The 118,243-nt window shown below is 44.1% G+C and overlaps 1 protein-coding gene and 1 pseudogene across 1 annotated transcript; both read left to right on the top strand.

Moving 5' to 3' along the window:
• The first annotated feature begins 243 nt into the window (after nucleotides 1–243).
• On the top strand, nucleotides 244–117,875 carry LOC124775542 (sodium channel protein Nach-like). The gene is given in 12 exon segments (XM_047250375.1): nucleotides 244–338; nucleotides 10,235–10,441; nucleotides 31,399–31,552; nucleotides 58,605–58,750; nucleotides 59,916–59,943; nucleotides 62,248–62,355; nucleotides 77,291–77,576; nucleotides 88,982–89,035; nucleotides 91,767–91,935; nucleotides 99,377–99,483; nucleotides 107,564–107,754; nucleotides 117,759–117,875. Coding segments are annotated over 12 exon segments (1,662 nt in total).
• LOC124722519 lies at nucleotides 103,025–103,142 on the top strand (annotated as a pseudogene).
• Nucleotides 117,876–118,243: the final 368 nt, after the last annotated feature.

Here is a 118,243-nt window from a genome sequence, read left to right as displayed (position 1 = left end):
GTCTCGGTCTCGAGGTCGCTATGCTATCGAAGGAACTTTGACAACTGTCGATAGAGAAACTCTGGTCGACCGTGATGCATAAAATAATAGACAAGTGGTCCCAGGGCGCAACCACTTCTTTATCAGTGGCGGCAGGTTGGAGCGCTGGTAGCGGCGCTGAGCACAGAGCATGCGCACTGAAGTGGAAGCCGCGCGTCCTCACAGTACAAGGAGCCGCGGCCAGTGGCAGCGATAGCAACAGCGATGGCACAGGCGGCGCTGCAGCGGGTGGCCAGGGACTACCTGGAGCAGACGTCGCTGCACGGTCCGCGCTACCTCACACAGCCCTGTCCAGAGAGGTGAGTCTGGTGGATAGGCGCAGCACCACAGTCAGACACGGTAACGCTTCCCTATAGCCTTTTGCACGTCCTTGTGGCTTTCTCCATTCGTCGCTCCTGTTGCGACGGTACGACTCTTTTCAGTATACTCGTATATGTCAAAGAATTGGCTGTCAGCTACAGCATACATACAGACCACCTAAGCACAGACAAATCAGTTCTAAAATTATAACGTGAAATAACTCTACAGGAAGTCCATGGGGAATCGTGGATCAGAGCGCTCAACATTGTGTTTATCAGCATCCGCACAATTAGTGCATGAGATGAACAGGTCGAGTCACATAAAATGCACACGTGCTAAAAACCTACCTAAGATCACATTTGGGATAATATCTCCTGTTCTCGGATAGCTAAGGAAATCTAAGTATATGGCTGGTTAAAAATCCGGTGACAGCTCTCCAAAAATGACTGTCGTTGGTAATACGTAATTGCTTTTGGTTACATTATCTTTGTCAGAAAAGTCCCTTGACAGCTTTCTTTTAAACTGAAAATGGCACCAAAAATTATTCTAGCCCTATCGAAGTAGTCCCCTTAGCCATCTATACACGGTTGCCAATGTTTCTGGAAGTCTTGGAAGCAAGGAGGGAAATTTTCAACTGCAATGCTTGTAAGCTCGTTTGTCACAGACCGTTGGATGTCTGCAATACCTTGATGAAGTTTTGATTTCAGTTGCCTTTTCATTCTCGGAAACAAGAGAAAATCGCAAGACGAGAAGTTTGGCAAATATGGCGGATATGGCATGGCAATAACAGATTGTCCGGCCAGATACTCGGTAACAGGTAAAGCAGTATGGGGTGTTGCACTGTCATGCAGTAAGAACCAGTCCTGAGAATGCCACATGTTAGGGCGGCGACGTCGAATTCTTTGTCGCGAACGTTTCAAGACTTCGGTGTAAAGAGTTTCGTTCACTGTTTGATCTGGAGGAACTTACTCATAGTAAACTAATCCTTTTCTATCAAAGAATGTGATCGATATTGCCTTTGTTTTCGGGGGTTGTCATTTGACTTTTTTCGAGGCTTGTGATCCAGAACTCCGCCATTCAGACTTCGTCGCTTGGTGTGAGTGTCACACTGGTAGCACCAATCTTCATCCCCTGCAACAATCTTTGACACAAATGTGGGATCACACCTGGCTCTATACAGCACTTTAGCGGAAATTCTTCGTCTTTCCTCTTTCTGCTCGTCTATTAGTGCGTGAGCGACGAGTTTTGCATTAAGTTCCCGTTTCGTTAAACGTTCGCATGAAATCTTCTGACACACATCACGATTCAGCTTAAGTTGTTCTGACATCGGATGCACAGTTACATGACGGTCTTCTTGCAATAACTGCCTTACATGCCCTACGATTGCATCGACGTGTGCTGTAGACAGGCGAACAGCTCTGGTATCGTCTTGCACTGAATCTCTGCCTTCATGAAACCTTTTCTGCCACTCGAAAACATGACTTTTTAAAAGTGCCTAGTTTGCAATTGCTTGCTTAATCGTGGTCCACGTTTCAATAGGGGTTTTCCCGAGCTTAACGCACAACTTAATATTCATTCTTTTCTCACAATCAGCATCCGTTGTGTCACCGTAACTAATGAGCCAAGAACCCAAACGGTGTGTCGCTAAGCCCAGCCCTACCACCTAGTGAGTTTGCGCGGAAACGTAGCCAAGGTAATTTCAAGGAAGCACACGTACGAGGTAAAAAAATCTCGTTTCTTTTTAGTATGACAAACTCAGAAACGAAGAACATGTCCTAGAATTTTTCTGACAAAGAGAGTATATAACATTCTACAGAGTAAGTCAACAAATTATATTTCATAATTTATGTCAAAGAAACTTGGGCATTTTGGAGTGTGTCCTAAAAGGATGTGGACTTTCGGAAAGTGGCGTTTCTAATTTGGGATTAAGTTACTCCATAAGGAAAATTCAAGACTGCATAGCTATTGGAATACTGTACTGTTAGAAGAGATAATGTTAAGATAGTCCCAATTTGAAAACAGTAATAACAATCTTGAAACTATGTTGGGACCATAATTTGCAGTTTTCAGATTTGTACGTCTTCCAGCCATATTTCTCAGTCTGAATACTGCCTTCTTCGTATTTTTATTTGCCCAACACTTCCTTTTATTCCTATACATCTCCTGAAAAAATATAAAAAGCGAAATAGTGAAGGGGACCCAATTTTTGTGTGGTCGAAATTAGGCACCTTACCACTTAGCAGACATGACTGAACTTCCGAATCATGCAATGAATTATTGCGCTTCAAACATACGAGTTTCACTAAATATGACATATCACTAATAAACAACACTAAAATACCAAACTACTTACCATGCAGCTATCATACGTTGTGTCTACGAAATATGACTTCCAAATGCAATATATTAAGAAAAAAATCAAATGCGCGCACGGAATGATACTATTGGTGGTTAGTAGGACACTAAAGTGGCGGAAGCACAAGTAGTTCAGCTAGTTCCTGAATCGGCAGCAATGTCCAGGGAGCAAATATCCACCTAAATGTGTTCAAATGTGAGTGAATTCCTAAGGGACCACACTGCTGAGGTCATTGGTCCCTAGAGTTATACACTACTTAAACTAACTTATACCCATGCCGGAGGGAGGACTAGAACCTCCGGCGGGAGGGGCCACGCAGTCCGTGAGGTGGCGCCTCAAACCGCGCGGCCACTCCGCGCGGCAAAATATCCATCCGAGATTAGGGCACCATCTGAAAACAGAGCACCTTAACCTAACGATACTAAAGTGAAAACCGATTCAAGACGTACGCTTAAAATATTGCTACCAGACCAGAAAAGACACGAAACAAGAAGTCTATAAAAGATTTTTGGCTAATTATTTATACAATAACTGGATGCTCAAACCGTCACCTGTCACCTACACATACGATCTTCTGCCTAACAACTTAGTTAGAAGGTCAGATAAAATAAAACAAACATCGTAGAATATTTTCCACATTCATCTCATCACCACTAAAATTGAGGGAAGGTCTGCTGGTTAAAACATCTTCACCCCTCTCGTCATTATATAAACGATGCTCAGTTAAAATATTGTGAACTGTAATCATCACGTCACATGCTCCACAAACGCGCGGTTCTTCACGTCTGAGAAGGAAGCCACCATCAAAGTGCTGTGTCATATTCGAGGAAGCGTGAAGCAGACTTCAGCTTCTCTAACTGGCAGGAACCAGGTGAGCCCCGACGTTATAGTGCCTTTTGTTAAGTTCTCAACTATCAATTTCTGACTCTCTTCCTCTCAGAGACATGACGACCTTTACAACACTGACATCACGGCACACAGAGGGATAGGACATTGGTCTACTTTTGGAAGGGTCCATGCTTCCTTGGCAGCAGTATCGGCAAACTTACTGCCACGTCAGTTCGTATCGCAAAATCAAGTAAAGAAGACCGCGAACTCCACCGACAAAATTCCGGAGGTTGTTCACGAATATTTTCTGTGTGTTTTGGTAGAAGCGACCAGCGGTCTTAGTCATTTCGTGACAGATTAATAATATAGTTATTATGTATTCGTTACCTCAACGTGATTACCTTTGTTTATGTGAGAATGCCTTCACAACAGCGATAAGGGCTGTAATGTCCAATCATCAAAACGTACAACCTAAAACAGAATGTAATACAACAAACAACCTTCGTCTGCAACAGTACTGGTATGCCGTTGCCAGTGCTGTGAAAACAGCTCAGCATAACGTCCTTGTTTCGATCTTCCGCAGCTTTCAGTGAACCCACACACGAAGTATATATCGCCATCATTTCATCAGTAAACATACCCACGGTACTTCTGTGTATCACAGTTAACCACAATGACTGTCGGAAATCAGACACAATACAAAACGAGTAGTACTGAATGCAAGGTGGAGTGCGAAGAATAATATCGGCATTACTATGGCTAACAAGGAGTACCGTGACTGAATGGAACAAGTTTGTTTCTAAATAACACACAAAGTGCACTTCTGCACTCTTGAGCAGATTTTTCAGTACAATACAGAACAAAGAGAAACGGAGGTAAGAAATCAAACTAAGTGTAATTACTCCGTAACGATCTAACTTATACCATTTGTCCCTTTCACAAATGTACTCAGAAAATACCATGATAAATTTCCGAAATTTTGTCGGTGGGCTCGGGTTCTTCTGCAGAACAGTAACACATTTTAACATCGATCTTACAGCTCAAAAACCATACAGTTTTTAATGACTAGCTATCGAGCTGGTGGTAGACACAGTTAACCAAATAAGTCGCAGGCAAAGTTGTTACGTAACGCAATAAGCAATCATTTAAATTTAGACCGCTCGCCCCTCGCTCCCCCCCCCCCCCCCATACACACACACAAATGATAGCGCAATTACAAATTCCATGGATAGCACATTTACTTAAATGTCAACGAAGGCACATCCAAGTAACCCTGTTCAAATCATTTAGGTTTGAGTACCGATTCAAGAAAGTTAATGAAACAAGAATCATCGACTCGCATATTCGTTTGATCACAATTACCCGTACTTCTTAATAACATACGTATAGCAGTCAAAATATGTAATAATTTTAATATAATCATGCACTTAAGAAACAATGATTAGCAACAACAGTGCAACACCGCAGTTGCTTTTTTTTCATTTAAGATGTTGCCTATTGCAATGCGGCACGAAATGTATTTAGCAATTTCATAAATTTTACTAACAATTTAGCAATCAAATGTGCTTTTCTAGCAGTTCTTAAATTTAAAATGTTTCATCAGAGCAGAAGAACTATGTGTTGAATGGATAAATCATTCTCCTTGAACATGAGTTTTGTTTTATTACTTGACTTGAAGAAATCATTTTCATTGGCCTGACACTGCTGCAACTTGCATCCTCCTGCCTCGAGTTGGCGTACTTTTTGAACGGGTTCGAGCAGTTGCGGAACTCAGTAAGCAGCGGCCATTGTTGCCCTAAAAAAATCGGCAAAGATGTTGAAAACTGCTCCATGACTGATTTCCACTTTTACGCTATCCCCTATGTTGTGCTATGCCCTTCTTCGAGGACCAGGGCCTTCCTTTCCTTTGACAGTGTCATATTATTGTGCGTTGTTGCCGCACACGCCATCATCAACTAAGCGTAGATCGTTTCAGCGTTGTGTCCCTTCAAACTCAGAAAACCAACTACCACGCGGCACTGCTTCAAATAGTTCAAAAGGCTCTGAGCACTATGGGACTTAACATAAAAGGTCATCAGTCTCCTAGACTTAGAACTGCTTAAACCTAACTAACCTAAGGACAGCACACACATCCATGCCGAGGCAGGATTCGAACCTGCGACACCACGTGGTACTCCATTTTAGCAATGGGCTGCAGCATTTTTCAGCGATGTACTACTATACTTTGGCGTGGAGGTTTGGTGTGTACCAGAACTACAGACATGTACCTGAAACAAAGAAAAAATTAATTACATGAATACACTGACGGAAAAAAGTTGCACCACTAAGGAGGAGTTGCGTGCCACGCACGAAAGTTGGTAGGCGTGTTTCTACATCTGAAAGATAACGTCTATTCAAATATCGCGGTAGTCGCATAAGGGTGGCGCTGTTAGCGTACTATGAGGATGCAAATCAGGTTTGCTTTAAACACCCGCTGTAACGATCGTGAGCATCAGTTCCCTTTGGGGTTGGACGTGGTGAGTTGATGTTAGTCAAGAATGATTTTAAGGTGACAAAGACGCCATTATCAGCATCTCACCAAGTTTGATCGAAGTCGTGTAATAGGGCTGCGAGAAGCTGGATGTTCCTTCTGGCAGGAATGTATCCACTGTGCATGGCTGCTGGCAGCGGTGTCACGAGAATGTATGGTTGCAAGAAGACCGGGCTCCGGACGGCCGAGTGGAAGACGATCAAGTTCGGCGTATGGTTCTCACGCATCGTACTGCATTTGCAGCAGCAATTTTAGCAGCATTTGGCACCACGGAGACACAACGAATTGTTCCGAGCCAGACGTCCGTTATAGTGTATTCCTCTGCCCCCGAACCACCGATTTTTGCGACTTCAGTGGTGTCAAGAGAGATATCATTGTAGGGCAGATTGGAGATCTACTCTGTTTTCTGATGGAAGCTGGATCTTCCTCGGTGCCAGTGACAGCCGTGTGTTGATTAGGAAGAGGTCAGTTGCCTACAGTCTACCTATCTGCATGCTAGACGCACTGAACGTATAGAGTTATGGCCTGGGGTTCGATTTCGTATGACAACATACTGACTGCAAATTTGTATGTGAGTCAGCTGATTCTACCTGTTGTTCTGCCATTCATGAACAGCATTCCAGATGGCGTTTTCCAACAAATAACGCTCGCTACTCGCCGTTGTTGCAACCCAGCATACTCTACCAAGTGTCGACATGTTGACTTGGCCTGTTCGATCACCACATCTGTCCCCAGCCGAGCACGGGCATCAACGGACAACAACTCCAGCATCGTCCACAACCAGCATTAACCGTCCCTGTATTGACCGACCATGGAACTCTGTACCAGAAACTGACATCCGGCACTTGTAAAACACAATACTTGAACGTTCACCTGCTTGCATTCAACATTCTAGTAGGTACACGGGTTATTAATGTATCAGCATTTCACATTTGCAATGTCTTATCTCGCGCTTGCTTTAACCTGTGATCTTGTAATGTTAATTACTTAAATAGGTACCTACACAGATGTAGTGCCGAGTTTCATTACTGTACATCAATAATTTTATTATTATGATTTTTTCCTTCAGCGTATTTTTAGAGGTGCTAAGTAAAACTAAACAGAAGCGCCATAGAAGCTGGTATAGACATGCGTATACAAATACAAAGATATGTAAACAGGCAGAATACGGCTCTGCGATTGGCAACGCCTATATAAGACATGAAGTCTCTGGCGCAGTTGTTAGACTGGTTACTGCTGTTACAATGACAGGTTATCAATATTTAAGTAATTTGAACGTGGTGTTGTCGGAGCACGAGCGATGGGACGCAGCATCTCCGAGGTAGCGATGAAGTGGGGATTTTCCCGTACGACCATTTCACGAGCGTGCCGTGAATATCAGGAATCCTGTAAAACATCAAATCTTCGACATATCTGCTGCCGGAAAAAGATCCTGCAAGAACGGGACCAACGACGACTGAAGAGAATCGTTCAGCGTGGCAGAAACGCAACGCTTCCTCATCAACAAGTGTCAGCGTGTGATCCATTCAACGAAACATCATCGATATGGGCTTTCGGAGCCGAAGGCCCACTCGTGTACCCTAGATGACTGCATGACACAAAGCTTTATGCCTCGCCTGGGCCTGTCGACACCAACAGTGGAGTTTTGGTGACTGGAAACATGTTGCCTGGTCGGACGAATCTCGTTTCATATTGTATTGAGTGGATGGTCGTGAACGGGTTTGGAGACAACCTCTTGAATCCATGGATCCTGCATGTCAGCAGGAGACACTTCAAGTTGGTGGAGGCTCTGTAATGGTGTTGAGTGTGTGCAGTTGGAGTGATATGGAATCCCCTGATACTTCTAGATACGACTCTGACAGGTAACAAGTACGTAAGCATCCTGTCTGATCACCTGCATCCATTCATGTCCATTGTGAATTCCGACTTGCGCAATTCCAGTAGGACAATGCGAGACAACACAGGCCCGGAATTGCTACAGAGTGGCTCTAGGAACACTCTTCTTGAGTTTAGACACTTCCGCTGGCCACCAAACTCCACAGACGTGAACATTATTGAGCATATCTGGGTTGCCTTGCAACGTGCTGTTCAGAAGAGATCTACACTTCGTCGAACTCTCGCGGATTTATGCACAGCCCTGCAGCACTACTTCAGATATTAGTCGAGTCCATGCCACGTCGTGTTGCAGCACTAATGCGTGCTAGCGGGGGCCCTACACGATAGACAGGTGTACCAGTTTCTTTTGCTCTTCAGTCTATATGGATGTACTTCGTATTACTAAGTGGCTGAAGCGCATATTCCGGAAATTTCGTCCGGTCTTCCGGGAATTCTTTTCCGTATGTTTATTTATTCTCGTTCTCTAGCATTATATCGCATTTCCCCCATCCACTATATTGAAGATTCGTTTGTACAGCATAGTCACATTACGAACATACTCTGTCTGATGAAAAGTCTCTGGACATCGCTATGTAACGCACAACTGACCACCACGTGTGATGAGCGACAGACTCGCATTATAAATTGAGCCGGGAAGTATTGTGTTGTCAGTATAAATGCAGTAGTAACAGAATGGGCTGGTCTTCCGAGCAACAAATCCATCACGCACATTTGAGCCCTTCTAAAGCTGCCGAAATCATTAGTTGATGTGACTGCGAAGTGGAAACGCTACGTAACGAGTACAGCTAAACTAAAACAGTGCAGACCTCATGTACTGACGGACACGGACCGTCGAGGATTGGGGAGGGTGGCTGTAAAACACAACATGATATCAGCGGAGGGAATCACTTGTGATTCGGCCAGCAGTGCAACTTGCACAATGATCGTGCGTAGGGAGCTAAAAAGAATAGGGTACAATGATCGAGCAGCTCCTCATAAATTTCACATTTCTGTAGTCTATGCTAAGCGACGTTTGATATGTTGTAAAGAGCGACACCACTGCACTCTGGGTGACTATAAACAAGTGGTTTGGCGTGTCAAATTACGATGTGTCCTGTGACAACCCAATGAAAGGGTTTGGGTTTGCCGAATGACTGAAGAATGGTACCTGCTAGCTTGTGTAGTGCCAACAGTAAAGTGCAGAGGAAGTAGGGTTACAGTAAAGGTGTATTTTCCGTGGTAAGAGTGTGATCCTCCCATTGCCATTAAAAACGTTAAGTGCAGAAGGACATAAACAAATTTTGCAGCAATGTGTACCACATGCAGTAAAGGAACAGTTTGGAGACGATGATTCTTTTTGTGAGCATAAAAGTGCACCCTTTCGTAAAGCAGCGCCTGTGTACCAACGGTTTGCGAACAATAACACTTAACAAAAGGACTGGCCTGCACCCCAACTTGATCCCAATGGAACTCCTTTGGGATGAGTTAGAAAATCTACACTGGACCAGACTCAAGCATCCAACATCACTACCTCAACTGGTTTTGGTTCTTAAGGGAATGGGCTGCCATTGCTCCTCAATGACTCAGACGCCTCGTCAAGAATGTCCCCATCAGAGTTCAAGGCGCCATAATGGCGAAGATTGGACACACCTCATAATAATGTCCACTAATAGGTGTCCAGATACTTTTGATCAGATCATGTTTCTCACCGAGTCAAGAGGGCAGTCGTCACGAAGCTACAGTACTGTACTATAGATGGTCCAGTTGGAGGTAATGTGTCCTTGCTCTCCTCCGAGATGTGGGCCTGAGTAGCGCACACTTCCTAAACCACTACACCTACGAAAGTTCACCCGTTTCGGCAGATCGTACTGTTGCAGTGTCAGTGTCGAGTTCCCAGACCGAATCTCTCTCTCCGCATTGGATGTATTATGTTTTGACCCTTCCTGTCAGATTAAAACTGTTTCTGGACCGAATTCGAACTGGGAAGTTTTCCTTTAGCCGGCAATGCACTTAACGACCAGGCTCTATATGCATTACGATCCGCGGTCACAGCTTCTATGTTGGAAGTACTTCTTCTCATACTTTCCAAACTCCACAGAAACTCAGCTGGACTAGCACTCTTCAGAGAAATAAAGTGAAGCTCTATAGGCTGTTCGTAAATCGTGTTAAGCTACCTGTACGACATATGACAAGTGCATGCATTTGCGACAGGCGCAGACCACACGTGCTTTAGCTTTTAATAAGAGAGCAGCAGCAGAGTAAGTTTGCTGACGGTGACGGCTTTGGTGTGGCCGTGTGCCCTGCAGGCTGGTGTGGCTGGTGGTGCTGGCAGCGACCGTGTGGGGCGTGGTGGTGGTGATCGTGGACGTGTGGCTGGAGTTCATGCGGCGGCCCACAGTCACGACCATCGACTCGACCACGTTCCCCATCTGGCGGGTGCCCTTCCCGGCCGTCGCCGTCTGCAGCGTCAACAAGATGAGCCTCGCCGCCTCCACCAGGCTCGCCGAATCCCTGTGAGTACTCCACGCCGCTGACATCTCTCTGCGTATGAGGTGTCCCACTCGCTGAACAGATAACCGCGCCGGAAAATCTTAACAAATACGAGACGTCGCCCGAGTTTCCCTGGTGCTCTAACATAGCCATGCCTGAATGAAACTAGGGCGCCGCCTCGAAAGGTTTAAAATCGTGACAAAACTAATCATTCATAAGAACAGAATAACCTTCATCGTTATTGTCAGAATCTCTTCAAAACACTGCCACATTACGCTTCTTTACCGGTGTAATGGGAGGTAGCGTTGCTCACGTCCGTAGGTTTAACCTTAAAATACCCTACACGTGCCTCCTGGGTGGTGCTAATTGAGCAACAGTGATTACAGGCAGCCAGACTATCCATAGGATCTCCTGGCAATGACATATCAACTAAATAGCAGAAACAGTTCTTTTCAGAGCTCATTAACAAGAAACATTGGACCAACTATCAGACTCCTTCAACTGAATATCGAAAGCATTAGCAGGGCAAAGTGTGACTACCTGTCAAAATTTTTGCTGGACAACAATATCGATGTCGTCGCCATTCAAGAAACTCGTGTTTCCAGCGAAGAAATATTCCGGAGCAGAGGTCGAATTCCTGGATATTCTGCACTTGGTGTAACTTACCACGAGGTGTATGGAATTGCTACGTATGTCCGTAACAACATAAACGAAGCTTCGCTGATTTCTGTAAGTGTGGAGGCAGATATACATACAGTTGTCATACAATTGCACGGCATTACTATTACAAATGTTTACAAACCACCCAAAACAACATGGCCTGATTTTGTCCTACACACAGCAGAACATCCTGCAATTTACATAGGAGACTTCAATAGTCACCATGAACTTTGGAAGTACTCTCAAAATGATGAAAATGGGAGCATGCTTGCAGAATGGATCGAAGAGAATAATCTTCATCTAGTGTTTGATGCCAAAGATCAAGGCACTTTCAGGCCACCTGCTTGGGACAAGGATTCAAATCCTGACTTATGCTTTGTTAGCTGCAACGAAACTGGCTTTCCCATCAACACCACAAGGAAAGTGATAGATGCCTTTCCTCACAGCCAACACAGACCTGTAATAATACAAATTGGCTGCACTGTTCCTGTCATACGATCAACTCCGCATGATCGATGGAATTTCCAGAAAGCCGACTGGATGAAGTTTTCAACGGAACTGGATAAGACCATTCGATGGATACCTCCATCACATAATAACTATCAACGCTTCATTGGTGCAGTAACAGCAACAGCTAAAAAGTGTATGCCAAGAGGATACCGAAAAGAATATATTCCAGGATGGAATGAGGAAAGTGAAACACTGTACCAATACTTCCAGCAAAGTGGTGACCCAGAGATAGCTACGGAACTATTGTCCAGCTTGGACATGTCTCGGAGGCAGAAATGGGCAGAAACAGTCAAAACTATGGACTTTACCCACTCGAACAGGAAAGCATGGAGTCTTCTGAGAAACTGGGAGGAAGTGCACCAGCATGCAGAAAAAATTCCGAAGTAACACCAGACCAAATTGCTTCCCACATCATTACCACTTCAAGAGTACCTCCTGACAAGAAACATACAAGACATATCAGACGACAGCTTCGTGACCTTAAAAAGAAGGCATCTCCCTCATCTGAGTATACCCATCCCTTCACAGTTTCAGACATTGACTCTGGACTGAAGGACCTCAAACCTCTTAAGGCACCTGGATTCGATGGTATCCACCCAGAATTCCTGATCCATATGGGAGGAAAAGCTAAGAAATGGCTGGCAGAATTCTTCACTGACATCCTGCTGACTGGTCAACTTCCATCTGAGTTTAAAAAGGTGAAGATAATATCTGTTCTGAAACCTGGCAAACCCAGCAACAGGGTAGAAAACTATCGCCCCATTTCCCTACTCAGCTGCTGCTACAAGCTTTTTGAAAGGCTAATATATAACAGAATAAGTAGCGCTATCTTAGAGAACGTTCCAGTTGATCAGGCAGGCTTCAGACCAGGGCGTAGCTGCTGCGACCAAGTATTGTCTCTCACATCCTTCATAGAGTCAGGATACCAAATGAAGCAGAAAACATCTGTGGCATTTGTTGATCTAACTGCCGCCTTCGACACTGTGTGGAGGGAAGGCCTTATCTACAAATTTCTCCGCATCATACCCTGCAGAACAATGGCTCGACTGATTAAAAGCATGCTAAGTGATCGGAACTTCCAGGTAATCACTGGAAGCAACATAAGTAAGGAGAGGAAGCTGAACAACGGATTGCCTCAAGGATCAGTTCTCTCACCCTTACTGTTCAACCTATATCTATCTGATCTACCTGACACTTCGTCCAGAAAATACTGCTATGCCGATGACCTGGCTCTAGCCGTCAAACACTAGGAAATGAAGACAACAGAAGAGATTTTAGCCAATGACCTGTCTGCATTAGACAATTACTTCAAAATCTGGAGACTCCAATCCAGTGTGAGTAAAACAGAAGTGTGTTGCTTCCATCTAAATAACCAGTTGGCGAACGTAAAACTGGAGGTAAGTTTCAGAGGCAGAATTCTTCATCACAACTGGGACCCAAAATATCTTGGTGTCATCCTGGATCGTACACTATGCTTCAAACAACACCTTCTTAACTTAGCTCAAAAGCTGAGGACTCGAAACAACATCCTCCATAAGCTATGCGGAACTACCTGGGGATCTTCAGCAACCACCCTGCGAACTTCAGCTCTGGGCTTGGTATACTCAAGTGCTGAGTATTGTGCACCTGTTTGGATGAATAGTCACCATACAAGGCTTGTTGATACCCAGCTGAATACGACAATGCGCATAATATCTGGCACAATCAGATCTACTCCAGTTTATTGGCTTCCACTGTTAACCGGTATAATGCCTCCTGATCTACGCAGATGTACTGCCCTTATGAGAGAATTCCACAAGATCTCCAGGAATTCTAACCTACCCGTGCATAGCGACCTGCCACTTTTAAATCGCAAGAGACTGAAATCACGTCATCCAACTCTGTGCGATGCTGCTGACATGGTTGCTAAGAATTTCAAACCTCTTGAAGAATGGAAAGGTCGGTGGGAAGCAGTGACAGATGTGCACCTGCATAACATCTTCTCAGGTGCTAAATTTCCAAGTGGATTCGACTTACCACGCAAGACGTGGTCTACTCTCAACAGAATCCGTACCAGCCATGGGCGATGCAGGGATGCTCTCTTTAAGTGGAACAAGCTGCCTGATCCAGCTTGTGACTGCGGGGCTCCATGCCAGACTGTTCACCACATTGTCAGTGAATGCAGGATTCGAGCCTATCACGGCGCCAAAGAGGACTTCCTGCTAGCAACTCCAGATGCAGTGCGCTGGATTGAAGGACTGGATATTCAGTTGTAAAGACAAACTTAAGTTTCTTGTGTGTCAATATGTACATATGAATATGTAATTTCATGATATGCCTGTATTAGCCATACGCTAAATAAATAACCGGTGTAATGCTGTCACAGCCACCGAATTCGTCCCCAGGACCATAAAAACATTGATTCTTACAACCATCCGGATTCTCACTGGGAAGATGTGATCAGCCATCCCGAAAACCCTCGAAAGTATTTCAGATTCATCTATTTGCCTGCGTTTTCTAAACAGTGTCATCTATAAAAGTAGGAGTAACTTCGATACGAAAATAATAACTGTTTGAAATGTATAAAACATTCTCGGACTTCTTTGTCACGTCAGTTCAGGATAAAACCCTCAAGGTTTCGACTATTACCTACGCCGTCTCCTTCAGGGGCAACTGACCGCCAAAACTGCTTCTGTGGTGGCTTTGCATAGCCAAAAGACAGCTTGTGATTGGTCGGTAATTACGTTATGCTGTTGCAGATAGCGCCAACGTCTGTGCTGGTGGTGCCACCGCTCCCACCATAGCGTAAACATGGCGTCGAATATCTCTGGTTCTTCTCTGCATCGAGAACTCGGTTCCATGCACCGCTAAGCTTACGCATGCTGTCACGGTGGAAGATTTCCTCACACTTTCTTATTACCACAGAGTCTCAGTATACAGGAGCCTAGGATAAACTTTTGCATCACCAAACAGTATTTTATGTCTGTGAAGCTGTGCTCACCAACTGCAGATTTATCCAGTTCTCCATTTTTAATATGGCGCCAATGTTCTGCACAGCGTCGGAAATGGTGCTGATGGACTGACCGATGTGATAGCTTCCGCACTCACAAGGAATGCTGTAAATTCCAGGATTCCCGAGGCCGAGACTGTCCTTAACAGGGAGTAGCATCTCCTTTATCTCCATAGGAGGTCGGAAAACAGATCTGATACCTCTTCGTCGCAGGACTCTGCCTATTTTGCTGCATGTAGCGCTACAGAAGGGAAGGAATGCGATCGGCGGCTGATCACGCGAATATTCAACGTTTTCATGTTTCTTTTTTTGGTGAACGGTGACTTCATATAAGGTGACCCATAGTCGATCTTTCGGAACACATACTTCACATGATTCATATAGGAATCCAAATGATCTTCGTCAGAAACAGTTTTTACGCCGCGTACCAGCGTATTTAATACCACTCTCTTCTGTACCCGATGGCGAAAACTCTTGGTGCTCAGATATAAATCAGTGTGCGCCGGCCTGCGGTAGACTGAGTGGCGGAGACGTCAGTCCAACTTTCGTTGTACCAGAACATCTAAAAAGGTAGCCTTCCCTCTTTCTCTATCTCGACGGCGAACAGGATGTTTGGGTGCTCGAGATCTTCTACGCCGTGTGACCATACCATAAACGTGTCGTCAACGTAATGATGAAATGAAGATGGACGAAAGGGAGCCAAATCTAATGCAGGTTCCTCAAAATGTTCCATACAAACGTTGGCCTTTACTGGAGACAGTGTACCGCAAGCCGACGCGCATTGATTTATATCTTATCGCCCGGAATTTTCACCAACTAGTCCAGAAGGAAACACCTTTAAATACAGTAATATACGGAGCAGAAACTGTTTGTCACGAAGATCACTTAGATTCCAAAATTAATCATCGGACGTATGTTTTCCGAAAGGACGGCAATGGGTCACGTGATATGAAGTCAGCGTTCTCCAAGAAAGGAAACGTGAAAATGTTGAACATTCATGTGATCAGCCACCCGTCGCATTTCTTCCCTTCAACGGCGCTACATGAAGCAAAACAGGCAGAGTCCTTGGAAGACGATGTATCAGATCTATTTTCCGAGCTCCTAAGAAGGTAAAGGAAACGCTACGCCCTGTTATGGACAGTCTCGACCTCGGGATTCCTGGGATTTACAGCATCCCACGCGAGTGCGGAAGCAATTACATCGGTCAGTCCAATAGCACGGTTTCTGACCGCTGTGCAGAACATCAGCGCCATATTAGAAATCGGGAACTGGTGAAATCTGCAGTCTCTGAGCACAGGTTCACCAACAAACATGAAATACTGTTTGGTAAAACAAAATTTTTGTCCCTGGCTCCCATATATTGGGACTCTATAATTAAAAAGGCTTTAGAAATATGAATGTGTGAGATAATCTTCAACCGGACGGCCGGATATAATCTTAGCGGTGAATGGAAGCGAGTTCTCGATGTTGAGAAGAGCCAGAGAAATTCGTCGCAGTGTTTACGTTACGGTCGGGCATGTGGCGCCCCCAACGCAAACGTTTTGACACTATCTGCGACTGCATGACGTAATTACTTATCAATCGAAGCCGTGTTTCGGGTGTATAAGGCCATCGCAGCAGTAATTTTGACAGTCAGTTGTTCCTGACGAAGACGATGGAGGAAATCGTCGAAAGCTCGAGGTTTTACCCTGATCTGACACGGTTAGAAGTCCGAGAATATTTTATAAAACAGTGCCGTCGCTAAAGAATTCGTTCTCAAATGTTTAAAATATCAAAATAAGATAAAAGTACATTAAGATAATTAAGTTTGATACACTGTCTACTGGTAAAAACATCTAAATAGACGACGTAGCTAAAATATATCACAGCAGGTGGCTTCTAGAGACAGCGTGTAGAAAATACGAGTTATTTCGAGATCCCTCCGCAACGGATGGCGCGCGAGACACGAGTAAACTCAGAATCCGCAATGTGTTATTACAATCACATATTGCGAAACGTCGAATATACTGTAAAAGTTGTTGCCTCAGTGATCTCTTAGATCTTCACAAAGCCAACCACTTCGTATTTTCTACTCTGTGCATGTCATCCGGTGGCATCGAGAGACAGAGAAAAAGCAAACTAAATTCCCCCTTCAAAAACGAAACAAAAAAATAAATATACATGTCATCCAGTGACATCGAGAGACAGAGGAAAAACAAACTTAATTCCCCCTTGAAGTTTTTGAGCAGGATTGCCACTAACTATTATTCTCTGTTGTAGTGCACATTGTTTAGTACATAGAAGCTAATAATTTTTTGCATAGTATGTAATGGGTGCTGCTAGAAGACATCTGTATTTGCATATGTCTATATTAATGTTTCACTGGCAGTCTCCTAGCACGTAAACCAAGACTCACCAATAAGTAAATTGTCGTTATCGCATTCCTCGCAGCAGGAAGAATAAGTTTACTGGTTTTAAATGGGAACAGCCGTTTTTGGTAAAGAAAACAGTTTATCCATTGTGTAACACCGAATGGGTTTTGAGACAAGCGTTATTACACGTAGATTTGTTCTGCATGAGTGTGGCATGTAGCTGATTTGTTGATAGCTCTCATTATTTTGGTACAATTGGTAACCTCCCAAATCATTTCGTTTGCAAAATCCAGCAACCACTATTCAACGTCCTTCAAGAAGAATGGAAATAAATGTTGTCTTAAATGTATCATAACATTTGTAACGAACAGTAATTAATGGCCAAAGAGTTTTGATTACTTAAGGTACGTATCAACGCATCCTTTAGGCCGAATTTCTAAGACAAACTGGTTCCAGGTTTTATCGAGATGTGCATCTTGAAGTAAGAAATCTCACACCCAGCGAATGGTCCCAAGTCAACCGATCACTGTTAAACATTCTCGTCGGCTATTGAAACCAGGGTCGGTACCTCACCTACAGACAGCTCAGAGCGAGGAGTGAACACTGTTGTAGTGCTTGCAGCAGAATAATACAGTGCGGGGGTGGTGATGTAATTCTTGTTTTCTGCGTACAGTCGAATACACTAATCACACAGGTACGGAGGCGAATAACTGATAAATCACTCTTATTTTCCACACCTCTCTTGATGAACGGGTACCAGAAAGATGTCGCTTGGGTGCGTTTGCTTACTCAGTGGCTCGAACGAATAATAAATAAGTGGACTAAATCATTTGGGGCGAAGTCTTTATGGAAATAGTTTGTCTTTTGTTTCTTATGATCTGTGGCTCACGTGTCTGTTTTCTGTACTTCTGCGTTGTACTCTTGTGTTTCTGTTGTTAAGCATTAACGAGGAATGAAAAAATGGTTCAAATGGCTCTGAGCACTATGGGACTTAACATCTGAGGTCATCAGTCCCCTAGAACTTAGAACTACCTAAACCTAACTAACCTAAGGACATCACACACACCCATGCCCGAGGCAGGATTCAAACCTGCGACCGTAGCAGCAGCGCGGCTCCGGACTGGAGCGTCTCGAACCGCACGACCACCGCGGCCGGCAACGAGGAATGAAAGAAAGGAATAAGGCGAAACCGGTACCAGCGCATTCCACAACTCTCGAATAGCAACACGGCTATGATGCACGGTTGACCACCAACAGTGCCACACGTCGGCTCTTTTCGGGACGTTTCGAAAGGGTTTGGAATCGATGCTAGGATGATGGAACCCAATCTGGTGATCAGATACTTTATGTCACCGCCTTTTTTCCTATCTTGATAGACGAATAATGGTGACGTAAATTTCCTTCGTCATCAGGGGTCGACCTCGCAACGTCAATGTCGCGCGCTACTATATATGGTAGCGACGTCGAGCACGTAGTCGTGTCTAGTCGTTGACGGTGAGTATAAAATACCAGAGCCCGCACTAATGATATATTCATCCGCTCATTTGAACACGGCTGCGGAAACAACATAAGAAGTTGTGCTCATCTAGCTGCATGGCCGTAATATCATTGGTTATTCAGTACGTTGGAGCACTTTCAAGTTCACATTCTTCACCGCTGAATAGTAAAAATGCAAAACCTGAAGAAAAAGAATGAAGAACTTTTACTTGCAATACACTAATTAAATCCTCGTTTATTGCTTTAGAGTGCCTTTAAGGCCTACAGCAGAAAACAGAAAACAATAATCAAACTACGAAAGGAGAAAAAACAGCACTCTATAAAACACTATAAAAAGGCACGTTGCAAAAAGCACAATATAAAGGAGGTTAGTGAGTCACAACAGAGGAAATACTTGCTGCAGATGGTAGTCGTCGTCGCCCGTCTCCAGCTTCACCTCCCACTGCTGTCTGCTCTACTTAATTACGGGCTGTTAATGATCGTTCAGTCGCCCCCATCGACATTCCCTTGAGTGCTTTGTAGCAGTTTAAGAATGGAGGACTCCGTATGGGAGGGATCTATCCGACGTGGTCAACCTACTATACAGTTTTGTGACCTAATACTCGGCCAATGTATGGCTTTTCAACCCGCTGGTACAGGTAGTCTTTCGATCTTTGTTCGTTTCCCATTTACCTTCTGCAGTATTGAAGACGGATCCACAGATCATGCGGCTGGTGCTTATGATTCGTTGATGCACTTCCTTCGTTTCGTCACTTTCATTAATCCTTAGGGAACGCCGCTACCGGAATTCTTGAACTCGTTCAAAGGCACACCCTTTAATGAGAATGGAAGGAAAAGGTGCTTGACGGCGTGATACTTCGAGACATTTGGTTTTATCCTCACTCATCACTATCCCAATTTTCCTCGCTTTGTGGAGAAATACGAAGTATCAACGCATAGTTACTCCAGGGTGTCACCAAGCGTCACAATACCGTCAGAAAATGGTAGGAATGTGTCTGTTCCCATCATCTCCAGTTCTCTGATTCTACCGGTGTCACGGCTTACTTTTTCCAAGGCCACGTTGAATAGAGCTGGTACCAATGGATCTCCTTGTCTCAGTCCATTTCGAATTGTGAATAACGGCAACAAGTTGACACAATACCAAGCTGCAATTAGTCGGATGCATGTCAATTGGATGTGAAATTTCTCTAACGTCTTCGATAACATGAAAATACAATTTAAGACAAAAAAAAAGACAAAAATGAAAAGAAAAAGAAAAACGACGGGCCACGAGTGAATTATCCAATGGGACGGAAATTTGTAGATGAAATGCTACGAAATGAAATGGCCATCACTGCTGGTTGTCGGGCCGTAGACTCTAAGACAATGTAGAAATAGAGGACAGCACACATGTTCTGCTTTGTAGCTGAGCGGTTAGCATATCTGACTGCCTCGTGGCGTACCTGTGTCCACTACCCTGGTACCTCCACCGACTTTTCCTTGGTGGGAGGACTGGAAGGGGATTCACCAAGACTCGTGATACCAACTGACCAGCTACGTAAGGCAGAAGTATCGGTTACCGGGCCCGGGAAGCTGACAATTGCTGGGAGACCGGTTTGTTGACCACATATCCGTCTTTAACGCATCCGAATGACGCCAGTTGCGGGGGATGGCACAACGACCGGTCGGTACTGAATGATCTGACAAGCCCGAATAGCGAATTGCGGGTGAGAGTAAGGTTAGCATCCCAACGCTATCCGAGACATCTCCAGACACGTCTTCGCTGGCCATCGAAGCTCACATCGAAGCGGAACTCATCACAGAAGACAATCCTACTCCAGCCGATGAGATTCCAGGCCAAAGACGTGTCTGGAGACGCCCCAGAGAATGGTGGAATACCAACTTAACTGTCGCCCGCCATATGGCCCGACAGCCTGGGGTGACGGTCTGACGTGTTATTTCATCTCAAAGCAGAACCCTTTTCGTTGTTATTCGCAGCACCCTTACACCACAGCGGTACGTCAACGATATTCTACGCCCAGTTTAATCGCCGTTCTTGGCAAGTTATTCTCGGCTTACACTTCAGCAAGATAATGCCCGCCCACACACGGTGAGAACTTCTACTGCTTGTTTTCGTGCTTGCCATACCGCACCTTGCTCAGATATCTCCCCAACTAAGGACGTTCGGAGCGTTATTGGCTGGGCCCCTCCAACCAGCTAGGAATTTTCATCATCTAACACGCTAATTGGAAGTAGTTTGGCAGGATATCCCTCAGAGGACATCCAATAACTCTGTCAGTAGGTGGCAAGCCGAATAACTGCCTACATAAGGGTCGGTTCGGGCTTCGCACTCCGCCACCATTTAAATTTTGAATGAAAATCATTAGCAATGGTGGCCGAAGGCTTCCGGCGTAAGAAGTCACCCCCATTCACCTAACGGCCTTATCAAAGAGGACAGAGAAGAGGAGAGAGGTACAAGGCATTCTCTTGCCCTTGGGGTGAGAAACTAGCTTAGGCATAAGAATCAGCAATGATCAACAGTATGAGGATGTAGAAGGCAGTGGACACATAAAGTATATCCAAAGGCAAGTGTCATGGTGATCTCGCCTTTAGCAAAAGATTCCGGACTAGTCCCCCATTCGGATCTCTGGGAGGAGACAGCCAAAGGAGAGGGGACGATGAAAAAGAATTGAATAACCAATGAAAAGATAACCTCCTCGAGCCGGGCAGTGGAATGTCAGAAGCTTGAATGTGGTAGGGAAGCTATAAAATCTGAAAAGGGAAATGCTAAGGCTCAGTCTAGATATAGTGGGAACCACTGAACTGAAATGGAAAGAAGACAAGGATTTCTAGTCGGACGACTATAGTGTAATATCAGCTGCAGCAGAAAATGATATAACGGGAGTAGGATTAGTTATAAATAGAAAGGTGGGGCTGAGAGTGAATTACTGTGAACGGTGATAGGGTTGTTCTCATCAGAATCGACAGTATACCAACACCGACAACGACATTTCAGGTGTGCATGGCGACGTCGCAAACTGCAGATGAACTGATAGAGAAAGTATATGAGGATATTGAACGGGCAGTTCAATACATAAAGGGAGATGAAAATCTAGTAGTCATGGGGGACTGGACTGCGGTTGTAGGGAAAGGAGTAGAAGAAAGCCTGACAGGAGAATGTGGGGATGGTACAAGGAATGAGAGGGGAAAAAGACTAATAGAGTTCTGCAATAAATATCGGCTAGTAATAGCGAATACTCTGTTCAAGAGGTGGTAGGCTTGGGAAAAGGCTAGAGATACAGGATGACTTCATCATGGTCAGGCAGAGTTACAGAAATCAGGTACTGGATTGTAAGGCGTACCCAGGGGCAGATATAGACTCAGATCTCAATTTAATAGTGATGAAGAGTAGAGCGAAGTTTAAGAGACTATTATACCCAGATAATAATAACAAAATATCTAACTGTTAACAGGGCTGTCACCATAGCAACAGCCAATCCGAGAACGCGCTTGGCCACGCGTGCTGTTCCGTTCACCGTTGTCAAATCTCTCTGCTACTGCAGATAGCGACTACTGTAGCCATTTCCAGACGGCGCTTACGCCTGGAAACGTACACATTTGTGGTCCGTTTCTTTGTGCGCTTTGTTTCTCTGTGCGGCGAGGCGGTGAGTCTATTTTGCGCTACAGACTGTCTAAGGCCCGAAGTGGGGAAAAAAAGCTGCTTAACGTCTTTTTGCATGGTCAGACACGTGAGTTCTCTTCTGCACAAGTATGATTTGCAGACTACAGTGAATGGTAAGTACACAAGCTGTACATAATATTTCAATGTTGTTAATTATTATATTTATAACAGCAGTTCAGATTCACTTTAACACCATTTTCGTATCGAATACGACAAATGAACGTGATTATTGTAATTATTGTAAAAAGCAGTTCAATCCGTGTTGCTTTTGTTGAAATATACAAATAATGGGAACGTGATATCATTTGATACATGAGAGTGCTTTGCTAAGCCACAAGGATATTACGATCCTGCAAAGCGAACGAACTCAATACCACGCGTTAAAAGATTGCGTGAGAAGATACTCAAGTACAGAACCGCACGGCTGTTGCCGCTGCAGCCATACTGCGCGCGCACGCACCGGCGAACCGCCAACATCGCCCACTTTCTCGCTCAGCTGTGCTTAGCTGTCAATCATTTCGATATTGTGAACCGGGTATATGGTTCAAAAGGCTCTGAGCACTATGGGACTTAACTTCTGAGGTCATCAGTCCCCTAGAACTTAGAACTACTTAAACGTAACTAACCTAAGGACATCACATACATCCATGCCCGAGGCAGGACTCGAATCTGCGACCGTAGCGGTCGCGCGGTTCTAGATTGAAGCGCCTAGAACCGCACGGCCACACGAACCGGATAAAGTCAGATAGAATCACTGCACAAAGAAGCGGGTTATGAAAGTACTACGAAATGAAAAGATACGCTTGAAGTTCTCCAAGGCAATTGATATTGCAACAAGAAATTGATCAGTAGGCAGTTCCGTTGAAGGGAATGGACATCTCTAAAAAGGACAATCACAGAAGTTGAAAAGAAAAACATAGGTACAAAGAAATTTATTGCGAAGAAGCCATGGATAATAGAGGAAATACTTCAGCTGCTCAACGAAAGAAAGAAGTTCAAAATTTTCATGGAAATCAAGAATACAGAAATACAAGTCACTTAGGAATGAAATAAATCGGAAGTGCAGGGAAGCTAAGGGGACATGGCTGGGGGAAGAAAATGTGAAGAAATCGAAGAAGAAATGATTGTCGGAAAGACTAACTCAACATATAGGAAAGTCAAAACAAGCTTCGGTGAAATGAAAAACTAGGCTGATAACATTAAGAGTCCAATTGGAATTCCAGCTTGAAATGCCGAGCAGAGAGAGCAGATATGTGGAATGAGTACACTGAAGGCCTCTATCGGGGGGAGGGGGGGGGGGAAGACTTGTCTGATGAGGTGCTAGAAGAGGAAACAGGAGTTGACTTAGAAGAGATAGGGGATCCAGTATTAGAATCAGAATTTAAAAGAGCCTTAGGAAAACTTAAGATCAAATAAGGCACTGATGGTAGGCAACATTCAACCAGAATTTTTAAAATCATGCGGGAAAGTGTCAACATAGCGATTATTAAATCTGGTGTGTAGAATGGCGATAAACCATCTGACTTTCGGAAAAACATTATACACCCAGATCCGAAGACTGCAAGAGGTGACAAATGAGAAAGTTATCGCACTATCAGCTTAACAGTTCATGCATCGAAGTTACAAGAATAATATACAGAAGAATGGAAAAGAAACTGAGTATCTGTTACATGAAGATCAATTTGGCTTTAGAAAAGGTAAAGCCACTAGAGAGGCGTAGATAACGGAAGCAAGACTGAAGAGAAATGAAGACACATTGCCGGCCGGTGTAGCCGAGCGGTTCTAGGCGCTTCAGTTCTAGGGAACTGATGACCTCATATGTTAAGTACCATAGTGTTCAGAGCCATTTGAACCATTTTTAACACACATTCATAGGATTTGTCGACCTGGAAAAACATTCAAAAATGTCGAACGACGCAAGATGTTCGAAATTCTGAGAAAAATAGGAGTAAGCTGTATGGAAAGACGGGTAATATTCATAATGTACAACAACCAAGAGGGAATAGTAAGTGTGGAAGACGAAGAACGTAGCGTTGGGATTGCAATGATGGAAATATAAAAATGTTCACCAGATAGAAATTAAGATGCAGGTGAAAGATTGTCAGTGGCAGATGACACTGTTATCCTCAGTGAAAGTGAAGCAGAATTACAGCATCTGTTGAACGGAATGAAATGTCTAATGAGTACAGAATGTAGATCAAGAGTAGATTGAAGAAAGACGAAAGTAATGAGAAGTAGCAGAAATGAGAAGTAGCAGAAAAGAGAACAGCGAGAAACCTAACTTCAAGATTCATGTTCCAAAGTAGATGAAGTTAAGGAATTCTGCTAACTCGGCAGCAAAATAACCCATGGCCGACGGAGCAAGGAGGACATAAAGAACATTGGCAAAGGGGCATTTCTGGCCAAGAGAAGTGTGCTAGTAAGAAACAAAGGTTTTAGTTTGAGGAAGAAATTTCTGAGTATGTACGTTTGGAGCACAAAAAAGGACTATGGGAAAACCGGAACTGAAGGGAATCGAAGCATTTGAGACGTGTCGCTACAGAAGAATGTCGAAAATTAGGTGGACTTGTAAGGTACACAGTGATGAGGTTCTCTGCAGACCGGCGAGGAAAGGAAAACATGGAAAACACTGACAAGAACAAGAGACAGGATGATAGTACGTCTGTTAAGAAATCAGGGAATAGTTTGCATGGTAGTAGAGGGAGCTGTAGGGCGTTAAACTGTAGACGGAGACAGAGATTGGAATACATCCAGCAAATAATTTAGGAATTAGTTTACAACTACTAATGTGAGAAGAGAAAGTTGACACAGGAGAGGAATTCGGGCCGAATCAAATCAGTCTAAGACTGTACGTCGCATCTACCGATTTCCGTCCCTGTCGGGTAATTCCTCCCTAGTGTGTCGGTTTGTTTTGTCTTAGCGCGTATGTAGAAAGAAATTTATAAGTGATTTAGGAGTATATGGAGTGCGAAATTTAGTAGATAGAGCTGCTATTCTCGTAGCAGCAACAGCTCCAACCAGGATGGGTATCCAGACGAATTGAGGTTGGATGATCGGTATGGGTAAATGACTAAGCTGCTGCAACACTATGCCGGATTCATTAACTGCAAGAGATGGCGTGTGATGGCATGCCGGTCTCTCGACAATCTATGACTAAATGTTCTCCGTGCGTGATAGATCGGTGAATGTGTCATCCAGGAGAACATCTGCTTTTTAAATCACCGGTACCTAAGGTAGAGATGATCGTGCTGTGTACCCAGTAGCCTCCCGTATGGTAAAATATGTCTAGCAACGTTTTGTGCTCCTTGGAGCCGCGCTCCCTCACGCGGATATATGCAGCGTGATGCTGGAACCAGAGAGTAAATCGTCTGAAAACGCATCCTGGAGCCACTCCTCCATCCAGATTTCGGCTGGCGGCATCTCTGTCGGCGCGTTTCTCTCTGCTGCTGTGTCTAGGGAATCTACGACAACGGCCGAAGCTGATGGTCGTCATCGCAATGAACTGTCTTGCTGCTTTTTTAACTCAAGATACATGACTTGTACGAATCTGCGCAGTCGAGTTAGCTACGCGTCTGTCCTCTAGGGAGGCTGTTTGGTGAGGGAGCTTTGAAATCCTGCATGGCGTAGAGCATCGCCATCCAGAACACATCGATTCCATATGCGCATTATAGTTATGAGATCCCAAACAACGAGAGCAGCAATGTCACGACATTTGATCGCAAAAATGCTGTGTTTATCGACTTAGTCCGCCAGACGAACGAATTAAATATTTAAAAAATCAGTTATCAGGATACCGAGCGAAAAGAAATATCCGAAAGTAAAGGCATTTTGTTATTTCGAGAAGTAACGGGCAGTGACGTTAAAATCTGTGTTTCATGAGAAATACGGTTTTGCTATTGGAATTTCAGTGAGAGTCCTACAGTGCAACAGGCTGCAGTCCTCCGATAGTATACAGAAAATACACTCCTAAGGAAACAAAAGAGAGAAAGACGCACCACTCACGAATCATGCGAAGGCGACGGAAGTCGGTATATGTGATGCACATATACAAACAAACAAATCACTAAAATTTCGGAAAATTTATTCAAGAGAAGTAGCTTCAAACACTTAGCAAGTCATAACGCGTTGGTCCACCTCTGGCCCTTACGCAAACAGTTATTCGGTTTGGCATTAACTGACAGAATTGTTGGATGTCCTCCTGAGGAATATCGTGCCAAATTCTGTCCAATTGGTGCGTTAGGTCGTCAAAATCCCGACATAGTTGGAGGGCTCTCCCAAAATGCTCCATACTTTCTCAGTTGGGGAGCGATCCGTTGGCCTTTCTGGGCGAGGTAAGGTTAGGCAAGTACGAATACAATCAGTAGAAACTCTCGCTGTGTGCGGGGAAGGCATTACCTTGCTGAAATGTAAGGGGCGTAGAATGTGGTCGACGTCCCGCTTGCTGTAAGGGTGCTGCAGATGACAGTCAAAGGGAGCCTGCTGTGAAGAGAAATGGCATACCAGACCATCACTCCTGGCTGACGGCCCGTGTGAAGAGCGACAGTCAGGTATCCCACCACTGTCCAGTGCGCCTCCAGACTTCTCTTCGCTAGCCATCGGGGCTCAGTTCGAAGCGGAAGTGATCCCTGAAGACATTTCTAGTCCAGTCAAAATGGTTCAAATGACTCTGAGCACTATGGGACTTAACATATGACGTCATCAGTCCCCTACACTTAGAACTACTTAAACCTAACTAACCGAAGGACATCACACACATCCATACCCGAGGCAGGATTCGAACCTGCGACCGTAGCAGCAGCGCGGTTCCGAACTGAAGCGCCTAGAACCGCTCTGTCACAGCGGCCGGCTCTAGTCCAGTTAATGAGATAACAGGCCGAAGACGTGTCTGGGGACGCCCACGATATTAATGTTTCCCCCCTGTCACAGCAACAGCAAACTCCCGATGTATTACCCGCTGAAAGACTGTAATTGAAATATTAAAAGAAGAATAGCAGGCTATAATCTGAATAACTAGAAATAATGGAAGACTCTCAGATCACTTACACTACATTTTAATAACCTGTCAATGACATACGTTTGTTACTTACAACATCTTTCTCTCTTTACAACTTAAAACAAACTTTCTTGCATTGTATCTATATTTAATATCTAATTTCTATGTGCATAGGCGTACGGCTCTCTATTAACAATCCAGAAAACAATACAAAAGATTTCCTTCTACATAAAACAAGAGGAAACTCAATTACACTGTTACGTAGCAAAACAAGAGCACATATTTTATTAATTATAATTACAGGGATGGTGCTCATAAAAAAAAGCCTTGCCAATTATGCTTACGTTTTTTTCATCTTCGTCGTCGTTCCGTGGTTTCTCTGTCAAATTATCATCATTCTCACACATCACAATACCCTCCTCCGCTGGTAATCGTCTCCTTTTTCCTTAAATTACTGACACTGGGTACAGAATGAAAAACGGAATAAAAGCACAACAACGGTTCCTCTCTCTTTTCATGCACAGTTCAAATTACATTTTACTTAAATCACGTTTCAGTTTGGTTCTGAAAAAAAAAAGTTGTCAGCGATTTATTTGAAGGAAAGTGAAAAGACACACGACTCTCTAACGGAATTAGCGTGAAAAATGCACGCAGAAACGTGCTACCTTACACCGGATGATAACCCGTCATCAGCATAGGCCACGATCCGTCCACAGTACTACGGTTCGGTAGTTCTGGTACAGTACGTGAATGACGTAGTGAATGGTAAGACTAACGGTAGCATTGATAGGGAAAGAAACATAAATGAATGTGTGAGAGAAGACCTGGAAGCCCATGGCTTCTCTTTGTATTACGTTTGTGTTGCACATAATCAGAACCGCTTATCGTTCAGTGTTACAGCAGTTTGTATTTTATACGCTTGCAAAATATAAATTGCATTTTATAAGTAAAAAAATTAGCCGCTCACGTAGCTTCTGGGCTTTCATGTAACCAAAACAATTACTTTTGATAAAAGTACAGTTTACATACACCAACACCAAAAAATCTATGAAAGTATTATTATTTTGTACTCGATGGAACGCTCTTCATTTTCATCAAAGACAAGCGTTACCTGTTATTATTGACAAGCGCAACAACTGTTTATGAATAGCAGAGTCATGTTTTATTTCAGCTCGCCAAAGTATTGGAGCGATGTTTGATATTTTTTTGCTTTTGAGGTTTTTAGATCCATCTTTTTTGAGGAAACTGATTTTTCTGTTCAGCTTTTTTTTATTTCTGCCTCATCGTCCCTCTGTTTCACGTTACAAACCAACAATTTTCGAATAAAGCTCTAATTAAACAATGACAGTTTCAATTTTGCTATTAATACTGTTTATTTATAAGTAACAGGCAGGAGAATAACTATGTACGAGTAGAACAACAATGTTCTGTGGGTTATGCAGTCCAATATATTCACACTCATCTTAAAGATTGTTTACCGTTTCTAGTTTACCAGGCGAATCTAGTAAGAGACAGATTGCATACGTAAACGAAGCCCCCGAAATGAGGTAATTCCCGATAGGTACACAGTACAATTAATGTACAGCTTACGACCATAACTGACCAAAGCTGCTAAGAAAACCGCCGTAGTCTACGTTTACTTACGATGATCTACGGTAGACTATGGTAGTTTTAAAACTCTGCAATAGTTGGTGGTGACTTTAATTTACTTTCGATATGTTGGCGAAAATACATGTTTAATTCCGGAGGTACGCATAAAATATCATCCGAAATTGTGCTAAACGCATCCTCTGAAAATTATTTCGAGCAGTTAGTTCATGAGCCTACGTGAATAGTAAACGGTTGTGAAAACACACTTGAACTCTTAGCAACAAATAATCCTGAGTTAATAACCAGCATCAAAACCGATATAGGGATTAGTGAACACAGGGTTTTCGGAGCGAGATTGAATACTGTAATCTTCAAATCCTCGAAAAATAAGCGAAAAATATTCCTATTCAAAAAAGCAGATAAAAATTCACTTGACGCCTTCCTGAGAGACAATCTCCACTCATTTCAAATTAATAATACAAGTGTAGACCAGATGTGGCTTAATTCAAAGAAATAGTATCGGCAGCAATTGAGAGGTTTATACCAAATAAACTAACAAGCGACGGAGCTGATCGTCCTTGGTACAAAAAACGGGTTAGAACACTGTTGCAGAAACAACGAAACAATCATGCCAAATTGAAACAGACGCAAAAGCCCCGAGATTGGCGATCCTTTACAGAAGATCGAAATTTAGCGCTGAGTTCAATGCGAGATGCCTATAACAGTTTCCACAACGAAACTTTGGATTTTCTGCCAGGTTTCGAGACAAAGAGATTGTGGTCGAATGTGAAGTATGTTAGCGACAAGAAACAATCAATGCCTTCTCTGCTCGATAACAATGGAGATACTATCGAAGACAGTGCTGCCAAAGCGGATTTACTAAACACAGCCTTCCAAGGTGCCTTCACAAAAGAAGATGAAGTAAATATTCCAGAATTCGAATCGAGAACAGCTGCCAAGATGAGTAACGTAGAAGTAAGTACCCTCGGAGTAGTGAAGCAACTTAAATCACTCAATAAAAGCAAGTCTTCTGGTCCAGACTGTATACCAATTAGGTTCCTTTCGGAGTATGGTGATGCATTAGCTCCATACTTAACGGTCATATACAACCGTTCGCTCGACGAGGGAGTAATCCACTAAATTACAGGCCCATATCGTTAACGTCGATATGCAGCAGGATTTTAGAACATATATTGTGTTCGAACATTATGAAGTACCTCGAAGGAAACGGTCTATTGACACACAATCAACATGGGTTTAGAAAACATCGTTCCTGTGAAACACAACTAGCTCTTTATTCACATGAAGTGCTGAGTGCTATTGACAAGGGATTTCAGATCGATTCCGTATTCCTGGATTTCCGGAAGGCTTTTGACACTGTACCACACAAGTGGCTGGTAGTGAAATTGCGTGCTTATGGAATATCGTTTCAGTTATGTGACTGGATTTGCGATTTCCTGTCAGAGAGGTCACAGTTCGTAATAATTGATGGAAACTCATCGAGTAAAACAGTGATTTCTGGCGTTCCCCAAGGTAGTGTATAGGCCCTTTGCTGTTCCTTATCTATATACATGATTTGGGAGACAATCTGAGCTGCCGTCTTCGGTTGTTTGCAGATGACGCTGTCGTTTATCGACTAATAAAGTCATCAGAAGGTCAAAAGAAACTGAAAAACGATTTAGAAAAGATATCAGAATGGTGCGAAAATTGGCAGTTGACCCTAAATAACGAAAAGTGTGAGTTCACACACATGAGTACTAAAAGGTTACACGATAAATCAGTCTAATGTAAAAGCCGGAAAGTCAACTAAATACCTAGGTATTACATTTACGAACAACTTAAATTGGAAGGAACACACAGAAAATGTTATGGGGAAGGCTAACCAAAGGCTGCGTTTTATTGGCAGCACACTTAGAAAATGTAACAAACCTACTAAGGAGACTGCCTTGACTACGCTTGTTCGCCCTCTTTTAGAATACTTACCAGGTAGGACTGACGGAGTACATCGAAAAAGTTCAAGTTCAAATGTTCAAATGTGTGTGAAATCTTGTGGGACTTAATTGCTAAGGTCATCAGTCTCTAAGCTTACACACTACTTAACCTAAATTATCCTATGGACAAACACACACACCCATGCCCGAGGGAGGACTCGAACCTCCGCCGGGACCAGCCGCACAGCGAAAAAGTTCAAAGGAAGGCAGCACACTTTATGTTATCGCGAAGAGTGAGTGTCACTGAAATGATACGGGGTTTGGGCTGGAAAACATTAGAAGAAAGGCGTTTTTCGTTGCGACGGAATTTCCTCATTAAATTCCGATCACCAACTCTCTCCTCCCAATGCGGAAATATTTTGTTGACACTGACCTACATAGGGCGGAACGATCACCACGATAAAATAAGGGAAATCAGAGCTCGTACGGAAAGATATACGTGTTCGTTCTTTCCGCGCGCTATACGAGATTGGAATAACAGAGAATTGTGAAGGTGATTCGATGAACCCTCTGCCAGGCACTTAAATGTGATTTGCAGAGTAACCACGTAGATGTAGCTGTAGATGTAGAAGCACGTAATTAATTATATGCAAATTTGACGTTCGTTGCATACCGCCTTCGTGTTGCTGTAAATGTAGCTGCCAGCAGTACAGTATGCTGTTAGCGCTGGGTAGAGCGCTCGCTTCCCCGGACGATGCAGTCTGTCAGTTTGTCAGCAGACTGGTGGTGTGCTCGTAGGTCCGAGGCGTCGGGCGTGTCCGAGGCGGAGGCGCTCTCCCTGCTGCGGTACGCGGGCCGCCTCTACGACTACGAGAGCAGCGACCTGCACAACATCGACGCGCTGCACCAGCTGCTCGGCCGCTCCTACAACGTCACCAGCGTCATGCTACAGGTCACTCAACTCGGCTCTCTCTCTCTGCTGCGACACGTAGCACAGTGGTCCAAATCGTTTCAGAACCTGGACACAGCGGAAAAACTGATATAAAATCGTACAAAACTGTGTTCGTTTTGGATTCTTTGGATCGCTGATTAGGAATCCGATTTCGGAATTACAAAATTCAAGATAACAGATTCAGTTTGGCATATCAGAAATGATAAATTTAGCGGATTCGAGTTAAACTTCGGATATAAAGTACTGCGAGGTCACTGATAACGAGGTAGAAGTCTTTTTTTGGTTTTTTTTTCTTTTGGAAATTTGTGGAAAGTTTCTGTGTAATCAAACTGCTGAGGTCATCGGTCCCAAGGCTTACATACTACTTAATTTAACTTAAACTGATTTACCCTAAGGACAATACACACACCCATGCCCGAGGAAGGACTCGAACCTCCGACGGGGAGAGTCAAGCGAACCGTGGCAAGACGCCTCAGATCGCGCGGCTACCATGCACGGAAGGCGAAATTTCCATACTGGTCTGTTTTATTAGGTATTTTACATTTTTCAACCGAAATCATAGTCACATTTGGCGCTTGTACCTTTATTGCTTTCATAAGGGTCGCTGTTGGGTTATCCACTGCCACATGGCTCGAAAAGCAGATCTGTTATCTGAGACTGACATCTCTTTATTATCTTCAGTTATCATTTTCTGGAGTCCCGAAATGAATGAATCCGAGGGTGCCAGAAGCCGATGGAATACGGCAGGCATCGTTTTCTAGCGGTAATATTTGCTTGTAAAATCGTCTCGGTAACGCCAGGCATCTTTATTCTGAGCTTCCAGTGCATCTTCAGACAGCCGACAAATTGTCAACGGAGCAGCTTCGATCATGGCATATCCGAAATTATGTAGCATCTTGTCGGCATTGGGAATTATTGCAAATTGAAGTTGGTACCCGACTTTCGAGAAATATATCTTTTTTTAAGAGTCGTTGATAGATGTGTTTTGGTTCTAGAGTTCTCTGTATAAAATTTGAATACTTCTCCAGCATTTCGCGAGAAAAACAATGTTACTTGGGTAAATTACAATCTTGTAAAGATTATTTGCCAATTTCCGAAAAAAAATTAAGATCACAGTTCCCAAAAGCTCCTCATGAATTCTTCAAGACACTAATACCAATCTTTTTGTGCAGATAATAGTTTATGCAATAATGAGGGACCCATTTTTAACCGCAAACATATGCGTTCAAATACATTTGAACTAGTTAACTGTATTATTAATGTGGTAGGAGAGCTGTTTACAGAAGTGGGGCCACGCAGAGGCAATTTTGTAGCCAAAGACTTCGAATAATATCGGTGGTAGTTTAGTTTTAACTCGATGTACATTAATACACCGATTAAAAATGTCAAACATTTCTCCTGGACTGCTACCCATCTTGTTTTATCCTGGAAAATAGGTAGGAACATCGTCATATATTAAACAGGACAAACAATATATGAAAAATGTTTCGTTGTCCGGTTCACTGTTCACCGTCAAATGTCACAAAGGAATGGAAGGAAGACTGGGTTTAACGTCCCATCGACAGCGAGATCATTACAGACGGAGCACAAGCTCGGGTTGCGTCAACGATGGGAAAGGAAATCTGCAGTGCTCTTTGAAAGGAACCATCCTGGTATTTGCCTGAAGCGATTTACTGAAATCACGAAAAATCTAAATCTTGATGGCCGGTCGAGGATTTGATCTTCCTGAATGCGAGTCCAGTGTTCTAACCACTACGCCGCCTCCCTCGGCTCAAATCGCACGGCATGTATCAGATCGACTTGAGACTGAAATGACACCGCAGATTGGGCAAGTATGCTCCATCGCAGTCTACACAACATATCGAGAGACTTAAGTCGGAACGTCTACCCTTTATTTTCCTATCATGTCCAGGTTTTCAAATTGGTTGGACCACTGCGCATCAGGACGCCGTGTATGTGAGTATTTGTAAAACCATGCTCGCTCTTTCCGTCCACGAAGGAGCTTCGAGCACCAAGATTGATCCTCACTATCAACTAAAGAACAAATTAGCTTTTTCCAAAGCTGTTTCACAGAGGAAAGACCGCACTGCAGTTCCTTCTCTAAATCCTCGCACAAACGAAAAAATGGCTGACATCGAAATAAGTGACCAAGGAATAGAAAAGCAACTGGAATCACTCAATAGAGGAAAGTCCACTGGACCTGACGGGATACCAATTCGATTCTACACAGAGTACGCGAAAGAACTTGCCCCCCTTCTAACAGCCGTGTACCGCAAGTCTCTAGAGGAACGGAGGGTTCCAAATGATTGGAAAAGAGCACAGATAGTCCCAGTCTTCAAGAAGGATCGTCGAGCAGATGCGCAAAACTGTAGACCTATATCTCTGACGTCGATCTGTTGTAGAATTTTAGAACATGTTTTTTGCTCGAGTATCATGTCGTTTTTGGAAACCCAGAATCTACTATGTAGGAATCAACATGGACTCCGGAAACAGCGATCGTGTAAGACCCAACTCGCTTTATTTGTTCAGGAGACCCAGAAAATATTAGATACAGGCTCCCAGATAGATGCTATTTTTCTTGACTTCCGGAAGGCGTTCGATACAGTTCCGCACTGTCGCCTGATAAATAAAGTAAGAGCCTACGGAATATCAGACCAGCTGTGTGGCTGGATTGAAGAGTTTTTAGCAAACAGAACACAGCATATCGTTATCAATGGAGAGACGTCTACAGACGTTAAAGTAACCTCTGGCGTGCCACAGGGGAGTGTTATGGGACCATTGCTTTTCACAATATATATAAATGACCTAGTAGATAGTGTCGGAATTTCCATGCGGCTTTTCGCTGATGATGCTGTAGTATAGAGAGAAGTTGCAGCATTAGAAAATTGTAGCGAAATGCAGGAAGATCTGCAGCGGATAGGCACTTGGTGCATGGAGTGGCAACTGACCTTTAACATAGACAAATGTAATGTATTGCGAATACATAGAAAGAAGGATCCTTTATTGTATGATTATATGATAACGGAACAAACACTGGTAGCAGTTACTTCTGTAAAATATCTGGGAGTATGCGTGCGGAACGATTTGAAGTGGAATGATCATATAAAATTAATTGTTGGTAAGGCGGGTACCAGGTTGAGATTCATTGGGAGAGTGCTTAGAAAATGTAGTCCATCAACAAAGGAGGTGGCTTACAAAACACTCGTTCGACCTATACTTGAGTATTGCTCATCAGTGTGGGATCCGTACCAGATCGGTCTGACGGAGGAGATAGAGAAGATCCAAAGAAGAGCGGCGCGTTTCGTCACAGGGTTATTTGGTAACCGTGATAATGTTACGGAGATGTTTAATAAACTCAAGTGGCAGACTCTGCAAGAGAGGCGCTCTGCATCGCGGTGTAGCTTGCTCGCCAGGTTTCGAGAGGGTGCGTTTCTGGATGAGGTATCGAATATATTGCTTCCCCCTACTTATACCTCCCGAGGAGATCACGAATGTAAAATTAGAGAGATTAGAGCGCGCACGGAGGCTTTCAGACAGTCGTTCTTCCCGCGAACCATACGCGACTGGAACAGGAAAGGGAGGTAATGACAGTGGCACGTAAAGTGCCCTCCGCCACACACCGTTGGGTGGCTTGCGGAGTATAGATGTAGATGTAGATGTAGGAGCGGATTTATGATCAGCTTAGAGAATTTCTAGCAAACAGAACGCAGCATGTTGGCCTTACGGCAGAAAAGTCTTCATGCGCAACAGTAGTTTCAGATGTAAGCCAAGGGAGTATCACAGAATATTTATGAAGTGCCTGCACCAATTAAATGTGAGAAATATAAGGATTTCATAAAGGTAGCCAAGAAATATGTGCCAATTTCAGTTGGTCCGAGACAGAACTGTTGCAGATGCTGCATACATTTCATCAGAAGGAGATGCGCCATGAGCTCCTTATTAACCTGCTACACTTAGGACTTTTATTACCCTCTTCGCTTTGCTCGTGTCGTACACGACACACGGAACTGGTGACTTACCTGTATACAGAACCCATGTAACACTAAAGACATACGCGCCAATACTTTGCTTACCTATAGCTGTGTCCTCAGAAATGTCACCGTAACTGAGGCATTCTGAATTACCAAACTGTGATAGTTGTGGCAACAATGCGCCACAGCAAACTACATGCTTGCATTCAGTGGAGTACTCAGAGAACCTGTACTACGAAGCAGTAAGGCCGGCCGCGGTGGTCTCGCGGTTAAGGCATGGATGTGTGTGATGTCCTTAGGTTAGTTAGGTTTAAGTAATTCTAAGTTCTAGGGGACTGATGACCACATATGTTCAGTCCCATGGTGCTCAGAGCCATTTGAACGAAGCAGTAAGCTTATCAGCACTCTTAATTTTAGGCCGAAACAGGTTTTCTAAGTGTAACTCCAGTCACAGTAAACTTATTGGATGTATTGTACATGCCAGAATCTCACTACTGTTTGATGCAACGACAAAGCAAGTCCTGGCCGGGTCAGACACCCGACGTCGACATGTCCATTGAGCTAGTTCGAAGAACAGAACCCATTCTTACACCATACGAACTAGCTAGTTTCGAGTTAAGCATTGATAGTAAAAACTCATTTTCGGTCAAAATAAGACATATCTGGTAATTGCACCAACACTTTCAATATTAGATATAAAGGAAAGGAGTCAGTACAGGACAACGAAACGATAAATAATCTTAATAAACCACTGTTTTCTCTGACACGACATATGTACAACTGCAGACATGCCAATGTTACAACACTATTAATGTCGAAGGATAAGTTTGTTCCAAAACACCACAAGTCAGACGTATATTACAAAGTGATTAACTGTCGTTGTTTGATGTTATCATTATTGATTTGAGCTAACGCAGAGGCAGTACTGGAGGCGAGTAAAATATTTTCTGCAGAAGACCAATCAGTTACAAAAAATGCCGTGAAACGTAGAAAGGAGTTTACGTGCAAAAAGATCCACGCAGTATCAAACCTTCTCGTTCCATGGTGTAAAGGAGAGCATCCACTACAAATGAAGAGTGTCAAGCAATATACTATGAAGAAACACTAAGTAATTTGCTTCAATTTGCTTCCGGAATTATTGTGGCAAATCTAGCGGAATTTCAAATTGTTATTGATCCTTTTCGAAAGATTCTCTCTGGCTGTTGCTATTCATGTTTCTCCATAGTGCTGATGGCGATGATCGTGCACTAAGCAATCTTCGTGCAGTTTGGCATTTACAATTTTAAACGTACCGCCAACATCAGCTGCTGCATAATGCAAATACCCCACTTATGGTCGGATTGACAAAAGTCCGAAACTGGTGTCAATGCAGTGGAACCTCAGATACAATTCTGATCGAACAGATATACAAGATCGTCCGAAAACATTACTTTCAGGGGATGAGGATTCAATGAAATGACCGTCTGTTTATTCTAATTACTTTGTGAATTTATTGACTAACAAAACATATCTCATTGCAAGCTCTGACGGAATTCTGCAGTTACGTCTCCTAGTGCAAGTGTGAAACTAGTATCTGGAATAAAGGGAAAATAATTAATAAACGAGATACAGAGGAATTAAGACATTAGCTACCAATGAGCATTGATTTAAGTCAATGGGGAAAAATGAAAATTTGTGCCAAACTAGGATGCGAACCCGAGTCTCCTGCTTATTAGACAAACTAATTGAGCACTGCGCCATCCAGACCCTAACACGTCCCGCCGGACCCAAATTCTCAACTTATCCACACACTACTTAAAAGAGCAACCGAGCGAGGTGGCGCAGTGGTTCGACACTGGACTCGCATTCGGGAGGACGACGGTTCAATCCCGCGTCCGGCCATCCTGATTTAGGTTTTCCGTGATTTCCCTAAATCGCTCCAGGCAAATGCCGGGATGGTTCCTTTCAAAGGGCACGGCCGACTTCCTTCCCCGTCCTTCCCTAATCCGATGAGACCGATGACCTCGCTGTCTGGTCTCCTTCCCCAAAAACAACCAACTTAAAAGAGCCCTTGTCCATTATCCTCATTACTCGCGGTATTTCGCCGATTCACCGTAAGAGCTCGAGCGAAGTGTGCATCCGTACTGGCCGTCCTTGCCTTCATGTGCGAAACAACAGATACTACATACAGACTAACTGAAAAAGTTACAACACAAAGAAGCAGTTGTGCGACATAAACGAAATTTGTTACGCGTGTTTCTACATCTGAATGGTGATATCTATTTAAATTTCGCGCCAGTCGCGTACTAATGGTGCTAGTACCATACAATGAGAATGCAAATTATGTTCGATTTAATTACATGCTTCAACGGTCTTGCGCGTTGGTTGCCTTTGAGATTAGACGTGGTGAGTTGATGTTAGTCAAGAATGCCTTAAAGGCGACAAAGACGCCATTGTCAACATCCCGCTGAGTTTGAACTAGGTCGTCTAATAGGGCTACGAGAAGATGGATGAGCCTTCTGCGGTACTGCAGAAATATTTGGCAGGAATGTAGCCACTGTACTTGATTACTGGCAGCAGTGATCATTGGAAAGTACGGCTGTAAGAAGAACGGGATGCTGACGGCCACAGGGCACTACTGACAGGGAAGACAATCGTGTGCAGATTCCGGATGTGGCGCATCCTACTGCATCTACAGTCGGTAACTTCAAGGACAGCTCCGAGCCACACACCCTGTTGCGGGCTTTCTAATAGGAATGAAATGATGTGTGGTGGCCCTCAACTACGTACCCTCCGATTCAGAGCTGAAACATTGAAAGTTTTGGCTGGTTTCGTTGTCTACCGGCAGGGATACGTAGTTACCGCATTACAAGCCAAATACTCCTGAGCCTACAGTATACAATATGAATATACACAAGAATCGAATCGTCGAAGATTCCTATCACTCGGCAATTGCGAATTTTGAACGTAACATAAACATTTATACATGAAAGATTGCAATTAAATAAATTCTGCAGGTACTATTTTAACGACTTTAAATGATGAGTACGACAGCAGAAGTACCTTTAGGAATGCCCTTTATTACTGTAAAACACTTATTGGTGTCGATGGTCCAGCAATTAAAATATAAGTTGAATAACAGGAAAGCAATAGATGGCTCTGAGCACTATGGGGCTTAACTTCTGAGGTCATCAGTCCCCTAGAACTTAGAACTACTTAAACCTAATTAGCCTAAGGACATCGCACACAACCATGCCCGCGGCAGAATTCAAGCCTGCGACCGTAGCGGTCGCGCGGTTCCTGATTGAAGTGCCTAGAATCGCTCGGCCCCCCTGCCGGCCGGAAAGCAATAGATTCGTACTTCACGTAATTAGTTATGAGCAACAACATAGCTCGCGAGATATGCACTTCTGAACGCATACTACGTCTTCACTGCAGAAACCACGGAAATCTCACAAGTGCACAAGTCGGCACTACGGAATATTTCTCTCTCTCGCAAACTGCTCCACTCTCAAAGTCTTTCCTGCGACTGTCCCTCGCGCCGCACTGTTCAGGACTCCCCCGAGTCCTCTCCGGAAACGATGCTCCTCTCCGATCTCCATACGTCACTCCACGTGTCCCTCTTGGAAACGAGCGCTGTGATTGGCTAGAGCGCTCCCGCCCTGTCTCCAAGCCAACACACACTCATAAACATAATGAAACACATTCGAAAGACTGGATTTACTACCTTTAAATAACTTGAAATTAAATAAATATTCCAACGGCTAAACCATAAACACGCTCTAACACACATTATTAAATACATAAACAAATTAAATAAACAAATATCAAAGTAATAGAACAGAGGCAAGCCAGTAGTCTAATGTCTGTGTGCTTACTAAAACACAGTAAATAGTTGACCAATTTCTTCATGAATAGTATATATCGGATATAAACAAAGACATAGATGAGTAATTATATTTATAAGTATACTGCTACCGTTTTTTCGTGTAACTGTGTAGTACTTATGGCCTGACGCGATCGATAGTAGTCGGCCACTCTGACCTCCAATTACTCATGTACTATTCAACTTACATGCCTGTAATTTATACCAATTTAGGTTTACACTAATAGCTTCCTAAAGACACATCGCTCGACAAAATCGGATGAAAGATTTAGATTTTGGAAATTCTTTGCTGGGTGTTACTTGTATAATTTATCGTCAGATACTAAACTTTAAACTAATAAAGATATTGGAAATCTGATTATACCATCAGAACCGTCGTGCAAATAATGGTAATGCACATGTTTCTTTTTGAGGTATGACGATTCATCTGGCTGCTATTAATTTCTATATGAACTGTGAAATATCTGCCATTAAGGTTTCACAAAGTCCGCCATCTTTGGCACTCTCGGCATGCAAGTCTCTTTCATCGACACAGCGTCACCAAGGAATTCCCAGCCACGTTTTCGGCCTGGACCCCGGCTAACGTTCGACATCACGCGGTCGCTGGCGAACCCTGGCTTGCCGAGCAGCCTGTGTGACCACGCCAACTCCGAACTTAGAATATTTTCAGGGCGCTACAACTCGCCCATTACCGCACACTGTTATGTGCATTCTGCTGACCCCAAATCACCGCTATTTGCCACTTCAGTGACGTCAAGCGAGAATTTGTTGGAGGACAGGGTGGAGGTGTGTTGCGTTTTCTGATGAAAGCTGATTCTGCCTCGGTGCCAGTGATGGCCTTGTATTGGTTAAGTTGAGAGCTTGCAACCTATCTCTCTGCGTGCTAGCGACACTGGACCTACACCTGGTGTTATGGTCTCGAGCGTGATTTCGTACGGCAATAAGAGGACTTACGTGGTTAAAATTAAAGCAACAACAGCCCACGATCGCAAAAATGAAGTCTTTCTGACCTAGATTTCGGCCACTACTAAGAGTGCCTTCATCAGCAATAAAACATTTAAACTGGTCTATAGCATAAGTACAAAGTTCTAGGGAAAAAAATTTTAAGGGTAAGTAATGACGAGCAGTATAAAAAGAAAAGGCTTCGTACTGACATGTCACGTATAAAATAAATATCAAGCGATAAAGCTTTAGTCACAAAATCTTATAATAGAAAAAAATAGAAGGCAAGCCACAATGGGCTGCTCACACATGTTGAGCTGCGGTAGCATCAGATTGCGGCACCCGCGTAAGCAATTGCGGACCGATGAACATTACACCAAAAGTGCCTTCTAGTAGCTGCAAATACAAACAGGCTACTTAACACTCAAGATATAGACAGACGAATATTGTGATGAACATTAGTTAATACATGAAGTAAGAGGCAATATTTTATCTGACAGCAGCAGACACGGTGACAATTTGTCTACATAAGAGCTGAAAAGTACAGTTTAAACGCTGAAAACGCCATTGCAGAATTACAAAAGAAGCTGAATAACTCAGCGAGTAGAAAAACGATGTAACATGAAGTGTAGTTAATATAAACCATTTGGTGAACAAAAATTATGAATCGACTTAGATAGAAAAAATATTTCGGTAACTGCACGAGGGAACACGAAACCAAATATCAAGTAACGGCTTTATACGACTGAAGGAGCTTTCATTACGTAATTGTAGCTGCTCATTAAGAATGAGACCCATAATTTCGAGAAAGGTGTTTAAAAATTTCTAATTCTTTGAGAACATCTAATCTACGCCCTTTCTTCTCAGTTTGCAAAATGTTTGCAGGCGTGTGGCCTGTAATCAGAAGTTGGTCGGCAAAAGACGAATTTTTTTCTTAAAAGATGTTCTTTGTATCTGACTCTCAATGCACGTCCTGTTTGTCCAATGAAGTAAGAAGAGCAGGTGTCGCAAAGAATCTTATAGACACCAGAGTTTTTCAAAGGGGAACGGGCCCATTTTAAATTACGAATAAAAATTTTTCCAAAATATTATTGGTTGAAATGGCGATATTGCAGTTGTATTTATTACGAAGAAGGCGTTAAATCTGATAGATGGGCCCCAAGAAAGGAATAGAACAAAACTACTTCTTTAGGCTGGACTCGATAATAGAGCTGCCGAGTGTAGTAACTCTTTTAACAGTTTCCTTTTAAGGATGTTATCCAATATGGCAGGTTCGTATACGTTATTAACTGGAATCTTTTTGATTAAATTAATTTCTTCCTCGAATTTTTCTTTCGAGCATGGAATAGAAGTAGCTCTGTGACTAGCAGAGCGAAAGAAAGCGTTCTTATGAGTTTGTGGGTGCATTGAAGACGCAGGTACGATCTGATCGGTGTATGTTTCTTTACGAAAAACATTAAATGAGATTTTAGTTTCTTCTACTGTAAGCGTCAAGTCAAGAAAATTCAATTTTTTTTTTTTTTTTTTTTTTTTTTTTTTTTTTTTTTTTTGTAGGGTTTAAGGGCGCTCAACTGCTGAGGTCATTAGCGCCCAGTCACTGGTGTTAGAGAACATGGAATCTGCTAAAACTCAAGGGGATGAGGGGACACCAGAAGGACCTGACAAAGAGGCAGATTAAATAAGTAAAAAGGTTAAATGTCTTTGGTCAAGCCAGTTAAAGTTACAAAACGCAGAATACGAGCAGCTGCTCGAGTGTCATCAGCTAAAACATCCGGTAAAGTAGATGGCAGGGACAGGACAACACGAAATTGACTAAAACGGGGACACGACAATAAACCATGGCGCACCGTTAATGCCTGACCACAAGGGCACTGCGGGGCTGGGTCACCGGAGAGCAGGTAGCGGTGGCTAAACCGGCAATGCCCAATCCGCAACCTGGTCAGAAGGACCTCCTCGCGCCGAGATGGTCGGGAGGAAGTTGTCCAAGCAGTTGGGAGCGGTTTTACTGCCCGGAGCTTGTTTCCTTGGAGGGATGACCAAGCATCCCACCACAACGACACAAGCCTCTTACATACATCCCCACGAACGTCAGATGACGGGACACAATGGGAGGCTGGCCGAGGCAGGAGGACTGCAGCCTTGGCTGCAGCATCCGCAGCCTCATTCCCAGGCACTCCTACATGTCCGGGAACCCACAGAAAGCTGACAGAACCGCCATTATCAGCGAAAGAATGGAGGGACTGCTGTATCCGTTGAATCAAGGGATGGACCGGATAAGGAGCCCCAAGGCTCTGAAGAGCACTGAGTGAGTCAGTGCAGAGTACATACGATCAATGGCGGTGGCGGCGGGCATACTGAACGGCCTGATGGAGAGCAAAAAGCTCGGCCGTAAAGCTGGAACATTGGTCAAGGAGCCGGTATTTAAAGGTGGCGGCCCCGACGACAAAGGCACAGCCGACACCATCGTCAGTTTTGGAGCCATCGGTGTAAATAAAGGTGTGACCGGCAAGTCGAGCACGAAGTTCGACAAACCGTGAGCAATACACTGCAGCCGGAGTACCCTCCTTTGGGAGTGAGCTGAGGTCGAGATAAATACGAACCGGAGCCTGGAGCCAAGGTGGTGTCGGGCTCTCACCCTCTCTGAAGGTGGTAGGGAGGGCAAAATCCAATTGTCGAAGCAGGCGACGGAAGCGGACTCCGGGGGGCAGCAGGGCAGACACATACAACCCGTACTGACGGTCGAGAGAATCGGCGAAGAAGGACTTGTAAGAGGGGTGGTCGGGCATAGACAACAGCCGCCAGGCATACCGACACAGCAGTACGTCGCGCCGGTAGGTCAATGGTAACTCGGCAGCTTCAGCATAAAGACTCTCGATAGGACTAGTGTAGAAGGCTCCGGTCGCAAGACGTATCCCCCGATGGTGGATGGAGTTGAGCCGGCGTAAGAGGGATGGTCGAGCGGACGAGTAGACGAAGCTCCCATAATCCAGCTTCGATCGGACTATGGACCGATACAAGCGAAGCAGGACAGTGCGATCCGCTCCCCAAGATGAACCGCTAAGAACTCTGAGGACATTAAGGGAACGTGTACAACGGGCCGCCAAATAAGAGACATGTGGAGACCAACACAGTTTCCTGTCCAACGTGAGCCCTAGAAACTTAGTTGTGTCCACGAATGGGAGAACAACGGGACCGAGATGTAAGGATGGCGGAAGGAACGCTTTATATCGCCAAAAGTTGATACAAACCGTCTTTTCTTCAGAGAACCGGAAGCCATTTGCCACGCTCCATGAGTAGAGGCTGTCTAGACAACGCTGAAGGCAGCGCTCCAGGAGGCATGTTCGCTGGGCACTGCAGTAGATCGCGAAGTCATCGACAAAGAGAGAGCCTGAGACATTAGGTGGAATGCAATCCATAATTGGATTGATCGCGATGGCAAAAAGGGCTACGCTCAAGACGGAGCCCTGACGCACTCCGTTCTCCTGGAGGAAGACGTCGGACAATACGGAACCCACACGTACCCTAAACTTTCCATCCGTTAAAAAGGAATCAATAAAAAGGGGCAGACGACCGCGTAGGCCCCACCTGTGCATAGTGCGGAGGATACCTCCTCTCCAACAGGTATCATAAGCCTTCTCCAAGTCAAAGAACACGGCTACCGTTTGGCGCCTTCGCAAAAAGTTGTTCATGATGAATGTCGACAAGGTCACAAGGTGGTCAACAGCGGAGCGGCGGCGACGAAAGCCGCATTGGACATTAGTAAGAAGTCGTCGAGATTCAAGAATCCAAACTAACCGAGCATTAACCATGCGCTCCATCACCTTACAGACACAGCTTGTAAGAGAAATGGGGCGGTAACTAGAAGGAAGGTGTCTATCCTTCCCGGGTTTGGGTATAGGAACAACAACGGCGTCACGCCAACGCATGGGGACTTGACTGTCGGTCCAGACGCGATTGTAGGTACGAAGAAGGAAGCGTTTGCCCGCCGGAGAAAGGTGTGCCAGCATCTGAACGTGAATGGCATCTGGCCCTGGAGCAGAGGACCGGGACAGTGCAAGCGCACGTTCGAGTTCCCGCATAGTAAAGGGGGCATTATAAGTTTCCAGATTCAGCGAGTGGAAGGAAGGTCGCCGAGCCTCGTCTGCCTCTTTCCTGGGAAGGAAGGCAGGGTGGTAATGGGCGGAGCTTGAAACCTCCGCGAAAAAGCGGCCAAAGGCGTTGGAGACAGCCACAGGATCAACAAGGACCTCATTACCTGAGGTCAGGCCAGGTACCGAGGAGTGGGCCTTAATGCCCGACAGCCGGCGCAGCCTACCCCAAACGACGGAAGAGGGAGTAAAACTGTTAAAGGAGCTCGTGAAAGAGGCCCAACAAGCTTTTTTGCTGTCTTTGATGACTCTACGGCATTGCGCTCGGAGTCGTTTGTATTCAATACAATTCGCCAACGTAGGATGGCGGCGAAAGGTGCGTAAAGCACGTCGTCGAGCACGGATAGCGTCCCTACAAGCCTCGTTCCACCAGGGGACAGAAACGCGACGTGAAGAAGAAGTAGTACGAGGAATGGAACGTTCGGCAGCATTGATAATAACAGCCGTGAGGTATTCGACCTGACTGTCACAACTGGGAAAATCGAGGTCCGGAAAGGTCGCCAGGGAGGAGTAAAGTCCCCAGTCAGCTTTCAGTATGTTCCAGCTCGAAGGACGTGGGGATGGGGTGTGGTGCAGGAGATGAACGACACAGGGGAAGTGGTCGCTCGAATAGGTGTCAGAAAGGACATACCACTCTAACCGATGGGCAAGAGTGGTAGAACAGATCGAGAGGTCCAAGTGGGAGTAGGTATGAGTAGAGTCCGAGAGGAAAGTCGGGGCGCCGGTATTGAGGCAGACAAGATTGAGATGGTTGAAGACATCCACCAAGAGTGAGCCTCTTTGACAGGATGCAGGAGAGCCCCAAAGGGGATGATGGGCATTGAAGTCGCCAAACAATAAGAATGGCGGGGGAAGCTGAACGATCAGGAGCATCATGTCAGCCCGACTAACAGCAGATGACGGTGGAGTGTAGATGGTACAAACTGGAAAAGTAAAAGCAGAAAGAGTAATGCGGATAGCTATTGCTTGGAGTGGGGTGGTCAATGGGATGGGATGGTAATAGACATCGTCCCGAACGAGCAACATGACCCCACCATGAGCTGGGATACCGTCCACAGGGGTGAGGTCATACTGCTCCGAGGTATAGTGGGTAAAGGCAATACGGTCAGTCGGGCACAACTTGGTTTCCTGGAGACCAAGGACGAGCGGACAGTGCAGGCGGAGGAGCAGTTGTAATTCCTCCCGATTAGATCGAATGCCTCTTATGTTCCAATGAAACAACGCCATTGCCAGTCAAAAATTTGGGGGAACGAGACGGGGGAAGAGCTGGTCACCTCGATGGTCGCGGAGGGCCAGTTTGCGAGGGAACAACGCTACAACCGACGGGAGGCGGATCCGGTTCCATCGACTCGTCGCCAGCTGCGGCCGCTGTCCCTGATCGTGTAGGAGGGACCGCATCATTTGCCGACGAAAGGCCGGCGGAGCGCTTGGCAGCAGAGCGTCCCGGCGAAACTAAGGACGGCCGGGAGCAGCGACTCACGGATGAAGCGTCAGACGAAACGCGCCGGGGTGGAGAGGGGGATAGAGACTTCTTCTTGGAGGCCTTCTTGGAAGGCCGAGGAGGCACAAGGATGGTGGGCTGGACACGAAGAAGGTCCTCACGCGCGGGGTCCGTTTTGGAACGCCGGACCTCGGAAGCTGGGGTCCGGAACGTTTCCCCGATGGACGCCTGAGAAGAGGATCGCTTCTCAGGTGGCGTGGGGGGAGGAGGAGCAGGAAGGGTGGCCCCTGGGGCAGAGGGGGTGGGGGCCACGGGGGAGGAGGATTTTGAAGGGAGGGATTTGGGAGGAGGAGGCAGAGCCCCCTGATGGGCGGAGGAGGCGGGGGGGGGGGACAGGATAGGGGTGAGGATACCGCGGAAGGAGTGGACACAACTGAGGCAAACGAAGTGGTCAGTGACACGGGATGAAGGCGGTCATACTTCTTCCTGGCCTCAGAATAAGAGAGCCGATCCAAAGTTTTGATTTCTTGTATCTTCTTCTCCTTTTGATAGGCGGGGCAGTCTGAGGATCTAGGCGAGTGGACGCCAGGACAATTAATGCACCGAGGTGGTGGGGTGCATGTATGTTCCTCACGAAGAGGACGTCCACAATCGCCACAAAGGGGCTCAGCCTCACACCGGGACGACATGTGCCCAAAGCGCAAACACCTAAAACAGCGCATAGGAGGCGGGACGTAAGGTCGCACGTCGCACCGGTAGCACATCACCTTTACCTACTCCGGGAGAACGTCCCCCTCAAAGACGAGGATAAAGGCCCCGGTGTCGATGCGACGGTCTTTGGGGCCGCGCTGGACTCGCCGGACGAAATGCACGCCGCGGCGCTCCAGGTTGGCCCTGAGCTCCTCATCAGATTGTAGCAGGAGGTCACGATGAAAGATAACCCCCTGCGTCCTATTTAGTGCCAGATGTGGGACAATGGATACTGGGATGTCCCCTAGGCGGTCGCACGCCTGGAGTGCCGCCGACTGTGTGGCAGAGGTGGTCTTGATAAGAACGGACCCTGATCGCATCTTGCTGAGAGCCTCGATTTCCCCGAAGACGTCCTCAATGTGCTGAACAAAGAACATGGGCTTGGAGGTGGCGAACGTCCCCCCATCGGTTCGAGAACAGACCAAATAGCGAGGGAAGTACTTCGCCCCAAGCCGGCGGGCCTGTCCCTCCTCCCATGGAGTGGCCAAGGGGGAAAGGGCAGGAGAACCAGAACTAGAAACGGTACCTTTTCTTTTGAAAGACTCGGTCGCAGAGCGACCTGATACGTGTTGACGTTTCATCTGCAAAACGTCCGCCCCGATACCACCCACTCCGACCAGGGGCTCTCCCCACGGGCGCCACCCAGCCGCAGCAAGGGCCACCTGGCAGGATGACCATTGCCGGGAGTCCTGATGCCCCAAGGAGACGGGCATCTACTCCTTGGCCAACGTGGGGAGGGTGCAGCTCAGGTATCGGCAGTACGATCCCTGTGTTGTCAGGGGGCTACAACCTAGAGGGTACATGGCTACCCCACCACAACGGGCTGGCTACCGTGCTGGCTTTCTGGTGCCATGGAAAGTCCATCATGATCGCTGGTGCAGATGGAGATGCACTATGGGCGTAACATGGACAACCCATCAGGCGTTTAGGCCCAATTTGAGGAATAGTGGGTACGGTTACAACGCCGGTGCAATGCTGAGTGCCAAGGTCTTAGTGCACTTAGGACCAGTGGTACACCATGTAAGGTGTCCTTCCCCAAAAGGCTCGTACTTCTGTAGAATTTTGAAAAATGTAGGTCAAACCCCAAGGGGGACCATCACATAGAAGGCCGAAACGGTTGAAACTCCTTTTAGTCGCCTCTTACGACAGGCAGGAATACCTCGGGCCTATTCTTACCCCGGACCCGCAGGGGGGGAGGAAAATTCAATTGACATGGGTCGTTTTCGAGTTCGCTGGCGAAGGATATTTTCTCGTGAAATTCACTGAAGAGATTGAAAATACGGTCAATGCCATCAACAGGTCCTTTGTAGATGACTAAACTAATCAGTGACATATTAGAAATAGGAGAGAGTGCCTAGCGCTGTAGGTGAGAAACAGTTGAACTTTTCTTCTGGAGAGTTAATGAAAATGTCACATATGAGACATCATCGGACGACAACTCCAACGTCATCCAGAACCAACACTGACCGACCACGTGCAATAGGCATGGAACGCCATCCCACAATCTGACGTCCGCACCTGGACAACACAAGCCATGCACGTTTGCACACTTTCATCAATATTCTGGCAATTACACTGGTTATTAAGGTACCAGAATTTTATATTTGCAATGCCTTATCTCGCGCTTGCGTGACTCTCTGACATTACAACGTTAACCACTTAAATACACTCCTGGAAATTGAAATAAGAACACCGTGAATTCATTGTCCCAGGAAGGGGAAACTTTATTGACACATTCCTGGGGTCAGATACATCACATGATCACACTGACAGAACCACAGGCACATAGACACAGGCAATAGAGCATGCACAATGTCGGCACTAGTACAGTGTATATCCACCTTTCGCAGCAATGCAGGCTGCTATTCTCCCATGGAGACGATCGTAGAGATGCTGGATGTAGTCCTGTGGAACGGCTTGCCATGCCATTTCCACCTGGCGCCTCAGTTGGACCAGCGTTCATGCTGGACGTGCAGACCGCGTGAGACGACGCTTCATCCAGTCCCAAACATGCTCAATGGGGGACAGATCCGGAGATCTTGCTGGCCAGGGTAGTTGACTTACACCTTCTAGAGCACGTTGGGTGGCACGGGATACATGCGGACGTGCATTGTCCTGTTGGAACAGCAAGTTCCCTTGCCGGTCTAGGAATGGTAGAACGATGGGTTCGATGACGGTTTGGATGTACCGTGCACTATTCAGTGTCCCCTCGACGATCACCAGTGGTGTACGGCCAGTGTAGGAGATCGCTCCCCACACCATGATGCCGGGTGTTGGCCCTGTGTGCCTCGGTCGTATACAGTCCTGATTGTGGCGCTCACCTGCACGGCGCCAAACACGCATACGACCATCATTGGCACCAAGGCAGAAGCGACTCTCATCGCTGAAGACGACACGTCTCCATTCGTCCCTCCATTCACGCCTGTCGCGACACCACTGGAGGCGGGCTGCACGATGTTGGGGCGTGAGCGGAAGACGGCCTAACGGTGTGCGGGACCGTGGCCCGGCTTCATGGAGACGGTTGCGAATGGTCCTCGCCGATACCCCAGGAGCAACAGTGTCCCTAATTTGCTGGGAAGTGGCGGTGCGGTCCCCTACGGCACTGCGTAGGATCCTACGGTCTTGGCGTGCATCCGTGCGTCGCTGCGGTCCGGTCCCAGGTCGACGGGCACGTGCACCTTCCGCCGACCACTGGCGACAACATCGATGTACTGTGGAGACCTCACGCCCCACGTGTTGAGCAATTCGGCGGTACGTCCACCCGGCCTACCGCATGCCCACTATACGCCCTCGCTCAAAGTCCGTCAACTGCACATACGGTTCACGTCCACGCTGTCGCGGCATGCTACCAGTGTTACAGACTGCGATGGAGCTCCGTATGCCACGGCACACTGGCTGACACTGACGGCGGCGGTGCACAAATGCTGCGCAGCTAGCGCCATTCGACGGCCAACACCGCGGTTCCTGGTGTGCCCGCTGTGCCGTGCGTGTGATCATTGCTTGTACAGCCCTCTCGCAGTGTCCGGAGCAAGTATGGTGGGTCTGACACACCGGTGTCAATGTGTTCTTTTTTCCATTTCCAGGAGTGTATGTCACCCAGACAAATGCATTCCCGAATTTTCATTACCCTGTATTAATTATTTTTAGGTGTTGCGACTTTTTTCCCCCAGTTTATAATAAAGGCGAGGAGGGTCAATGATCACTTCAGTGAGGATGCACAGCACGCTCGAACTCTTATGGGAATTGCCGAAATACCGCGAGTAATGAGGATAATGGGTAAGGAGCACTATATCAGTAGCGCGTGGGTAAGATGACGCCGGTACGGTAGCTCAGCTTGTTCGGTCAGAGGATTAGTAGCTGCCCTCCGTAATTAAAAAAAAAAAAAAAAAAACCTGAGTTAAAGGCTCAACGACGAACTTGAACAAGCGTCGTGGGACGTCCGCCATAAGCAAATAGAACGCACAATAACGAAAAAAATGAGATAAAAAGAAGATGTAGCAGTGGTCAACGCATCTGCCTACGAAGCGGGAGACACGGGTTCAAATCCCAATCCTGCCCCTATTTTTAACAGTCCCCATTGATTTACATCAACCGAAAGAACAGACGCCACATAAATATTTAATAAACACTTTGAGATTGAAAATAATTACTTTACACAATAAATTTAAATTCTGCGACTGACATACAAAATATAAATTCAAGAAATAATTTTTTTCTAATGGTATTACACTTTACCTAGTCCATCCAATCGTATCATTTAAACACATTATTAAACGATTGTAAAAATTTGTTATTCAAAATCTCTCTCAATGAACCGCTTCAAATCATCGGCACACCTTTAGTGGTGATATGTTCATTGAACATACCACTCAGCAGGAAACTGGACATAATTGCGTCGCTATGTACGTTATGCTGCATGCCTGTGAACCAGAGTGTGACTTTCTCCCTTCAGACACTGACCACCAGGTGTATTTCGTGTGGACCGCACATGAGATCTTTGGCATGGTCGCAGTCATCGTCACACGTCACCCAGCACCAGACCTAACAGCAATTTCAGCTCAAAAAGAATCAGCATGAATAAGAGTGAGACATCATGACTGGATCGAACTGATCCGTCGTCAGCTGGTTCGAGGTCGATACTCCCTTGTTGTCCCTGTGCAGAATGTTACTGCGTTATGCTTTATAATACGGGTCGCAAGGAGTGAGGTAACTTCGTCCCCAGGAACTCGTCGCTCCAGGTGTCACGATGAGCCAATCCTGTCACATGTGCTTCTGGAAGCCACGACTCTTCGGCACCACAAAGTGCTGGTGGAGATGACTACCATTCGTAGAGCGACCATTTTTCCTATTATGGAAACACTTTCTCCCTGAATCTGCCGGCCGCGGTAGCCGAGCGGTTCTAGGCGCTTCAGTCCGGAACTGCGCGACTGCTACGGTCAGCAGGTTCGAATCCTGCCTTGGGCATGAATGTGTGTGATGTCCTTAGGTTAGTTAGGTTTAACTATCTGTAAGTTCTAGGGGACTGATGACCTCAGATGTTACGCCCCATAGTACTCAGAGCTATTGGAGCCATTTGGAACCCTGAATCGGTTGTGTCCGTAACCGACATACAGTTACAACGCGGAAGCGCTGTAACAAGAATGTCCGAAAAGGCCGCTCGCAGAATTGAGGGGTGGGGGGGGGGGAGGGGGGTGGGGAGTGTGGAGGGGAATCGTGGTGCTAGGTTCCTGCTGGAGCTGGGGAGAACATGGGGTAAAACGTTTCTGGTATAGCCCGAACCAGCGGCCATTTGTATAGCCATTCGAACATATATTGAACAAGGTTTGAACGACGAACCAGAGCTGACGCCCAAGTAAATTGTACGAATCGATTGTCTCCCTTTTCAAAAAAAAAAAAAAAAAAAATTATTTGGGCTGAAATTAATGCCCAGCTAATGGCACTATTTGTATGTGCAGAGTGGAGAGATTACGTGCAGAAACAGTCACCTTCGCTCGGATTTTACGTACAAAATCAGTTGACCGTAAGTCCGGACTGGAGCGAGACTGATTGTTTGGTTTTGTTCCAACAGTGTATCGAACCCTGGTCTGAGATAAGTGTCAACCGTTTGAAAAATCTTGCTTCGTCTGGATTTTACGTGCAAAAAACATGTTGTTCTGGAAAGTTTTCCAAGTGCATCAATTCTGTACCTTAAACTTTTACGAATCGGTTCATACTTTGAAAGAAAATTGATAAACGGGTAAAGAGAAAACGATTTTTTTCTTCGAGTAATTATCCATTGTCGAGATACGATGGTCTAAGATTTTCTTGGGAAGTTTTTGAAGCGCGCCACTTCTGTATTATGTGTTGTGACAAAATCTGAGTATCGAGGAGAAAAGGCCTGCTTCTGTGGATGTTTAGACCTGTTCGTATACGCCATACAGTTCACAGCTCAAGCTGCTTCTACCACGTTTCCACCGACGGGCGATCAGTAACAACCAAAATATTTCACAGTGGAAGGAAGAACCCGGTTCGCGTCAGATTACCGAAGTTAAGAGCTGTCGGACTGGGCTGGCTCTTGGATGGGTGATCACCGGTCTGCCGACCGCTGTTGGCAAGCAGGGTGCACTCAGCCCTTGTGAGGCAAACTGAGGAGCTACTTCATTGAGAAGTGGCGGCACCGGTCTCGTAAACTGACATACGGCAGAGAGAGAGGTGTGCTGACCACATGCCTCTCCATATCCGCATTCAGTGAAACCTATGGGCTGAGGATGACACGGCAGCCGGTCGGTACCGTTGAGCCTTCCAAGGCCTGTTCGGACGGAGAGAGAGAGAGAGAGAGAGAGAGAGAGAGAGAACAATGACGACAGTCTCGCGGCGGAGTTTTATCCTTGGGCGCTCTCAGTGAATCTGTCGTTCCATGAAACGTCTCAGTTGCTTACAGATCAATGCGCACGTACTTCGGCTGTATTAGGACGGATCACAGAATTTCAGAAGAGTGAGTTTGCCTCTTGAGAACGCTCCCCACTCAGCTGTCATCGTTAATCTTTGACGCCATTGTGCTCTAAATAAAAAGCGAGAGGTAAGAGGGGCGTGTGCCACATCATCAGATGAAAGAGTCGTTGAGACTTTCTGCTCAAATAGCTCTCATATTGTTCAGGACACAACTGAAATAGCGGTTTGTTTGTCGGGGAAACCGTACTCCTTCACAGAGGAACAGAAGGCGCATACTATCTCGAGGCGCACATAAATGAAAACACAGTCGGAAGGAGAGCAACTCATTGTCTGAAAAGCACTATTGTGGCCGACGATGTGCGCCTTTTTTCACTGGAACGTTCAGATCAAATACCAAAGAAGATTAATCGCGTCTATGATCTTCACCGTAGTTTTCAATTTCTGTTGCTATACTCTCGAACATCAGTTCTGTGGACCGGAAAAAGCTCATCTCAAAACCGGCAACCCCTCGGTGCGGACTGCGATATTTGGTTCTTTCACTACAAGACATCTGGAAAATACTTCCACCGAATATTTTGGTACAGCAGCATTCGAAGTTCTTGAGCACCTATCCTTAAGAACTGATAGTTCACACTGATTTGTTTCCTCAAATGAAAACTCGACTGAAAATTAGAGGTTTCGCCGAAGTCGTAAAGGCCCCGCAGATGCAATGTTATAAATGTTATCAGATTCCCGAAAACATTCGATATATTTGCTTTAGTGGGTGCCATTGTAGTATCGAGAGGTGCACAGACAGCAGCGTAAAATAAACTAAAATAATTCACCTCTTATTACAAAAATGTCTTTCAGTATTTCTACAAGGCAACAGAGCTTGTGCCAGGACATATAAAAACAGCATTTCCTTTAGTATTCAGTCAGCGACTGCGCTGTGAGTGGAGGAGGGTGGATCAGTCCCTTAAGTATTGTTCGCGCAGGGAGCGTGGAGACGAAACTATGCTAAAGACAGCACAAGCAGATGCATTTAGTCATTCTTCCCGAGCTCCAGAAGCGATAGCAATGAGAAAAACTCTAAAATGTGATACCATACCAAGAACCGTCTGACATTCTCTTCATTGATATTTAGAGTATGTATGTGGATGTAGGTAGTCTTATCACACCTACTCTGCACAGTATCTCCTTTGTCAGTGGTGGAATGGTTTATTATTTTGCCTTTACGTCCAGCTATATCTACATGTACATACAAACATACACACACACAAGCCACTGTACGGTGCACGGTGGAGAGTACCACGTACTAATCATTCCCTGTTCTGGCCCACTCGCAAACAGAGCGAGAAAAATGACTGCCTACACGCCTCCATATGAGCTCTAATTTTTCTTATCTTGCCCTCAAGGTCCTTGCGCAAAATGTACGTCGGCATCAGTAGACCCGTTGTCGTCAGCCGCAAGTGCTGGTTCTCTAAACTTTCTCAACAGTGATTCGTGAAAAGAACGTTGTCCTCCTCCAGGCATTCCCATTTCTGTTCAAGCATCTTCGTAATACTCTCCTGTTCGTCGAACCTACCGGTAACAAATCTAGCAGTGCACTAGATACACTAGAGTTCTATAAGCGATTTCCTTTATACATGAGCTATACTTTTCTAGAACTTTCCCAACAAACCGACCACTCGCTTCCTTACTAGCGACCTAGTTTCATCTCATATCGCTTTGCAAGGTTACGCCTAAATATTTAAACGACGTGACTGTGTCATGCAGCACAACACTAGTACCGTATTCGAACATTACAAGGTACATTTTCCTACTCATCTGCCTTAACGTACATTTTTCTACATTTAGAGCAAGCCTCCATTCATCACACCACATAGAAATCCATCCTGTATCCTCCAACTTTCTTAGCGACGGGACTTTCCAATACAATACGGCGTCAGCAAACAGTTGGAGATTGCTGCTCGTTCTGGTTCAAATGGCTCTGAGCACTATGGTACTTAACATCTAAGGTCATCAGTACCCTAGAACTTAGAACTACTTAAACCTAACTAACCTAAGGACATCACACACATCAATGCCCGAGGCAGGACTCGAACCAGCGACCGTAGCGGTCACGCGGTTCCAGACTGAAGCGCCTAGAAGCGCACGGCCACATCGGCTGGCGGCTCGTTCTGTCCGTCATATTACTCATGTTACGCGATGTGTATGTGGTTGTTGTTGTTGTGGTCTTCAGTCCTGAGACTGGTTTGATGCAGCTCTCCATGTACTCTATCCTGTGCAAGCTTCTTCATCTCCCAGTACCTACTGCAACCTACATCCTTCTGAATCTGCTTAGTGTATTGATCTCTTGGTCTCCCTCTAAGATTTTTCCCCTCCACGCTGCCCTCCAATGCTAAATTTTTGATCCCTTGATGCCTCAAAACATGTCCTACCAACCGATCCCTTCTTCTAGTCAAGTTGTGCCACAAACTTCTCTTCTCCCCAATCCTATTCAATACCTCCTCATTAGTTACGTGATCTACCCACCTTATCTTCAGCATTCTTCTGTAGTACCACATTTCGAAAGCTTCTATTCTCTTCTTGTCCAAACTGGTTATCGTCCATGTTTCACTTCCATACATGGCTACACTCCATACAAATGCTTTCAGAAACGACTTCCTGACACATCTATACTCGATGTTAACAAATTTCTCTTCTTCAGAAACGATTTCCTTGCCATTGCCAGGCTACATTTTATATCCTCTCTACTTCGACCATCATCAGTTATTTTACTCCCTAAATAGCAAAACTCCTTTACTACTTTAAGTGTCTCATTTCCTAATCTAATCCCCTCAGCATCACCCGATTTAATTTGACTACATTCCATTATCCTCGTTTTGCTTTTGTTGATGTTCATCTTATATCCTCCTTTCAAGACACTGTCCATTCCGTTCAACTGCTCTTCCAAGTCCTTTGCTGTCTCTGACAGAATTACAGTGTCATCGGCAAACCTCAAAGTTTTTACTTCTTCTCCATGAATTTTAATACCTACTCCGAATTTTTCTTTTGTTTCCTTTACTGCTTGCTCAATATACAGAATGAATAACATCGGGGAGAGGCTACAACCCTGTCTCACTCCCTTCCCAACCACTGCTTCCCTTTCATGCCCCTCGACTCATATAACTGCCATCTGGTTTCTGTACAAATTGTAAATAGCCTTTCGCTCCCTGTATTTTATCCCTGCCACCTTCAGAATTTGAAAGAGAGTATTCCAGTTAACGTTGTCAAAAGCTTTCTCTAAGTCTACAAATGCTAGAAACGTAGATTTGCCTTTTCTTAATCTTTCTTCTAAGATAAGTCGTAAGGTTAGCATTGCCTCACTTGTTCCAACATTTCTACGGAATCCAAACTGATCTTCCCCGAGGTCCGCTTCCACCAGTTTTTCCATCCGTCTGTAAAGAATTCGCGTTAGTATTTTGCAGCTGTGACTTATTAAACTGATAGTTCGGTAATTTTCACATCTGTCAACACCTGCTTTCTTTGGGATTGGAATTATTATATTCTTCTTGAAGTCTGTGGGTATTTCGCCTGTCTCATACATCTTGCTCACCAGATGGTATTGTCATGACTGGCTCTCCCAAGGCCATCAGTAGTTCTAATGGAATGTTGTCTACTCCCGGGGCCTTGTTTCGACTCAGGTCTTTCAGTGCTCTGTCAAACTCTTCACGCAGTATCATATCTCCGATTTCATCTTCATCTACATCCTCTTCCATTTCCATAATATTGTCCTCAAGTACATCGCCCTTGTATAAACCCTCTATATACTCCTTCCACCTTTCTGCCTTCCCTTCTTTGCTTAGAACTGGGTTGCCATCTGAGCTCTTGATATTCATACAAGTGGTTTTCTTCTCTCCAAAGGTCTCTTTAATTTTCCTGTAGGCAGTATCCGTCTTACCCCTAGTGAGACAAGCCATCCCTGCTTAGCCATTTTGCACTTCCTGTCGATCTCATTTTTGAGACGTTGTATTCCTTTTTGCCTGCTTCATTTACTGAATTTTTATATATTCTCCTTACATCAATTAAATTCAATATTTCTTCTGTTACCCAAGGATTTCTACTAGCCCTCGTCTTTTTACCTACTTGATCCTGTGCTGCCTTCACTACTTCATCCCTCAAAGCTACCCATTCTTCTTCTACTGTATTTCTTTCCCCCATTTGTGACAATTGTTCCCTTATGCTCACCCTGAAACTCTGTAAAACCTCTGGTTCTTTCAGTTTATCCAGATCCCATCTCCTTAAATAGCCACCTTTTTGCAGTTTCTTCAGTTTCAATCTGCAGTTCATAACCAATAGATTGTGGTCAGAATCAACAATTACCCCTGGAAATGTCTTACAATTTAAAACCTGGTTCCTAAATCTCTGTCTTGCCATTATATAATCTATCTGATACTAAAAGGTATCTCCAGGATTCTTCCAGGTATACAACCTTCTTTTATGATTCTTGAACCAAGTGTTAGCTATGATTAAGTTATGCTCTGTGCAAAATTCTACAAGGCGGCTTTCTCTTTCATTTCTTCCCCCAAATCCATATTCACCTACTATGTTACCTTCTCTCCCTTTTCCTACTGACGAATTCCAGTCACCCATGACTATTAAATTTTCGTCTCCCTTCACTACCTGAATAATTTCTTTTATCTCGTCATACATTTCATCAATTTCTTCATCATCTGCAGAGCTAGTTGCCATATAAACTTGTACTACTGTAGTAGGCATGGGCTTTGTGTCTATCTTGGCCACAATAATACGTTCACTATGCTGTTTGTAGTAGCTAACCCGCACTCCTATTTTTTTATTCATTATTAAACCTACTCCTCCATTACCCCTATTTGATTTTGTATTTATAGCCCTTTAATCACCTGACCAAAAGTCTTGTTCCTCCTGCCACCGAACTTCACTAATTCCCACTATATCTAACTTTAACCTATCCATTTCCCTTTTTAAATTTTCTAACCTACCTGCCCGATTAAGGGATCTGACATTCCACGCTCCGATCTGTAGAATGCCAGTTTTCTTTCCCCTGATAACGACGTCCTCTTGAGTAGTCCCTGCCCGGAGATCCGAATGGGGGACTATTTTACCCAAGAGGACGCCATCATCATTTAACCATACAGTGAAGCTGCATGCCCTCGGGAAAAATTACGGCTGTAGTTTCCCCTTGCTTTCAGCCGTTCGCAGTACCAGCACAGCAAGGCCGTTTTGATTAATGTTACAAGGCCAGATCAGTCAATCATCCAGACTGTTGCCCCTGCAACTACTGAAAAGGCTGCTGCCCCTCTTCAGGAACCACATGTTTGTCTGGACTCTCAACAGATACCCCTCCGTTGTGGTTGCACCTACGGTACGGCCATCTGTATCGCTGAGGCACGCAAGCCTCCCCACCAACGGCAAGGTCCATAGTTCATGGGAGGGGGGAAGCAAGTTATTTCTTGCAGCGTCCCTCAGTGTAGATCGTCGAGCATTCATGTGCTGACTGGAGGAATCCGTAGCTACTCATGCAATTCCCATTTAAATTTTTAACCCTTCCTCTACTACAATTCGGCAGAGTTAAGAATCTGACGAAGAAAATGCAAGAATCAGCCTGTTCTTCCCTGACTTACCATCTTTGAAGATGAAGTAAATCTGTGGCAATTTCATTTTAAAACGCTATGGCAGGGTACCCCTAAATGCGCTGCGGTCATAATTGATTTCAGTGAATGAATGCCGTTTCCGTATATCACCGTATCTTCCTGCCATTTTCATTTTGTTGATGGTTAATTTGTTACATAACATTTAAATAACTTACATAGACGAAGTCCAATGGAACAGAAGTATTGTCATAATATTTAGCAGATACTGTATTTACTTAGTGATTCTTGCTTGTAAGTGTAGGAAGCAAAGAGACGAGAAGCAATAATGTCGATATCGATTCATAGCCGTAGACATGAGAACTATGACCGGCAAGCCCACAGAGAGGAAAATCTGCTTGTGACTGTGGCAGGTGGCGCCCACGTGCGAAGACCTGCTGGTTCGCTGCTCGTGGCAGGGCCGCCTCCACAACTGCTCGCAGCTGTTCAAGACCAGGAAGACCATGGAGGGCTTCTGCTGCGCGTTCAACTACGTGCGCGGCAGCGACGACTTCATCAGGTGACCCTACTTCTCACGCAGTAAAACTCGCCAATCAGACATAGTAGTAATACTAGCCGAATAAGAGAAGGATGAGTCAGATGAACACGGTCCCATCTACTGTAACATCAAACAGTATTTAATTTGAGTACTAAAATCACTGAAGGCATTTTAAATCCGTCTGTGCACCTACAAGAAAATGCTTATTTTTGTCACAAAAATCTTTCGGTTTATACGTGTAAAATATCATCAGTGAACATGTCCTCAGTTTAAATTGCTTTGCCGGCAGGAGTGGCCGAGCGGTTCTAGTCGCTTCAGTCTGGAACCGCGCGACTGCTACGGTCGCAGGTTCGAATTCTGCCTCGGGCATGGATGTGTGTGATGTCCTTAGGATAGGTAGGTTTAAGTAGTTCTAAGTTCTAGGGGACTGGTGACCTCAGAAGTTAAGTCCCATAGTGCTCAGACCCATTTGAACCATTTAACTTGCTTCCTAGATCTAAAACAGTTCGTTTTGAAATTTGTTGATTTTGCTTACGGTATGTTGCGTCCGATTTTCACTCGCCTCAGGAAATGTCGTCTGCTTGCACAAAAATACCAGTATACTGTTTCTTATAGTTGCACAAACGGATGTACATTACGGCCAATAATTTTAAAACAGCTACCTACAATGTAGCCACACAAATGAATATTCTGATTTTTGAAGTCTAGCAATGACAAAATGCACGTCTAAACACCAGTCATTATGAGTTAGAAATTTTTCGTGTACCTCCTCAGATGTAAGTAACAAAAGCTGTCAGAACACAAGTTGTTTCCTGTATGTCCGCTTATAGCTCGTTAGTTTACGTAGTTAATACAGTTAGAACAAAAAGTTTGCCGTTCTTAATAAGAGTGGTTTTGGCGTAATGATTAAAGCCAGTTGAGCAACATAAAAATTCGCCAGTTTAAACTACATTCAAGAGTTCATTTTGCTTTATCAACTTTTACACATACCTCATTTCTGTGAAACTACCGTTATGAATTCTGAGCGGCAGACGTATATATGTCGACAAAACTCAACATCAACAGTCGGCGTAAGTGTGCGACAATCCATTCTTTTTGTTTCATTACTGTGTGGCATTTCTGTCCGAAGTGAATGTAGTTCTCCATTTATTTTTTAGCATGTTAATTAGCTCTGAAGTTTGACCAGCGGGAATTGAGATTATTCAAACGTAAATGCCAGTCAAAGTTTTAACCAGCTCAACTTCTGTATCTGTGTTGTTAGCAGTTATAGGAAACGTGGAGTGCGCAGCATACACCAAACAAAAAACTCAAATATTTTTATGTCATCAGCACTTCTTACTATGCATTGTCACACGCTCAAGTTACGTAAATTAATTTAGGGGGTTAATGATGTTTTACCATCTTAGTTGACAAGTATGTTTAAGTTCGTTAATACAACCCACACTTTTCGGAGAAACACAAGCATCCAACAAGACTGTTTTAATATTCAGTAGTTCGCCTGTTTCAGTATTTCTCTTTAATTTCCCCTTATACAGTACACACATATGAGCAATCACGACAAGTGGCAAGCGTTTAAGTGAATTGTACGCGTGAGATTTGTGTTTGTAGAATCAGTACACTATTTTCCGTTGTGCGGTAAAGCTGCAAAGTTAATTTGTCCTTCCACTATATCTTACCCAGAAGAAGCGATATTGTTATCGAACATGCTGCCTATTAAGCGCAAGGAAAAGCTTTCTGTTACCCACTTTCGTTGTTGACATAAACGTTTTCTGGTTATGGTACCGCGTCGCTGTGTAAAAAACTGCACCGGAGACACCAACGTTTCGGCCACGGTTACAGTCGGCAGTAGACGCTGAAGAAGGCCACTGTAACCCTGGTCGAAGCGTTCGTTTCTCCAGTGCAGCTTTTTGCATTATCACGCGGTACCATACTCAAAAAACTTTAATATCAATTGACACTACCCGTGGACGTCTCAGCAGTTATAGTTTCACTAGTGATAAAAACTTACAACCGGCGAAAGGCACCCAACTTATCGAAATGTAGGATGCGCCGACTACTTTCAGTTTTAGAAAATGGAAGAATCGCCTCAATAGGCGACACACCCATCCGTTCCGAAATAGATATGAGTGCGAGGAGCGTTCAATAAGTAACGCAACACATTTTTTTCAATTGAAAAAATGCAGAATTTGTTGTGGGATATCGTGGGGTATTCCCGTTTCACCTGCTGTAGTTGCATGAAGTTCCGATTCGTGGCGGCGCTATACGTAGCCTTCAAAATGGCGTCCGTAACGAAGCAGAGCAGAGAACTGTCATTGAGCTTCTTATGGGGGAAAACCAGAGCATCGCAGATAGTCATAGGTGCTTGCAGAATGTCTACGGAGACCCAGCAGTGAACAAAAGCACGATGAATCGTCGGGCGAGGCGTCTGCCAACATTGCAACGCGGTCGCTCAAACATGTCCCATCTCCTGCGTACCGGCCGGCCACAAACAGCTGTGACTCCCGCAATGTTGGAACGTGCGGACACTCTCTTTCTAGATGATCGACGGATCACAATCAAACACGTCGCTGCTCAACTGGACGTCTCTGCTGGTAGTGCTGACACACTCATCCACCAACTGTGGTACTCAAAGGTGTGTGGCCGCTGGGTTCCTCGCCTCCAAACCGAGGACTAGAGAGCAAACAGTCAAGCCCAACGAAGGTTGCATTCCACGTGGATGCTGGGGACGTTTCTGATACAGCAAGACGTTGCCCCCGACATCGACTAGTGCAGTGGTGCCACGAGGGCATGCAGGCCCTAACATTAAGGTGTCGTAAGGCCGTTGCGTTGAACGGAGATTATGTTGAGAAATACGGTTTTGTAGCCAAGAGAGTGGGGAATAAAAAAATGTCTTGCATTACTTATCGAACGCCCCTAGTATAAACATGGGAGTTTAAAACAATATACCAGTAGCGGATGTGTACTGGGTCATCACGCCGCTGTGTAGGCCCGACGAACGTAGTGAAAACTAAGGTGCAGTAAAATAATTTTATTGCCACTCAATTGTTGCTTGTTCCTAAATAGATTTCGAGATATTGCACGAAGTACGGTAATAAAAATGGCCTCATACAAGATTTAACCTATATCGTAATATCAAGTTTTCCGATTTAGGTAGCACAAATAACACACAAGTTCCCTGAGAACACATTCTGTCTGTTATTGCCTTCCGCCGCTTCCTCCTCCTCTCCCGCCCGATCCCACTATGTACATAATGGTTCAAATGGCTCTGAGCACTATGGGACTTAACATCTGTGGTCATCAGTCCCCTAGAACTTAGAACTACTTAAACCTAACAAACCTAAGGACATCACACACATCCATGCCCGAGGCAGGATTCGAACCTGCGACCGTGGCAGTCGCGCGGTTCCGGACTGAGCGCCTTAACCGCTAGACCACCGCGGCCGGCCCACTATGTACATCTTCTTTTCTGTTGCAGCCCAGAGGATATACAAAGACACCAAAGAGACAGAGAGGACGAGCCGGGGATTAAAGTGGACTCACCGGGCTACGAAATGGGACTAACAGTTCTCGTGAACGACAACTTCTCCGACTATTTCTACCCACTGATTTCGTCATCAGGCACCAAGGTAATGCTTACTTCCTGCCAACACACCTCTTGTATGGCTATAATGAAATTTTCTGACAAGTTAAAACTGTATTTCGGACCAAGCTTTGAGAATGGACGAGTGCCTTACGATGGAATTTTTCTTAGCGTCCTCAGAAACTCTCCTTCGATCGATACTGCCCTAGCACACCTGGGAAAGAGGATACTGCGCAGAATGGCTTATTTCCAGCCTAAGGATGCTTCTGACTAGTGCTCGGTTTTTATGGGCGTCATGAACAGCCCTGACGTTTGGCCACTCCTATCAATTCCAAATGTATGGATGTTTACTTCAAAAATGGCCGAGTACACTGAACTTCCGAATTAAGTTTCTGAAGTTGCCTATGACAGTAACCATAAAAGTGCGGCACGAGGGCGCGATCAGCCGATAAAGTAATGGAACGCATTCGGCAAACGTTCGAATTGTACGTTTCCTAAACACTCAGCCGCGTGGTTTCCGTTACTGTATTATTGCCACCCCGTCGCTGCTTCATAAACAGTGTTTCAACTTCTCCCCTCTTTCAGCCGTTGACTTGGTATTGGCAGGCCAATTAGTAGTGGAGAATGTTATACCTCGAAACCAGTTTCAAACTTCCGCCTCCAATCACCCCAATATTAGAAGTTTAATATATTTTATTATTCCATTTTGAAATGTAGCATTTACTTGTTGTGTGTTGCAGTACTTTTCTGGAATTAAAAAATTGTTCCGCAAAAGTAAGGTATTTTCAAAAGTGTAAAGAGCTCCAAGGTACAACATGATCGTGTACCGGGTGGTTGTAATTAAACAGGCGGTGTTCGGAGTGCTACAGTGGGGGCTGTATACATAGCAGGATGCTGTAACTTCGTAGGGGTACTCATTAATCGACGCGCTCGCGGAATAGGCTAAAAGAAATAATAGTTCCACTTGCTATCACCAGGTGAAAGAATGGCGCTGTAAGCAATCAATGTGATGTTGGTGCAGGAAAAGGGGAGGAACGATCAAACACATAACGGTGGTTCTGGCGCGTTTATTAGGATATGGTCATAAGTTACAACATGTGTTCAATATCGTCTCTAGACCCAGCAACATACTGCATCCGCAACAGCATGGTCGACTGTTGCTATCAGAATATCCAGGGTAATCAGAGCAATGCATATCAGGAAAAATTCCGTAAAAATCCCTGATAAATACGATCTTTAAGATATTGCCACAACCAGAAGTCACACGGTTTTAGGTTGGGGGAAGGCTACACGTCGTGAACTTGCCGAGAGATGATGTGGTCATAACGGAAGGTTTCTCACACCATCTTTCACCTGGCGAGGGATATGTCGTGTTGCCCCATCTTGTACGAAACTAGTGGTGTGCACACAGATGCGTTCTTGTAAAGCTGGCACCACGTGTTGCATAATGCATCCTTATAAATTGCAGATGTCATTATAAACCTAACAGGCCTGCGGTAAAACAACTTTACCAGCGGTGCACGGTCTTTCTCCTCAACACTAATTGCATTTCGTACAGAAAACTTCAACCGTCTCAGTCCTTTACACAAAAAGTCACTTTAGAGAATGAATCAATATGTGTTGTGAAGCGACAGACAGCATACTGACTTCAATGCACGAAACGTTGAACATTCTCATTGCTTACAGCGCCACAATTTCAAATGGTGGCAGAAAGTGGAAGTGTTATTTTTTCAGCATACTCCACAAGCGCACCGATTAATGATGTTCCAGCATCCTGGGATGTGTACCGCCCTCACTGTAGCACTCTAAACATCTTCAGTTTAGTTACAAGCACATGTTACGTAAAAGAGAATATTCTATCTAAATTTAAGAGTTGCAATCAAGAAAATCTTGTCAGTACTGTATTTCATAGTATTATCTGAACGTTATTGCTGTGCTTTATAACAACAAACAGGAAGGAAAACTAGTTACAAGCTAAAAACATTTTGGAATAGAAGTTACTGAAAACTAACAAAAATTGTGAAGATATTAAAAAAAACTAAGTTGATTTGCAAATATCACATATTTCATCGTAGAAAACCTTTTACTGTTTCAAGCTGCAAAACAGTGCAAAATTGACAAAGTTTGGCTTGGCTGCCCACATGTTATACCATTAGCTATAAAATATACTTTTAGTGTGTTCTTTCAGCCATGTCAAAAAGACCAGACACCATTTTAGATCCTGCAGCCACTATGAATCAAGACAGAGGACTTAAAGACATTACAGGGATGAGCAAAATGCTGCGAACAATGAGGATAAAGGGCAAGGGGCACTAAGTAATTAGTGTGTAGGATAAGCTGAGAATATGGGTCTGGTGAGAGGCGTGGTGGGGTAGTCTGCACTTACGATGGCGTAATGGTCAGCGCATCTGCCTGGTAAGCAGGAAACCCTGGATCGAGTCCTGGTCTCGCACAGATTTTCAACTTTCCCAATTGATGTAAATCATGCCCACTGGCAGCTAATGTCTTTAAATACTTTGTGTCTTGGTTCATCGTGGTTGTAGGATGAAAAATGGTGTCTGTTCTTTCAAATATGAGACCACATGAGTAAAGTGTTGTTATAGTGTTTTCTGTTGTTAAGATTGGGAGTTCTGTTCAGGTGGTACTTTGCACAAAAACGCGAGATGTGCGAACTTTTGATAACAAATATTTATAATGGAAGTTGGCACACTGTAGACAAATTTTCAAGTTTTGTTAAACGCTACTTGGGATTCTTTTGTGGGAGTATTCTCAGACGACGGATCCTTCAAATGGTTCAAATGGCTCTGAGCACTATGGGACTCAACATCTTAGGTCATAAGTCCCCTAGAACTTAGAACTACTTAAACCTAACTAACCTAAGGACATCACACACACCCATGCCCGAGGCAGGATTCGAACCTGCGACCGTAGCAGTCCCGCGGTTCCGGACTGCAGCGCCAGAACCGCTAGACCACCGCGGCCGGCACGGATCCTTCAACAGCTCGTCACGGCCGCTTGTGTGGCCATGTGAAAACCGGCCTCAGAGGGGACAGTGGGGTCGTAAATGCTTCTGACCACAAGGTTCCGGAACCCCACACAGTCAGAAGCAAAGGCTGTTGACGGAGGCTGCTCTCCCTTGGCGCCAAAAGTTTGCTGGTAACCGTCTAAATGCAAGTGGACAAATCACTGGCTGGCACTGTAAGTGTGGATGTTCTCCTTACTTTAAAAGGGGCCTTTAACTTTATTGCAAATAGGTGACAACTGGTTTTGTTCTAGCATGTCATCTGCGGAGATTTACTTCTCTCGTTCAACCGTCAGTTGATATAAAAATTAGTAACACAGACTTGGTGGGGGACTCCCGACTGGCTAACGCTACCACTGGCTGCGTGGGCCTGTCTTCACCTCAGAGGAAGGATAGAAAAGGCGCTGGTTGCTGTGACCCTGAGAGGTGCAGGCAGCTGTGCAGCGACCACATCAGGTTTGAGTAATGCTCACTGGTAGGGTACAGCACATCTAACACTTTTCTCACTCGATGCTGTGTCTTCCCCTCAACTATCCTTTGTGGCGTAATTAATTCTTCAGGGGAGGAATTAGTGAAGGACAGAACTCAAATATTGACACCCTTGCAATGGTGTCGCCGTTTTAAATGAATAACATATAGCTGACATATTATGCATCTTGAGTGATAAGGATTTTTGCGTGTAATCACCAAAAGCAATTGTAGATTGGATATGTTTATAGCAATAAACATCTAGTTAAGATGACTTCCACGCATTCATTTCCATGAACTGATAATTAAATCAAGGCCCTAAGCTAGGCGTTGATGTACATCAACGGGGACAGCTGAAAATGTGCGCCCCGACCGGGAATCGAAACCGGGATCTCCTGCTTACCTGGCAGAAGCTCTATCCATCTGCACCACCGAGGGCAGAGAGGATAGTGCGACGGCAGGGATTTTTCCCTTGCACGCTCCCCGTGAGACCCACATTCCCAACTTAATGTCCACACACTACATTCGTAGTGCCCCTGCCCATAACGCTCATTACTTGCAGCAGACAATCTTACCGAGTCCCGTAAGAGTTCGGGCAATGCGTGTGCATCCGCACAGAAGAAGAAGGTCAATGGCCGGTTAGCCTTAACTATATGAAGATGGTATCTGTTCTCCTGGACATGTCCGAAAGAACAGATACCATCTTCATACATTCATTTCCAGGTTGTTATCCGGTGGTGACGGCGTTTTAGCACTCCCTGTTGATGTAGCGCACCTTCTATATGCAGACAGCTGTCTGTGTTCGTTGTGCGACAGAACGCACAGGTGACAGTCAGCATTATTTGGATTCAGAATAGCGGTGCTAGGTCTCCAGAGATGACGTAATGGCACTATCGCTTTCCGAGCTAGAGGTAGTGTCATAAAAGGCCCCAACACATCCGTTTTTTTTTTTTTTTTTCATCGTGAATCGTGGCCACAAATGGCAGGAAGAAGAGAGGGCGGAAGGCGGCACCTTAGTTAACTTGCATGATAACCGAAACTAATTAGGAATCTGAGGAGTAGACAGGGGTAACATAAAACGCTATCATTGAAACATTCGTATATGAAACAAAGAACATTTATATTGGTGAAAAATGATTTCACTGAAGGAAATCCGAAAAAAGGTCTATTATCGATACCAGCAACATGTATAAAATGAAACAGGACCTTTTATCAAATTGTAACACTTTATAGACAATCCTATAAAAACGGAAACTATTAATTACAAATTACGACAAAGTATTATCATGTAAACCACAAACTGTGTAAATTTTAAAAAAGGGCACAGCTTAGGAGGCAGTAACGGGCGCAAATAAGTGAAATACAATTTTCCATGACGTTTGGTAAGAACGTTACAGGGTTGCACAACTGGGTTGACTTGACATTTAAACAACCATAAAACTAAGGCGCAACGGCCTGAAATTTATAATTTAAAAAAGGTATAAATATGAAATGTCAGGAGGAGGCACTGCCTGTATATCTCCATTGAGAAACAAATTCTGGCACTGTAGCTGAACTTGAAATTGAATGAGTGGAAAAAAAAATTAATATTCAGCACTGCGGCCTTTTTTGCCCCCACGTCCCTCAAATAGCCAGTAAGTAGGTCTACATGCTGCCCAGGAAAACAAAATTTCCACTGACTGTCGGTATTCTTCCTTCTCCTAAACAGAATGCCCTTATGTATTTGGTAGTATTCCGCTACTTTAGGGTGTGCAGGATCACCCAAATAACTCTTTACCAACTTTATATTGTCATCTTGATTCTGCTCCCTTCGTAAATTTTTACAAATCTTTTTCAACTGTCCTTCCTCATCTATTTTCATCATAACTGCAAAATTACATACCCCTGTCTTATTCAACATTGGACTTTCACTTTCTTCCTCATTCTCCACACTTCTAGATAATGCATCTGCTACCACATTTTCATATCCTTTTATATATCTAATTTCTATGCCAAATTGCTGTACATACATTGCCCACAGGGTTAGTCTCTGGTGATTAAGTTTACAAGTCTGTAAGTAAGTCAAAGCCCTGTGATCGCTATGTACAGTCACTTTGTGTCACAACAAATACTGTTGAAACTTATGCAAACCGAAAACAATAGCAAAAGCTTCTTGTTCTGAAATGCAATCATTTTTCTCAGACTTCTGTAAGGACCTACTTGCAAACGCTATAGTCTTGTGAATTTCCTCTTCTCCCTCTGTATCCACTTCAAATAACTCAACAGCAATTCATACCGACATGCATCCGCTACTAAACAAAACGGTTTTGTAAAGTCTGGGTGGTGTAGTACTTGACTATTACATAACGCTGCTTTCAGTTCTTCGAATGCTGACTGGCGCTCAGCTGCCCATTTGTACGGTACATTTTTCTTTAAAAGGTTCCTTAAACATGGAGTATTAAACTGTTGACCTGGCACAAAACGACGATAAAATCCAAATAATCCGTACATACCCTTCAAATCTCTTCTATCAGTAGGGGCCTTATATTCCCTAATTGCTTCCATTTTCCAGGATCTGGAAGTATTCCTTCCCCACTAATAATATGTCCTAAAAATTTCAACTCTTTCTTCACAAATTCTGTCTTGCTCAACTTCAATTTCATTCCCCCTTTTTCAATAGCCTCTAAAACCTTGTCTACCAGCATGCAATGTTCATCCCAAGTAAATGTGGAAATCACATCATCAACATATAATATAATTTTTCTAAGCAGCTCATCACCTAAAACCTGTGACATTCTCTAACAAAAGCACAAACACTTATATTTAATCCGAAAGGAACGACTCTGTACTGATAACACCAACCTTCAAACAAGAATGCCGTGTACTTCCATGATTCTTTAGCCAGAGGCAAGTTGCAGTAACCACAAGTTACGTCCATTGATGTAAAGAATTTAGCTCCCTTAAATTTTTGCAGCAGTTCGTCAATGTTTTCGAGTCGGTCACTTTCCGGTAAAACCACCTTATTTAAAGTTCTCGCATCTAGTACCAACCTTACTGACTTATCCTTCTTGATCACTACAACTAATGGATTGTTAAATACACTTACTGCTTTCTCTATTATTCCCCATTTAAGCATGCTCTGTATTAAATCCCTCACAGCTTCTTTATGTTTTTCTGCAATTGGTATTGGTTTCTTAAAAAATTGTGCACCTTCTTTAACATTCAAGTTAACACTCATAGTCTCTTACCAAGCCTGGCTGATCGGAGAAAACTTTTTTATGTTTGAGTAAAACATCTTTCAGCTCCCCTTTTTGAGTTTCGTCTAAACCTTGAATATCTTTAACTTTTTCCTCTATTTTATTCTCTACTAAGAGCATTTCATCAGGATCTACCTCCACTTCCTCCCCATATTCGTTATACCCTTCCAGATCTGTTCTCTTCCTACAGTATCTAATCGGAATCTGCTCACCTTCCCTCTTTGAAAGCTTTCTTTTCTTAGAGAAAGGCACTATAATGTTTTTCCCACTCACTTCCAGGTTTTTACTGTCATTTTCAAAGTCCAGCCTCCCACTGTACTTCATTAAGAAATCAATTCCCACTAACATATCTATATTTAAGCCCTCAATAACTAGAAAGTTATGATACAACTGGTTACGATTTATACTGATAGGCAACATCACTTCATACTTTACATGTTTCTTCAATTTTCCTGTGGCTACAATTATCTGGATTCCCATGACAGGCATAATTACTAGCTCTCTTATTAGGCAAAGCATCTAACCATTGCTGACTAACAGCACACAAATCACTGCCACTATCAGCTAGGCACTGTACTTCTTCCCCTTGCAATAACAGATTGATTACTGGTCGAACTTTCTTTTCTTCCTTAACAGTGACTGCATCCTCCTCAAGCAAGTCGTGTACAATTTTACGCCTTTCGAAACCTTCCTTGTGCCCAGAGATTATACAAATATCTACAGGATTGCTTTCACTACTCTCCCTTCCTACATTCTTTAGCCTATCCACTATGGATAGATTAAAACACTTCTGCAAATCTGCAGCTCCCTTTTCTACAGTAATTAGTTTCTTCACTAATTCTTCTACCTCATCTTCTCCTTCTACATTATTTTTACTCGGATGACCCCCATTCTGGTCATCACCGGCATGAAATGCTTTCATAGCTTCCTCTAAGTCCCTATTTACTGACATCAATAATTCTTCTACCCACTTCTCATCTAGCTCCTGCAATCCCTGTATATTCGTGTCTCCTCCTTCTCCCTGGCAAGATTCCTCATTCGCTCTACTGTACACTTCTCCCTCACTGCTAGATTTTACATCACTCTCAACATCTTTTCCCACCAAACAACCTGCAGCACAGTGCTCCTTTTGGCTGCTCCCATCTACATAGCCACCTTGTAGCATGCCTATTCTATCATCCTTCGCTGTACTACTTTCAATTGTATCATTGTCAATAATGTGGACTTCAGTCACTTTATTCTTATTGTATACAAAAGATGTGGCCAGCGGATTCAAATTACTGCTACCCGTTCTGCAAATGCCACCCCCTTCACAAACGGGATCTAGTTTCCCGTGCCCTGTGATTCTGCTTCATTTCTGCCTCGCACCCCCACCTGATCTCTCTCCTGAAAATCATTGTCATTGTGAATTGGCGATCGCGATCTGTAAGCATGCCCCTGATTATTATCAATTGTCCTTGGAACTGGAGCATAGCGCCAACCCTTTCCTCTCCCTCCTCGGCTATTATGTGACACACCCATTCTGTTTACATTAACATTCTGACCTCTCTCAACTGTATTCTGAGGCCTAAAACTACGATTTGTCTGCTCCTCTTCCTGCATAAGCTTCTCCACCCTTTCCAAATAGCTAATAAACTTATCAACATTGTTCCTAGGAGCAGCACCTATTTTATTTCTCCAGCTTAGAGGCAGCTTTCCATCTAACCCCATAATTATTTGCTCAGGCTCTAATTTGTTCGTCAAATATGACAAATTAGTCACCCATCTTAAAGCAAATCTTTTTATATTCTCTTTCTTGGGATTGAACTTTTCCCCAGCCCAGAAGCTGTTTTGCAATTCTATTTGCTTTTGCTTGCACCAATATTCTTTGAAAAACGCTTCTTTAAACTGCTCTAACGTCTCATATTGTTCCGTTGCAGTCGTTCCCCATATCCTAGCCTCACCCAAAAACTTCAATGTTACGAAACCAATCTTCTGTCGGTCACTCCACAAACTAGGCAAAACATTTTCAAAGTCGTTCTAAAACTCTTTCGGATGAACATTTCCAGCTGGAGCAAAACGAAGAAACTGTCTGTTTGTAATATAAGACACTTCAGCAGTTTCCGTCACCATACCACTGTTCACACCGTTAGCACCCAATCTGATATTACGTTCCACTTTGTTTAGTCTACTGTCATGCTCATTTGATTTAAGGGTTATTTGTTCAGTTTTGTTAGTAATTTCTTCTACACCACTCACAACCGCATTCACTCGTTCTCCAAACAATTTTCATTCACAGATTCAATTTTTCTATTTAAATTTCCATGTGCAGATTGACACATAGATTCTACTGATGTCAGATTTGACTTGACTTGACCTACTTCTTTTCTTATCTGATCTATTTTCTGTTTGCTTCCAATAGCAACCTTCCTAACCAGCTCTGTTAATTCACTTTTTACATTTTCTGAAGACTTTTCACACCTACTTTCTGCATCTGAAATTCTCTTATTTACGTGAGTATCAAACACCTGCAAATCTGTCCTCCACATCTTTTTAAGCTCAACAGCCTGTTCTATTTTCTCATTAATTTCAGTCTTAAACTGTTTCAGGTCATTAGCTAGCTTGATAATACTACCAGACTGTTTTTCAACTTTCTGATCTAACTTCCTAAAATTTTGTTTTACCTCAGTGAAATTCTGATTAATATTACTGAAATTTTGATTCATATTCGTCATTAAAGCTGCAAACATATCTTGTAAATTTACTGGTTTGTTTTCCTCTTGTACAATTTTTTGTTCAGCTAATTGTACAGGCATAATGCCAAATTTGGTATCTGTTCTGTCAGCCTCCTCACTCACATTAACACTACTGACATCAAACAAACTATTAATACTGAAATCATTCAACTGACTATCGTCAAGATTTAAACTGTCACCGATACCAGAATAGGTCGGAACATTATGTTCCACTTCCATCTTTACAACTGGAGATACCTGAGGCACATCATTACTTAATACCTCCATATTAACGGTATCCCGTACTTGCTTTTGTTCAGGAGTACTTGCCTGACTAGCACTCACATCAAACTGACTTACATTGCCGTCTCTCACAACCACAGAATTACCATTCCCATCCATACTAGCAAGTCTGTTTACACATGCAAATAATACACCATATAAACTTAGCTTATATTTCTTCGTCCGACGTCGTCGCAGCGTGTTGAAAACAGCAATCTGCCTTTCTCCCCGCGGTGTACCAGATTCAGGGCCCCCACGCACTGCCACTGCGATGGAAGCTGCTGCGCCTTGCTGTCCGCTTACTGTGCCATCTGTTGCTCAGCGGACCAATTCTACGCTGCGCCTTCAGTCCCGTAGCATCCAGTTCGCTATAAAACCTCCATTCCACAGGTTCTCTCCTCCTTGCATCTCAAAACGTATGTTCGTCTTCACAGATATATCTCACTCGCACCTACAGTCACTGTTGCAAAGTTGCTTATTGACCGTTCCTCTTGATCACGAATTCGGTTCCTACAGCTTTATAGTTTCCCGGCCGATGCACCATGTGCGGCGCGGCACGTTACTTTTTACCGCCCTGCCAGTGTCCAGCAATGTTCATTTGTCTAGCTAAAAGCTGTAGTAGAAAATACTAGACCACTACTGTCTATTGCAGGCCGCAACATACATAGAGTTATCCGGTAAATGGGATGTGGCCAGCTACTGAAATAAAAGTTTTAACTTGGCAATGTAAATTTTCAGGTGTATTTTTACGATAAAGATCACAGTTAATACTGCCAAGTCCGTACTAAGTGGCAACACAATGTTAAGTTCACACGCACACCATAATCACAAACGTAGCCAGTTTATGGTATATACACCCGTTACCGAAGTTAATGGGGTTCACCCGATCGTTTAGTTATGAAATTGCTGGCACAAATGTTGTGCACTCTGCTCTACCCGTAATACCTGTTCCAGTCTTAGATCGCACAACACGTCATGTGGTTTTAACTAAAAGTCAAAAGCAATAATTTTGATATTCCGTCCGATATTCTACACGATTTCCACTATACCGTTCACTTAAATACACTTTGTACTACTTCGCGAACTCGTAATTAGCATTTCTCCGCGATTTTACGGTACTTCCGTCGGAGCTGCTTTCAATGAGATTGAACCATCAGCCCCGACCCCCCTAGATCACACCAAAGGCTTTGTTCCCAGCATATATTGGCGCGAGCCTGCATTTTTCTGATTGGCTGATATCACAAACAGCAAATCAGGTTGTAGTATTATCCCGCGCTAACCCGCGCTTTACTTCAATGACCAATCATAGTAAAACATTTCTTTCTATGGCAATTGCTAAATAAATAAATTTAGAAAAATATCAAATATAAAATTACTCCTTCTGAAATTACCGACTAATTTGTGTTCTACTCACGATTTATTAGTAACATAAACTGACTGCATATTTAATTATAGTAAATCCCCTGTATAGTTTAACTGGTACTTCGTGAATAAACTAAACAATTTTCATTTACTTCTGTTCTTATTCACTCATACAACACTCACACTGCTAATTACTACACATATAAACAATTATAATTATGTAAATACATTAAATATTAATCAAACATAACTTTACAACATTGTTTTGACTACGACTGCTAGCACTGTCCATCAACTGCTGACCTCTGCCGCCTACTAGTACAACTACGTGCAGCTCTGTAACTCAGGTCCATGTCAGCTTGTGACATCTGTCGATGACTCATGCCTATAACGATATCGTCCTAACAAGTGACAGGAGCGATGCGAAGGCGCTACGCCTCACAGTGGCCAACCAAGTTCACAGAAGAGTCAATTATTACCTTCTAGCGACCTAACCTGGCTTCGAATGGGTTGCGCTAAGTACCTACGGCCAGACGCCTTGTCTGGTATAGTGATAATAAATTATATACATACACTTTCCCTCGTGAATCAGTCTATGTATTAGTGAAAACTTATCAAAATACCTACAGTAGTTCCTGAGATTAGCCTTCACATGAGCTATTCCTCAGTCGTTCTAGCTGAAAACTGGTCATGCTGGACGGATCAACCGCCATGTCATCCTTAGCCAATGGAGTTAATTTGATGCGATATGGAGGGGGATGGGGTCAGCATATCGCACTCCCGGCCGTTGTCGGCTCTGCAAAAATTGGCCGCGCGGTTAGAGGCGCCATGTCACTGTCCGTGCGGCCCATCCCGTCGGAGGTTCGAGTCCTCTTTTCATGTTGTTCTTAGCATAAGTTAGTTTAAGTAGTGTGTAAGTCTAGGTACCGATGACCTAAGCAGTTTGGTTCCTCAGAAATTCACACACATTTGAACATTTGCAGACCTTGGAGCCGCTACTTCTCATGTAAGTAGCTCCTCATTTACCACACGAGGCAGAATGAACAACGATCCAGAACTCCCATTAAGAAAGTACTGGGAATTCACTGATCCTCTTCGCAGTCCGCCATGCTGACTACGCAGCTACAGAGCCTTGACATGCAAACAGAAAAATGTGGCGGAGCACTGTAGTTTACAATGTGTGTAGAAATATTTACACTGGCGTGCAAAGTCTAAAGACAAGAGTAACTCTCGTGTGATGCGTCGCTGCCAAATAATAAGCTCGATGAAACTTAGGCTAGCCGGCCGCTGTGGCCGAGCGATTCTAGGCGCGTCAGTATGGAACCGCATGACCGCTACGGTCGTAGGTTCGAATCCTGCCTCGGGCATGGATGTGTGTGATGTGATTAGGCTAGTTAGGTTTAAGTGGTTCGAAGTTCTAGGGGACTGATGACCCCAGATGTTAAATCCCATAGTGCTCAGAGCCATTTGAACCATTTTTTTAAAACTTGGGCTACACATAGAAAGAACTGCCACAGTACAGTACAGAAGGTAACTTGAAGAAATACGGAATGAGACGAATAGAAATTACTTATTCACGAACAATAATTACTCTGAACTCACCGTGATTTATGATTGTTCCCTGGGCATTGGAAAACACAGGACGTGGATGTTAACAGCGTATGTGAGCACCACGGTTGATTGTGCATGCTCTGCAACGTACTCCGATGCTGGCCACAAGCTTGGTATGGAGTTCTTGTGGTAGGGCGTTCCATTCCTCCACCAACACGATTGACAAGTGCTAGATGATCGCTGGAGCATGTGGGCATGCTCTAGTACGTCTCCCCTACGCAAACCGCACGTGTTCTATGGCATTTAGTATGAGGAACGGGCAGGCCAATCGATTCACCGAATATTCTCTCGTTCTGAGCCCTCCTCCACCCGCGCAGTTCGACGCGGTCGTGCATTGTCACCCACAAAAATGAAGTCAGGGCTGAATGCACCCCTGAAAAGACGAACGTGGGGAAGCAGTACAGTTTCAGAATAACGATGACCGGTGAGTGTACAGTGTTCAAAGAATTGGCGGTCAGCCACACCCACGCAACGTTACGCCTCCTCACAGCGTAACACCTAGACCTCCAAAACGAAAATGCTGGATGTAACGTCAGATGACGAGACAGGGGAACATTTAATGCATCCTTACGGATGAGCTTTTTTTGGTGGATGCATTCGGTCGTGGTCGTCATATTTATGGATGACAACAACCGACCACATCGAACTGTGCAAGCTCTTCGCACGAGCGAATATGGTCTGTCAGTTCCCCCAAGTTAAGTCCACTGATATATACTTATATGGATATGTCTGAAAGAAAAGACACCATTGATGACTTGCAGCCGTCTAGAACGAAATTAAAATTATACATTAATAGCTTCAGCTGCTGACGGGCGTTGATATATATCAACAGGGACAGCTGAGAATGTGTGCCTCGACCGGGACTCGAACCTCGGATCTCCTGCTTACATGGCAGACGCTCTATCCATCTGAGCCAGCGAGGGCAAGGAGGATAGTGCGACTTCAGGGACTATGTCGCACACGCCTCCCGTGAGACCCACATTCTCACCTTATATGTCCGCACACTACATTCATAGTTTTCCTACCCAACAGACTCATTCAAATGGTTCAAATGGCTCTGAGCACTATGGGACTCAACTGCTGAGGTCATTAGTCCCCTAGAACTTCGAACTAGTTAAACCTAACTAACCTAAGGACATCACAAACATCCATGCCCGAGGCAGGATTCGAAGCTGCGACCGTAGCGGTCTTGCGGTTCCAGACTGCAGCGCCTTTAACCGCACGGCCACTTCGGCCGGCAAAAGACTCATTACTCGTGGAAGACATTCTTACCAAGTCCCGTAAGAGTTCGGGTACTATGTGTGCATCCGCACAAGAGGACAAGGTCATGGCCGGTATTGCCAGAACTATATACTTATATGGATATGGTGTCTGTTCTATTACCCGAACTCTTACGAGACTTGGTAACAATGTTTTCCACGAGTAATGAGTGTGTTGGGTAGGGACACTATGAATGTAGTGTGTGGACATATAAGGTGAGAATGTGGGTCTCGCGGGAGGCATGCGCGAGATAGTCCCTGCAGTCGCACTGTCCTCTGTGCTCTCGGTGGCTCAGATGGATAGAGCGTCTGCCATATAAGCAGGAGATCCCGGGTTCGAGTCTCGGTTGGGGCACACATTTTCACCTGTCCCCTTTGATGTATATCAACGCCCATCAGCAACTGAAGGTATTAATATATAATTGTAATTAAGTCCACCGAGCACGTGTGGAATGCGATGGGAGGACGTAGTCCAGCACGTCCACATTCTCCAACGACCGTCCAGCACTTACCGACTGCACTGGTCGAGGAGGGGAACGCCCTGCCAGAAGAAGAACATAGCAACCTTGTCGCCAACATGGGAACACGTTGCAGAGCATGCGTTACCGTCTGTGGTGATCACACATACTAAGAAAATCCACGTCTCGCCGTTTGTAATGTCTAATTGTATAGGGGAGCATCATAAATCGCGATGACTTCATTGTAATTATTGTCTTTGAATAAAAGTGTTACTTCTGTTCGCCTCACTGCGTATTTGTTTCAGTTACCTTCTGTACAAACTTTAGTAGCTTTTTCTATGCCTGATCCAAGCTTCATGAAGCTATGTTACTTGTCTGTGACACGTCTCGTCCGTAAGATTTGAACACCACTGTATTGATTTATTTCAGCTTCGTAAGCATAATATTCCTCTCACTGAACTAAGGGCACACATGAAGCTGGAGCACCACTTTTCCGGACATTTTACGTGTATCGTGTGAAGTGGGTTTTGGACAGAGTGGTGCAGGCGAGGCGGCCGCATCGTGCGCAGGTGCTGGTGTTCAACCCGCGCGACTACCCGGACACGCCGAGCGGCAGCCTGACGGAGAAGCTGGTGCCGCCGGGCAGCGAGGTGTTCCTGCGGCTGGGCGCCACCAGCACGTGGAGCACGGAGAGCGTGCGCGGCTACAGCCAGCAGCGGCGCGGCTGCCTCTTCCAGAGCGAGCTGGCCGACCTCTTCGCCGGCTACTACTCCTACAGCGACTGCCTCATGAACTGCCGCATCAGCAGCATCGCCGCGCTCTGCGACTGCGTGCCCTTCTACTTCCCTAGCAGGGGTCAGTGCCAGGCACCTCTACTGATCTTCCCACCACTGTTGTCCGGACACTGAATTGATGGGGCTCTCCGCGCTACTCTGCCCTGTGCGAGCCTCTTCATCTCTGCATAGCCACTGCAACCTGCACACATTTGAACATGTGTTGCTTGAGGCTTTCCCAACGGACACGTTGTATATATGGTTCTCGGGCGAGACGTCGGATGTCGTAGTGAAAACTCCACAAAATTTCGTCAGCGCAACTGGCCGACATCTTCAGGTGCGACAAACACACTGCTAAGGCAAGAACAGAGCTACCTATTTATGCCAGTCTTGGGTAGGAAGTGCGCATCAGTGGAGGCGCCAAATTCGATGGCCAATAGCGACGATATGAACCGATAGCTGGAAGGGCAGCAACGCCACCTACAGGGTGAAGAACCAAAGACTTCGGCGCACGCGCGGAGGTTGCTGCCGCTGCTCTGCGCTGTCATCGGCCGCCCCAGCGGCCTCTGTCGGAATCCGCAAGCAAAAGTGCGCGTCCACGTAGGCGCCTTGATTATCCTCCCGTTGTCAACAGAACGTGCCACTTTCCAACAAAATGGATACTCCGAACGGGAGATTCGCCGTGCCTTACAACCGAAGCGGATTACCCAACATCAGGAAGTGGAAGAAGGCGAAGAACAAAGGGGAATGGTCATCTTGCCATACATCGGCGGTGTCTCTTCAAAAACAGGAAGATTATTGAAGAGGCATAAAGTTAAATGTGTCTTTCGTCCGCCGGCAAAACTCAGAGCTCTCTTGGGCTCATCTAAGGACAGCCTTGGCCTAAGAAGACGCGGTGTTTACGAGATTCCTTGTAGCTGTGACATGTCGTACATCGGACAAACTTGTCGCACTGAACACCGACGCTACACTCGTCTGAGGCAACCAGAAAAGTCTGCAGTGGCCGAGCATTGTCTCAGGACAGGCCATTCTATGAATTATCATCTTACAAAAATTCTCGCATCGACGAGTTCGCACTGGGACAGTGTTATTAAGGAAGCAGTGGAAATACGTAGCTCGACGAATCTTGTAAACAGAGACACGGGCTTTCAGCTTAGTACAGCTTGGGATCCAGCACTGGCCATATTGAAGTCGCTTCGAGCAGAGAGGAGTACTATTGGTCATAAAACGGATGACGATTCGCCACCAACATAAATATTCTGTTGACAACGGGAGGATAATCAAGGCGCCTACGAAGACGCGCACTTTTGCTTGCGGATTCCGACAGAGGTGGCCGATGACAGCGCAGAGTAACAGCGGCAGCCTCCGCGCTTGGGGCTTCCGACAGAGGTCGCTGGGGCGGCCGATGGCAGCGCAGAGCAGCGGCGGCAGCCTCCGCGCGTGCGCCGAAGTCTTTGGTTCTTCATCCTGTAGGTGGCGTTGCTGCCCTTCCAGCTATCGGTTCATATCGTCGCTATTGGCCATCGAATTTGGCGCCTCCACGCATGCACACTTCCTGCCCAAGACTGGCATAAATAGGGAGCTCTGGTCTTGCCTTAGCAGTGTGTTTGCCGCACCTGAAGATGTCGGCCAGTTGCGCTGACGAACTATTGTGGAGTTTTCACTACGGCATCCGACGTCTCACCCGAGAACCATATATACACATTTGAACTTGCTTACCGCGTTTATGTTTACGTCTACACTTACCATTTTTATCCCCCACACTTTCCTCCATTACCAAACTGACTATTCGTTGATGGCTCGGCATATGTCATGTCAACTGATCCCTTCTGTCGAATCGCGCCATAAATTTCTCTTTTCCCCATTTCGATTCAGTAACTCGCCATTAGTTATTCGATCTACCAATCCTGGGCAGAGGAAACACTCGAAGGGGTAAGTGGCTGGGAATTGACAGGTCGTAATTACTTACCAAGTTTGAAAACGTTTATTAATACCGCAATCCAGCGAACTAGAGCGTGTGAGCATAATACAAACAGAAGAAAACATCATTTGCACTCAGGTCGAACAAATACACATGGATATCTTAAACAAAGTGTCAACCTGGTAAAATTCCTGGCCCTTAACTCAACACAAACAGTACAGCACAAGGTAAATCAACAAGCCTACAACTAAATAATTACACAAGCTAGATGGTACAGTAATTGGATACGCAGCTCGGTACTTCAGGATACAATTTACTAATAAAATACGAATGAGAACTGACACAAAAACATCTACAGCTAACGTTAATTCTGCCAATCAGCTAAAGGTAGCATGAATTAGACAATTTAAACAACATTGAAGGTCTAGATTGTGCTTGACTATAGGAAAGATAGACAGATCCAGCAAAATCAAGCACTAAACCGACCGATCAGACGTAAAGAATCATCCATTGAAACACCGCTTAGCAATAGTGTAAGAGCACCCCTTCCCTGTCCGGCCCCGGTAGCTGCGTGGTCAGCGTGACAGACTGTCAATCCTAAGGTCCCCGTTTCGATTCCCGGCTTGGTCGGAGATTTTCTCCGCTCAGGGACTGGGTGTTGTGTTGTCCTAATCATTATCATTTCATCCCCATCGACGCGCAGGTCGCCAAGTGGCGTCAACTCGAAAGACCTGCACCAGGCGAACGGTCTACCCGACGGGAGGCCATAGCCACACGACATTTCATTTCATTTACTCCTTCCCTGATCCCAGGGTCTAATCCACACAGATCAGCAAATCACATATATTTCAGCCAAACATACTCAGGCCTTTCGACAGCCCCGCCATTGGGACAATAGTAAACAGAAAAGCATGGGACTATCCAACAGTTAGCACAACATGAAAGTGAATAGCAACCAGTCCGCAAGCGAATGCTCAACCGATGTTTTGTCGAGCCCGACCAGTAAGACACTTTTCTTGCGCTGTACCATTGAAGATTACACACCACAGCTAGAATCCACCTTCGTACCGTCAGCACGGCCTCTCCTGGAGCCAAGACGCCAGTCGCCATCCGCCCGCCCAAGACACGAACCCACTCCCGCATGTTCAGAACAATATAATATTATCCATTTTCAGAATGTGAGGTAGGGATTGATACATTTTGACAGTAATAACTGGTAGCATTTAGCTGTTTTATGTACTACACCCAAATCAACAGAGCCTTCCAAGAGAGTATGCGCTCATCATCAGGTTGTCAAATTCAGTTGATGGGGATGAAACAGTAAAAAGTAACCCAACACATTTTCGGCGTTCGCAAAATAAAATGAAATAAAAACGCATTGGTCTTTGAGTCCTCGTCTTATATTAAAGCCGTCGACCTCAGCTGGCAGTCGTGAAAGGCATCAGTTTATCCACCTTTCATGCTGTTATGATCATTGTAATTTCACTGGGCTCGACAGAGTGCCTTTTCTTAGGGTATTTTTCCGTGTAATCATGCCAGGGAGAGAGATACCGTCGAGAACCAAATTAATTGATATTCTTATTTCAATTCTGATTATGTTTGATATCAGCGTACCAAGCACCACACTATCCATATTACTAAAGCCTTATGATACATGAATGTGTGAATGATTGAAATCACGTGTACATTAGTAAAATGTGTACAGCCTTCTTGGTTTCTCCTTGCAGTAAGGCGTGAGAAAGGACGCTGAATTTAAGTTTCCGAGCGTGGATTGGGTGACAGTTTGGAGATGGTGCCTGCCTGTCTGTCTCACTCTTCTTGAACGGTTCCCCTTGCTGTTGGTCTCTCAGACCAAAGCGCAAGGCGAGCGAATTTTCAAATTTTGGGTGTTAAATGGGTGGAAAATTGTTAGCAGCGTTCCCAGGTGTTGCTTCAGCTTCCATCTGAATGGAGAAAACGCTCGGCACCACTGTGGTGCTCCTATTGGTCCACTGAGCCGGTACAGGTTGCGATTTTTGCTGTGTTTGGCAGTCGCGATCTAGGTCTGGTGAGTATGATATACAGCCACTGTACGCACGTAAATCGAATATTTTGGATCGGAGTTCGTTTTGTTTTTCGCCTTAGTCCCTGAATTCACCAACCGAATCACATGCCTTCACGTGTGCAAATTTTGTCAACGTAATTTCTGCTAGGGCTGACTGTCTTCACGATTCACTTCATACCTCGTGATCTAAGTAAATTTCGCGAATATATTGATGGGTCATCAGTCATGTTTGACGACGCTTTTATGGGAATTATAGAGTTTATTCGAATTTAACTAGCCATGGTGAACTTGCCTTCTAATATCTGCTTTTCCATCTGTACTGAATATCTTAATCTTTTTGGTTGAGCACATGAGCATGTGTGGTCGTTTCCTCTGATGACATGATCCTTGCTGAATAAACGGTGATTAAAGATGTTGTAAGGAACGCATCCCTACTAAGGAACTGGATAATCTTTATGTTAAATGTTTGCTGAAGTCGAGGAATGCATTCCTCTTTTGATAACATACGTCAATTATCATTCTAGTTAGTTCGGTAGATTTTCCCCTTATGTGCATTCCAGCACTCCATTCTGTCTCCTGTGCTCATTAACCATAGTTGCCGTGTATGATAAATGCACTAGAAAATAAATAGCAAAATTTGTTCCCTGATCGTTCGTTCTGAAGTTTGGTGGTCAGATTTCCATTGCGCATTTCATAATAAAATATTGGGCTAGTTCCAACTAAAACTTTTCCATGGTTTCAATCGGCTTAGCATTCTGTGGGAGAGAGGCACTTCTTTCTCAAGGTAGGAAGTTCATAGGCTCCACAAGGTCCATGTTGTATGGCGAAGGGTCGTCCTCCATTAAGAGAACTGAAATCAGTTAAAAACGATTTTAAAAACGACAGGCGTCTTTTAGACGTTTCATGAACGCTGTAAATTTTTTGTATACTTTTTAATGTTTTAACCTGATGAGGTGAGCTTAACAACCTGATAATGTAAGCACTGTCTCTCGAAATCGGCTTTTGAGCTGTGTGTAGGACACGAAACGGTTGACTGCTACCAGCTACTACTGCGGTGATAACAAGTTCCAGTAGCTGCTGGCTAGGTCCGGACCACCACGCCACCCCACTCCTAGCCACACGAACTTGGAGCTCTGTACGTCCAGCCTGTACTCGCCTCCATTTGAAACACCCCCGTTTAAATTCCTTTATTGGGTTTTGTGTGTGATTACCGAAGCCGCCAAACAACTAATTATTATAAAAATATGACCCTGTGCTTAATGGATGAAAGGCCATCGGGTTTTCTGCTGTGGTTTCGGGGGTATTTCAATCGAGTGCGGTTGTTCTGAAACTGAATACTGGAGTCATTGAATGTTTGTCTATTATTAAGGACCACAAAGGTTGCGATGTACAAACTGATACGTATTGTCTACTAACACACGTATTATGAGTCAGTTGCTACCTTCACCTTGTCCGTTTAATTATAGTTATATCTTTTATTGATTGTGGCTTCTAAGTACTTCGTCACACGCAATGATGGTGGTTAACATTCACAACAATCCTAAGTGCAATCCATGGTTGTTGCTGGACGACGCGGTTGACGCGAAACACGTAATTCGGCACTTGTCACTTCGGTTTCATATCACTCGCGAATCGGTATCGGTGAAGGTCCACCCCACGACGATCAGGGGGACGCGCTCATTTGTCATACTTCGGTGAATTTACCGTTTATTACTCACTCGACTACCATTCTTGCTCGTCTCTCCAGTACTACCTCTCATTCGACACTCTCCAGTACTACTCTGCCTCCTGCAGCGTTCGACAATCGACTCCTCTCTACTATCGACCTGAGTGTCGGATACTAGCATCTATGCTTGTGGGATCACGGATCCCTTACACTTTGCTCCCTTGTTACGCTACCTGGGTATCTCTCCACAGACTCCCTAATTTGTCGAATCCCGTTTTCATTGCTAACAGTAAGGTAGTAATACGGCCGTATAACTGAATAATCCCCCCCCTCCCCCCCATGAACCATGGACCTTGCCGTCCGTGTGGAGGCTTGCGTGCCTCAGCAACACAGATAGCTGTACAGTAGGTGCAACCACAACAGAGGGGTATCTGTTGAGAGGCCAGACAAACGTGTGGTTCCTGAAGAGGGGCAGCAGCCTTTTCAATAGTTGCAGGGGCAACAGTCTGGATGATTGACTGATCTCACCCTGTAACACTAACCAAAACTGCCTTGCTGTGCTGGTACTGCGAACGGCTGAAAGCAAGGGGAAACTACAGCCGTATTTTTTCCCAAGGGCATGCAGCTTCGCTGTATGGTTAAATAATGATGGCGTCCTCTTGGGTAAAATATTCCGGAGGTAAAATAGTCCCCCATTCGGATATCCGGTCGAGGACTACTCAAGAGGACGTCGTTATCAGGAGAAAGAAAACTGGCATTCTACAGATCGGAGCGTGGAATGTCAGATCCCTTAATCGGGCAGGTAGGTTAGAAAGTTTAAAAAGGGAAATGGATAGGTTAAAGTTAGATATAGTGGGAATTAGTGAAGTTCGGTGGCAGGAGGAACAAGACTTTTGGTCAGGTGATTACAGGGTTATAAATACAAAATCAAATAGGGGTAATGCAGGAGTAGGTTTAATAATGAATAGAAAAATAGGAATGCGGGAAATCTACTACAAACAGCGTAGTGAACGCATTATTGTGACCAAGATAGACACGAAGCCCACGCCTACCACTGTAGTACAAGTTTATATGCCAACTAGCTTCGCAGATGACGAAGAGATTGATGAAATGTATGATGAGATAAAAGAAATTATTCAGATAGTGAAGGGAGACGAAAATTTAATAGTCATGGGTGACTGGAATTCGGTAGTAGGAAAAGGAAGAGAAGGAAACGTAGTAAGTGAATATGGAATGGGGGTAAGAAATGAAAGAGAAAGCCGCTTGGGTAGAATTTTGCACAGAGCATAACTTAATCATAGATAACACTTGGTTCAAGAATCATGAAAGAAGGTTGTATACATGGGAAGAGGCCTGGGGATACTGGAAGGTTTCAGATAGATTATATAATGGTAACACAGAGATTTAGGAACCAGGTTTTAATTGTAAGACATTTCCAGGGGCAGATGTGGACTCTGACCACAATCTATAGGTTATGAACTGAAGATTGAAACTGAAAAAACTGCAAAAAAGTGGGATTTTACGGAGATGGGACCTGGATAAACTTAAAGAACCAGAGGTCGTAGAGATTTTCAGGGAGAGCATTAGGGAACGACTGACAGGAAAGGGGGAAAGGAATACAGTAAAAGAAGAATGGGTAGCTTTATTGGATGAAATAGTGAAAGCAGCAGAGGATCAAGCAGGTAAAAATACGAGGGCCAGCAGAAATCCTTGGGTAACAGAAGATATATTGAATTTAATTGATGAAAGGAGGAAAGATAAAAATGCTTACAAAACACTCGTTCGACCTATACTTGAGTATTGCTCATCAGTGTGGGATCCGTACCAGGTCGGGTTGACGGAGGAGATAGAGAAGATCCAAAGAAGAGCGGCGCGATTCGTCACTGGGTTATTTGGTAACCGTGATAGCGTTACGGAGATGTTTAATAAACTCAAGTGGCAGACTCTGCAAGAGAGGCGCTCTGCATCGCGGTGTAGCTTGCTCGCCAGGTTTCGAGAGGGTGCGTTTCTGGATGAGGTATCAAATATATTGCTTCCCCCTACTTATACCTCCCGAGGAGATCACGAATGTAAAATTAGAGAGATTAGAGCGCGCACGGAGGCTTTCAGACAGTCGTTCTTCCCGCGAACCATACGCGACTGGAACAGGAAAGGGAGGTAATGACAGTGGCACGTAAAGTGCCCTCCGCCACACACCGTTGGGTGGCTTGCGGAGTATCAATGTAGATGTAGATGTAGAAATGAAGCAGGAAAAAAGGAATTCAAACGTCTCAAAAATGAGATCGACAGGAAGTGCAAAATGGCTAAGCAGGGATGGCTAGAGGACAAATGTAAGGATGTAGAGGCGTATATTACTAGGGGTAAGACAGATGCTGCCTACAGAAAAATTAAAGAGACTTTTGGAGAAATGAGAACCACTTGTATGAATATCAAGAGCTCAGATTGAAACTCAGTTCTAAGCAAAGAAGGGAAACCAGAAAGGTGGAAGGAGTATATAAAGGGCGATGTACTTGAGGACAATATTATGGAAATGGAAGAGGATGTAGATGAAGATGAAATCGGAGATATGATACTGCGTGAAGAGTTTGACAGAGCACTGAAAGACCCGAGTCGAAAGAAGGACCCGGGAGTAGACAACATTCCATTAGAACTACTGACAGCCTTGGGAGAGCCAGGCCTAACGAAACTCTACCATCTGGTGAGCCAGATGCATGAGACAGGCGAAATACCCTCAGACTTCAAGAAGAATATAATAATTACAACCCCAAAGAAAGCAGGCGTTGACAGACGTGAAAATTACCGAACTATCAGTTTAATAAGCCACGGCTGCAAAATACACGACTTTTGTACAGACGAATGGAAATATTGGTAGAAGTCGACCTCGGGGAAGATAAATTTGGATTCCGTAGAAATGTTGGAACACGGGAGGCAATACTGACCCTACCACATACCTTAGGAAATAAATTAAGGAAAGGCAAACCTACGTTTCTAGCATTTGTAGACTTAGAGAAAGCTTTTGACAATGTTGACTGGAATACTCTCTTTCAAATTCTGAAAGTGACAGGGGTCAAATACAGGGAGCAAAAGGCTGTTTACAATTTGTACAGAAACCGATGACATTGTAATTCTGTCAGAGACAGCAAATGACTTGGAAGAGCAGTTGAATGGAATGGACAGTGTCTTGAGAGGAGGATGTAAGATGAACATCAGCAAAAGCAATACGAGGATAGTGGAATGTAGTCAAATTAAATCGGGTGATGCTGAGGGAATTATATTAGGAAATGAGACATTTAAAGTAGTAAAGGAGTTTTGCTATTTGGGGAGCAAAATAACTGATGATGGAAGAAGTAGAGAGGATATAAAATATAGAGTGGCAATGGCAAGGAAAGCGTTTCTGAAGAAGAGAAATTTGTTAACATCGAGTATAGATTTAAGTGTCAGGAAGTTGTTTCTGAAAGTATTTGTATGGAGTGTACCATGTATGGAAGTGAAACATGGACGATAAATAGTTTGGACAAGAAGAGAATAGAAGCTTTCGAAATGTGGTGCTACAGAAGAATGCTGAAGATTAGATGGATAGATCGCATAACTAATGAGGAGATATTAAACAGAATTGGGGAGAAGAGGAGTTTGTGGCACAACTTGACAAAAAGAAGGGACCGGTTGGTAGGACATGTTTTGAGGCATCAAGAGATCACAAATTTAGCATTGGAGGGCAGCGTGGAGGGTAAAAATCGTAGAGGGAGACCAAGAGATGAATACACTAAGCAGATTCAGAAGGATGTAGGTTGCAGTAGGTACTGGGAGATGAAGAAGCTTGCACAGAAATAGAGTAGCATGGAGAGCTGCATCAAACCAGTCTCAGGACTGAAGACCACAACAACAACAACAACAACAACAACAACAACCAGATGGCAGTTATAAAAATCGAGGGGTATGAAAGGGAATCAGTGGTTGCGAAGGGAGTGAGATAGGGTTGTAGCCTATCCTCGATGTTAATCTGTATATTGAGCAAGCACTAAAGGAAACAAAAGAAAAATTAGGAGTAGGTATTAAAATCCATGGAGAAGAAATAAAAACTTTGAGGTTCGTCGATGACATTGTAATTCTGTCAGAGACAGCAAAGAACCTGGAAGAGCAGTTCAACGGAATGGAGAGTGTCTTGAAAGAAGGATATAAGATGAACATTAACAATAGCAAAACGAGGATAATGGAATGTAATCGAATTAAGTCGGGTGATGCTGAGGGAATTAGATTTGGTAATGAGACACTTAAAGTATTAAATGAGTTTTGCTATTTGTGGAGCAAAATAACTGATGATGGTTGAAGTAGAGAGTATATAAAATGTAGACTGGCAATGGCAAGAAGAGCGTTTCTGAAGAAGAGAAATTTGTTAACATCGAGTATAGATTTAAGTGTAAGGAAGTCCTTCCTGAAAGTATTTGTATCGAGTGTAGCCATGAATGGAAGTGAAACATGGACGATAATTAGTTTGGACAAGAAGAGAGTAGAAGCTTTCGAAATGTCGTGCTACAGAAGAATGCTGAAGATTAGATGGGTAGATCACATAACTAATGAGGAGGTACTGAATAGAATTGGGGAGAAGAGAAATTTGTGGCACAACTTAACTAGAAGAAGGGATCGGTTGATAGGACATGTTCTGAGGCGTCAAGGGATCAACAATTTAGTACTGGAGGGCATCGTGGAGGGTAAAAATTGTAGAGTGAGACAAAGAGATGGATACACTAAGCAGATTCAGAAGGATGTAGGCTGCAGTAGGTACTGGGAGATAAAGAAACTAGCACAGGATAGAGTAGCATGCAGAGCTGCTTCAGTCTCTGGACTGAAGACCACAACCACAACCACAACACAACTGAATAATGTAATAAGAGCTCATTGGTTTCCGTTAGCCTAGTCAAAAGCATATTATATTCCATCCAGCACTGCAGTTTCATTTCAGGTTGATCTCTGGCTCTAGTTTCCTCATTATTAAAGTAGTAATAAGATATGAACTAACACACCCAATGCTGTTCCAGATCTTTTAACGCTGTTGGGAATATACATTCAGAAAAAATTCGGAATATTACATAATAGTCCGACAGCGATCAGTGTAAAAATTAATAACACAGTAACATTTGGTATAAAGTTTCTTTTCTTCTACAGATGATAGTTGGACCTGCAAAAGTTCTTATTGTGGTGGGGGTCGCTTTGGCATATTGTAAATGTGCATAGTCAGAGACAAATAGCGTGAACTGCATCGGCAGTGATGAAAGTGATGTTGAAGATGATGTTGACACTTCGACATGCGACACAGCTGAGGAAAATTTTTACTGATACCGTTACAAAAATGTAACATTAAACAAAACACAGTGAAGGCAGTATTTTAACATATTACTTTATCTTACTCGGCAAAGTTTTTCCGTGTGAGTCATAACATTACTGTAATCTTCTGGTGTACAAATACTGAATTAAGCTGTAAATGTAAACTTGTAAACGCATCAAATCTTCAAACCTTATAATTTTTTACTAACGAATAATTAATTATTTTCAAAATCTTGAATAAAATTACGCCATAAAAAAGTTGCTTAAGGATGTCAAAGTGACACCCAGCAAAATTAGCATTCCTGAGTATCACTTTATCATATAAAAGGAGAAAAAAATGTTATAGCAAATGTTACGGTTCGGGTCTGAAGCTGCGCGCCTACAAGGTTTTCACGGAGATGTATCATTTAGCGGACACCAAAAATTTGAGAGGTACAGAGTATTCAGAAAATAAGTGTGATGATATAAAAAATTAAGAATTTGTGCAGCAAAAGTTTCTTAACATTTGATAACTTGACCTTTTCTGTATTTCAGGCAACACAAGAGAGTGTAATGTACTGGACATACAATGCCTCTCAAAGTACAGAGGTAAGTGATCTTCCTGAAGCGTACGAACGAAATAAGATTTTATTCCCACTACTTAATTGTGTTAAAGATATTTCCTTACCATATATATATAATAGTTCCCAGTGCTGTACCTCTTACAACCCCATATGGTCCGCACAAGCAGGACACTGATGCTGTTTGTGGTTAGTTCGTGAGAAATACAGAAGTAACTCACACCTTTGGAGGGATAACTGCGACGTGTAGCCGAAAATAAAACCTACTTTTCCATCCTCATAGACTCACTAAGCCACAGACATAGATTGTGACCTATTTCATCTGCGTGCCTTCAGTAACAACCACCAAGGAAACAGTGACACTGAAACAGATTGCTTCACATATCTTTCACAAATTAAAGTGTTTAATGCGTTCCTAGTTGTCGCTGACTGTTTTTGCTCGTAAACACTTGGAAAATCCATTCAGTTGTCGGAGCTATTGTTTACGCTACACCATATAGTTTGTGCAGAGACCTACAGAGCCGTACACCGTCCGAATGCAATCAAGTAGCGCTCTACGTGCACCCGTTAATGTATCAGATAACGGGGGAAAGTCACATTTGGGCTGAATATACGAAATAGTTACAGTTATTATCGTGTAACTTATACTCATGGTCTAACGTGTTCGTACTCTTGTATATTTCGAGGATAACACAACTCATACAAAATTACGTCCATCTTATCATAATTATGACTGATGTCTGCACTTTGGCAGGTCCTTCTAGAATCATAAAAATTTTAATACAGGTCATCGATTTAATATAACTACGCAGGGTGCCGTATAAGCAAAATAACGATATTTTTTCATAACATTCTTTTGCAGTTGATCCGTCGTCACATTAAAGATCGTGTTTTAAATTTAGGATGTTATTTTCTTCAAGGCTTGTTTCAAGTGTAAAGGAGAAAAGCCCTCTTTAGAGAAATATTGTGTCGATAACGAATACCAATATTTAACTTTTTTGGTAGCACGAGTCACAGTTAAATAAATATCCGAAACCTAGTTTCCCCGGAGACTGTGCGTTACGAAACTCATTTCGTGAAACTAGCGTTGCGAAAACTAGTTTCGTAAATGGCTGTGTATATTGCGGCATCAATGTACGAGGGTAATCCCAAAAGTAAGGTCTCCTATTTTTTATAAGTACATAGAACTATTTATTTCTAAAATGGTTTACATCAGTTTACAGCTTGAACATTTAGCAATTTTTTCGATATAATCACCATTTCTGTCGATGCATTTTTGTAGAGGCTGTGGCAGTTTTTGTATGCCCATGTCATACCAGCTCGCCACCATGCTGTTCAGAAAGTTATGAACCTCTTCTTTCACCTCGTCATCGGAGCTGAATCGCTGGGACCACAATTAACGCTGACAGGTACTGTGAGACTCCGAAAAAACTCAAACGCGCAATTCAGTACCGGAGAAGAGGAATGTTGATCAAGAGCGTACATATTCTCCATGACAACGCTCGCCCACACACAGCTCAGCAAACCGTTGCTCTCCTGCAACAGTTTCAGTGGAACATAATCACCCACCCACCCTATAGTCCTGACTTGGCGCCCAGTGACTATCACCTGTTCCCTCGTTAAAAGAACATTTTACCGGAAAGCGACTCAGCTCCGACGACGAGGTGAAGGTCATCTGACCAGACAACGACTTTCCAGTCGTCTAGGGTGCAACCGATATGGCCAGGAGAGGCGCTACAGGCGATGTCTTAGCAAACACACTCACGTCTGCAGCCTGCTACCACAGCCTCCTAACGCCGCATTGTCCTAACGGATACGTTCGTCTTACGCCCGACAGTGATTTCTGCGGTTATTTCATGCAGTGTTGCTTGTCTGTTAGCACTGACAACTCTACACAGATGCCGCTGCTCTCGGTCTTTAAGTGAAGGCCGTCGGCCACTGCTCTGTAATGCCCAAAATTTGGTAATACCTGAAATGTGGTATTCTCGGCACACTCTTGACTCTGTAAATCGCACAATATTGAAATCCCTAACGGCTTCCGAAATGGAATATAGCATGTGTCTAGCGCCAAATACCATTCCGCGTTCAGAGTCGGTTGATTCCCGTCGTGCGACCATAATCACGTCGGAAACCTCTTCACTTGAATCACCTGAGTACAAATGACAGCTCCACCAGTGCACTGCCCTTTTATACCTTGTGTGAGCGATACCACCGCCATCTGTATGTGTCCATACCGCTGTCCCTTACTTTTGCCACACAAGTGTGGCCTACATACGCCTCTCATGAGCGATGTGAGGTGAGCGACTTGGTGATAGCGGCGAACCAGTCTGGCCCCATTATATAACTAGTAAGTGATGGACCATGACGTAGATTGCTGCGCGGAGTGGCCGCGCGGTTTGAGGCGTCACGTCACGGATTGCACGGCCCCTCCCGCCGGAGGTTCAATTCCTCCCTCGGCCATAGGTGTATATGTTGTCCTTAGCATGAGTTAGTTTAAGTAGTGTGTAAGTTCAGGGTCCGATGACCTCAGCAGTTTGGTCCCTTACGAATTCACACATATTTCAACATGACATAGATTACATAGAAAATGAACAGATTTGAGAGATAATTCGTACTATTAACTCTAAATACATTTCTATTAGGAGACGTGATGGAATCTTCTGCGGAGATTTGGTCAACAAATCTCTAAACGGGATATACCGTTTTGCAAACTTTGGGTCGCTACGGCACTTATCCGCCCGCCGTGTTGTGTTTTGCAGAGAAGTGGCTGACGCTTCGGCCCACCGACGACATCGCAGGCCTGGAGGCGGAGCGGGAGGACTCGATATCGTGCGTCGAGTGCCGGCCCGCGTGCACCGACACCGCCTACAGCCTGCAGTCCACCTTCTCGCCCATCATGGCCCACCACGACCACGGCTCCCAGCTCCTGTACGTTCACGGAATTATGTTGTTTGCAAAACTAGTGAAATTTCCCAGGGTAAGCAATTCGTGTGAAACATAGCTTGCTTTTGAAATGTCATGAGGTATACGGCCTGGTGGCGTCGTCCAAATGGTGCTATATTTTGGCAAGTTGACTTGTCATCTTAAGGAGGTTCTGATTTATTTTTCTTTATTGTATTTTCCCTTTATACAAACGTGTGCCGGCAGCGGCGTACAGATGCCGCTCTTCGGCCAGCAGAAGAAACATATAGCGAACATGGAGGCATAGAAAACGAAATACATGAATGTTAGAAAGAAGACACACGCAAGAATAGTAATGAAGGCGTTCGTCGGAAGGCACTGGTTTCAGAAACAAGGTCCACAGTGCACACAAACGAAGGTAATCAGTTTTACGCTCGAACGAGGGAGCACACCGAAGACAACACTAACTCACAGAAACAAAGAAAACACCGTTGCACTAAACACTGGTGACGATCTTTGGCACAGAAAACACTGAACACACTTGATGAGATGGGGGGGGGGCTGCCATTTGGTGTAGGGAACACAAGGGGGGGGAAGGGGGGGAGAAGCCAGTGGCAAAGAAGAAGAGAGAGGGGAGGGGAGGGGAGTGGGTAGGGTAAGGTGTGGAAGCCCATGAGGGGGGAGGAAGCGGGGAAAATGGGAGAGGGGAGGTGGGAGGAAGAAAGGATGGTGAGAAAGAGAAGCAAGGGAGCCCTGGAGGAAAGGGGAGAGGGAGGGGAGGATTAGAGCTGGTAGGAGGGGTATGTAGAAGGAACAAGGACATCATCAGGTAGGGGGAGTTGGCAGAAGCCACCTTGGGCAAGGGTATGGAGAGTGTGAAGATGAAGATCAGGTGGGATGCAATGGTACAGGCATGGGAGTGGGGTGGGGTGGGAGAGGATGGGAGAGACAAGCAGGTGGGGAGGATCAAGCTTGCGGTAGGTGTAAAGGACCCGTATCCATTCGAGAAAAATGAATTGCAGGAAGGGAATCAAGTTGTATAGCATCCGCATGGGGATGGGAGACAGATGCAATAGGTGAGGCGGAGTCCATGGCATTCCAGAATTTGGAGGGACTTGTACTAGGTGGGAGGGGCGGATATCCATGCAGAGGGGGCATAGCAAAGGATGAGGCAGATGAGGGATTTATAGGTGTGGAGGATGGTGGAGGGGTCCAAACCCAATGTTCGGCCAGATAGGAGTTTAAGGAGACATAGTCAGGTATGTGCCTTGGCTTGGACTGTCCGGAGATGGGGGCTCCAGGAAAGGTGGCGGTTGAGGATGACACCACAGTACTTGAGGGTGGTGGTGAGGTTAATGGGACAGACATATATGGTAAGGCAAAAATGCAGGAGACAGAAGGAATGGGTGGTGTTGCCTACGACGATTGCCTGGGTTTTTGAAGGATTGACCTTGAGCAGCCACTGGTTGGACCAAGCGGTGAATAGGTCAAGGTGGCATTGGAGAAGGCGCTGGGAGCGTTGGAGGGTGGGGGCGAGGGCAAGGAAGGTGGTGTCATCAGCATACTGGAGAAGGTAGATGGGGGTTGGGGTGACGGCATGGCCACCGTATAGAGGAGGGAGAGAAGAGGGGAGAGGATGGAGCCTTCGGCACACCAGCAGAGGATTAGAAGGTATAGGAGTCTGTATTGTGGAGGGTAACATAGGAAGGGCGATGAGAGAGGAAGGAGGCGATCAGTCATTGCCACATTCTAGGTTGAGGGAGACGAAGATGGTGGAACGACGGGAATTCGGTTGGTCCGAGAGGAGGTGAGTGAGATATAGGAGAAGGTCATCAGCTGAGGAGGAGGAGTGGAAGCCACATTGGGTAAGGGGGAGGAGGTGCAGGTAGAGGTGTTGGTGGATGTGGCTGGTGAGGATGAACTCCAAAACCTTGCTGAAGACCGAGGTGAGGCTGAGAGGATGGCAGGAGGAAACTTCAGGAGGCAGTTTGTGAGGCTTGGGGAACATCAGGATCCGGGAGGTTTTCCACAGGTCGGGGTAGAAACCAGTAGAGAGGACCACATTGTAAAGACCGGCTAGGATGGTAAGGAAGGAAATGGGAGCCTCACGGAGATGGCGGTAGGTGACAGTCGTGACCGGGAGCAGTGTTGCATTTAATGTGAAGTGTGGCTACCATGTCTTGAGTGGTGATGGGGGTGTTGAGATCTGTGTGTGGGATCTTGTCCAAGTACTGGAAGCCAGGAGCGAGTGGAGGGGCAGAGGTGTCGGTCCGATCGCGAACGTCGGGAAGAGGAGAGGTTCTGATGAATGATGTGTCTCATATACCCACTCTCTCTCGCTGTCGATTTCGGGTCTTTGGTACCCGTGGTGGCACGGGCGGTGAGGTGGGTGGGGATGCACGCGGCCAGGACAGGAGCTGTGGGCCGCAGTCTGTGTGTCCCCACTGGAGGTGTCAGAACGCAGCTGATGCGGAGGCAGCCAGTCTAAAGCCGTCCCCAAACGGGACGAGGCAGCTAATGTGGATGTGGACTCGGACGGGACATCCGACCTCACCAGAGAGAGCGCTGTGCACGCACGGGACGACCTGGTTAACGTGACTCTGCTCTCAGAGCACTTCAACGGTCTTTATTTGGCTCTCAGATCACACGGTTTCTTTACGAAAATGACGCACGTAAAATAAACTCTGGATTCGTCGATGACTTGAATAGCGAACATTACATAATAGTGTACAACGAGCTGTGATACATACTAGTAGGAGTTATTCGTTAAGTCAAATTAATTTTCACCCCATTTTCGGTTTTAAATGGAATATGGTTAAGCTATAGTGTCTCATGTCAGTTTGCTCATGCATAATATCCATATTCTAGGTGTTGCATTGACTCCCAACACTCTGAAATGACGTATTCCTTCACATATATTTCGAGATTGAGATTCCTTTCATAATTTCATATGAATCGAAAAGGATATATTTTTCGAAGATTCTCACCATCATTGAAAGAGACGTTTACCGGCGAGATACAAACCTGAGGAAGTCCGTAAAATCATAGATCGGTTATATATTTCGCAGAATGTTTCATAATACCAAAAACTTCGTATGTAACTAGTGTTTTCCTGCTGACATAGACTGGCAGTCACGTTAAGATTTCTAGACACTGGGGAAACATTCCAGAATTGTAGAAAATTCATTATTCGTAATAAATAACATCGATTTTTGAGACAATGCTTCTATTAAAAAAATTAAAAAGACCCAAAATCTTATAGAAAACAAAATCTTAAGGAAAATTGAAGGGAGTGCACACGAACCTGCTATCGTTGTCGTCACAGCTCATGATGCCACAACGCTTCCAATTCCTTTATTACATTTATTTTTCGTCTCTTCTTGAAATAAGGAGTAAAGTTTTCTTGTAGTAGCAAAACAAAGCCTACAACGTGGGTAAAATGATACAGGTAAAATCATAAAGCAAATAAAAATTTCTATTGTGTGAAAATTGGGCGATGTTCTTAATAAAATAAAATATTTCTGGAAAACGTAAGTAAGTGGACTGGTAGGAAGATATATTTGCTCAGCAAGGGTGACAACATACAAATTTCAGCAGTCAGTATAAAATATTCTGGAATGAAGTTGCGCTAGAATATTGTTCACACCCCAGGTATTTGGGGGTAACTTTCGACCTTACACTGACCTACAAGGAACATTGTCTTAAGGTGAAGCAGAAAGTATCTTCCAGAAACTGCCTTCTTCGGAAACTGGCGGGATCGAACTAGGGTACACATTCACAAGCATCAAGATCAACAGCTCTTGCCTTATGATATTCTGCAGGAGAGTATGCTAGCCCAGTGTGGTACAATTCAGTGCATACAAAGCAGGTTTATGTAGCCTTAAATGACAGCTGTGGGATTGTCACAGGCTGCCTAAGGCCAACCCCCAAGGACAAAGTTCAATGTCTCGCTGGAATTGCTCCATGTGACATCAGAAGAGAGGTCATCACTGACATCGAGAGGCATAAATCAGATACAGTGACCTCACATCCACTCTTTCGACTTCAACCTGCCAAGCCAAGACTGAAGTCCAGGAAGAGTTTCCTAACGACTTCACAGCCCTTAGAAGGATCAGCTGCGGCTACGCGACTCACCAAGTGGAAAGAAAGATGCCTACACCTGTCAAACTGGATGACATCTCAAGAATCGCTACCGCATGGACACATGGAGAAGTGGGGCAACTGGAAGTCCTTGAACAGACCACGGACCGAAGTCGCAAGATCGAGGGACAATCTCCTTAAATGGAACTTCCAACTGCCAACTGCCACCACAACACTCTGCGAATGCGGTGAATTACAGACAACCCGGCATCTCTTCAAATGTAACTCATGCCCAACCAGCTGTAGCATAAAGGACTTAATGTCTACAGCACCCGATGCTATCAAAGTTGCCCAATTCCAGGTGAATACTGTATAGTTTTCTTCGTATGTATTGTATATGTGTCCATTTTAGTGTACCTCTGACACGAATAAAGATAGAAAGCTTCAAATATTCGGTGATGAGGACGATAATAAGGAGAACAAACAGAAAAAAAATCCAAGTCATCGTTCAATATGCCCTAGACAAGTATGTTCCGAATAATGTTTTAAGGGATGGAAAAGATCCACCATGGTTTAATAGCCGTGTTAGAAAAGCGCTACGTGAACAAAGAGCACTTCATCTCATATTCAAGAGAAGTAAAAACCCAGCTGACAAACATAAGCTAAACGAAGCGGAAATGAGCGTAAAGGGAGCAATAAGAAGCGTTCAATGATTTTGAAACTAAGACGTTGTCAACCGACTGGAGTAGGAACCCTAAGAGATTTTGGTCTTATGTAAAATCAGTAAGTGGGTCAAACTCATCTATTCATACTCTCAGCGACCACACCGTCATCGACACGGAAGGTAACGAAGAGAAGGCCGAAATACTGAATTTGGTCTTCCGAAGTTGTTTCACCGTGGAAGATCGTAACACTGTCCCTCCTTTCGATCGTCGTACGAAAACCGAAATGGCAGATACTGAGATAACCGATCGCGGAATTGAAAAGTAGCTACAATCGCTTAGCTGTTGTAGAATTATGGAACATGTTTAATGCTCAAGAATTATGACGGTTTTGGAAAATGAACATGAATTTCACAAACAGAGATACTGCGAAACTTAGCTCGCTCTGTTCCTGTGTGAGCTCCACAGTGCAGTGGACAACGGAGCTCACGTTGATGCTGTGTTCCTTGATTTCAGGAAAGCATTTGACACCGTCCCGCATTGCCGTTTAACGAAAAAAAATGCGAGCTTACACAGACTACCGAAGCAGACCTGCGATTGGATTAAAGACTTTCTTGCAGGTAGAACTCAACACGTTTCTCTTGACGGAACAAAATCGCCAGATGTAAAGTTAATATCCGGAGTACCATAGGGAAATGTGATAGGACTGTTGTTGTTCACAATATATAAAAATGATCTAGAAGTAAGCATCGGAGGCTCTTTAAGGCTATTCGCAGACGATACAGTTGTATATACCAAATTAGCAACGCCAGAAGATAACAAGAATTTGCAGGCTCTGGCAGTTGACCCTGGACGTAAATAAATGTAACATATTGCGCATGCACATGAAAAGTGGTATTACTTTTTTCATTACTATGAAAAAGATAAAAATTTGCAAGTTATACCTACAATATTTATTAGCTTTTCATAGTAGTTCTGAGATCGATAAGAAATCTAGAAATCCTACAAAAACATAGTTCACAAATTTACTGCAAAAATGTCCATAATTATGAACCATCGAATAGTTGGAATCGGTAAGTAGAATTGACCCCCATGGGTCAATTCTAGTTACCGATTCATTAATTAGATCGTTTTTGTTCAGCGCCCTGCATCGCTAATGCTGGAATTCAATATGGTGTTAGCCCACCCTTAGCCTTGACAGCTTCCAGTTTCTCAGTCATGCGTTCAATCATGTGCTGGAAGGTTTCTTGGGGAATGGCAGCTCATTCTTCACGGTGTGCTGCACTGAAGAGAGGTATCGATGTCGGTCGGTGAGACTTGGCACAAAGTCGGCGTTCCTAAACATCCCAAAGGTGTTATATAGGATTCAGGTCAGGACTCTGTGCAGGCCAGTCCATTATAGGAATGTTATTGTCGTGTAACCACTCCGCCAAAGGCCGTGAATTATGAACAGGTGCTCGATCGTGTTGAACGATGCAATCGCCATTCCCGAATTGCTGTTTAACAGTGGGAAGCAAGAAGGTGCTTAAAACATCAATGTAGGCCTGTGCTGGGATAGTGCCACGCAAAACAGCAAGGGATGCAAGCCCCCTCCGTGAAAAACACGACCACACCATAACACCACCACCTCCGAATTTTACTGTTGGCACTACACACGCTTGCAGCTGACATTCACCGGGCATTCGCCATACCTACACCCTGCCATCGGATCGCCACATTATGTACCGTGATTCGTTACTCCACACAACGTTTTTCTACTGTTCAATCGTCCAATGTTTACGCCCCTTGCACCAGGCGAGGCGTCATTTGGCATTTACCGGCGTGATGTGTGGCTTATGAGCAGCCTCTCGACCATGAAATCAAAGTTTTCTCATCTTCAGCCTAACTTTCATAGTGCTTGCAGTGGATCCTGATGCAGTTTGGAATTCCTGTGTGATGGTGTGGATAGATGTCTGCCTATTACACATTACGACTCTCTTCAACTGTAGGTGGTCTCTTGTCAGTCAACTGGCGAGGTCGACCTGTACGCTTTTAGAAAGTCTCTGTTTTGTCCTGACGTGGCAATGTACAACTAGTGGCGACTGCAGCAGCAGCGTGGTCGCACAATTTTATTAGGATAGAAATCCTCTAATTTTACCCACCAGTGTTTCGCTAGAACGATTTGAGATCCACCAAGCAGTTCTGGCCCAGCCTGCAAGTCCGCTCTTGCTCAGGCAGCCAGATAGATCAGACGTGTTTCCCCCCTGAATTCCTTTGGCGACCTAGGCCAGAAATTGTAAACTTTCTTTTCTATGGTGTTCATCCGCCGCTCCAATCAAGACTGGCTGACAGCCTTTCAATTCATCCTGGGACGCCAAAATGTAATCTGAAGACGGAATAAATTCCTGACGCTCTACAAAAGACTTAATCCTCTCTCTGAACATTGCCTAAAGATGCCCAGACCTTATCTATCCTAACCTGGCACCTCGTGTAACTGCACTTTTCATGGCGTACTGCAGTGAGTGAAGTTCGCAATCGCTCTTTCATTATGTAATGGAGTGTATGGTGTTTTAAATCTTCCTCACAGACACTACGTCAGATGTTTTGTGATCTAGTGGAGCGTGAAGTCGTCCCTTTAATAATCAGACATAACTCATGATCATTATCACAACTGATTACTGGGATATGTGTTACAATCTTATTCTAAACAACGACAGTTGAGACATTAATACTCATGTCTTTTACAGGGAAGGCATCGAGCTGAAAAACCACAGCGTCTTCCACCTGTTCTTCGGGAGTTCCGATTCTGTGCGGCTGAAACATGACACACTGTACTACTGGTACGATCTCATGAGTGAGTACAAACATAACGCCAAGTTTTCTGAGAAAATGTTGCAGTCCTAAAGTTCTTTGATATTTTGTTGCCGGAATTAATTCTTCTTATTTAAACAGTGCGCAGAATTTTGTTCCCATTGCCATCGTACGATTACTTTCAACAGAAATCAAAGTAGGCCCTTTTGTATTAAGATACCAGCCCCATGTACTTACCTTACTGACGAAAGAAATCTCAGACATTTAGCTGCAATGGGGCAATTAGCAAGCTGATGGACGACAGACGGAAATTGGTGCTAGATAAGGAGTCGAATCTTGATTATGGAGTTTACGTGAGCAGTCGCCTCGACTGCGCGTTCCCCGTCTGACCCAAATCTCTACACGTCGCAAGCTGCAGACCAGCGCCCCCTGTCCATTAATCCATTTGCTAGCAGCCTAAACGTATTCGCACAAGTGTTCGTATACTGTTGTGCATTCGCAATGAAACATCGCAACGGCGTCTGGCGCATATAGACCGGGTGAAGAAAAAATGCCATACTTGAAGGTGCGATTCCTCATTCCAATTCAAGACAAAAGTGTATCTAGCAAAACGTAGTCCCGCCAGTAGGTTTAATAGAAGTGCGATTTAGAAAACAAGGCTCTGGTAACGCTGTAACTGCGTGCAACGTGGCCAAGAACGGGTACCATAAACTCTGGAGTGCACATGTCAGTGAGATGAGGCAATATACAGACCCGCCGATGTTCGAGTCGCCCTTGCGCCAAATATGTTTTCTTTTTCAGTTACAGTATCAAACTGCATACAATTTACACCTTCACAATGCAGAATCTAGTGCATTTCTTTTTGTTGCAATTACCTTTATCTAAACTCTAGCTGGGTGAGACGGGTGTTACGATTAATCAAGGAAAACCCCCAGTTGGGAAACGGGGCCAAAATTAGTTGGTCACTGTCGAGTTGCAATTTACAATTTCTTTATTGATTACTTCAACCATTAAAAGTCATTTCTTTATCACTTGATCAGGAACAGATAAAAAAAACTAGTAGGCATGAGTGCCTTTTCAAAACAATTTACTTTACAGTTAACGGCCAAGCCATTTTACTTAAAACCGAGTTTGATAAAACATTTGATAACCAATCAAAATTTTCCTAGTAATGAAATTAAAATTTTTAATTTACCGTTAATAGCCAACCCATTTTACTTAAAACAGACTTTGATAAAGTATTTAATAACAAAATTAAAACTTTCCGCGTAATGAAACAAAAAAACCACCCATTTGCATACAATTTCGCTACCGAACATGTAGGGAGCCAACTTCTTTTAAACTTTGGCACAACAAAATATTAAATTACATGGGATCGCTAACAGGGAGGCAGAACTAGCATTTTCAAAGGATGCCAAGTAGATTAAAACAATCAAAGTAAAGATACAGTCATTCACCTTTTACAATAACTAACAATCTTAAAGCCACGTAATTTTAAAAACCGATCAATGAAAGGCGAACTTAACCTTTTTAAACAATGGCCAAAAACAATCAGAGAAAAACACAACCATTTAACATTTTACAATAACTAACAACTTTAATACCACGTCCTGCCACCAAAATGTCCTGGGATAGAAATAATTAACCTACCGGGTGTAAGGGCGGCCACAATTGTCTCCCGAAGGATGCTCAGGCTAGAAGCGGACTAACAGACCCACAACGCCTCACATTCAGCAATCACATCCTCACGCGAGGCCAGGGGTGGAGGAGGAATCAAATCAGGAACCATAATCCCTGCCCAAAAATACACTTCCTCCCAGGCAGTATTAATAAGAAGTCAAAAGATCACTGTCTATAATTGCACCGGCGACAGGGATAGGAAATCCGAACGCAGGAGGGCACAAGGCAGAAAAGACGCTGATTGCACAAACCAAAATTCTTCAATTAACACTAAACCTTTAACCAACTTAACCTGCAGTTTATCAGAGAAACAGCAGGTGAACTCCGATGCAAAGGTTCCTCACACCCGACCGTGTACAACTGGGCACAGTCACGTAGCCACGCGATCTGTCACCGGAGCCCTCGTCTTCTCTGCACCCACGGCGGCGAAATACCACTCCTCCGGTTAGGCGAGTTACTAGTCCATCATACCCGCCCCCAGACCGAAAATTTAAAGACATCCGTTGCCGCTCCCACCAAGTAGTGACTCGGAACCACAGCCGTGGCCCCCGGGTGCTCACAGCAAGAGCTTACAGCCTTGTCCCGTCAACGAATCCCACTCGTCTCGCACCGCCAGGATAAACCACGAGGCTTCTCGGAACAACAGCCAACTCTCCACCGGCACGCCATCCCGTGGTGTCATCGTACGACATTCTCTAATTCCCGATTTTAAAAACCGACCGACTCGTCACCGCTAGGCAACAAACCGGCCATCCCCCCAAAGATCTTATTCCATTACACAAGGCTAATAGGAAGCAACGACTCGAAGATCGATACGACCAGACACGCCGCCAGAGGGGAATCGCAACAGAATCGTACGCAGCATAACGATAAATATGAAAGAATCAATTAACGATGGAATGGAAGGACTCAGAACAATCTTTACAGCGCGATATATGTTGAGAGCCGACACACGGCTCACTGGGCTACGCGGCTTCGCTCAGGGAGTTGATACGAGATTGTGTTGTAGTTGGAATAAAAGGACAGAATTTAAAGCATAGGAGGCAAAAGATTATATTGAAAATATATTCTAACTATTTACAATACTTGTTTACATTTTGTTATCTGGGGTATATCTGTACATTTTTTTCGAAGTTGCTATTCGAGAGCAACCTACGTATAGTTGACCGTAGACGAGCAGGAATCTTCGAGGTTGATGGCGCAATATTTTAGAGTTTGCGCTTGCACTTTGGTAATTGTGAAACTGTAGGCTAATTTGATTGGAAATTGCAGTCTTTTAAATTGGAATGCTAGTTCAGTAGAGATCAGTGGTATTCTGGGGATAAATAGTGTGTGTCCTTTGTACTTTCCAGTTATAATTTCGCCTTCAATTATGTTCTTCGATGGCTGTTTAATGATCATCCTTGTTCTAGTACATACGTTTGGAAAGTTGAGACTTCTGAGAAGTTTGTTCGGAGATCCAATTTTAAATCTAAGGCAGTGTAATGGCATTTATGGGACTTGCAAAGACTTTAGAAATTCTGTACGGACGTTCACACTTTCCTCAACGTTTACCATCCTGTCGAGCATTTGTGTATTCTCCCTTCACTGGGAATTTTCTTTTCAATATTAAAGTTGATATCGTCGACGTACTATTTTTATTTACTAAAATTGCCGTTTCAAGTAGCTAGCCTGGATTGGTATAGTTGTGAACAATGTTTGGAAAAATTTGGTCGATGAGTTCGTTTTCAGGATGGCCATGTTGCAGTAATTACTGCTGGTGTTGACTTGAGGATAACTGGAAGTGTTCGTCGAAAATTTCCTGAGAATATGAGTAGAGCTCCTGCGATCACTTCAGAGTTTCCTCACAAGTTTTGTAATGTTCTGTCCATGGCTTCGAGTGATTTTTTATGTGTGTGTGCGTTCGTGACGGCCTTGCCGCAGTGGATACACCGGTTCCCATCAGATCACCGAAGTTAAGCACTGTCGGGTGTGGCTGGCACGTGGATGGGTGACCATCTAGGCCGCCATGCGCTGTTGCCATTTTTCGGGGTGCACTCAGCCTCGTGATGCCAACTGAGGAGCTACTCGAGCGAATAGTAGCGGCTCCGGTCAAAGGAAACCATCATAACGACTGGGAGAGCGGTGTGCCGACCACACGCCCCTCCTATCCGCATCCCGTTGGGCCATTGTACCCTCAAGACGGAGTGCTTTTGTGCATTCGTCCCGAAATATACTTTTAGCTTGCTTTAGAAGTTCATCCCGTCCAGACGCTCTTGAGATTTTACATACCGGGAATTGTTCTTCGGCTATGTTCAACGGTATTTGTAGAGCGGAATGACAGTTCCTTCTGTAACTTTGGCTGCAATACCGGATGATGCCAGTACAAGTGCGATGTGATGTTTAGCACGTTATTTCCGCCAGCATTAGATTTGTTAGAAACTTTTTCCCAGTACCGTCTGGTGCGGCCAAGTAAATAATTCCTTCAGTGGTGTTGTCGATCTGGTCCATGATAACGCTGTAAATCTCTTTTTGTCATTGAGAGTGGTTTGTTGTGAGCAATGTATTGAAGCAGTTCGTTGACTTTGTAGCCTTTTTCCTTTGTAATTTCGAAGTTAAGCACACTGATAGCATCTTTTCGCGGTTCTTACATCCCAAGTTGAACTAAGATCTGGTCGTCTATTGCTAAATATTTATCTTCCAGGCGAATGAGTGTTTCATTAAAGATGTCATCGTTGAATTCGATGGTCAGTTCAGGATCAACTTAACGGATCTGGTGCAGTATGTCAACACTCATACCCTCTCTGAAGGAGTCCCAAAGCTATTTTGTATTCGATGGTTTACATGTTGTTAGAACTATGGCGAACAAGTTTCTCAGTGGTCAGCTAAGCCTGTGAGTGAGGCTTCTTGTAGTGTTAATCCCCAGCGGTTGTGGTATTGCAGTAGTCGTAAGCATTGGAATGCTTCTCTGTACATCTGGCAGAGGTAACCGTCAACAGTCTTGAAATCTGTGAAACTTGTTGGTCTCCATATTTCGTGTAGCAACATCCGGCCATAGAAACATTCGGCGTTTTTCGGATGCACGGTGTATACTAGGCTTAGTGCATCAGTTCTCGTGACTCCTGGATGATCTTCCACTGTGATTCCTTGTTTTTGTCTTTGAAAGATTTTCTTGCTGTGTTCCATGTACAATAGGTAGCGGCTTCGACATATAGTAATGTTTTCGCGAATAGATCCGTTCAGTACAGTTGGTAAAAAGCTGTTACTTTTGTGTTCTGATGTGGTTCTCTCACAATTTTTCTGGCGGTGTCTTTTGTTAAGTAAACTCTCTGTGCATTCTCCAAATGTAATGCTAGATGTTACACGGTTGGTTCGCGTTCGTGTATGGAAAAACCGAAAATCCGCCATGTTGCTGTATCTTCCCATTTAGTTATGTTCGCATACTTACTGACATATTTGATGGATTTCACTGATTTGCAGTATTCTACGTTTATATGTGCTCGGAACATTTTGGAAAGTAATGTGTTATATGGTACTACCCATTCATTCTCTATTTCCAATTCGTCGCTGCCTCGTATTCGTATTTTTGCTATGAAGTCACCGCTTTGGGATAGCCATCAACTCCGGTTTGTGTGTTGTCCAACTATGGTATTGGATATTCTTTTGTACATTTTTCATCACTCATACATGGTGAATTAGATTTAATGGCCTGCATGGTCCGTGACTCATGTTTTTCACTACTACGTCGTACAGTTCCGCATCTTCTTGTGGGTTGAAAAACTCAGTTTAGGTGAGTTTGTCGATATCCGTGGGATGAATTCTGTAATACAGGCATATGAGATAGAGTGAGTGAGGCAGTCATCGGTTTTTGTTTTTGTTTTTTTTTGCCATTCTATTGTGTACATGCAGCATCTAACAGTGCCAAAGATGCGGTATTTTGACTTCAATAAACCTGATTTGCATTTGTCGGAGAACTCGTGCTAATATGTCGTGTCGATGCTTGGGGACAACTAAGACACGGATCTTAGTTGTTCTTTGATTTCTGGCCACGACAAGTTGCATGTAAATATTATGAACAGGTCACGTCGCCAATTTTTCTTATGTAGATCATGGCATCTTGAGTGCATTCGTGCCTGTGTCTCCGTCTTCTTACGTATGAGGAGGGTAAGATTTTTTTAACGTTATCATTTGACAGGCACTGTTTCGTCTCTCAAAGCTGCACGACCGTTCGTTGTATTTATTTCGCCTGTTTTGGTCAGTCATTGCCTAACACTTTCATTGAAACTCTTAATTGTCTCAATAACGCAAGAAATGTTGTCTAATGTCCTGCACAAGGATATAAAATGTTCGTTCAAAGACCTCTTTTACAGCTACCATGAGCTGCATGTAAACATATTGAATTGTCAGACCGGCATTTTGACACACAACTCGTCATCAGAGGCATCTGACCCAGAGGATAGCCAAATACATATATACATATCAATAAATCTATTTGCTTTTCTTATGTATCTAAACTTAACTAAACTCCACCCGAACAGGCCTTGCAAGGCCCAATGGATTCCGACCGGCCGCCGTGTCATCCTCAGCCCACAGGCGTCACTGGATGCGGATATGGAGGGGCATGTGGTCAGCACACCGCTCTCCCGGCGGTAAGTCAGTAAGTCAGTTTACGAGACCGGAGCCCTTACTTCTCAATCAAGTAGCTCCTCAGTTTGCTTCACAAGGGCTGAGTACACCCGCTTGCCAACAGCGCTCGGCAGACTGGATGGTCACCCATCCAAGTGCAAGCCTAGCCCACAGCGCTTAACTTCGGTGATCTGACGGGAACAGGGGTTACCATTGCGGCAAGGCCGTTGGCTTTCTTGTGTATCAGATTATATATATACTATTTTACAGGTAATTCATGGTGTACGGAAAGATGTATTTTGACAAATATTACAAGCTGTGGAGCACCCAGCGTAAATGAAATAATAATGATAATAATAATATAAAGAGAGATCAAAAAGTTTCTGTTTGAGGGCGCTGCTGGTGCGTATATGCAATGTAGCACGACTTCTATTTGGATGTATAAGCACCGACATGTAGGCAAGGGATTAGCGTGACGGTTGTAACAATGAAAAATTGTACTGAAATGCAGGAGGATCTGCAGCGAATTGACGCATGGTGCAGGGAATGGCAATTGAATCTCAATGTAGACAAGTGTAATGTGCTGCGAATACATAGAAAGATAGATCCCTTATCATGTAGCTACAAAATGCCGATGGGCATGCTGTAGATGTAAAACGTGAACTATGCCAACGTTATCACTAAACGCGTCGAAGCAGGACCGACATGTTATTCTTCTCTTGGCTGCTGAAGGACCAACACCGGTAGCCGGCCGAAGTGGTCGTGCGGTTAAAGGCGCTGCAGTCTGGAACCGCAAGTCCGCTACGGTTGCAGGTTCGAATCCTGCCTCGGGCATGGATGTTTGTGATGTCCTTAGGTTAGTTAGGTTTAACTAGTTCTAAGTTCTAGGGGACTAATGACCTCAGCAGTTGAGTCCCATAGTGCTCAGAGCCATTTGAACCATTTTGAACCAACACCGGTAGGCATCCATTGGAGAATGAAGAACGTGTATGGAGCAGCACGTCTGTCGAGTGGTGCGAGAAGGGTTGCTGCTGTTTCATAATAAAGCACGTTCCCAAATCGCAAATGCCGTAACGCAGAAGTTACGCCAACTCAAGTGGGACTTGAGAACATGTCCTATAGTCCTGGTCTCTCACTGTGTGATTATCGCGCTTTCGGTCTCTTGACAAAGGCTTCGAAGGGTCGACGAATCCTATCGGACGAGGATGTATAACAGCAGGACACGGTGTTTTAACAAAAGGGTATCTTCAATCTGGCGAGTTGGTAGGACGATTACCTCAGCGCTCATAGTTATTTTGCCTGATAGGCATACCGATTCTGGACTGTACAGCATTCGAACGGAAACTGTTTGATCGTCCCTTATGATGATATTTCTGTATGACATTTAAGGTACTTTTTTTTGGGAGGCTGTTTAAATAGAGCTTTTAGAGGAAGAAGAACACAGCTGTCAGGTCTGTTCTGTTTTGTGTGACATTACTAAGCACAGCCAGAACAAAAGCTTACACCACTCCCGTATGCCGGTAGTCTACATTCCTGATAGTGTTATTCTATTAAGTGCAGCTAATGGCTGGAGAAGGTCACTATCCAGCGACAAAGACGGCTACTCCATTAGGGAGTGTAAATAACAAAAAAAAGATACGTCACCTCAAAAAGGGTTATCTGTTGTTCATCATTCAGATGATATTCCACAATATGATGGTGTGCTGACAAAATTTAGCATATGAACTAAGGTCAATTCTCTGTATGAAGCTGAGTGCTTACACACGTCGGTATTAAATTAAGTTTGCCTCTGTGTACGCCAATACTGAAATTTCTAATTCCATCACCTTTTATTGCAGGTAACTTTGGTGGACTTTGCGGGCTCTTCGTAGGCTTCAGCCTCATCAGCATAGTTGAATTTTTCTATTTCTTTACTATACGTCTTTTCTACATCATTCAAGAAGAGAACAGCAAACGTTCAGCTCAAAATGGAAACCAAACATATGACAGAAACATGCTGAGCCGGAATTACAGTTTAGCTGGTCAAGATGTAAGAAAACAGTTATACTGGAGAGAAATGGTACCTTCTAATGTACAGATATACTAAAGATAAAAGTATGGAGTACTTCTACGCAGCATATCTTACTGAGATTTATAACATGTCAACGTCTAATTAAGAAACATGGATGTTCCACATGCCACCAGCATTCTTATAACATGGAGTCTTCATCTCCACCTCTTCCTCTTGTTTTCTTCGTAGTAGGCTCATATTGTTTGTAATTTATTGCATTCTCTCTTAGACTTTCAATAAGGGGCAATCAAGTCTACATCTACATCTACATCTACATCCATACTCCGCAAGCCACCTGACGGTGTGTGGCGGAGGGTACCCTGAGTACCTCTATCGGTTCTCCCTTCTATTCCAGTCTCGTATTGTTCGTGGAAAGAAGGATTGTCGGTATGCCTCTGTGTGGGCTCTAATCTCTCTGATTTAATCCTCATGGTCTCTTCGCGAGATATACGTAGGAGGGAGCAATATACTGCTTGACTCTTCGGTGAAGGTATGTTCTCGAAACTTTAAGAAAAGCCTGTACCTAGCTACTGAGCGTCTCTCCTGCAGAGTCTTCCACTGGAGTTTATCTATCATCTCCGTAACGCTTTCGCGATTACTAAATGATCCTGTAACGATGCGCGCTGCTCTCCGTTGGATCTTCTCTATCTCTTCTATCAACCCTATCTGGTACGGATCCCACACTGCTGAGCAGTATTCAAGCAGTGGGCGAACAAGCGTACTGTAACCTACTTCCTTTGTTTTCGGATTGCATTTCCTTAGGATTCTTCCAATGAATCTCAGTCTGGCATCTGCTTTACCGACGATAAATTTTATATGATCATTCCATTTTAAATCACTCCTAATGCTTACTCCCAGATGATGTATGGAATTAACTGCTTCCAGTTGCTGACCTGCTATTTTGTAGCTAAATGATAAGGTATCTGTCTTTCTATGTATTCGCAGCACATTACACTTGTCTACATTGAGATTCAATTGCCATTCCCTGCACTAAGCGTCAATTCGCTGCAGATCCTCCTGCATTTCAGTACAATTTTCCGTTGTTACAACCTCTCGATACACCACAGCATCATCTGCAAAAAGCCTCAGTGAACTTCCAATGTCATCCACAAGGTCATTTATGTATATTGTGAATAGCAACGGTCCTATGACACTCCCCTGCGGCACACCTAATTTACTCTTACTTCGGAAGACTTCTCTCCATTGAGAATAACATGCTGCGTTCTGTTATCTAGAAACTCTTCAATCCAATCACACAATTGATCTGATAGTCCATATGCTCTTACTTTGTTCATTAAACGACTGTGGGGAACCGTATCGAACGCCTTGCGGAAGCCAAGAAACACGGCATCTACCTGTGAACCCGTGTCTATGGCCCTCTGAGTCTCGTGGACGAATAGCGCGAGCTGGGTTTCACACGATCGTCTTTTTCGAAACCCATGCTGATTCCTACAGAGTAGATTTCTAGTCTCCAGAAAAGTCATTATACTCGAACATAATACGTGTTCCAAAATTCTATAACTGATCGACGTTAGAGATATAGGTCTATAGTTCTGCACATCTGTTCGACGTCCCTTCTTGAAAACGTGGATGACCTGTGCCCTTTTCCAATCCTTTGGAACGCTACGCTCTTCTAGAGACCTACGGTACACCGCTGCAAGAAGGGGGGCAAGTTCCTTCGCGTACTCTGTGTAAAATCGAACTGGTATCCCATCAGGTCCAGCGGCCTTTCCTCTTTTGAGCGATTCTAATTGTTTCTCTATCCCACTGTCGTCTATTTCGATATTTACCATTTTGTCATCTGTACGACAATCTAGAGAAGGAACTACAGTGCAGTCTTCCTCTGTGAAACAGCTTTGGAAAAAGGCATTTAGTATTTCGGCCTTTAGTCTGTCATCCTCTGTTTCAGTACCATTTTGGTCACAGAGTGTCTGGACATTTTGTTTTGATCCCCCTACTGCTTTGACATAAGACCAAAATTTCTTAGCATTTTCTGCCAAGTCAGTACATAGAACTTTACTTTCGAATTCTTTGAACGCCTCTCGCATAGCCCTCCTAACACTACATTTCGCTTCGCGTAATTTTTGTTTCTTTCCATGGCTTTGGCTAATGTTTATGTTTGCTGTGAAGTTCCTTTGCTTCCGCAGCAGTTCCATCTCTTACGATCTTGCTTGGAACATACTCATCTAACGCTTATTGTACGATGGTTCTGAACTTTGTCCACTGATGCTCAACACTATCTGTACTTGAGACAAAACTTTTGTGTTGAGCCGTCAGGTATTCTGTAATCTGCTTTTTGTCACTTTTGCTAAACAGAAAAAAACTTCCTACCTTTTTTAATATTTCTGTTTACGGCTGAAATCATCGATGCAGTAACCGCTTTATGATCGCTGATTCCCTGTTCTGCGTTAACTGTTTCAAATAGTTCGGGTCTGTTTGTCACCAAAAGGTCCAATATGTTATCGCCACGAGTCGGTTCTCTGTTTAACTGCTCAAGGTAGTTTTCAGATGAAGCACTTAAAAAAATTTCACTGGATTCTTTGTCCCTGCCACCCGTTATGAACGTCTGAGTCTCCCAGTCTATATCCGGCAAATTAAAATCTCCACCCAGAACTATAACATGGTGGGGAAATCTACTCGAAATATTTTCCAAATTATCCTTCAGGTGCTCAGCCACAACAGCTGCTGAGCCAGGGGACTACAGAGACATCCAATTACCATGTCTGAGCCTGCTTTAACCGTGACCTTCACCGAAATCATTTCACATTTCGGATCTCCGTCAATTTCCTTCGATACTACTGCACTTCTTATCGCTATAAACACGCCTCCCCCTTCACCGTCCAGCCTGTCTCTGCGGTATACATTCCAATCTGAGTTTAGGATTTCATTACTGTTTATTCTGGTTTCAGCCAACTTTCTGTCCCTAATACTATATGGGCGTTGTGATCGTTTATTAATGAGAGCAGTTCTGGGACCTTTCTATAGACGCTCCTGCAGTTTACTATTAGCACATTAATATTGTTATTCCCTGTTGCATTTTGCCTACTCCTACCTTGCCGCGTCTCAGGAGGCGTCTTGTCGGGCTTAGGGAGGGAATTCTCTAACCTAAAAAACCCCCATGTGCACTCCACACGTACTCCGCTGCCTTTGTAGCCGCTTCCGGCGTGTAGTGGACGCCTGACCTATTCAGGGGAACCCTACATTTCTCCACCCGATAGCGGAGGTCGAGGAATTTGCACCCCAGATCCCTGCAGAATCGTCTGAGGCTCTGGTTTAAGCCTTCCACTCGCCTCCAAACCAGAGGACTGCGATCGGTTCTGGAAACGATACTACAAATAGTTAGCTCTGATTTCACCCCGCGAGCGAGGCTTTTCGCCTTCACCAATTCCGCCAACCGCCTGTACGAACTGAGGATGACCTCTGAACCCAGACGGCAGGAGTCGTTGGTGTCGACATGAGCAACAATTTGCAGTCGGGTGCAAAAATAATCGCCTTAACTGTTAATACATTGGTCCCAGTATGAGACGAGACGGTCAATGCCTTCATGGAAAAATATCTGCGGCTGCCTACAGCACCGTGAGTATACCCAGGGGTGCACCTCTTCCTTCGAAGGGGATCGACGGCCACGGTTGTCTTTCTTCAAGACTCCAAAAATGCGAAAATCGAATGTGGAGATATCGGAACTATATGGAGAATGTGTAAGGGCTTCCCAGCGAAACTTCCACAGCGTACTCTGGCCGACATGTTCCCATGATTGTAAGCTGAGATACCATTATACATCCTCCATACTGTACCGAAATCTCTCCATGCGTTTTTGGCCCCCTGAGAAGAAAAAAGACGTTCGTGGCTGTCACTTCGCTTCAGACGAATATTTCAATGCCTGGGTACAATCAAGGTTCCGCAGGCAACAACAAAAATTTTTCATGAAGGCGTTATCCTCTTGTCTCACAGTGGCGAAAGTGTATTAACAGTTACCACAATCACTTTTGAAATAAATAACTGTTGACTTACTTTTTTCCACCCGCCTTATTTTAATTTGACTGCCCCTTGTACATGATTTAGCTTATGCAGTTGATTCCTTTAATTTCGAACTCATCTCTTTGTTTATTAATTTGCCAATGTCACAGTTCAACATTGGCCACCATGTCTGATAATGCTGTCTTTTATCTTACTTACTTGGTTAGCCGTACAAACTGCTGTCAGTCTTTGGCCTCTTCAGTCAGCCTCCTCCATCTTCTTCAGTCCATGTATTCATCTCCAGATAGTCCTATCGTATTCTTGTCCTCTCTGATCCCGCCAGTCCATCTCAACTGTTGTCTTTCCCTCGGTCTGTTGCCTCTGATGTCTTCTTCCGCCAAGTGCCTGGTGATCTGGCCTTAGCGACGCATTACATGCCCTCACCAATTAAGTCTCCTTTCTGTAATCACAGCCACAATATCCAGAAATTTGTACAGCCCCTACAATCCGCAGATTTTCCATTTTCTCCCGTCATCCCCATCCTTCTCTGATCCAAAATTCTGCCTCAGAACAGCAGTTGCAAATGTCATATGTTTTCCTTCTATTTTTTGTGTCTTAGTCAAGTCCCTACTCTATACAGTACGACAGGCTGAATTATTGCAATGTAGATCCTAATCTTCATGGATCTCAAAAACCAGGGCTTCAGCAGCTTTCTGTGTGCAAATCTTGGCCTGTTTCCCGCTTGGATTCTTGCCATTATTTCCTGATCTATCTCATTTCTATCACTGGGTACCGTACTGTCGCAACATAGTTGAACTCTCTTATCCTTTCTAACATTTTATCATCCACAACTAAAGGACTGTCATTCTTCTCTCTGCTCATTGCAAGGTATTGTGTCTTACCCATATTCTTCTTCAAGCTTGCTCTCATTGCATCTTTCATTAACACTCTTGTCATCCAAACCAGATCTTGCTCATTCTGTGCTATTATTAATCACTCCTGTTTAAGTTAATATCACATATAAAATGCCATAAAATGATTTTGTACATTCTTACCGTACTGTCACAACATAGTTGAACTCTCTTATCCTTTCAAACATTTTATCATCCACATCTAAAGGACTGTCATTCTTCTCTCTGGTCATTGCAAGCTTTTTGTCTTACCCATATTCATCTTCAAGCTTGCTCTCATTGCATCTTTCATTAACACTCTTGTCATCCAAACCAGATCTTGCTCGTTCTGTGCTATTATTAATCACTCCTGTTTAAGTTAATATCACATGTAAAATGCCATAAAATGATTTTGTACATTCTTAAATCTCTATTGATTCTTTATGATTCTTAAGTGGAATGCACAATAACAGCAACGTAATTGATCCCACTGTGTATTTAGAATACTGATTTTATAAACTTATTTGACAGTATTGTGTGAGGATAACAATGACCTCCTCTAATGATTCTCATTTAAAATCACCAGGTACGTCTGTAGCACTTTCATAAATAACTGCTGTAGACCTAATAGCACAACTCTGAATTCCTTCAGGCTCTTCTTTGAGTAGGGAAGTGTGCATACAGGTTGGCAGAAAGATGAAGAAAGAGACAGAAGAGAAGGGTAAAGACAACTGCAAGTTTGAAACATAAGAGGGTTAACCAGGTATAAAATTAATTTTTGTCTTTATGAAAGCATCTGAGTCACATGAGACATACTGCATTGTAAATCTTATAAATTAAATTGTTGACAGTTGATTTGGTACATTCTTAAATCTCTATTGTATCTTTATGACTCTTAAGTGGAATGCCCAATAACAGCAACACAATTGATCCCACTGCATATTTAGAATACTGATTTTCTAAACTCATTCAACAGTGTTATGTGAGGATAACAATGACCTCCTCCAATGATTCTCATTTAAAGTCACCAGATATGCCCATAGCACAATCATAAAAAAAACTCTCAAAATCTATCAGAAGAAAAGTTAGAGCTGAATGTTTTGCCAATGTCGAGACAGAGCACTGTGTCTTCATAGCCTCAGGGTTGTTATTGATGTTAAATTCTTCTACTCATGTGTTGTCTTGATTGTAAGTGACAATCTAAAACTGTGTGGATACTAGGACAGAAATCTCATAGTATGCATGTAAAAAGTTAATCTGTGAGTTGATTTGTGACATGAGCAGATATCACAGTTGGTAGTTCACTGCTTGAAAAACACCGATATCAAGGTCTGTGTCAGTTCCATGCACAATTTTAACTTGCCACATAGATAACACTCAGTCTATACCCTGCTGAGAGTAAAAGAATTTGATATCTTTCTTGGTGCAATTTTGTTTCAGGAAGAACTATCACTATTTAAAAAAAATTGCAGCATTACCAGATGCATCCAGTCACTAAGGAGACTGCAGCAATCAAAATCATAACTGTGTATCCCTCTGGGCACATGAATTCTAATTATTTAGTACTTCAATATGCTCAACATACTGCAACTGCTGGTGCAAGCTCATACTATATATGTCCCTAAAGTTGTATGCAACAGGCACAAATAAATATTTAAGCCCTCAAAATGAAATATGAGAGAGCACAAACATCACATAGCACATAACCATTGGACTAGTAAGCCAGTTAAAAGTGGGAATTCAAGTCTGATCAGTGGTCAAGCTGAACTGATTACATTTGTTTCACCAACCATCCAGTTAGCATCAACACTGCAGGAGATGAGTCATAGTTCATGAATTAATGTAACTGAGTGATTTTTGTTGTTGGTGGTGTGGAGGGGGGGGGGGGGGAGTAGGGGCTGAATAGGTAGGTGCAGTCTGCTGGACCAGCTCAGATGTGCAAGTGTGTGCCACAGTTTTTTCAGGTATTTGTTGTTAGGTTGACCTATTACACTTGAGTGCTTGCTTTTTTAACCCCAAGATAATGACTTTTGTGAGATGGTGGATTTCCCATGCATCATGTGGTCTTGTGCTCATGTGTGTTTATTTGTGTGCAGAAGTACCTTTATTTAGCAAGTCTCAAGGCTAGTTAAAAGCATTTCAGCTGAATTCCAATGTGGTGGCCTATGTTCCCTTCAAGATGAGTGTACAACTAGTATCAGTGTTTGTAATGAGTTCTTGATTGTGTAATGCTATGGATGAGTTCTTATGATGTGAAACAGGGAATATGATATCAAGCACCAGTACAAACAAATACCTCATGAAGTTCCAAGGTGGTAGCTAAGCTTAGTCTTCTCATGCAATAGTCAGACCTCCATCAAGAGCATCTAATTGTCTCCATGTATTAATCACTGTACATAAGTTTCACATTAAACCCAGGGAGTCAGCATGCAACAAGGCAGTCGCCAGATGTATGTTACTGCCTCCCATTTTCTTGCTAGCTATATACTGCTGACAATTATTTTTTTACACTCTAAAACTCAGACTGGATTGTCTAGGTTAAGAATCTCTGCAATAGCTTGGCTTATTGACTTCAGTAATGTATGTGGACATGTGTGTGTATATTTGTATCTTTTCAGTATAAAAAACAGAATAATCTTCTTTCTTGATTGAAAATTCTTGTTCACTTGTACTTAAAATGTATTTCCTCATTACACATGTGTAAAGGCTCCAAGCTGTTTTCTTTGTATGAGAGGCACTTTTGGTTTCTACAAACCACTGAGTATTGCACAGTAGAGTATTTCCAGTTTCATTTGCAGCTTATTCCAAGACATTGCTGATATGTTCAAATTCTTAAAGTTAATAACTGAATAATACTAACAGGAGGACATTTAAACTAAAAACTTAGGACTGTTAATTAAAACAGAAACATTTAGTCAGAGTTCAACATCTGTTGAAGGGAGCCAGTTGATAGCACAGGGAGCAGCATTAATAAAATCACTGAATGATCCTGGGTACTTTCTCAGAGGGCAGTCTCTGACAATATGCTGAATGGTTTGTTCTTGGGACCCACAATCACAGACTTGAGAGTCATGGAGGCCCCACTTGTTCATCAGAGCATTACACCTGGCATGACTATTCTATTGTCTCTACTCACTTCTCTTCAGATCAAATTATGGTAGACTGGTAGATGGATCTGGAAGACCTGGATGTTTTATTTTGTAGCACTCCTGCACCAATCTTCTTTAAGGTCAGACTTCTTGTTCTTCCATTATGGCACAGTGGATAGCATGATATCGAGCTGTCTGGAGGAAGGTAATTTAAGACTGTATGAACTGGAAGGTCTTGGGGGTAGTCAGGGTGATGCAGCATCCTCCATTATCAATTGGTTGCTTCTTGGCATTGCAATTTAGGTAATGGAATGTTATTGATGGTGTGCAGCTAAGGGATCAGTGTGGATTTTAGTGTATCTGTAATAATTCTCATTGATTCATTCAGGCTGATGTTTAGTTTCCTTGTATGAGCATTGTGTTAGCATACTGGGCAGAGTATTCAGCAACTGGGTATACTAGTGTCAGAGCTGCAGAGTGGAAGCTTCTGCACCCCAGGTTGTGACAGCCAGTTTTTTTACTATATTATTTCAAACCTTTAGCTTTCAGTTTCTGTTTTCCAGCTGTTTTTTATATGTTAATGACTGATTGGGTGTGACACCAAGGTATTTAAGCTGAAAATTGTGTCTGATACTCTGTTGACCACAATTCACATTGAGCTTTGGGTTTGCAATTCTGTTGTTTAAGCGGACTGTGTAGACTTCTGCCTTGGCTGCATTTGTTAACAGTCTCCATGCTTTGTAATATGTGCTGAGAATTTCTAAGTCTGTAGACAATATATTTTCTCCTTCCTCAAGTGTGCTGGTTTGCATGGCTATGGCAAAGTCATCGGCATACCAAAATTTTTTGTCAGTAGTGTTTGGCACGTCCCTGATGTACAGGTTGAAGAGCAAGGGTGCTAGAATGGATACTTGGGGAAGCCCATTTTTTTATGGTAAATGACTTACTCTGTTTTTGTCCAGCACTAACCTTGAATTAATGGTTGGTTAACATATGTCTCACAAGTGTCATCAGTTTCATATTTGGGACACACTTTTTAGCATGTCACACAGTATCATTTGTTGTTGCCAAAACAACAAAGGCCACCAAAGTCTTTAGTGTCTTCCGGAATCCAGCCTCAATGTAGAATGTCAAGGATGGAAACTGTTCATAGCAGGTGAGCTGGCTTGTGAAAATGGCTTTATATGTTATTATTCCTTGAATTCTGTTAAGGATAAGTTGTTCCAGTAGTTCACAGCACACACTGAGAAGCACAATTGGCTGGGGTCATCAACTGGCTTTCCGGACTTGAGGATTGCTAGTGTATCTGCAAACTTGAACTGTTGAGTTAATTTTCCAGTCTCAAGTATACCTTTGTAGAACCTCTTCAGCCAAGTTCTTCCCTGTACCCCAATATGTTTTATAAATTCAGGGAATATGCCATCCGGTCCTGCTGCTTTCCTGATTTTCAGTGTTTAGATAGCCTAGTTTATATCTCTTTCATTAAAGGGGTCTGATAACATGGCGTTATCATGAAGGTAGCTAGCAGCTTCATTCAGTTCACCCTTTATCTTTTCTTTGATGGTTGAATCTACAGGGACCTTCTCAGCTCCTGATTTGATTTGGATGCTAGTTCTGATAGCAATGGCTTTGGTTGCTGAGTGCAAACATTGGTTGCAGTGACAAGTTTCCTTAACAACATCCATGCCTTCCTACTTGAATGAGTGAAATTTAAACTGGAAGTCAAGTCCACCAATTTCCACTTTCTTGTTTCATTTAGCTGTTCTAGTATTCTTTTGACAGTATCAGGGTTTTCCGTCTGTTGGTATTCTGCATACATGTTTTTTGTTGCATCATCCCAGCAAGGGATGTAGTGTTTCCTGAGTCCTTGTGGAATATTGCTTTTGGCTGCTCCAGTGATGACTCCCATAAATTTCTTAGAGTTTTCTATTTTGGGGGCTATCCAACATAAGTTGTTGTCAATCTCCTGAGTGTACTGATCCCAGATAGCTCTCCTTGTTAATGGACTTTGTGACAGATATCTCAAACCCTGTACTGATTGTTGTAGGGTGGATCTGGCTCCTTGGGAAACTTTTTAGGACTTTTCTTGTATGACTCAAAGGAAGTGTGTTTCCACCAGCAGAGAGACAGCACAGGTCAGGATTGGTATCAGAATGCCACCTAGCAGTGTTAAAGGTTTTCATTTCTTTGGCTACATAACTAAGATAGGGTTATTCTCCTTCTGCACATTCTATTAGATTCTCTCCATTATCATCACTGTTTTTATAATCCCAGCTTGTGTGATGGCTGTTGAAATCATCTAAGTATATCCATGGCTGAGGCACAGGTAGTAAGACTAGAGTGGACCACTGGATGTTTGGTGGTTTGTACACTGCAACAACAGTTAAGTCACTCAGCTACACAGCGGTTACTTCAATACCATTAACCTCGTGGCAACCCACTCCCTTAATATCAAGGAGGCTATTTCTTATGTATATGATAGAGCCATGTGATGTTGTGGCAGAAATCCTATCATTTTGTATCCTGTAATCT

Source organism: Schistocerca piceifrons, chromosome 1 (assembly GCF_021461385.2).
Source record: "Schistocerca piceifrons isolate TAMUIC-IGC-003096 chromosome 1, iqSchPice1.1, whole genome shotgun sequence".
NCBI classification, from domain to species: domain Eukaryota; kingdom Metazoa; phylum Arthropoda; class Insecta; order Orthoptera; family Acrididae; genus Schistocerca; species Schistocerca piceifrons.
This window is presented reverse-complemented; position numbering and strand designations above follow the sequence as displayed.